Source organism: Nothobranchius furzeri, chromosome 16 (assembly GCF_043380555.1).
Source record: "Nothobranchius furzeri strain GRZ-AD chromosome 16, NfurGRZ-RIMD1, whole genome shotgun sequence".
NCBI lineage: Eukaryota > Metazoa > Chordata > Actinopteri > Cyprinodontiformes > Nothobranchiidae > Nothobranchius > Nothobranchius furzeri.
In genome coordinates, this window is record NC_091756.1 from 45110868 (window position 1) to 45238840 (window position 127973).

The 127973-nt window shown below is 41.5% G+C and overlaps 7 protein-coding genes and 1 long non-coding RNA gene across 19 annotated transcripts; 3 read left to right on the top strand and 5 right to left on the bottom strand.

Annotated features, from left to right (window-relative positions):
- Window positions 1-1846: 1846 nt before the first annotated feature.
- qki2 (QKI, KH domain containing, RNA binding 2) lies at window positions 1847-27825 on the bottom strand. 6 transcript variants are annotated; one of them, XM_015962828.3, is made up of 9 exons: window positions 27246-27825; window positions 21209-21357; window positions 19187-19303; window positions 9395-9538; window positions 8135-8222; window positions 7638-7922; window positions 6101-6124; window positions 5391-5465; window positions 1847-3571 (listed from the first exon to the last, which is right to left on the bottom strand). In XM_015962828.3, the coding sequence occupies exons 1-9, from the start codon at window positions 27385-27387 to the stop codon at window positions 3549-3551; spliced, it is 1047 nt and encodes a 348-aa protein (XP_015818314.1). In that variant the 5' UTR covers window positions 27388-27825; the 3' UTR covers window positions 1847-3548. The 6 variants fall into 6 exon arrangements, with proteins under 6 accessions (XP_015818314.1, XP_015818313.1, XP_015818316.1 ...); XM_015962827.3 differs by having other exon boundaries at window positions 5391-5468; XM_015962830.3 differs by lacking the exon at window positions 6101-6124 and having other exon boundaries at window positions 27246-27824.
- Window positions 27826-32310: 4485 nt separating this feature from the next.
- On the bottom strand, window positions 32311-38955 carry prph2a (peripherin 2a (retinal degeneration, slow)). Its single transcript, XM_015962825.3, has 3 exons — window positions 37267-38955; window positions 35739-35985; window positions 32311-33515 (listed from the first exon to the last, which is right to left on the bottom strand). The coding sequence occupies exons 1-3, from the start codon at window positions 37845-37847 to the stop codon at window positions 33309-33311; spliced, it is 1035 nt and encodes a 344-aa protein (XP_015818311.1). The 5' UTR covers window positions 37848-38955; the 3' UTR covers window positions 32311-33308.
- Window positions 38956-39178: 223 nt separating this feature from the next.
- tbcc (tubulin folding cofactor C) lies at window positions 39179-40526 on the bottom strand. The gene has a single exon (XM_015962824.3). The coding sequence runs from the start codon at window positions 40466-40468 to the stop codon at window positions 39428-39430; it is 1041 nt and encodes a 346-aa protein (XP_015818310.3). The 5' UTR covers window positions 40469-40526; the 3' UTR covers window positions 39179-39427.
- Window positions 40527-41999: 1473 nt separating this feature from the next.
- Window positions 42000-53846, top strand: bicral (BICRA like chromatin remodeling complex associated protein). Of its 4 annotated transcripts, none has more exons than XM_015962820.3 (13): window positions 42000-42088; window positions 44020-44082; window positions 44209-44254; window positions 44485-44533; window positions 44618-44683; window positions 48115-49365; window positions 49445-49493; window positions 49577-49617; window positions 49734-49768; window positions 49864-50009; window positions 50123-50217; window positions 51353-51455; window positions 51537-53846. In XM_015962820.3, the coding sequence occupies exons 3-13, from the start codon at window positions 44214-44216 to the stop codon at window positions 52007-52009; spliced, it is 2349 nt and encodes a 782-aa protein (XP_015818306.3). In that variant the 5' UTR covers window positions 42000-42088; window positions 44020-44082; window positions 44209-44213; the 3' UTR covers window positions 52010-53846. The 4 variants fall into 4 exon arrangements, with proteins under 4 accessions (XP_015818306.3, XP_070401815.1, XP_015818308.3 ...); XM_070545714.1 differs by having other exon boundaries at window positions 42025-42088; window positions 43260-44082; XM_015962822.3 differs by lacking the exon at window positions 42000-42088 and adding an exon at window positions 42098-42688.
- LOC139063542 (uncharacterized) lies at window positions 53772-59532 on the bottom strand. 2 transcript variants are annotated; one of them, XM_070545722.1, is made up of 4 exons: window positions 58833-59532; window positions 56335-56484; window positions 54890-54949; window positions 53772-54758 (listed from the first exon to the last, which is right to left on the bottom strand). In XM_070545722.1, exons 1-4 carry the CDS (start codon window positions 58840-58842, stop codon window positions 54730-54732), a joined length of 249 nt encoding a protein of 82 aa, XP_070401823.1. In that variant the 5' UTR covers window positions 58843-59532; the 3' UTR covers window positions 53772-54729. The 2 variants fall into 2 exon arrangements, with proteins under 2 accessions (XP_070401823.1, XP_070401822.1); XM_070545721.1 differs by having other exon boundaries at window positions 54833-54949; window positions 58833-58988.
- Window positions 56816-58253, top strand: LOC129166578 (uncharacterized). Its single transcript, XR_008565563.2, has 3 exons — window positions 56816-57063; window positions 57249-57342; window positions 57483-58253. It is a non-coding gene; the product is annotated as an uncharacterized lncRNA (long non-coding RNA).
- Window positions 59533-59966: 434 nt separating the features above from the next.
- LOC107387703 (guanine nucleotide-binding protein subunit alpha-13) lies at window positions 59967-77675 on the bottom strand. The gene is made up of 5 exons (XM_015962818.3): window positions 77321-77675; window positions 75998-76224; window positions 69693-69743; window positions 66132-66332; window positions 59967-62107 (listed from the first exon to the last, which is right to left on the bottom strand). Exons 1-5 carry the CDS (start codon window positions 77601-77603, stop codon window positions 61736-61738), a joined length of 1134 nt encoding a protein of 377 aa, XP_015818304.1. The 5' UTR covers window positions 77604-77675; the 3' UTR covers window positions 59967-61735.
- Window positions 77676-78041: 366 nt separating this feature from the next.
- rgs9b (regulator of G protein signaling 9b) lies at window positions 78042-115488 on the top strand. Of its 3 annotated transcripts, XM_015962817.3 has the most exons (19): window positions 78042-78557; window positions 82116-82212; window positions 82777-82827; window positions 82938-83044; window positions 84289-84340; window positions 84418-84476; window positions 84555-84631; window positions 84708-84789; window positions 87852-87914; window positions 88392-88421; window positions 88523-88584; window positions 97734-97847; window positions 97932-98047; window positions 98146-98233; window positions 98777-98915; window positions 98997-99079; window positions 101867-101990; window positions 113351-113754; window positions 114108-115488. In XM_015962817.3, exons 1-19 carry the CDS (start codon window positions 78489-78491, stop codon window positions 114268-114270), a joined length of 1980 nt encoding a protein of 659 aa, XP_015818303.3. In that variant the 5' UTR covers window positions 78042-78488; the 3' UTR covers window positions 114271-115488. The 3 variants fall into 3 exon arrangements, with proteins under 3 accessions (XP_015818303.3, XP_054605298.2, XP_070401816.1); XM_054749323.2 differs by lacking the exons at window positions 113351-113754; window positions 114108-115488 and having other exon boundaries at window positions 101867-106870; XM_070545715.1 differs by lacking the exons at window positions 78042-78557; window positions 82116-82212; window positions 82777-82827; ... (3 more) ...; window positions 84555-84631; window positions 84708-84789 and adding an exon at window positions 84821-85887.
- Window positions 115489-127973: the final 12485 nt, after the last annotated feature.

Sequence of the window (127973 nt, forward strand, 5' to 3'; positions counted from 1 at the left end):
CTATTGTATGTGTGTATTCAGAAGGGGCCAAGCGGAGCGATGAAGTTTGCCATTGTCGCCCAGTGTGGGTGTTTTCAGACTCCGGCATGATGTGTGAGTTAGTGTTCTCTGTGTTGCTGCCCAGTGTGCCCACTGTCTTTCCACAATGCCCCATTCAGCTGTGGGCCTCCCTCTCTCCATCCATGCTCTAAGACTGAGCTGCCACCTATTTTGTGCCTCTGGCTAATCATCATCATCATCATCATCATCATCACTGGGACACATACCACGTTTTCAGTTGTGGGATGAAATAGCTGTGATGTCATCTTTGTTATCTTTTTTAGAAACTTTTTCATCATCTTTCTTCCTCCCTTTTTTTTTTTATTTTGGTCTCTCTGAGCTCCCAAACACAAAAGACAGAGAGGCCACGACAGGACCCCAGTGTAAGCTGGTTGTCAAGGAGACAAGGAGACAGTGTTGGGTCTTTAAACTGCCTCAGAGGGGTGTGCGGAGTAAGGGGGAGTTGGCCTTATTTACATGGGAAGAGGACAGGGAGATAAAGGGAGAACGAAGGGACTGAAATACAACTTTTGAGTTGTTTCCCTGCGTCTGACAGGACTGAAAATCATTCCGTCGTCAAATATTTACCAAGCAGAGAAAATCTGGAGCTGTTCATTATGTGGGGAATGCCGTGCATACACGAGCAATGTAAATCAACCTGTCTTTTCCTCTCACTTACTTTCTCCCATTATCTTTCCCTCAAACACACACACACACACACTTGCACACAATCACACTTTGATTGTGAGCTGTGGGAGCGCTGGGCCCCCGGTGCTGGCAGCAGTGAAGAGCTGACTGCAGAATACATTACCAGCTGCTTTAAGAGTGTTTCATTCCAGGAGAACAAGGAGGAAAAAAAACACACCATGAAACTTGAGTGAAAACAGGAAAAGCAAAGACAAGCGCACACACCCATCCCCTATGAACCCCCACCCATCCACACTCCTTTATACCCCCCTCCTGCTTTTGCTATCTCCACTCAGTGCTTCCACTCTGGTTCTTCCTGTCCAAAGGATTGTCAGCAGCGGTCACATTATGTCCTTTCACTGTCTGTGATCAGGGGTTTGGGGTTGTGGCCACAGAGCAGGCTCAGCTCCAAGCCTGAAGTTCAATATCAGCCCCCCTCTCCACCACCACCACCCCAGTTTTACAATGAAGGCAGGAAGGGCAGGGAGAGGACGAATGAACCACCCACTGCTGCATTCACTATAGAAAAGCCTGTGATTTCTTTTTTCCTGCGTGTGAAACTTTAAATGTGCTGTTTTACTTTTAACTTCCAGTGTCAAAAGCCCAACAGGGTGGAATGACACTCAGATAGATTTAAAAAGTGTTTAAACTCCCATAAAGTGTCTATAACCTCCATGACATGTGTAGCTTATTAGCGATCGTTTTCTCTGAGACTTCAGGGACTTTCTGCGATCCCGTGTAACATTTACTTCGCAGATGTTCTAGGGCGAGCTTGCACAATCAATTTTCCTTCAATTCCCCAGTCAAACCTGAAACCCCCTCCCCTATTATTGTGTGTGTGTTATACATGTGCATGCCTGTGAGAAACCATGGTGAGCTGGGTGTTTTCTTCTCTCCTATTACCCACTTGGATGTGTGTGATGTCCACTTGAATTGCAGAGGAAGACAAGAAAAAAGAACACACAGAAAAGAGAAGTGGGAAAAGCACAGCTTGGCCATTTCCCTGCATTTTGGCTAAAGTGTCTGCTTGGTGTTTTTTATTCCCTCTCTGTATCTAAGGTGATTAGTATGCAGAAAGGAAGCTGTTTTGCATAATTAAGAGAAAAAGCACCAAAGTTGGTTAGTTTAACAACTAAGAGTTTAATAAAGAACAGAGTTACTCCTCAGATAAAAGTTAAAAGATCATTCAACACTCATTTTTCTTGTTTTTCATTGTTTTTCTTAGACACACTTTTATTTAAATGTTTTTAAAAATAATCTAGTGCAGAGACAGATACCATTAAAGTGGTTAATAATCACAAAGTGGCAACAGTTAGTAACCTACACTTGGCACCAAAGAGTAGATTAATGTTGAACTACACTGTTAATTGTCACACTCGTATACAAAAGGCACAGAAGGCAAGCGATGCGGATCTCAAAGGGCTCAAAAGTTAAAACAGAAAACATTAGACTCCAGTTTTATCAGGACATGAAGAAATGATAACCGGTGACACACAAAGGATAGCTCCGCTTCACAAATCATGTCTCCATAATGAGGCATAACCTCTCTCTTCTGAAAATGTCATTTAATGTTATTCTTCTGCATACAAAATAGAATATAAAAATACAATATAAACGTGTTACAGATGTTACAACTGCATTATATATGTGTGTGTGTGTGTGTGTGTGTGTGTGTGTGTGTGTGTGTGTGTGAGAGTAAAACATGAAACATGCAAAAATCTATGGATGACTTCATCTCCTTCGGCATATTCAAACAAACACAAAAACAAAGAGAAGCACATGAAATATAACACTGTTTTCTTCAGACACTCGGAAGCTCACATTTAATGAGCAACATCTTTTGGCACTCTTAATATGTCCTAATCAAAACAAACCCACATGAAATCTCATTTATGTGACGTTTAGGTGAAAGATTGAACATTGTTCCTTGGCTCTGAATAAATAAAGGCACTGCTGTTCAAGCTCAGACAATACTGTAGTGTGAAAAAAGGCACAGGCATCGTCGTGAAAGTGACAAAAGGAGAGCAGCCGAGTCGCTGATGCTCAGGCTAGTGAAACCCATGGACAAATTGGCATTTTGAACTCCAGCTTGTTCTTATACTGAGCACCTGTTGCTTTGTGCTGGAAACAGTTCTGTGCTGGCATTTTCCTTTCCTGAATGATGGCTTTTTGTAGCAGATTAAAGATATCAAGAAGTAATTGATCTTAACCCATTTACACTTAAAAATAAAGTTGTAAAGCAATCACGTCTTCCCTATATGAAAGATGTCACGATAAGAACATTCTTGACACCAGGTTTAGTGTTATGCTGAAAAAAGGAGCATTTTAAAACAAAAAGGTACTGGCTGGTGGAAAAATACTTAAAATTTCATCATGTCTGCTACAGTTTAGTGTTAATGGAGGGTGTTTGTGCCGATAAGTATCACCAGTATCAGTTAAGTTACTGTGTTATTATTAGAAGTCGTTATTATTGCATCGCAGAGGCAGGGATGGGTTTAAAAGCCCTTCACCAGTTGGAAGCCCACTCCCAGTAAACTCATGCAGCTGTTACAGATAGTAAATTTTGAGTGAAGACTAATTTTGGAAGTTTAGAAGGAAGGCACATTTGGTAAAGTTGGGCGGGGTCCTGAGGTTTTATTCCTGTGAACGCTGTCATCTGGTTGGCTGGTTAGACTGAGGCAGCCGGCTTGTTCCCAATGTTCTGGTCTCTGGTTGGCTGGGCCGAGGGAGTGGCAGAGCCGTGGGCCAATGAGCACGCCAGCAGGCAGAGATGGGTGGGTCATCAGTGGGCGGAAAGGTCAGAAGGTCAAGGAGGGGAGGGGTCATGGGTTAGTTGCCGTGGCAGCTAGAGTTAGACGGACAGACGAGGAAAGGAAACAAAAAAGGGCACATAAAAGGGGACATAAAAAGAAAAAAGATAGAAGAGAGATTAGTGTCAGCTAGTGGCGTCGGGATGACAACAAGGCAGATCTAGTGCAGTCGCACAGCACGAGGGTCATTACATAGAAGCTGTGCAACACCTTCATGAGCACCACACAACCATTCACACGGACGTGAGGAGCAGTCGGTTAGCGGAGACCACATGTGCTCATGAAGGTCTTCACAGGCTGGCAGAGGCACTCCTCTTGCTGTGAGACTGCTGCTATAGTGATACTACTCATGCTAGCTGGGCTACGCCTCGCACAGACAAGACAGTGAAACCATGGACAGACAGGGAGACAGCATGGTTTCATGTGAGAAAGTGACCTTTATGTCCAAAGGAAACAAAAATAAAAGGTGTCCAGGCTTCAGAGGGACTCTCACTTACTGACAAGGAGCGCTTTTGTTTAGAGCAGCAGGCGTAAGATCTTGATGATTAAAGGTCATGATTAACTGATTATTGATTATGGTTTGTTTTATTGGCTTTGTAGTATTAGAGTAGCACCTAAAACAACTATGGTAAGCACAGAGGCGCCGTAAGAGACAGTAATGAGAGGTTAAAGGATGGTGATTTTAGAGAAACAGCTTAACAATAAACAGACTAACTACAAGAATTTAGAGGCTTTGGCTCGCTTTAGAGATTTGTTTCAATACTCATCTTTATTGCCTTTTAGTGTCTTTTTTTTACGTCCATCGTGTACAACAAGAGCACCATGACTCACACACACATAATTTTTGTAGCTAGCTAGTCCATTTCTCCATTTCTATTGCATAAAACAGTCTCGACGCCTGTGAATCGAGAAGGTCCTCTCTTCTTAAATACACAGAGCAAAGTCACTGCCTTCATAGCCACCTCAGCGGTGGCTAAAACAGCAGTAGCTACTATGAATAAAGTTTACATGGAGACACTTCATCTATAAAAAGCATATCATAAAACAAAGATAAAAATTTACAAACTAAAAAAAACACTACAAGTATTTCCAAGCGATCTTATTCCATAAGCTTCATATAAGCACTTAAATTCTTAAAATCCCTATATACAAATTTATTTTGCAGCTAAATACATGGTAACAGCACCACTCTGGCTAGGAAATAAATGAAAGATGTAAACAGTCCCAATGATATAGTCCAGTGGGCGACTGATAAGACCACAAACAACAGTATTGGATACAAAAGAGCTCGTAACACAGACTTCAGTAGTTATCACACGCTGTGTTTTAGTAGTAAAACCTAAAGATCACGATGAATCAACCGACCCTTAGAAATGATCCTTTTTACTTTAACTGTCATGTAAGAAGTGGGCGTAACACAGGATTTAATACATTAAATGTTTAAAAAACGTCTGTGGAAATCGAGTGGAATGAGTATAAATAAAAGTTTCCACAGTATTTATGAGACCAGAAGTAGTACTGAGGAGAAACGACTCAGGAGTCACGAGGACCAGGTCACATGAATGGAGCGATCCATTCTAATTGAGAAGATCCCGGTCTGAGCCGTCCAGTTTAAGTTAACAGGCGAACAAAGGCAGGCGCTGCAGCTGTCTCCTCTAACACGGTTCCTCCCAATCTCCTCACCTTCACTGCAACAATCACTGAAGCTGCTCGGTCTTTCTGCCCGATACAGTATTTCTGTTTTTAAGGCATGCCATATTACAGACACATGTAAACTGAAATTGGTCCATTGGTCTGCATGCACACACACTAACACACACATATACACATAAAGTGGCTGGTGAGCTAACTAACCTCTGTCTGTGGTCACTACCCTTTGGTAAGGATGGATTCTCTTGTCGTGGCGTCGTACCTTAGTGGTCATGGCACCTGCTAACAGCCATTGATATTACCAAAACAAAACACAGAAGGTTACTCATCAGAAAGACATCAGACAGTCCACCCATGGCAGCAACATCAGTGAAACCAGGCATTTTACCAAATGTTCAAGGCTTAGGGTGAAAATAAAACTTGTTGCATCTAAAAAACTGAATATTTGTTGCTTTGTGGTCTTTTGTTTCCCTAAAGAAATTATTAATCCAAACTGCTAACTTCCAACTAGGCTTCACTAGTAGACTCAACTTCAGCTGAACGCAAATCACTTTATAGCTTTAATATAAGCTTTACCATTTGTTAAATCGCAAACAGCAGCTCTAGAACATCTACAGGTTCTTTAAAACATGTTAGAATTACAAGCGGAAGCTGAATTATTCAAAAAAAGTTAAGTAGTCATCACACCACAATGCTAGTCTGCTAATACAAGGAGGAAACCCACAGGAATGGACATGTGACTAAAGTCAAGAAGTGTGTCATCCTAGAGAAAAAGCAAACTGTTTGCTCTGAGATATCTATGTGCGTGTGTGTGTGTGTGTGCAGGGGGGTGTGGGATGGAGGGGGAAGGAGGGGTTTCTGCAAGCCAGTCCATGTGTGTGCTATCGCTTAGCCTTTGGTTGGGAATGCCATACCTGCAAAAACACAGGGAGAAGGGACTGTTAGCCCGGCAATGAGCTTCAGCATGCATTTGTGCATGATGAGGATGTATTACAAGAGCTGGATGTGACAGCCAATCAGTGCCAGAAGCAAACTGAAATCTTGCCTTGAAGCACCACAGACAGGGACGTGTATTTCACATTAATCTTGTGCATGTTTATATGAAGCGGTGACATCCTGACGTTAAGACAACTTTCATCTTCTATCTTCTCTGCTCCTCTTGACTTTGTGAAATTCTAGGTGGTTAATTATCCGGGCAGTGAGCCTGTGATGGGCTGTTTATGGAAATACTTCCCTAAATGCCAACGTGGGCAGTAAAACACTAAGTCTGGAGATGTTTTTCAAATATGAATAAAGCAACAAAAATTCTAATGAAATATTTTTACTATAACTGTTGTAAAAATCAAAAATAACAAACATAGACATAATTAGTAATATTGAAACTGATGCAGTTTGTTTTTTATGCATTTATTTATTATCTTTGAAGCAAGTTGGTATAGTTAAACCTTTATTTGACAACACTGCACAATTATTGGTGTCAGAGGTTGGTGTCATTTTTTTAGTAACATGCTAATAAGTTTGGGAACCGCTGGTTCATAAGATTCTTGTAGCTTAATGAAAATGGGGTTTTTCCCCTTCAAAATAATGCTACTTTAAAAACAACAATGGGTGACAGTCTTCAGGTTGTCAACCCACAACTGTTGGTAGTTTTAGCAACTAGTGAAAAATGTTGTTTTTAGCAGGGAGAAAGTTTCAGGGCTTTTCTTTACTTTGGTCTTCATATACAGCTGACTGATCGCTGAGTGGTGCTTTCTTTTAAAACATTTACCTGAATTATTCATATATAATTTTTACTCACACCTCTTTACCAGTTCTCTTTTATTAAAAAAAACATTGCATTCATAAAATGAGCCCAGTTCACACACAGTCATGCAAATTTTTCATCAGACCCGCCGCTTCCAACAATCTTAAGGTTGTGAACAATTACTGTAAGGACTCTAAAGATAATCTTATCAGATAATCCTATCATGGGTGGTGTGCTATGAGAGCTCTGGTCCACTCAAAAGCACACTACGACTGCTCCGATCATAAATCTAGGCTTTCAAAGATGTTTCACTGTCTTAGTCTGATTTATGGAGATAAACAAACATGCTGCCCGTAGAACGTGATGTTCAGAAAGAGAGTACTGCTCCGCCATATTTGTCTACTTTTAAATCGATTTTTATATGGAACAATTTCCCATCTGAGAGGGGAATGTTTGTGAGTGAACGTGGTTCACATGTAGTATTTGCTGAGTTTCTGCATAACACACATCGTAGGATCAAAACTGATTTTTTATCACCATTTTTCCTGTCCTCTGAGTGACTCTGAGTGACCTTCTGGCTCACTGGTGAACAAGGAAACGTTGATTATCAGTTATGACGAGCAACTTTCATTGGAGTCCAATATCCAGTTCTTATAATACATCCATTGACCATGTATGAGAGTGATAAACTGTTGACTGCTATGTACCTAATACTCCAGTTGAGTCAATCGGGTATTCCAATATGGAGGGAGTGAGTGTGTAGGGGTACTCGTAAGGTGTGTAGATGATCCCAGATTCGGGCCCTTGCTGCACCAGAGCCGGATGCGGATTAGCCCCTGGCACGAGGGTGGAGCTCTGGATCTGACGGATCAGAGGCATGATGGTAGGCGTGGTGACGGGGGCGGGGTTTCGAAGGGTGGGGGGCAGGACGGGCGTTGGGCCTGTGATGATCCGAGGCGCCTGAGGAGTCGCTAAAGGGAAGGCGGCAGTGGCTGTACGGCACACAAACATAGAAAAATGCAAGTGTGTGCACACCCACACCAGAGCACATACAATAGACAGGGAAGAAGAGGAGAGAACAAACAGTTCATTTAACAGGAGAAACAGAGGCATTGTTGATAACTACAGTAGAGTCCTGTATCCAGACCCCTCCCATGTCACCCACCAACACTCCTCCTTATGCTAACTATGAAGTCATCCTTACGTGTCTTGACATTGGCGTCTCTGTAGGTCCCATTGAGAATGGCCAGCTCCATCAGCTGCATTTTCTTCAGGTTGTCTTCCCCCTCGGCCTACAGCAGCACATGGAAACAGAATGGCAGAGTCAGCTAACTGAGTGATGACTGTCCTTCCCAAGAAAATCAATAAACCTTTGTCAATCTGGTCAAAAAGTCAGCAAATTAGGCAGACGGATGGAGCTTACCACAAACCAAATCAACTGCTGTCCTACATAAAAACATCTGGGCTTTCATGCGTGCTGGCACATAAAAAACCTCCCACATTGTTTGAAGTGGAGTTGACCAGACCTCAAAACCAGCCGCTCAGCCACATAAGACATATTCCGTATCAAACACGCTCGCTTCTTAGCTCCAGTTACAGTCTGGTGAAAAGCTTGACTGATTTGCATTTGGAGAGAAAGGTCAGCTGGGTTAAAGCAACACATATCACTGACGTTATCCTCCTCACACGAAGACACAGACCTGCACAAACATGGGTTAACAGGTGTTCAGACCCTGACTGTCTCTACACACTTATCACACCCTTTAATGCTGAAGGTTTGACTGGACGTGACAGTTGATTGCTGCTGTAGGAACACCCCTCCTGCTGCTCTTTTCAGATTCTGCCTATTGTTGCAAATAATGCAGAGACAAAAAAAAGAACAAGTTTGGGGATTTAGAAAAATGTGCTTTTGTTCCAGTTTGTCAAACAACTGATAATACAAAATGGGTATGCGTCCTTTTCAAATTCTGGCGTGTTTCTGATTTGTTGTCACGTTGACGAGTGTGTATGTATGTTTGTGCTCCTGTAGGGGGGCGGTAGGTGGGCTGGAGAATCTGAGAAATGTTGAGGAGAGCGATCAAAATGTTCTTTTGTGAAGACAGAAAAACTAGGGAATACTGTAGCTGGTAGTTGGGTATGAAGTGAGTTGTGAACGAGTGAAAAGAGTGATGGAGTGGGGAGAAGGAGTGAACAGACTCTCCATTCATTCCCTCAGTCTTTCAAACAGCCCGGGGCTACCATGGCAACCCCTTTATGCGTGTTCCCTAATTACCCTAACCCCTTACACATACTCTCTCATCCACACAAGGACACACAAAAAAGACACACATACACACTTCTTGGGCTTGACAATCCCCTGCCCCCTTCCATGCATACCAACACAGTGAACGCTCATCCTCTCACATGCCCATTCTTCTAGAAATATTATAAATAAAATGCCACGAAGCACATTTCTAATACTTACAGCAGGCACAAGAAGCTTCTTGACCTCGTTGATGGCTCGCTGGAGCTTGATCTTGGCACGGTTGTGTGTGTCCTCCACTGTGATCAGGACATGGAGGTCCTCGCTGAGGTGCTCCCAGTTGGGCTTCCCTCGGTTCATCTCCTCCTGAAGCACAAACATTTTAAAAGCTCGGTTTGAATGCACCACACAAATCCTGGTTCTTTACCATAGACAGGGAACAGGATTTCACTTTTCTTCTTGCTTGGCTCGGTTTTTGGATCACACACAAACAAACGCACACACACAAGGCCCAAGGTTGTCCAATGCAGCTTTGGAGGCGTATCAGACTCATGAAACGACTATGTTGTTCCTCGGTGGTTACACAAGATTGGCGCTGCATTTAAGTGAAGGGTCAGGACTCGTTGTGTATTATCTCTCTAAACGTCCCAGTACTGCTTTCCTCTCATCTTCTCCACTCAGCTCTGTGTTCAACACCAAAACTACTTCTGACTTACTGTCAGCTTAATAATGAAATTATTGTTAAGTCAATAAGTTAAACTCGTTCGTGAGGCCCCTTTCCTGTAAGTAGTGTAACAAAATGGGTTTGTGTGGCTACTTGTGTGCTCGTTTGGAACAGTTTTGTTTTTCCAAATAACTGGAATAGCTTCTTGGATCTGGAAGCAGTAAGTTTTGACACAGAGTTGCTTTCCTCTGTGTCAAACAATCCCAACACTCTATTTAATCTGCCAACACACCAGTAACATCAATTAAGCCTAAACTGAAATAACTCAATTACAATTCTACTGTTGTTGGTTTTGAGGAGTCCCATGTGGATAGATTCACTTTGAATTTGCTTTATACTAACTGTGGTGAATTAGAATTTTTAATGGGTACTTTTTTTTAATTGGCACTTTGTCGAGAAGTCATATATATACATATATAGTATTTGGCCATTGAACCAACTATGTGGAGGAGTTGTCTTTCAAGCTATCTCTGCATGCAGCTGGACAGCACTAAAACTAAACAGAGCAACAAACAGCATGTTCATCGCTACAGAAATCCTTAATGGGGAAGTCGACCGTACATTGTCAAAAAAAATAAATCTTCTTTCAAAATACATGACTCAGGTACCTTTATTGGCTCGTGTCTCAAAGCAAAGTCAAAGCCTAAACACTCCAAATTTGAGGCCAAAAGCGTTTCAAATAAGGGCCATTTCTGCTCCGATGCCATCTTTGTAGTTTTTAGCCATTTTTAATGAGCGCTGTTCCTGAGCCAATGCTATCATGGTGGTTTTCTCCGTGTCAGCTCTGTGTTTAGCCCACCCAACAAACATTGTGCACAGTGATTGACAAGACACAAAACTGTTCTGGCCAATGGAAGACCTGCTGAGGCTACAATGGTGCTTGACTAGATCGACCTGCAGAGTAAAATCGTTTTGCTACTGCTATAGTTGTCTAAATTTTAGGCTACCTCCACTCTGCATAATAAACATAAACATAAACATTACTTTGTCACATAGCAGGACTAGAAGAAATGGATCTTTTAAAGTCACACACACTGATGTGTGTGCGAAATTTGTTCTCCGCATTTGACCCATCCCCTGGGGGAGCGGTGAGCTGCAGACAAGCCGCACTCGGGAACCATTTGGTGGTTTAATCCCCCAATCCAACCCCTTAATGCTGAGCGTCAAGCAGGGAGGCATTGGGTCCCATTTTTTCTAGGTCTTTGGTATGACCTGACCAGGAATCAAACCCTGATTTCCCAGTCTCAGGGCGGACACTCCACCACTAGGCCACTGAGCTGGTCTTTTCTGGATTTGTCTGTGGGCATGTTCATAACCAACCTCCATTCATTAACATTACACCTTGTAATTACAACTATTTAACATAATACCAATCATGCATCCCTTTTCTTCCGCTTATCTGGAGATGCGTCACAGGGGCAGCAGCCTAAGCCGAGAGGTCCAGACTTCCCTCTCCCCAGCCACTTGGGCTAGCCCCACTGGGGGAATCCCAAGGCGTTCCCTGGCCAGCTGAGAGACATTTCCTTCCAGTGTGTCCTGGGTCTTCCTTTAGGTCTCCTCCCAGTTGGACGTGCCCGGAAAACCTCACCAATGTGGCGTCCAGGAGGCATTCTAACTAGATGCCTGAGCCTCTCAATGTGGAGGAGCAGCGGATCTACTCCGAGCTCCTCCTGGATGACTGAGCTTCTCACCCTGTCTCTAAGGGAAAGCACAGACACCCTGCAGAGGAAACTCATTTCGGCCTCTTGTATCAGCAATCTTGTTCATTCAGTCACCCAAATATAATACCAATCATGTAGGAAAACTCATAATGCTCAGCAACTTGGTTAAATTAGTAAAAATGTCACATTTGCTCCATTTTTTATACTTTTGACACAGCAGACTGACTGTTGTCCATTTGTCATATTGTCCATCCAGTCACTCTACTACTGATTATTCAAGGTGGAGTTGCAGAGGTAACAGATCCAGAAGAGAAGCCACCTTTCTCTCCAGTGGTGGTCTGCAGCTTCTCCCGTGGGACGAAAGGCCCCCGTACAAATAGGATATATAATCCCTGCAGCAAGTTTTGGTTCTGCTTCCTCTCAGTAGGACATTCTGAGAAAAATCTCAAAATGTCCCAATCAGCTGTTCGGACCACCTCAGCTGGCTCCTACTGATGTTGAGGAGCAGCACTTCTACTTTGATTACCCCTCAGATGACAAAGCTCCTCGTTTTCTTGCAAAGACTGGTCCCAGCTGCCAAACAAAGTGAGCTTTCCAGCCAGGATCTAAAACTCATGACCAAAGCTGAGGGTCAGTACATTTACACTCCAGAGTCTTGCCTGTCTCTGTCCATCCCCTGCTGAATTCCACAATAACTCCCAAGAGTAAACAAGAACAGAACCGCAAGTTCCCTCATTAAGACTAAAACTTACTTTTATTAAGTTCTTGTTTTATTTCCGGGTTAAGAACCAGGGCTTCACTAAGCAATTTGGCAGAAATCTGCACATGGGCAAATGCCTACGGCAAAATTAATGATTAGTTCAGAAAAAGCTGACCACTGAGTGTACAAGTAAAACAAACTAAGAGTGACTTTCTAGTCTATCTGATTAATCGTAAGTGAACTTGTGGAACTTGGAGGAACAAGATTAAAAGAATCCTGATTGGGGAAGTTGACCAAGCTTTGCAGGAGGACACGGTTTTGCAAAGCCAAACTTGCACAAAGTTCTAACGATTGTTCTTTGCAAGCCAAGCCATGTTTTTATTTACATTCAAAGCAGGGAAGCGAGATTGAATCACAGATGATCACTCAAGACAGATGTGGAGACATATTCCAATGCCAGGTGTGAACTCGTGAACTCATAGCTGTCCACTCAAAGAAAGAAAGAAAAGGATCTTTTATAGCACCTCTGAAGTTAAAATCACGAGGCGCTTCACACAAACAAAAAAACGATGAAAGTACAAAAAAGATCAAAAATTTTTCTAAAATACGATCAAAAATATGTTCAAAAGGATCAAAATCTGTTCAACAAAAATTCTAGTAAAATTTAACCTTCTTACGCTTCCCAGATTTATTGTTTCATCTCTAAAAATGTTGTAGATTTAGAAAGAATTACTTCTAGAATTGTTACTAGGGCTGCAGCTATCGAATATTTTTGTAATCGAGTACTCTATCGAATATTTTTTTCGATTAATCGAGTACTCTAATAAATTACCCTTTTGTATTTGTAAACCATTATATCAAATAGCATGTTATAATTATGAAAGACCTGTTAAAATGAGCAAGCAATTGCCAGTTACTCTTCAAGTTTTATTCAAAATTAGTTTGCAAAACTTCAGCACTTCAACTTTACTTCACAGTAAACAAATGGCTGTGCAAAAAATAAGTACACAACCTGAGCCGATTTTCCCCTCGTGCGAGAATCTGCTAGCCTGCAAGCCAGACAAAAACTAGGAGGATAACTGTTGAAGTAGCGCTGCGAGCGGCTGCGGCCCAAACAGAACTAGAACCGCTCACGGTGCATGCGCAAACAGCTCGCCGGCTGTTCCCTATTAACACACGTCCGTTTTAATTTCAACACTTTTTTTCTCACACAATAACAAGGATTGTCGAGAAAGCATGTTTGCCGTGGTTTTGTCAAATTATACTGATCACAAAACATTTATTTACTTTCTTTCGTTTTCCTCTCATAAATACCCATGTCCTCCTGCAGCAATCCTGAGGGACAACAAATATCAATAACAACACAATAAAAACTCCGACGTGTTGTGTAAAAACTGCTATTTTTAAGCACATTTTAAGTCCGACGTGTTGCTACCAGACGTACGGTGTGAGCTGAAACTGAGTGCTACAAACGAAAAAGTCGCACAGTGTCCGCAGAATATATAGAAAAACAGGCTAAAAAGCATTATCTTGTAGAGGCTCCGAGTCCGCATGCAGAAGTGACATTTACAGGTGCTGCAGCACGGAGGATGTGGTGTTGTGGTAGGCTTAATCCATTTTACAGTATTTTCACTGGACTACGTTTTCCACCTAACGACGTGAAAAATGGTCCCACATCTTGACATTTTCTGTCTTTTTCGCACTCCACCGGGGTCCACGTTGTCCGCCATGGCTTAAGAGAAAGTTAAGTTACATTCGCTACTCTCGTGTGCAGTCCAGTGGGCATGTGCGTCACTTATTTCAGTCCGGGTGAAACATGACCACGGGCGACTGCAAAGCCACGAATTAATTAAATATGAATTAAACGAATCCTCGAGGCAGAGAATTTGACTCGAGGATTTTTTGTACTCGAATTATTCGAGGTACTCGAGGAATCGTTTCAGCCCTAATTGTTACCTTGTGAGATTTAGCCAGTGTAATCTTTTAAAGTTGAGGTTAGAATAAATGGACAAGTTACATAAATAAGTGAAGTAATGTTATTTATCTAATGCTGATTTCTTTAATTAAGACCTAATAGAGATGCCGTTGTATTTGTGAATTATTTGTCTTTACTAACTCCCATAAACCTTTTCTCGATTGTGTCCAGAAAACTAAAAGTCTTATATCTCAGCGAGTCGTCCTTGCATTTTGTTTCCTCTGAGGCTGTTTTGTCAAGTGAGATGTTTCATTCTGAAGAACACTGAAATTCAACATCTTTTTCTCTTCTCCCCCAGCTGCCTCCCACTGTGTCTCTGTTTTCCTTCCTCTCTGTCTCTGTGTGTTTCTCAGTTTCCCTCTGAGGGGCGTGCAGGGTAGGGAATGTGAGAAAGAAAGAGAGAGAGAGAGAGAGAGAGAGAGAGAGAGAGAGAGAGAGAGAGAGAGAGAGAGAGAGAGAGAGAGAGAGAGAGAGAGAGAGAGAGAGAGAGAGAGAGAGAGAGAGAGAGAGAGAGAGAGAGAGAGAGAGAGAGAGAGAGAGAGAGAGAGAGAGAGAGAGAGAGAGAGAGAGAGAGAGAGAGAGAGAGAGAGAGAACGAAAGAAGAGGGGATAGTGAGGGCGGTGGAGGAATGCTGGACTTGCTCCACCTGCCGTTTGGAAAGCTTGAGCTGACTCCGTCCAAGAGCAGACACCAAGGGAGAGGAAGGGAGGACAGATGGACGGAACACCAGAACAGGAAAGAAAAACTCCACAGCAAAAAGCCATTGTGAGAAGAGGATGGATAAATAAACACGATACATGGATAAATAGACAGAGTGATAGATCAAGACGCAGAACGCAGTGGATAATATACAACTTCCAATGCCTCATATAGGCTGCATGATAGTTAGAAAAACATGTGTCTGGGATATTATTGTTGACAATGGTTGTGATGACAATAGCATGTGGAACAGAAAACTCCACTTAAGCTTCATTTTCCTCACTTTCAGTGAGCTTTAGCATCTCAGCAACTATCTGAAGCAGTTGTGGGCATCAAGGGAAGTGGCAGGTCATCACTTTGGCCAAATATATAACTGTCACACAGAGCATTAATTCAAAACACTAGAAAAATAAAAGCTTGTGGTTTATAGCTGTCCAAGCAGTCCTTTGAGATATCAATATTTCACAAAATGATTTTTCACTTGCAAGACCTTTTGGATACACTGTGCAGGACTAGTGTAAATAATTATCATTCATCACAAAGAGCCAAAGAGGATCAATAACTGATTAACTTTTGGAGTCAATCTGATTCAAGATTGTTGGTAAACACCAAGCAAAGCCAACACAGAAGTGACTAAAGTTGCAGTTCTCTCCTCATCCACTAGGGACTGGCTCCAGGAAGGAGCAAGTTCCCATTGACTCCCATGTTAAAAATGGCAACTTCACAGCTGGAATGAACATGTTAACAGCCAGGTTCAAAACCCCATTTTAGGTTTAACAGGTTAAGTTTATCGTCATGACAACTCTGAGGGGGTGAATATTTTTTGTAACTCAATTTAGATGTAATTAAATAGTTAGGGGCATGTCCTTTTGATTGGCAGGTAGCAGATTAGAGGAGAGGGTGCTCGCTGCAGAACTACAAAGGCGGAGCTGCACCAGAGTCAGCCCCGCCCATTCACGCAAACTCAGCCTAGCCCACTCACTTCTTCTGTTTTTGTTTTTTAACTTTATCGCAAACTAACCTGACCCACATGAATTACGGCTGTTACTAGTTTAGAATTGTTAATGCTATGTTCTATGCTCCAATTAAACAAGAAAAATATAACTTGCTGAATGACAAAGCCTGAATATATCCCAAAATGAAAAGGTTTCTTTCAGCAAATATCTGCCCACAGCCGCTCCAACAAAAGCAGGCTAAAACAGCATTTAAGGCTTGTTATTGTGTGGTCTCTAGTCCAGTGGCAAGATCGTCTGACTTAAGTTTTGCTTCCCCCTCTGCTGATGCTGGTTCGACTCTCGGTGGGGTCAGCAGCAATCTATTTAGCCAGCTGAAACATTTAATTTGTTTATATTTTAGTTGTATTGTTTATTTTCTGCAAAATATTTATGTCTCTAAAAGTTCTTTGAATTTGGTTGTTCCTAAACAGCATTTTAGTTGAAACTCTGCTCACAAATGGACTCACACTGGCTAAATAAACAAATAAATAAAAAAAAAACACATTAGTCATTATATTTTAAACGGTATACCAATAAATTGTTGTAAACATAGTACTGGCAAGTGTAGCTAGAAAAGAAGAAAAATGGTTTTAAACTACCTTTATACTGCCGCTACTGGGAGGCGAACCTGCATCCCAATCTAACTCCACAACCACTTCACCACTACATCTGATAAAAAGCAAGTGGCGTTACATGTAATTGTGCCGTCCAGTGTGTCTTTGTAGATGGGATGTATGGTTTTTCCGGCAGTGTCTCAGTAGAAGTCATTTCAGAAATAATTTGTCAGAAAATTCCCAGAATATCCAGATTTGAGAACCAAGACCAGACCCGCTTCGGGGGAGGAGACCAAACTGAAGCTGAGATGGGAGGAAAATGCATGAATGAGGCCAAAAATGGCTTTGGCGTGTTTCTTATGAGGAAATGACAATATAACATGGTAAAAAGTTCCAAAAGTTAGATTTTTAATTACATGGCACCTTTACAAAAACTGTTGAATTAACTTCTCAACTCCGTCCTCAATCTTGCATTGTAGATGATATTAGCTATAACACCCTCTTTGGTTCCAGAATGCTATCAAGTCTGACAACTGGAAGGAATTGGACTGACTCTGATGGAATGGGCGGGGCTGACTCTGGTGCAGCTCCCCCTTTGTGGTTCTGCAGCGAGCACCACTTGGACTAGAGGCCGACCAATATATTCAACTTTTTCTATATTATCTAAATTATTTTGAAAAGCTGATTACAAATTTTTTATAAATTGGACACTTTTTCATTGTTTACACCTAAGGGAATATTCCACCCCTAAGTAATTTTTTGTCTGTTAGATTTCCCTGAGTTAGATAAGTGAGAAAAGGGATTTTGTAGCTAACAAGCTCAGTCATTCTCCTGATCTGGAAGCAGTAAGTTTTGCTGTAGCTTAGCATAAAACAATGTAAGTAAAAGGAAGGTTCTAGCATATTATTAAACACTTTTTTAAACCTGCCCTTTGTCATCGGTCCTGTTCATAACGCTCATGGAGGATTTCTAGGCGCAGCCGTGGTGTTGAGGGTGTGGAGTTTGGTGGCAGGAGAATCTCATCTCTGCTTTATGTGGACGATGTGGTCCTCCTAGCTTCATCAGGCTCTGACCTACAGCTCTTACTGGAGAGGTTCGCAGCCAAGTGTGAAGCGGCTGGGATGAGGATCAGCACCTCCAAGTCTGAGACCATGGTTCTCAACTGGAAAAGGGCGGCTTGCCAACTCCGGGTCGGGAGAGAGGTCCTGCCTCCAGTGGAGGAGTTCAAGTATCTCGGGCTCTTGTTCACAAGTGAGGGAAGGAGGGAGCGGGAGATCGACAGGCAGATTGGGGCAGCGTCTGCAGTGATGCGAACGCTGAACCGTTCTGTTGTGGTGAAGAAGGAGATGAGCGGGAAAGCAAGGCTCTCGATTTACCAGTCGATCTACCGCCCAGTCCTCACCTATGGTCACGAGCTTTGGGTAATGACCGAAAGAACAAGATAGCGGATACAAGTGGCTGAAATGAGTTTTCTCCGCGGAGTGGCTGGGTCAGCCTTAAGGATAGAGTGCTCGGACATTCGGGAGAGACTTGGAGTAGAGCCGCTGCTCCTCCATATCGAGAGGAGTCAGTTGAGGTGGTTTGGGCATCTTGTTAGGATGTGTGTTGAAGCAGGGAAGCATCTAAAACATGCTGGATACCGGCCTTTAAGGAAGCGAGTTGTCTACCCCGATATATAGTCGATGATAAACACAAACATTGTTAAAAGTCAGTTGATCCTACAGACACTGAGCTACAGTTTGGTGTTATAGCAGCAGTGAATCATCCCCTCAACACAATTCAAGATCTGCACTTGTTCAAAACGCAAGAGTTAAGCATTGGTAATGACCCTGTTACTGTTAGTTAAATATGTCATGAGTCAATGGATGGATTTTAATGAAACTTCACACACTAAAAATCTTCACCAAAATCTTCATGCATCATTTTGTGATGTTGCTTCAAACACGATGTGGTTGAACGTATTAAACTTCCCCGGTTCTGTTCCACAACGGGAAACTTGTGCATGACGAGTGTTGCACTGAGCCACACTGTCTTTTTCAGAATTTTAACAAAAAATACTGCCACACGGCCGACATCGCTCTTGTTCCTTGCTACTTTGCTAGCACATCCTGTTCTGATCATGTGGGCTACGCAAGCTGGATCTGGGAGCTGCTGGATATAATTGCTGGAACAGATTTTTAAGCGAGACGGACTGCTAATATCGGAGATTTTTGATGCAGTCTGATATAATCTGATACAGTTTTATTGGGCAAATATCAGACCTATTTCTAATATCTGCCCATCCATAGTAGACGCTAACCGTTAGTGTTAGCAACTCCACAATTAGGCAAAACTCATTCAGGCTTTTGTTATTTGTGGAGATAAAATATCAATATTGCAGAGCAAATGGAGATAGTGGAAGAGTTGCATTGCTGTTAGCTAATTAGCTAGCATTTCATGAATGATAATGACTAAGACTCCAAATCCTGTGGCTTTCTGCCCCCCCCAAAATAACTTCATCTATCTGAAAGAGGCGCACCAAAGCTTTTTTTTTCCCCACAGAAAAAGATTCAAGAGGCATTCACTCAAACTAGAGTCCATGGAGGACTTATTGAAAAAAAAGAGTGAATGAGCTTTAACATTACCTAAAGATCCAAAACCAAGACTGTGGCAGACAAAAGTAGAATTTGAAGAAGTAGAGGTTATGTCTTTTTTTTCTTTTTTTACCTTCTTCTTGTCCCTCATAGAGCCCTTTCCTCGCACCATAATTTTGCAGCCAGTCTCTGCCTCAAGCTGTTTGGCCGTCAGTCCACGTGGGCCCAGGATCCTTCCCACGAAGTTAAACTACACGAAAAAGAAAAATACAGAATTAAAAATGTTAAACAACAAATTGGCATGAAAAAAAATGCAATGCTTTTTAGCTTTTTCATTGTATGTTTGTGAGTTTGCCTCAAGCCCCCACAATGCGGCTCAGAAATTGGTCTCAACCCGGAAGTACCAAAAATTGCAGTTCCACCCTCATCCGCTGGGGGCTGGTGTCAGAAGCGAGCAAATCCTCCATGACTCCCATGTTAAAAATACCAATTTCACAGCAGAAATAAACATGTTTACAGCCTGGTACCAAAACATGTTTTTGGTTTAAATGATCTAGTTTACACTCATGACAACTCTGAGGGAGGTGAATTTTTTCTCACTCTTCTGTTTAAGTGTATTAAAAGGCTGCCGGCTTGTGGAGCTCTGGGATGGAAACCTTTCCACCCGGTTCTCCCCAGCGGCAGCTCTGCGCATCTCAGATCGCAGCGGCGCTTGTCTGCTGCGCGGGCTGCCGGCTTGTGGAGCTCTCGGAGACCTCTGTGTTCCACCCGGTTTTACCCAGCGGTCAGCCCGGCGTATCTCTGACTCAGAAGCTCTGGTGTTGTGCACAGTTAACTCCGGTTGTAGCTAGGTTGCTACCTCTGTTAGCTTAGCTCCCACCTCCGCATTAGCTTTGGGTTAGCTTCAGGTTAGCTTGTAGCTAGTTCGACCGGGTGTCGTCAGTTGATCCCAGCCTTACAGCCCCACCCTCAGCTCCTCCTCTCTTCCCTTTTATGGAATTGTCTGGGCTTGACGGAACCTGTGACACGGTCAAAATGGCGGTGGTGGTCACCTCCCATTTTAGTACAAAAACTTATTATTGGAGCCTATGGAAACCCATTGTCCATATATGTATGTCGATGGTTTGCCTTTGACTTTTGTGGATGAATCAAGTGTTTGAAGATAAAAATAGCTCATTATACTGGTGCTGGCTGGTGTCAGTGCCATGACGGGACACGGCCGTTCTCTTAACCTTATCTGTCACTACCCCTGAGTGATTAACCAGACAGCTGCCCCTGTGTGTGTTGTTTCTTTGCCACCACCCCACTGTCCTCTTCCCCTTATTTCATAACCATCACCCAGCCTTGTACTCCATTAATTCCTCCACTGAATTTTGTCTTCCCTGATGTTCACTTCAGTAACATTTGTAAAACATTCCAAGATCTAGAACGACCCTGACTCACCAACACACACACACACACACACACACACACACACACACACACACACACACACACACACACACACACACACACACACACACACACACACACACACACACACACTTGATTCCAGACAGTGGAACTGCTCTCTAAATTTAACCTTTCCAATGCACTCCTGTGTGTGTCCTGTTAGTCTGCCGTCATGTGAGTTAGGACAGCTCGTCATTGTAGTGGGTGATTGGCGAGCGAGCGGATGCATGAAGAAAATCATGTGAGCAAATGTGGATCAACACAGCTCACGCTGAAGTGCTCGGCTGCACTTATCTTTATATTTGAAGGAAAAACTTAATCCAGCTTTTTAAGCTTTAGTTTGGGGGCTGGAACAATCTCAAAGCAAACTAATTAATAGCAGAATCTTTCATTTTTGACTCAGTAAATATAAAATAATGTGAATTTTTTCACTTCTTGGGTTTTGTATTTTTTTAACTGAGCGGAGCCACCAGTCCTGGTTCATTATTGACCTGCTTTAGCTCCAGATTACATCACTGGGTGTGAGCAAAGATGATCTCAGAATGAAATCAGCTTTTAGATAAAAGCTAAATGCCTCCATGTAAAGGAGTCACGCTGACTTTCTGGTAGTCTTTCTGTAAATAGGAGAAAGATTAGGTGACAACAGAACAGGGTAAACAGAACTCTTCTGAAAAGGTCAGAGGTCTTTGGTTTGTCAACTCACGTCGGGGTACTCTTTGACAGGCACGTAGAGCTTCTCCTGCAGCTGAGCCACGGGACCGACGGCTTCGGGAAGCTCCTCCATGTCCCGCCCGTTGAACATGCCGCCGTTCAGTGTGTCGTTGTACATGTCTTTGCGCACCCTGCCAATTTCTATGAAACGGAGAAAGACAGAGCCAGATAAAAGTGGGGTTGAGTTAAGTGAATTGAAAGAATTTCTCATTTCTTTTATCAGACGGTCAGTTTGTGTGGACAGTGACCCAGTGTCACCAGAATAACAAGAAGCTCTGAGCATGACAGCTCAAAGATAGATAAGCAGAAAGGCATTCTGCACCACAACGTAGAATTTAACTGCTGGATGCTTCTGAATCAGGTCTCCTACGTTACTAATCGCGTTCCCCACGGATACTGTTACCTGGTAAATCTACAAATAACGTCAAGGGTGAGTCTGCAGCTTAGGTTTACTTTTTCAGTAGTAACTAACTAGAGATGCACTGGCTCTGGTTTTGGATACTGATTTCTGATTTTTACACTGCTGTGACCTGCTACTGGAAGAATTCGAAATTGTTAATCAACTTAAATTATGGTTTCACTTTTATTATAGAGATATGTGACAATGCTAGGATTAATTAGCGCTTAACAACGTTAAGTTCACAGATGGAGAAAAGAAAAAGTCTGATTTTTGAGTTTCAGATTAAGTCCACCATAGGGCTGACAATAATTCCTTAACGACATATATCTAGGGATAGACACAATGTGATAGAAAAAAATGAGTCAATAAAACCTTCAACAAAAGGTTCACTTTCTTTTTCCATTATAGCCTATTGGGTAGCTTAATGCTAGAGTCATTATTAACTACTAGCCAATCAAAAACACAGACCCAGGCACACTCCCTTACTAAGACCTCTCCTCTCAACCCTAAGCAGACAGCACGTGACTCGCAGCAGGGAGAGGTGGCGCATATTGTCCCCAACAAAGGTTAAAGTAGTTCCCCAGAATGGCAATATTTTAGTTTTTACAAGTCTGACAAAAACAAACAGTTGTTTGCTAAATTTGAATGGAATCGATAGAAACCAAGTCTGGTAACACAAATGACTAGTTTTATCATAAAGTAATGACATAAAATGCCCAGGGACACATTTAAAATGTATTTTCTACATTTTTATAGTTATCAATAGTTTTTTATATTGATCAATATGAATTTTTTTATCAATAGGCTATTTTTTCTATAACGTCCAGTCCTAGTCCATCATACTGAATACTGGCCTACTCCAAAAACCAATGCATCTCTCACACTGATGGGTTTGCAACACTTTTGTGGAAATTCTTTTTGAACCAGTTTTTTTTTATCTGTTTCTTGTTTTGTTCACATACCTATCCAAAGGTAGTTTTGAAGTAAGATCTTACCAACGGATACCCATTAGGGTCAAAAAGCCCCGGGGAGTGCAAACTTCAGCAAAAATGACGAGCACATTAGACTCCCTTTCATCACTGACAATGAGTGAAGAGGTAAATGTGTAAAACGACAATGTTTATGAATAGTGAAAGTTATGTAACCATTTCTTACAAATCAGTCAAGCATTTTGTCCTCAAGGGCTCCCGTAGAAGGAAACATGGCATCTAATATGGCGTCGCCCTGAGACAGACCCATTCCCATGTATTTTAGACCAGATTTTTATGGTTATTTGTTATGAAGCTGCCAATATTTTTCAACAACTGGACATCATTTAATTCATTTTCAACAACATTTTGATGGATGTTTCCAGAGATTAATGATAAAAACTACATATTGTCTCTTTACAGCAAAAATATTATAGGCAGAAAACATGCACTTTAGGGCCCTCAGCATGCTTCCATGCAAGCACTGAAAACTACGAAACAAAGGCTCCAAGCCTCGGCCAGCTGTCTAAAGGCTGGAGACTGAACAGTACTGAAAGGGCATATGGGAGAAGGAGGCATCACACAACAGCGATGCAAAGTGGGACAATCCACCACAAAACTGCAGGGTGTAAGATGTTGGCAAGGAAAGCTTAGATGGAACACCACAACCAAGTGGCTGGCATCGTGTACAGAAACATCTGTGTAGAGTATGGACTGGAAGCCCCAAGAACAAAGTGGGAAACACCATCTAAGGTGGTGTGAGCCAAGCTCCTGTGGGACTTCCAGATCCAGACAAAATGGTGATGGCGAACCAACCGGACATTGTGGTGGTGGACAAACAACAGAGGACAGCCATTGTGGTTGATGTGGCAATACTAAGTGATGGCAACATCAGGAGAAATTAACATAAGAAACTAAAGAAGTACCAGGGCCTCAAAGAGGAACTTAAGAAAGCCTGGAGAGTGAAGACATCAGTGGTGCCCGTGGTCATCGGGGCAGACATCTCAGTCCAGAAAAGTGCCGTTCTAGGAACAGCTAAGATACTGCAGAACCCTCAAGCTCCCAGGCCTCTGGTAGAGGACCTGTGCTTGGAAGGATGAGACCACCCACAGAGGGTGAGATGGGAATTTATATACTGTATCTCTTTTACATTTTTAAGAAAAAATGTACATAATTCCTGAAAGGGTTAAAGTCCAGGTTGCTGCTCAAAGAACATGATCTTAGAGATGCCAAAAAATGGCTGGATACTGGAATCAGCCAATATTCTGCATCATTGAATGAATCAGTGACTGGCCAATCTGAAACTCACAAACCAGATTATTTTATATGAATGGACCATTGCCAAGCAGAATTTTACAAAAAAGCCTGACATTTTTCCCAGTCCATGACCTCACTGCCGCTCAGCCCTAAGGCACTCCGGCAATAACAGATCTGATGTGGAAGTTTTTACCTCCACAATTTTAATAGTCAAGTTGGTCAAATACTAAAATGCAAATAGGATTCTGTTATAGTTACATAAGATAAGATAAGATAAGATAAGATAAGATAAGATAAGATAAGATAAGATAAGATAAGATAAGATAAGAGAGTTGGGATGAGGGATGAGGTCCTGCCCCAAGTGGAGAAGTTTAAGTACCTTGGGGTCTTGTTCACGAGTGAGGGAAAACTGGAGCATGAGATCAACAGGCGGATTGGTGCTATGTCTGCAGTGATGCAGGCGTTGTACCAGTCTGTTGTGGTGAACAGAGCTGAGTCAGAAGGCAAAGCTCTCTCTTCACTGGTCGATCTACGTTCCTAACCTCACCTGTGGTTATGAGTTTGGGTAGTGACCGAAAGAATGACATTGCGGATACAAGTGGCCAAAATAAGTTTTCTCCACAGGGTGTCTGGGCTCTCTCTTAGAAATAGAGTGAGAAGCTCGGTCATCCGGGAGGGGCTCAGAGTAGACCCGCTGCTCCTCCACATCGAGAGGAGCCAGTTGAGGTGGCTCAGGCATCTGGTTAGGATGTCTCCTGGATACCTCCCTGGTGAGGTTTTCTGGACACGTCCAAAGAGGAGGAGACCTAAAGGAAGACCCAGGACATGTTGAAGGGACTACGTCTCTCTGATGACCAGGGCACACCTTGGGATTCCCCTGGAGGGGCTGGGGAGAGGAAAGTCTGGGTCTCTGCTTAGGCTGCTGTCCTCGTGATCCGACCCTGGATAAGCGGCCGAAATTGATGGATGGATGGAAGATAAGAAAATATTTAGCAGTTTACAGCTGTACAGTTTACAGCTGTACAAAAACTGGAAAGCGGAAATGGATATTTACGGAAGAGGATTAGGGCCACTGAAAAGAAAAGAAAGAGAATTCTGACTTTTTATATCAGAATTCTGACTTTTTCCCTTCAGACTTTTTTTCTCAGAATTAATAAAGTTAGAATTCTGAGATTAAAGTCAGAATTCCGAAAAAAGTCAGAAACGTATTTCTTTTCAGTGGCCCTAATCCTCTTCCGTAGAGATCAAATCCAGAATAGGAAACATGTCAGCCAAAGGTTAAAAAAAAAACCATCAAATTACTACACTGTGTTAAATAAGAAAAAAGAAGATGATAACGTAAATATACGTTCAAAGATTTGGCAGCAGTACTGGGCTGCCCACGGATGTGCCTGACAATAAATTAAAAAAAAGACTATAAATCAGCTCTACTAAACAGTTATATCAGCCAATGCTGATATATAAAAAATGGTAAACATTGGCCTGATGTATAAGCCAACTGATACATCGGATTATCCGATGCAATTTTCCACTGCAATTTCATATTTTGTGGATGTTGTTTTTTTACCAGCTTTTTAGCCACCAGTGTTTTATTTTGTCCTGATATCTGTCAAAAAGTTCAATACAATAACTTAAAAACTGCATAAATGAAGTAAAAGCTCTAACTAAACAACAAGCTGAAGCCTGATAAATGTCTAATCTTTTTGTTTTAAACCAGTTTTTAAAAAGATTTGCAATTTTTTATCTGTTTCTGTAGCTAATAACTTTAAAAACAGGTAATTAATAAAATATGTTTTATTAAAAAGAAACTAATGAATAAATGTAGGTTTGCTTCAGAGGCGCTGATATAAATGAGACTTATTTCTGTCTGTCTGTGTTTGTTTATGGTTGTCTCAATGACCGATGCTTGCCTCTGATACCTTTGTAATGACACTCTAGTGCAATAATAACTGACTACAGCACCACACACACACGCACACACACACACAGACCCCAGTTTGAAATCACTCACACATACCAACACACACACACACATGGCCGAATAACTGCCTTGGGGCACAAATATCATCTGACCTAAGCAGGCTGACAGGCATGTCTCCCTCCTCTCTGAGTGTTAAGTCTGACCATAATAACTACAGTATCACACTATAATTACAGCCACTGCCAAAGTGACAAGAATGATCCTCTAATAACCTATTCTGACCCAGCGCTGGCAAAAGGTGGCCATTAAAGCACACACAAACAAACAAATCTGCACAGGCAAACAGGGCCTTTGTCACACTTGAGTTAAAAGTAGCTGGAGGAAAACGAGAAGTGAAAGAAGAACCAGAGAGCTGGTCGAAGGAGAAAAAAGATAAAAGGGGAGAAGTGACGAGACTTATCGTCGCACTTCAACCTGTCACAGGATTAAAAATAGAAAGGACAAGGCTGCTTGGTTGAGACAAACATCAACGCCTTACATAAACTTTTGTCTTTTAGTTTCGAGTTCTGATGCTTCGGTTCTCTGCGAGCCCAGAAGACGCAGGCAGGCTGAACACCACTAAGGGTGTAAAGTCTTTTTATGTGAACCACAGGCGTCACGTTATCACAGCTGTCAGTCCACAACACCAACACAACGAGAGAAGTTGACCTGTTTGTTAAGCCGTAGAGGTCATCTGGTATGAGAGCAACTTTGCTGTGTCATGAGACCTGTCACACATGTGCAAAAACAATAGCAACAGGCCCGAGGAACGTGTAGGCACTTTAAAATGACACCTAAACACAAGGAACTGTGTGCTGAGAGACGCTTGAGTGTTATATGCAACTGCACCTTATAAATAGGGTTGGATTTCAACAAGTGGACGGCATTGATGAGTTGAAGAGACGAGATGACTCGGGAAGCAGCTTCAGATCAGATATTTTACACATTCACATGCTTTCGTTCCTGCACAGGGATGGGCTGCATAAGCCTGTTCATTAGGTCACTGGGAAAGACCAACAACTGTCTGTTTGTTCCCATCACCGGCTCTGTGTGTGTGTGTGTGTGTGTGTGTGTGTGTGTGTGTGTGTGTGTGTGTGTGTGTGTGTGTGTGTGTGTGTGTGTGTGTGTGTGTGTGTGTGTGTGTGTGTTTAAGAGAGCGCTCTACTGTTCCTCTCATCAAGTCCTAAATCTGACTTAAGACAATAAATACACCCCATCCACGCATTAACCTGCCGGATGTGCACGGTTGTAAGCCCGCTGTGGGTGAAACCAGCCAGTGTGAGAATGTCATCATTTATCTTTGGGATCAAGTCGGTGTTTAGGGGACAACTCTGCTGCTGTCACGTTTCAGAGGAATCTGCTCAAGAATCAAACTCAACATTCTGAACATGAAGTTTGTTGATGTGTGCTGAAGGGTGTTTGGGTCAAACAGAAGCTGAGTTACCTTCATCCAGCAGCCGCTCCAGATGCGTGAAGATGCCGCTGAAGTTGGGGAGGGAGCTCATCACCTTCCTGTCGTTCATCAGCTGCATTAGATAGTCCGGGTTGGACTTGGGTCTCTCCTTCACCTCTGTCTCCCCAACCATGTCTCTTGATTCAAGCGACCTTTCTAGTAGGAGAACTCGGTACTGTTTATCCCACCTAATAAAAACAAACACGCCCCAAAAAGGATGATCCCGGGGATTCCTGCAGCCGCGAGTCGCAGACCGCCTCGTTTAGCTAGCGGGTAAAATTCAACTCTCAGCTCCCGGGAAGCGACTGTTCTTCGGTCAGTGAGCCCCGTCCTCTTCAACGGTCCCCCCACCCCTCTTCTCGGCTCTGTCCAGAGTTTGAAAAAGTTCAGAGGGGGAGTTTGGCACTTGTTGGACACTTAAACCGACTCCCTTCTTCTTCTCCTGCCACCAGCTCGTCTCCTCCGCTCGTGTCCGTCCGGTGTGTCGGTGTTCGGCAGCGGGGACCGAGGCTCCCTATCATATGATTACAGTACGGCAGCAACACGACTGTCGCGAGCGCGCGGCGCGGCGCCGATATCACAGGGGAGAGAGGAGGGGGCTCGTGCCCCCCCCCCCCAGCCCCCGCCCGCCCCGCGCCTCTTCCTCACTCGCGCACGCGCGCTTCCCTCACTAATTTTAAAAGCTCATAACAGTAAAACGGCCCCATGAAGGTATGTACACTTGTTGTACAGCAGCGGCTGTCCGTCTCTCCTGTGGAAAAAGTGTGTTTATGCCCAGGTACCATCAGATATTCAACTTTTATCAATAAATTATAAAAAACAGCCCAAACTCCGCACTTTTACAGAGTACTGCACAAAACTCAATACAATAGGCTATTACATCTTTATCAATAAACTATCAATGTGCTAGTTTTTAAACGTTGTCATGTCGTGTGTTGTTTTTGCTCCAGAAAATAAATATAAAATGTCATTAACTTCTAAACAGTGCATGTTTTTTTTGTCATGTTCATCAATGATCTCTGCTTTAAGAAAACAAGATTTCTGTCAAAAGCTGGAAATCACAATCCTTTAACATTCCAGCTAATTCAGCTTATTCATGTGGAGTCAGTCAAAAATCATTCCAGGGTACTTTAAAGACACGTTTGCTGAACAACTGTGAAAACTGTCCTGCTTAAAAACATTCAAACCGTAATTTAAAGCTGCCATCTTAGATTGTGGAAGTTTAACGTGTAAAAATATCTGCCATTTTTAATAAATAAAGAGATGTTTATCATACTAACATTGTTATTTTTCTCAAATGAGAATCCAGTAGCCATCTGGGTTTACTGGTTTCCAGATAAATCTTCTCCTGAGAGTCAAAACCCCGAATGCCAGGCAGCCACACCCTGCATGCTGAGAGCATTTGTTGGGGATCCTGAAACAATAAGGCGGTGCAAGGGTCGCATTTGTTCTCTCTGGGTGGCTCCTGCAGCTTATAGGAAGAAGAACTGGTACTGCTGAAGGAGCAGAGAGGTACGAGTGTCTAAACTTAACTTGCTGTAAGTCACACACACGTGCACGGAGACACACAAAGACAGTGGTGTGCCCATGCATGCCTTGGCTTAAGCCTCTTGTCAGGTGCTGTTGGCCTCCCACCTGGTCTCTCCCCCTTGTCCACTATATACAGACTGTTTTGGCCTCTTATGATTGAATCTCTCTCTCTCTCTCTCTCTCTCTCTCTCTCTCTCTCTCTCTCTCTCTCTCTCTCTCTCTCTGTGTGTGTGTGTGTGTGTGTGTGTGGCAGCCGGGATTGTAGTGTGGCAGCAGTGCTGGTAATGGCTGGTCAGCTGGTATGGCGAGTATTCAGGGCGGGGGCTGTGCATTGTCCTCTCATGGCTCCAACAATGCCCCTCTGAGCAGGCCACACATCCATCTACCAGTCACGGGCCTCTCTTTCCCTCGGCCTTCCTGTCTCTGCTTTTCTTTCTGCCTGCCGTGTCCACTCAGCCCACGGCGGAGTGGAAGGCGAGGTCGAAGTGGAGGGCCTCAAAGTCAACCAGCACCCGATTCATCCCCAACACACCCTAAATGCTTGATGCTTCAATGAATTACTGATGATAACCTCAGATGCTGAGTATTTATTAGTACCACAGTTGTATGCATAATATATAAAAAGTGCAATCACTACTAAAAGCCTTCAACAATCCCCATAAATCCAGCTTTTTAGATTAACCAGCAATAAAAACTTAAAATTTTTTCAGTTTTGATTTCTTATTTGAACTAAACAAAAGATGATCATAACAACTTTGCATTTTGAGGGCTAATCCGTCCACTCAAAAAAGAACTAGGTGATTTTTTGCACTGATTTTAAATTTTAAAACTATTCTGATTTCTGGCCAATATCAAAGTTGCTGTCTTTCTCCATTTTGTGTCGTTTTAAAAGTGGAAAATCTCTGAGTTCACAACCGTTGTTTTTATTATTTATTATTTCATTGATCAACATGTTTGTTAAATGGAGAAAAATATTTCCAAAAGCCATAATCCCCTCTTTTCATCATCTTCTAAAATAAAAGATAGTTAAAAACGCAGCCCACCATATAATAAGCAATTTAATAATTCCAATTCTGGGGTAAATACATGCTTTTAGCAATATGTATGTAAAGATGTCATAAGCTGTGATCATCTTTAATGATGCACTGTAAATATGTACATTTTTATAATCATGATTTTCCAAAAAACATGATGATTTTACAGCCAAAACGGTGTGGAACTAATGACTGTGTTAACTGTTCTCTCAGAAGAAGAAACAACAATCCAACAAGGGAAATCAATTCAGCTGTCAGTACTTCCGTTCCTTCAAAAGTCCGAATTGTTTTCTTTTACATAACTTTTATCAATGAAAAGGCCAGAATGAGCAGCTCCTGTTGTAAGCACGCCCTCTTGTGGCCTTTTGTGTAACTGACGCAAATAAAACCGTTTTACAGTCCAGCAATGACCCTGAAACTCAAACGCTCAAATCTTTTGAAGTTAATGGGAGGGATGGGCTGTTTGCTGTTCCCAGTTTGTGCTTTTTAAATGATCGCAGTGATGAACTTTGAGCAAAATAATTAGAATGTTTTTATGGGGAAACCTTTTCATTGATGCAAACGCGTTAGTGATCTGTAAAACTAATGTTAGATGTGTCTTGTGTGCAGAAACAAAGGTGCAGCGGACGTTAGGAGGATGACATGTACACAAGGAATTGGTGTGCTAGTATAAATGTTTAACATTTCTCACTTATGGGGGATTATTGTCATCATAGGTGTGTTTTCCCATGTTTATTTCCAATTCAGTTCAATTCAAAGGAAAAATATTAAAATCCCAGAAGGACATCTTGCAGCTGTACTTTTTTTTTTATCAGAGGTGTGGTCAAGTCACTGCTTTGCAAGTCACACGTAAGTCGCAGGTCTTTCCAGTCAAGTCCAAGTCGAGTCCAAAGTCAATGATGTGGAAGTCCAAGTACTTAACTTTGAATTTTCAAGTCATAATCAAGTCCTCTGTCCAACTTCAATTTAATGACAATGATAATAAATAAATTCCAGAAATAAAGCTTCTTAAAGCTAAATTTATTTGCTCAAACAAGCAGAAAGTGCAACTGAAACTGATTATAAACAAAGTGCTGCTGCATTTAGCAGTAAATCAAACCCAGAATGGAGAATGGTTTATGATTTTTGTCCATGTCGCCTTTTTTGTGCTAAAATATCAAATATGCTCAAGTCATGATCTAGTCAACAGATGCAAGTCGATTCAAGTCACAAGTCATTGGCGTTCAAGTCTGAGTCAAGTCATAAGTCTTTATAGATTTTATCAAGTCAAGTCAGAAGTCAATAAAATAATCACTCGAGTCCAAGTCATGTGACTCCAGGTCGCACCTCTGATTTTTATGTGGAAAATCTGTTTTGCTTTGAAAACAAAATGAAATCTCCTGAACAATAAACGTCAGCGTCAAAAGCAACAAACCAGATTTGAATAATCGATCTCTAAAAGATCTTTTTTCAACTTTTCTTTACATTTTCTTTACATTGATCAACATTGCTTAACAATTCTTTATCTGTAGCTGATGGAAAAATAGTAATGGAAAATATTGAAAAACTCAAATTCAAAAGTAATGTTTTAAAAACCTGAGTTAAGTTCTTCTAAGTAGAGACGAAGTTAAGATGTAAAATCAGCTAATGTCCAGAACAACACAAATGTCCTTCTGCTGCAAAATACAAAGTTTAAATGCAACTGAAATAAAATTGTAAACACTTTCTTTTCTATCTATGAAAGGAACTGTATTGCATCGACATGTTTCAGCCTGTTTCTGTCCTTTCATCTTGCTCTTCACTTTCTCCCCCCCCCCCCCCCCCGGGGTGAGGCCTGCAGCAGATCCCACCTGCTAACCTGGTGGATGGGTTCATGCTAATCTCAAGCCGATTAGGCTTCTTATCTTCTCAGCGCTGGTTATGTGCTTTGGTCCAACAGAAATACCACACTGAGTTGGCCTCCTTTACTGTTCCTGCTGACTCTTCATGGCCTAACCCTCCACCCCCCACCCACATGTGTTAACCACACTAGCTTTGATATCATGGCTCCTTATTCCTCACGGTGGGAGCTTGCTCACAATGTGGATTTCAGCTCAGAAGCGCACGTTATTAGTGGATTGTGTCTCAGCTGGGTGGATAAACAGGACCTTACTGGTTATTGTTTATCAGTATTCAGGCTGAAAGGATCACAGGTTTGTTAGTAGCGCTCTGTGAGGGCAGAATCAGGGGAAGGCAGCAATTGGAGTGCATTTTACTCGGTACAATGTACAGTTTTCTACTTTAGATTAAACGTAAGGCATTTTGGGTATAAACTCCCCCAGCGTGCGTGCTCACACACACACACACACACATGCGTGCCCTCACGCTGGACATGTGAAAAGTCATCCAATGTCCATGTGAAAGCAGTAAAGCCATAATTACCCTTATCCTATTGAGTTAATCAGGAACCCTGCAGGAGTCACAGCACGGCTCTGCAACTCAAGGTCAAGACAACACAGTTATTTGACTTTTGGATCACATCTCTACAATCCTTTATTCACGTACTCAACATTTTGTTTTTTGTCTACACAAACACACAAATCCAAACCTCCCATTTGGAAAAGGCAAACTTAACATACATTTGAACAAAAATATTTAGCTTAAATACATTATTTAAAAAAAGTAAAATCTTTTCTACACTATTTACAAAGATGTTGTTACAATATACATACATACACACATGCATGGATATACACACTGCATGTGCTGATAAAGAGATGCAATTACAGGTCAGGAGCCCAAATTTTAGCTGCCAATTCACTCAAAATGTTCCTGTGCATCCCTCCAGGGCTCGTCTCCTGATTCCCACCCCTCACCGTCCCAACACTCCCACAGAACTCAATCTGACTCGCTGCAGATTTTTACTCCCTCTCAGGAGGTTTTCCAGGCTTCAGAACCAGACTGGAGCATGAAAAGAGCTGAGGTGTGAAAAGGGTATGGGTTGAGTTTGTTTGTTTTTGTCTTCTGAACGGTTCATCTGCTACGAAGCCTTATTAAAAAGGTCAAAAATAAATATATAACACTGCTTTTCCTGTGGCTCCTTCCATGACAGGGGGGGTTGCATAGCAACCACCATCCCCACGAAAACTATCTGGAAGAATCACACCCCTACTCGCATTTGGAGAACAACTATTACAAATAGTTTCATCATTTTTTTCCAAACCTTTGACAATGAAAACGAAATCCAGATTAAGATATCAAAATGAGTAAATATCTTAAAAATATAAAACAGAGAAACAAAGTTGGATTCTGCGACAAAAGTAGAAGCCGGTATGTATTCACTCATTAAATCTCTATGTGTACAGAATTATTTTTTTAGAATGTCCCTTTAAAATAAATCAATTTAAAAGAAGATTATTATTATTATGTAAGTGAATAGGTAGTTTCTACAAAACAAATCTGGTACAAAACGTCGCTTTTGGTGTCTCCACATCAGGTGGAGGTGATCTCAGTTTCTGCAGGTGGGGTTGGCTCAGCTCACCGTTGCAATGCCCTCCTCGCCCCCCTCCTCCACTTTTACACCTTTACCCATTGTCTTCATTTTGGTCATAATGTCGGTGAAGGTCTCCTTCACGCTCTTCTCCAGGAGAAAGCCCTCGCTCTCGCTCTCTACGTCCTCAGGGTTAGCTAGAGAGGACAGGGAGCTCTGGACGTACTGCAGACCAACAGTCACAGAGATCTGCAGGGAACAAGAACACAAACTCTGAACTGTTTTATAAATCCGTGAAGCCAACTATGCTCTAAAGATCTAGACAGAAATCCTCTGCTGTGCATGTCGACATCTGCTCGGGAGATGAAGCTGCAGGAATTGGGTCTGTCTTTGTCACCTCCTGTAGATTAACCCCTTACTCCATCCCTGAACCTAACAACTCTGTCAGCATGGAGATGCTTACATAACTCCCCTAAGTCAGTTCTTCTGACAGTGTGACTGATAAGCTTCATTGTTTTGCTGAAATCTGTGATTTCAACACGAGGGGACTCTGCCGGATTTCTAGGAATGAGATGTCATTGATTAGAGAACAGTCCTTATCCTGGCATTCGAGTCATGAGGATCGACTTAAAGTGAGTCTGGCCCTCCAGCCATACACGCTAATGGTGACGGTGGCAGAAGAGTTGAGTTTGCCCCGAAATTGGAAGGTTGTAGGTTCGAGCCCTGCTGAGTCTGTTGCTGTTGTTGTGTCCTTGAGCAAGACACTTAACTCGTCTTGCCTGCTGGAGGTGGTCAGTGAGACCGGTGGCGCCGGTGTACAGCAGTCCCACTTCCGTCAGTGAGCCCGAGGGCAGCTTTGGCTACAGTGTAGCTTATCCCACCAGTTGTGAGTGTGTGTGTGTGGGGTGAAGGTCTGATTGTGTTGTAAAGTGCCTTGGGGGGGTTCTAGAAGGCACTATTTCAAATGCAGGCCATTTACCAGAAAAACCAACACATTCTCACTCCCAGCGCGTCAAAAACAAACGCTTGGTCAGCCACCCTCCGCCTCAGACCCCTGACGCCAAAAGTGCCCATTTTCGTCACTTATGTGCGAAAATGGTTTTTCCCTTTTCTGACTGCAGATCCTAATGCAGCGTAAAACTGATGCGATGGGATGTTCGCAGCCAGGGCACCAAACAAGCTCATTGTACCGCACCCTAACCTTATCCTTTTGTTATTTAACCTTCCCCTCACCCCTATCCTAACCTTAACCATCTTGCTAGCTAACACGTCAGTGATGTGTCGGTCGCTCTGAAAGCCGGCTCTATGAAGTGAACGGTGGGATCCGTCTCGTCATTGGTCGGGTTTGGACCGAGGCAACGCGAGGGTGAGGTTTCAACTACCAAGGTGGAGGTTAAAGGCAGAGGGTATTTGTAACCTCCCCCTCGCCAGATGGTATGTTCTTACATTCCCCTTGGGCGGCAAATACGAAAATTCACAGTCAGAATGCAGTGAGAGTAACGTTTTAGGCAGCAAGAGGGTTAAGGTTAGGATGAGGGAGAGGGGAAGGTTATAAATAGTAAAACGTTAAGGTTTAGGTGCGGTTAAATGAGCTGGTTCGGTGCCGCATCAGCAGACATCCCATCGTGTCGGTTTTACGCTGCATTAGGATCTGCAGTCAGAAAAGGGAAAACCCGTTTTCGCACATAAGTGACGAAAAAGGTCACTTTTGGCGTCTGGGGTCTGATGTGGAGGGTGGCTGACCAAGCATTTGTTTTTGACGCGCTGGGAGTGAGAATGTGTTATCAATACTTGGCAAACAGGACCGAGGTGTTTTGGAAGGTTGGTGCAGGAATATAAAAGAGGTCAAAGGTGCAACTTTTTACATCTAAACCAATAAAAATCAAGTTAAAATTAAACTTAAAATACATACATAATAGTTTTGTCTCTTGCTGTACATGAACACACAACCTTGTCTATTATCCCTCCCGCTGTCTTCATGGGTGACCCCGCGAGGAAAGTTGACCATCATTGAGCAGGATTGATGGTTTATCCCTTGAGGTCCACGTGGCAGGGGTGAGGTGGTGCTCACTCCTCCACGGCTTCAGAGGTTTTTTTGTAACTTCTAGGAAAACAATTATTTAACAAAATTCAATAATTTTCTTCTACTGAAAGTGTTAATTGAATTTTGAAGTTTAACGAAGCTGGTGTGGAAAGCAGAGGTACCTCCTGATCAGACCGGTCGGAAACGTTTTCAGAGGAGAACAAGCTTCCTAAAATAATTTTTTGAAGAAATCTGTAAAAATGCCATATGAAAATGGAGCCGTCACAATTAAGGTCACCCTCTAAAGTGAGTCATTGTAGGTGAGGAGCAAATCACAGGAAAGGTGCTGCACAATTTGACGTGGCAGATAAAAAATTGTCTAAAACAGTTGAATGAAACATGATTGAAAATTTATTAATCATGCATGTCACTGCTTTTGCTGTTCTGACCTCCAGCATGGTAACGAGCACCACCAGGGCTCCAATGGTGTTCATTATGCCTCCATAGTAGGACAGCAGCGCGTCACGGCAGCCCCGCTTCCACACGTTGAGCTCCTCGGTGTAGTGATCGTAGCTATAGTGGGCGGAGTTGTTGGTCATCTGTTGCTGGATGCAGGGTCTGGGGGAACCGGGGTTGCAGCAGCTGAATGGAACTCCGTCCATCAAGTACTGCCCATCCACGTTGCTTCCAATGCGACTAAAAACAAGACAAAAAGTCCATTTAAAGCAGGAAAGTTGCCATCATTTGACGTCAATGTGCTCCAAAATCTCCACATTTGCAAAAATACATTGGAATTTTCTTTTCTCTAGAAAAAATTGGCTTGATTTTATTATTGTCTCGTAGTCATGAACTTTTGCATGGAACACACTCCAAACCAGATCTGTACCTCAGCAAAGGGGAAGCAGCATTTCTAATGTCATGTTGCAGAATTGGAGTATTTAGAGGACTGTTTTTACCAAAGCCTCATTCTGAATTAAAATGTCTATAGTTTTTTATTGTGTTTACCATTTGTACAGTTGAAAAAGCATGTGCCGGATCACTAAAAGCCACGAACAGTTTGTAATAATGTAAAATGCTTCATGATGTCTCTGGTGGACTCTTGGAAAGACAAAGTACAAAATACAAAGTAATCACCTGACAGAGTACATGTGGGTCAGTGAACAATCTCAAAAGCTGATCTCCGCTTTGACTGATGGTTAGGTCAATGCAAGACAGGTGGGATTGGATCAGAACACATCAATGACCTCCAGAAACCTTACCACCAAATCAAGAAAAAAAAGCAATAAAAGTATGTTGGTTTTAATTAAAAAGGGAAAAAACATTAAATTAATTTTTCAGTGTGAATTTGTAATGTAACAGAAGCCAATGATGTCATCACGGCAGCTTTCATTTGCTCAAAGAGTCACAATTTCCTAACTTCCAACCACAAGGTCAATAAAGATCAGTTTTGTGATCATTTCTTCTTGTTGATGATGAGAACGTCTCCAGCCTGACGTTGTTGAGTGTTGCTATTTGTGGACAGCTGTCAGGTCTTGCAGATTGGACAGGACACTGATTCTTAAAGGACACATAATCCTGGAGATTAAACACTAATTATGTCCCAGCTTTCAAAATGTTGTTTGGACAAAGTTTGGTGACTGACACAAAAATACAAATCAAACAACACACTTTAAATCCAGCATCAGCCCTTTTGCCCCAACAACAAATGTGTACTCATTTGTACCATCCCAGCCAGCCGTTGCTATGTTCCTGCTTCTATAGGTAGCTGTCAAACTTTATGTGAAAGTAATTCAGGATGTGAAAAGGTAAATAATGCCTTCACTACAAATCCACTTAGGCTGCACAAACAGCACCTAAGGTGACCCATCTTGCAGAGTGAAGCTTACACACTAAGACTGAAAAAGAGCTAATTTATGCTAACATCACACTTTAAAGATCACCAGATTGCTGCAACGGATTTAGCTTTTTGCAACTCACTCTTTGACTTCCTTAGCACTGAAGTCCAGGTAGCGGTTGCTGACCCACTGAATCTCAAACCAATCCCTGTAGTTATCATTTCCGCAGCAACGAAACTCCATCTGCATCAAGTCCAGGGTCCTCTTCATGTAGCAGCGTCCAGGTGTGTCTGAGTCCTTGTAGTACTTCATGCCGTTCTTCAGCCCCTCAGCCAGGGTGAACTGTAGGGGGATCCTCATCACAAAGCAGAACAGGGCAGTGACAAGCAGCAGGGCGTTGAACACCACACAGAACACCAGGAAGGGCTTCAACACGGTCTTCCACTTTACAAACTTTAAAGGGTCCAGAGAATCGTAGCAGACTTTGCCTCCAAAGGCATTAATACCACAAGCTATGAGGCCCATGATTATTAGTAAGTTGGGCAAGAAGTGGCTCTCGTTGTTGTCCATAAGTTCTGAGCGCTTTCGCAACTCGATCTTGAAGAACAGGCCCAAGCTGAGCAGAAGGATGCCTGCCAGTACAGCAAACCAGTACATAAACCAGACCGTCTGAGCGAGCTTCACTCGCTTTTTCAGATCAAACTTGACCACCATCAAAGCCATCGTTCAACCTGTAATGTGTCGTTGCCTTGGAAGAAAAGGATTAAACGATGGAAGACTGTAGGAGCCCCAGCGTTTCCAGAACGTACTGAAGTTAGAGAAGTATTGTTAAATGTGCCGACCTGCACCTGTTCTGATGTCAGTAAAAACACAGAAGACTCAGCTCAACTTCGAATCCATTCCACAACAAAGGAACACAAAGGCAGAGTTTAAAGAGGACCCCGGAGTGGAACAGGAGTCTTATTTCTTCAAAGCTTTCTCCTCTCCCATTGTGCCAAAGAAAATTAAAGTTCATAAGGTTCCACTTCTCCAAATTTGCCTTTCTTTCCTAACAAACAGGTAAGGCTAATCTCAATGTTCTTCCTCTTGGAGAGGTGGAAGATTGCAGAGGAGCCTCATGATTAAACTCCAAGTTGCCGTACGTCATGCTAAGCCCCTGTAAGCATCCTGATCCAATTAACAGAAATCCCCCCCACACAAGATGAGCCTGATCGTAAGCCGCTGCCAGGGACCATACTTGGTTGGATGAAACGCACTAGGAGCTGAAGGATCACAGAGATCATGCACACGAAAGTGGAGCTAAATGTGGAGCGTACCCACTTACAGGCACGGGGTCCACCACACCAACTGGATGTGTTCACAGTAGGCTGACTTAGCCCCATTGACAAAAAGCTATCAGGCAACATGACTGTCACTGCATATTAATTCAGTCCTAACTGGGCCCTTCCATAGAAAATACCAGAAAGAAGTATTGAAATATGTTCATAGGATTCTTGTACAGAGGGTTTACTTCAAACACTCCACTACACTGTGGCCACAGCAGCCCTGGGGCACGCTGACAAAGACTGGCTCCACTGGTCCCTCTGACTTTAGTTTTTCTCACTTTAAACATATTTGGAATCATTTTTTTATTTTTGTGAAGCACCGTATGAATTTTATCTTGAGAGGCGCTTTATAAAATATTGCTTTCTTTCCCTCCTCATCGACTGCTGCCCGTATAATAATTTTTCGACCATAAGTTGTAGTTTTTTTCATTGACTTTAATGTTTATTCATTGATTTTAATACACATATTTCTACTAAAACTCATCTGCCACTTTAAGTTCACCAGTGAAGCTTAAGAAAGTGCTGTGCAAAGATTGGAACTTTTAATTTAAATATGCAGTTTTAATATCAGAAAGTCCGCTCCTCTAGGAGGTGTGATCATTTTCTGGTTCTTGGGCAGGGACTTGCGTAACATTACCGTAATGTTTTGTATACCACTGGAAAGCGTAGAGTCTCAGCTTTCAGAATCCGTTGGAATTACGTTGATTGTGTAAACATTTGAAGCAGTAGTTCAAAGTATGGAACCATATACTTTATTTTTTCCAGCACATATATAATAAAAAGCTGTATACACTTTCACCATTTTGATTCAAGTCAATACACCTGGAGCCTTTTTAATCAGTTATGCAGCTTTAAGCTCCGACACTAAAGAGTTAATCTATGAAGATGAAAAGACACGGGCAATAAATGTTTCACTTTAAGGAGCTGGGAAGTCGTAAACGCCTTGCAGTTAACATTGAAAAGCTTAAATATTCAAATCTAAGGATCCCAGGTGGTTTTTCTGTCCTCCTCTGGGATGACAGTCCAGTTTGGGGATGGCGTTCCTGCAGCAAGCCAGTTGAAGTCATCCACCTGATTCCAGTTGTTCCTGCCCGGGTCTAGGCCGGACACAGAAAAGTCCTCCTGCATAGTGGGATAAGACCAGGAGAGAGGAGCAAAGCTCACTCCCTTGCAGTCTTCTATAATGGCTCGACTGGTGACGTGCAGGTACACCTGGGTGTCGGTGGTGTTGTGGGTCCGGAGCTGCTGACATGCGACGGCCAGAATACTGTTCCTGCAATTATCTACAAATACTGAAGTAGACACAGGTCCACACAAGATCTCACAGCTGTCGATGTGTTTCAGATGCAAGGTGCTGGGAGAACCGAACAGGCGAACCTTGCAATTGGTTAGATGAGTCAGCAGCACATCTTGGTTTAGGATTTCTTCAGCTGTCTTGGTTAGAAACGCGTTGTTCATGTAGGAGAAGCCACACTGCTGTGAAGCTGGAGCTCCATCCGTTTTGGTGATTCCTGAATCTGGCGATCTGCCAACATCTGGAGGTGAATCAGTCGCCTGTTTCGAGACTTTCTCCGCAGCTTTGGTGCGAGACCGAAAGGCGAACTTCTTCTTGGGCAGTGCTTCCTCTCTGGTCTCGGCGAGGGAGGCTTGGAGCTTCTGAAGAGCATCCTGGGCTTGCCTCAGCTCGTACTGCGTTAGAAAACACACGCTGTCGTTGACAAACTTCTGTAGTTGGGCCGTTTTTACCGTCGCATCCTCCAGTTTCTGGGTCGCCGCAGCCCGGTCAGCTCCGGAGCAGGTGGACAACAGCTCCGCGATGCTAGCCCGCTCCGAGTTGAAAGTGCTGGAGAAGTATCCGATCTTCTCCTCGGCGACAGACTGGCTCTGTTTGGCCTCCTTCCTCCGTTCCGTGTCCTCTATCCTCGCCTGGTGCCGCCTTTGAAGTCGGTCCTGTAGTTTAGCAGCACCGTCTTCACCATGAACGGCGTTTTCTGCACTTGCATCAACAACTGCGTCCATGTTGGTAGGATGACGTCTACATGCGGAAGTGTGAACGTCACTTTTACAGACTGTTTTATTGTCACACTGCCCTCTGCTGTTCTGGGGCTGCACTTTACATTTCGAACAAATAAATAAATACCAGGCTGCTAAACTGCAGAAAATCCCAATAAAATACATATTCAGCAATAAATATAGTACTTTTGATATTTGAATTTATTGAATTTTAAGAAGATTCAAAACCCTCAAAATAACATAAAAAACTCAGATGCTTTGCAAAATAAATTTGGTCAAAACCATCAACAAAATCTACAATCTCTATTGATGGGATTTGTTTCGTAGAGAGAGAATTTAAGTTAAATTGTCATAGTTAAAAACAAAACTATCTGTGCTATATTTGAAGATTTAAAGAAAAAAATATTGCTATAGACAAGCAACTTTCAAGTTTATTTACATAGCGCCAAATCTTGACAAGAGTCATCTCAAGGCACTTCACATAGTAAACATTCCAATACAGGTCAGTTCGTTAAGCCAATCAGTAAAGTTTCCTAAATAAGGAACCCAGCAAATTGCATCAAGTCAATCAGGCAGAACCTTGCAAAGTGTTCCTTTTGTTATTACTGCCCTGTTCTATGCCCTATAATGTTTTTATGTGACCTATATGGGGACTGAAGATGTGAATTGTTTTTCCTGTTATAATCCAGTATATTTATGTCTAATGATGTTTGAATGGATATGCACTGCAATTATCAAATAAATGAATGATTTAAAAATAGAACCTGGTTATTGATGCCAATTTTGTAATACAAGCACACACCTGGTGAGATAGGTCTAATGTTTTGTTTTTATCTAAAATTGTTAAAATGTAAATAAAAAGGAAAATAAGACAAAATGTCTAAATTACATGTTTCCACATAGACAGTTTATTTTCATTCCAACTTTTTAATCCTACGTTTTTAAATATATTTATTTGTTAAATTTTATCATTTTTGTTGTGTTTGTGAACCTCTTTTTTATCCCAATAGGTGCTATGTAAAAGAACCTTTCTTCATTTTTAAATTTACAATTACTATTTTAATGATATTCACGGTTTTATTTAGCTTTAAAAAATTTACAAGTAGCTTATTTTTTTAACCAATATATAATTTAGCTGACTGAGCTTGAAACAATAATTTTCAAACATCTAAAACAGTAAAAAAATCACTTTAGTTTTTTTGTTTTGTTTGTTTTTAAATGACAGCAAGCCATCATGTAGTATGAGCTGAATCTAAACCCATTCTAAACAAACTTGTTTGAAACTTCTGGTCACGATCAGAACCTGCAATGAAGGCTCTTCATACCTGAGCAACGTCAAGGTGTGGTAAACACAGGCCCGCCCTCTACTGTTGGTAATGATTAAATCTAATAACGATTGCGTTCTGTACTAATATAAGGAACAGGAAATTGGCTTGTCAATAATACACATAAACACATATAAAAATGTTTCAGCGCCTTGCCTTAATTCACATATTTCCCAATCAAATAAGTGCAATCGCGCGCTGCAGTTGAGCACCAGTGATTTTGGTGCCCCCCCCTCCCCCCAACAACCCGTGCGGTGATGGCGAGGAAACCCCGTAGACAAGACACTGCTTTTTCATGACGGTGAGTTCCCCTTTGAGTGTATTATAATTTTGTGATAAAAATTTCAAGGAAAAAACACACACAGCTCCTTCCTCCCTTCCTTCAGGGAGGGAAGAGAGTTTGAGCGGAGAGGAAAATCTATCTGAGACAGAACAGGGACAGTGAGAAAAATATGAGTGGGAGAGGGAGAAGGAGGAGGAGGAGAAGGAGGGGGGGAGCAAATTAAAAGTTGCCAAATGGAGATATTGGGTTTCAAGAGGAGTGAGACAGGAGTAAAGGGTTTGCCTCTTTGAGTCGTCTTTATGTTATGCTAATCGGAATAAATATTTATGGCTTGACGCGGTTTAGTCTTTAGCCTTTTCAACGCATTCCAGCCGACCGGGGGAAAACGGGCGTTGTCGCCTCTGCGGCTAGCTAATCGAACAGCGGAACAGGCCGGGGTTTGGGGCTAAAATGTGGCGTCCCGTCCCCGAAGGCGACCCGACCAGGACACACGGCGATGCTCTAACGCCCGAATCCAAACCTCTCGGTTCGGGATGGCGATTCAGATGTGACGTTTTTCGTGTTGGCAGATGAGCCTCGTCGAGGACAAATGAAAGCTTCCCCCAGCAGAAAAGGAGAGTACGTCAGCGAGGACGGGCGTTTTGTCCTGCTTGAATGCGATTGTCATTATGTCGATTCAGGCTATTTTTGGAAATTAAACTCCCAAACTACAGCAGCCGAGCCTCGAGACCGGTCGTGGTGCTTCGAAAGGACGTGGAGCCTACCTCGGTGCCCGCATGCTAGGACAGATTTCGGCAGCGGCTTTCCGCTCAGAATAGCTTTCGAAACTGGGTTTTTATTAAACGAGGGTTAACAAGGGAGTAAAACCTAAACATGAAGGTCTTAAAGTCGATGTCCGTGGTTATTTTAGGTCTCCAGACATGGATACGACCCGGATTTAATTTTATGCTAACACATTGGAGTTGAATATATATTTATCCATCTGGTTTGGCTTCTAATGCTTCTTTTATTACACTAATAGGTCTAGTGGCATCTTAAAGTACACATTTAGTAGGTTACGCTATTTTTCCCCCCACTGAAATAAATTACCATCATTCATTCTGGGTTGTTTTCCGATTTTCTTTGCGTCAAGTCAACAGTTCTTTCATTTAGACTATTCGAAGACCTGTGATGCCGTTTATTTCCGCAGGAAAGGAGCTAAAGTCGTCTGCAAACGCGTTTGAAAAGATGTATGGAGTTTAACTGGCCAGTCGGTCTTTGTTCCCTTGGATTCAAAGATGGAGGCTGGACGTGGTGCAGCTAAAGACAGCCCAGCAGCCATTTTGTGCCTCTGCAGTTTTAACTCAACAACTCAAGACCTTATTTCATTCACACACGACTAAAGTCCTTATCCCCAAAGACCACTGTCAAGTTATAAAAACCGTGGGACTTTGTAATTTTGAGCATTTTAATAAAACGTTTCCCATTGATCTTAAATCATTATTATTCAGAATACAATAAACCCAATATGTTTAGTAGTAGCCTGGCAAGTCAGACTAAATTAATATATTATTAGCAAAGCAAGAATTTGGTCTAGTTTACTAGGCTGCTTTGGCAGCATTTGAACACACCACTGCAGGACCACACTGCATAAAGTCATGCAATGTAACTATATGGAAGCTTAAATGGCCATTGGAAGTCAAAATATGGTGCAGGGTGGAGTTATTTACACTCAAATGCCCATTTCTACTCTGCAGACATGACAGCCAGTGTAGGAGAGCAGAGTAATGGGAGGGAGTTTGTTGGTAGGAAGGGTGGAGGCCATCCTGTCCTTTACTTGTTGACTGAATAACACGTTTTCTTTTCCACACCCATGTTTCACACACTCACCTATCAGTCTTGTATTCCCCACCTCTACATGATCAAAAATGATCTTGTAAATTTACTAAATGCAGTTTTTCACCCTCCAGCTCAGCCTGTTTCAGGGGAAAAGGGAGGTAAATGACTGAATCCATGCTTCCTGGTGGACATCTGTGAGTTAGCATTTGTTTCTATGAAAACATAAAAACAATTCCAGTGAATGAGCTTATGAACGTGTACCTAAGCATAAACATTAAACTTCTCCCACATCTTCACATGCTGTCTCCGGACTGTTTCAGGTGTCATGGATGATGACTATGATCGCCGTCTTCTGGATATTTTAGGGTAAAATGCTAATTCAATATCTAGAATCTACATGATCAAAGTTTGCACTAAGCATGTTACAGCCTGATCACACATTTTCATTTTTCTTCAATAGTTAAGCAGCGTTTTTTTTTTTTTTTAGAAAGTCTTTGCCTCTTCAACAGGACAAATTATGCATTTTAGTGCTACACAGTAAACAAACTACACCTAGTATTCTTGGCTGGTAAACATCTTCCCTTTATTCCTCTCAGAGATGCAGATGCATTGAACGATTATCTCCACGGCAGCAACAGCAAGTCTGTGAGTCCCTGCTGCTGACTGGTGTTGAATGTCCTTGTTAGATATTCAAGTTTATGACTGTTTTTGTTTTCTTTTTCAAACAAGATTGAGGAAGATGATGTGACAAATGCAGCTTATGGGTCAGATGGATCTTTCTTTGCCAGTAACACAGTGAGTACGCTCATAATAGTTTTGATCAAATCTAAACAGACATTTATCAAGAGTCATTTACATTTTAGCTATAAACGTTAAAGGTGTGGATCACTCCTTTATTCAATACATTTGCAGTGTTCTCTAGTACAAATTAATGCCTTGTAAGTTATACTCTGGGGAAACAAAGCTCCGGTGCTGCATTTTCAGGAACTAGAAGTGAGCCGCATCGGAGTTGAGCTTCAGACGGCAGTATTTCCTGATATTTGAACAGCTCACCTGTGATTGGATAACAGCAATGTGACTCTACCACTGACTCAGTTTGCTCTGCAACGTTGATGTTGTATCTCCACAAATAACTCAAGCCTGAAAGACTTCTTCAGTGAGGTGGGGTTGCTAATGCTAATGGTTAGCTTCTACTAGCTGAGACGTTCTCTGCTATTTCCTGGACGCTAAACCAACGACAGCCTTCCTCGTCATGAGTTAAAATGGGTGAGTCCACGAAAGTTAGGTGACAGTGTGACGTAGATCTGTCAGGCTTTTCAAATTTGAGCCTTTCATCATCTATTTTCTATCAGAAACTAATGCAGGAGATGGGTGTAGGAGACTATTTTCATGTTCAGCCTGCTTAAATGGACATTATGGAAGTTTGACAGCCAAAACACGTATAGAAATATTAAATGTCTTCTTCATACATTCTCCTGCAATGCCCTGGTCCTGTAGAATGAGCCCTGGCATTTTTACTGTGATTGCCTGTTTTTCTGTAAAATCACAGAAAAAGAGAGATGCTCGGGTCAAACAGGCTGCTTCATGCGCGTTCACGCTCAGGCATAGCCCGTAGCATTTGCTATCAGTAGCTTTAGCAGCAGGGTGAAGTAGTGCCAACTCAGCAACTTTGTCACTGTTCCTAACGCCTAGTGATGAACCTAGCTACATTTCTGATAGGGATGCACCGATGGATCGGCATTTGATCCCAATCGGCCGATAGCGCCCCTATCGGTTTTGATCGGAGTTTTCAAAATAGATCAAAGCAGACCGATCAGGTAGAGTTGTCACGGTAACCGGTGTAGCGGTAAACCCCGGTAAAAAAAGTTGACAATAATAATAACCGTCTTGTTTAAAAAAACAAAGCTATATTATCTCGGTGGGGTTACCGTGGCTGCGGTGTAGGCGTGGTGACCCTTACCAGCCACCCTTATCATCTGCTGAAGTTGCCGGCGGCACATGCGTGCTTTGTTTACAACCAAAACTTTCTTGAAGCTAAAGCTGAAATAATGGCCAAAGGAGGAGACGGCAGCGCTCAGGAGGACATTTTTTATCCCTCAAAGAAGACAAAGTCGGAATTACGGGCATCTTTTGGATATTTGAAGAATGCCTAGGGACAGTTTCGGCTATCCTGTTTGCAGCATGTGCAGGAAAAGTGTCTGTGAAAGGCAGCAACGCTTCAAATCTCATGACACATCTGCGTGACCATCACCCACAACTCTACAGTCAACGCAAGGCAAGCTAACGTTAGCGTTTTAGCTAAAAATGCGTGATCCGAGGATTTTGGTTGAGGGAGAAAGCAACGAGTCGCTATATAAAGCAGCCGCAGCGCCGCTACCTGCATATAAACCGTGTCGCGGACACCCCCATATTGAAATGATGCTATGCATTACGGGGCTCCCAGGGGCAGATAAGAGTTGGTCTCTCTCCGAGAAAAATTATGAGTTTAACAATGATTACTGCCTGATGACATTTTCCCACATCTGCAAAGCTCACTGGAAGGACACAAACCGAGGACAATATTTTCCTGATATAGGGTTTATTACTCAAGTAAGGGTAAAAAAGTATCTGATTAGAAGGCTACTTGAGTACTGAGTATCATCTGATCTAATATTTTTAAAATGATGACATCAAACAGACATAAAATACGAAGTTATGGGCAAATATTGGTATTTTAAAGGCTAAAGGGAAAAAATGTAAACAAACAAACAACATAATTACAAAATAACACATTTTAGGCAAAATTTAGACACAAACTGAGGACAATATTTCCTGACATACTGGGTTTATTTAATTGTCTGAAAATGTAGCACGTTTAAAAAAAAATACCGAAAACCATGGTAATTTTGGTCACAATAACCGTGAGGTTACATTTTCACACCGTGACAACCCAATACAGACCATTTTAGATTAGGTTACATTTCCTTTATTCCCAGGTTATGGAGTTTGTAGCACTCTTTATAATGTTGTAGAAAATTTCTGGCCAATCCACGTGATCGGTATTGGTGATCGGTATCGGTGATCAGCATTCTTTGATATCGGTATCGGTGATCGGCAGCAAAAAACCTGATCGGTGCATCCCTAATTTCTGAGGACCCTTAGCTACTTTCTTTTAGATATTTCCTGCAAATTAGCAACAAAATAGCCATTTTTGCTCCAATCCGTTCTTTGGTTTGACATTGTTTCTGGTGTCATCAAGGATATAAAAGTTACAGATACTTTGAATGTTACTAGAGTGTAGCTCACCTTGTAAGATGTCTGGCTCCCATGCAGAAGACCTGAGTTTGATTCTGGATGTGAACATAGTTTAGAGATAACCACACCTGTGAGAGGATTGTGAAACAAAACCCCTTCAAAAATGTGGGAGAGATTCACAAGGAGTGGACTGCAGCTGCAGTCAGTGCTTCAAGAACCTCCATGCACAGATGTATGAATTTGTTATTTTTAACATGGGAGTAAATGGGGAACTTGCTTCCTTCTGGATCACACCCCTGGTGGATGAGGGGGGAACTGCACTTTTTGTCACTTATGCATTAGATTCAATTTTGGCAGGCAAGAGCTTGCCTCTTGGTGTAAACACAGGTTGCACATGTGACATCAGAGCGTTTTTGTTGTGGGCAGTGATGTAGTGAAAACTAAAAACCCCTCCTCTTTTTTTTTTTACATCCACAAGCAAAAGCTGACAACTGAGAATTTACAAATCTCTACTTGGGTTGAAGTCTTTGGTGGCGTTTGACGAACCAAATCATAAAAACAAAAACTTTGTCTTGTGGGATACCCGGCAACATGTGTACATGGTCTAAACGTTAAGTTTTGTTTGTAAAAATATAAAAATTCAAAATATTTTTTCTTGTAAAATAAGAATTTTTTCAGGTAGACATTGAATAGAATAAGTTTAACATAAGTCATGTCTAATTACTGTTAACATCAGAAATAGTTTAGCTGAATTCTTGTATAGATCCAGTGTAAAGAAAGATTACCAATAACTTGTTCATAGAAATGTGTGCGTTTTGCACAGTTGGAGCTTTAGGATAAAAACGAATTTCTCCTCAAAACAATCTATGATGTAATCTGGCTCTGGTACCTTCATGTGGAATGACTTAAATCATTTTTTTCTTTTGATATGAGTCAAAAAAAAAACAGTACACAAGCACAATTATAGTTTTTTTTTTTATTATGTGCTTCAGGTTAGCTCCAGTGCTGGTCTCAAGGATGGCTCTTCTTCCATGGGAGAATTTGGAGAGGACTCATCTGGGGCAGGCCTCCAGCTCTCCAGCAGCCTCTCCTTTATTGAGGACGAGCTGGGGGCTGGTAGCTCCCCTGAAGGGGTGGATCTTGGCGGAGAAGACCAGCATTTTGACATCCTCCAGAAGTCCCTCATGGAGGCTGACATCACTGAGCAGACGCTGGCCCAGGAGGCCTTGTTGGACTCCCAGCCTGCTCCCACTCTTGTTCAGGCTCCAGTTCCCTTTTCCTCACAGCTGGTCTCGGGGAGTTACGGAGGTGGGGTTGGCGTGGTAACCACAACGTCTGCTGCCATCCCAGCCGGCCAGTTACTGCAAGGAATGCCCCCACTGCCCAATGGCTCGACCCAGCACATCCAGGTGTTGGGGTCCTTTGGGACAGGCGGTGGTGTGATGACTCTGAGCAGCTTGGAAAGGACTCCCCAGATTGTCTTGAGGCCAGGGTTGCCTGTGGCTTCAGCAGGAGCCACGACAGGAGGGCAGGTGTTTGCCTCAAACCAAGGGCAGGTGGGCCAGGTCGGCTTACCTTTTAAAAACATCCCCCTTCAAAACATCATCATCCAAAGAGGCCCAGGAGGGACCCAGGCTATCGTCAGACCCATCCAGCCTAAACCCCCTCTTGCTGGATCCCAGACGGTCTACAACCTTGGTGTCCAGCCGTCTCCCACCTCCATGGCTAATGTGAACACTAACACCACTGCTCCTGTAGGACAGTACACAGCTAATGGGACCATAGTGGTGCAACCGCCACTGGAGCAGCAACAAGTTCCAGCCCAGACAAACTTACCCGCGGGACAGTTCCTACTCCCCAACTCGTTGACGCTCACTCCCTCCACCGCCATCCACAATGGCACCACGAACCCCTGCTCAAGTGCTTTAATCACCAATCAAAACACCATGCAGATCGCTGCGCCCGCCGGTCAGCTGATTCTGAATCAGGGCATGGCGAGTGGGGGTCAGGTTGTAGGAGATGTAACTCCGACATGGACAGGAGTCTCTTGTGCAAGCACCACCCCTGTACAAACCTGCACCCCTGGGAGGTTGACTCTGGTTGGCCCGGCAACGGCTGGGATTGGAGGTCACCAAGCATCCGGTTGTCACGTTCAGCGCCTTCTAGTGACTCAAACACAGAACTGCACTTCTCTGTCTCCTTTACCTGGCAACGTGACACAGGAGCAAGGAGATTTCAGACAGGTATGAACAGAAATGATGGATTTTTATCTTGTATTTTCCCTGTGAACGGCTGTGTGACCAACACGATCATGTTTATCAGATTTCTACATCACCTGCCTTTAAGCAGGGACAACTTGGCAGCATTCATGGTAACTAAAACATCATACTTCGTTATAAATCTGACTTATTGCAATTTTCTGTTCTTTAACCTTATTATTTGTTCATGTTTCAGTCACGAAAACCCTAACACAAGATTCAGCACCAACCTCTGAGGTATGTTGGGTTTTATTTAAAACGTTTTTAAACGTAAAGGTGGAATACGGAAACGAAAAGGAAACCAGTTGGATTATGACAGTTTTTTTGTTTTCTCCGTACATGTCACTGCTCAGAGGCCCGTCGCTTCACCTCTCACAAGAGGCGATCTGTAAGTTTCATGACCTATTGAGATGCTTCTCATATCGTGGTTTAATTGAGTTGAATTTGATGATTATCTACCATCTTATTCCTTGAATTGAACAGGATTTTGCAGCAGCTGAGGAAGGATCACACAGGAGTTCAAACCCCAGACCGAAGGAAGTTTGCGTCAGTTGATGATGCACTGCAGAGACTTCTCTCTTATCACTTGTTCCAAGGGGCTCCACCAAACCAGGACGAGTTCTCCCAAGGTACCGCTTTGAAGATATTACCTTCCCTTCAGAGGTCGCTCATTTTACATCTTTGGTGGAGAAAAATAAAATGATCTTTTATCTGAATACTGTCTCATGTTTGATAACTCCAGTGGATGAGGAGTTTGAGGTGGTTGCAACCCAAGTGCTGAACAAGACCCAGGCCATGGTGGACAAATACAGACGACTACTGATGGTAGATGCCGAAGTAAGCACACACACACACACACACACGCACACACACACACACACACACACACACACACACACACACACACACACACACACACACACACAGATTAGGAGTCAGAACCAGGAGGATCTGGTTGACAAAATGTTACGAATGATCTACGACTGATGAGTCGACTCCGTTCAAAATGGCTACATCAATCTGACCTCAGGAAACACAAAGATGGCTAGAAGTCCAGCGATACATATGTCAAGTTATTTTTTTTCTGTCGTGTCTCTGCCGGTCCGCTCTGTTGCTAAGCTGGATGTTGTCTGCCATGCCGTAATGTTTATAGTTAACTCTGCAACAGTAGGAGTAACCATGACTCTTCTTGTCAGATTAAATCTGCTGTGACTTAGTCCGACACTCAGATTTACCATTCTTTCTGCCTCAGTGGTTAAACAGAACAGGTTCAAATAAAAATGACTTAACTTTTTTAAGTTAACATGGTGGTAGCTGGGAGTGATTTAGAACAGAAACAGAAGTGTCACCTGCTCACTCAAGATTTTGGAAAACAGTGACGACTCCATTTCTGAAGGCGGTCTTAGATTCAAACTCTTCCATGAAGGGTGAGATGGAATCTACATTTTTCCCCAGACCTCGGGGTCTTAAAAGGGCCAGATCACACTATTTTAAAATTTTAACGCAAAGGTACGCACCGTATATTAAAATATTACTGTTGGCATTACTGAGATGTCATTTATCTTAAAGATGAGTTATTTTTATCAGTATGAATTTATACCCGCAACTGAAATGGTTTGTTTTTGCAAAGCTCCGCCCACACCTGCTTCGACAAAACACGCCTACAACAGCTGCTGTTGTATTGTCCTTGGTAGTCCAGCGGTTTAAGAGAGGATAAATGCCTCGTAACACAAGTGGGCGACTTTCTTCTGGATGCAGAAAAATGTTTACGTTGACCAAATGCTGCATGAATGCAGCCAAAATCGGGTTTGGGGGTATTTCTCTTGAGGAAATGGCATAACATGGTAAAAAGCTCCAAAACATGGATTTTCCATGATACGGCCCCTTTAATAATTTTGCACATATTAATTCTGCACCCTTATGTGCCAAATGGTGTAATGCATAGAGCTGACCGGTGCTCATTTCCCTGCAGCGATCCAGTCCTTCATCAGAAATGGTGATGATTGACAGGACCTTTAACCAGGAGGAGCGCGGCTGCCTGACCCAAGACAAACGCATGGTTCTTGTGGATCCAGGTAAATGCGAAGAAACCTGAAGATTACTACAAAGCAGTTTTGTTTCATCTTTAACTCCCTCCATCCCATGTCGGGTTTCAGACAGCTTCCTGGAGGACTTCTGTTGTGGGCCAAAATCCAGACGTTTTCACGAACCTGTTCCCTCGGAACCAGTGAACACGGATAGTTGGGATGAGTTGGATCAAGGCTCTGTAGAGCCGGCGTACAGAACAGACTCCCAGCTCGGCTGTGGAGACCCGGGAGGGGGTGTGGATGTGGGAGAAAGACTCCACTCATCACATTCAGAGAACAAGACTGTTTCAGAACTAAAGAGAACTCAGCCGCTCTCCTGGTCCAGCGGCGCCGGCAACAACAGTTTCACTGCTAAAGGTTACTCGCAAGGTAAACCTGCGCATTTTGCTGCAGCTCCAGCAGGACAGGCCCACTACCAGACGTCTCATCACCTATCCTGCTCTCCAACGCAGCCTCAGCACTCCCCCGGGCTCACCTCCCCCCCTCCCCCAGACACAGACTCTGCTTTAGAGGCAGCAGTCAACAGCATCCTGGAATGTTAACACCGATGCGTCATGTTGTTCTGTAGGTACATTTCTCTCTGTGTGTCTAACTTCTGTGTGAAGAGAGGTGCACTTTTCCAGACTGATCCATGTGATAACACAGCCATGTAGCATTTTTGAGTTTCATTGGAGGGTTGTTGAGACATACAGGCACTTACCTATGAAGACCCGGGAATGTGTGCAATGCAGAGGATTAACAGATGCAATTAAACAAACAACAACCTTGTTATTCTAATGTAGCGATGCAGAGCCTTGTTCCTCTCTTCACACACGTCCAGCAGTTTGTGCCATTTCCCCACTACAGGGATGAGAAGGAGTCTGTGCCTGATTTTAAGTTTTTATATGAAAGTGTTTACATGAAGAAGCTCTACTCAGATATTTACTCCCTTGTTTCTCTTTTGCATTACAAATCCAACAGTGAACAAACGTGTTTAGTGGCAATTTTATGTTGTACAGATCTGGAGCAGAACCATTTTCAGCTGCCTGTAACAAAAACAATAACCCCCTAGCCATCCTAGAAAAACTCACCACACTAGTTACTGTTCTCAGCAGCTTCGTTACTTTCTTGTGCTTACGTCACATTTTGCTGAATTTTCTTTTGTACCTTAAAGGTACGCGAGTCCCGGCACAGACGCAGTACAAACCTTCACCCGTCTGTTTCGTTTCACATCGAGTTTGTGTACGTGGAGTTATGTCCTCAGATTGAGGAAGAGAAGTTGAGTTTATCTTTTTATTGAGATTTTCATTTCCTCATTTTTAGAAATGATATAAGGAAGATTGTGTTTTGTTGTTGTGATGTTACCCAGCTTTGTGAGCAGGACACTTGGACAGTTTTAACGACCCCAGAGGGTCACACATCGTCTGCCTTCTAGATACAATCATACATTGATCATATCTGCTTCTGTTTTAACAATTTCACACATCTAGAGTGTTTGTGCGTTCATTTGCAGCCATGTACACTAGTGTATGGCTGTTGTCGTGTAGATTGCCACGCTTTTCACGTCATTCCTTCATTTTTCTCTTTTTCTTACTTTACAATAAAATTTCTCACATTTGCTCAGTTTTCTCTCAGCAACACGACCGATTATGCCCAAAGGATGGGTTTGTGCTGAATCCCTTTTCAGTTTCCTTTTCTTACTATAAAGAAAAGTCTGACTGAGATGACACGATGCTCTTATTGGGATCATTTCAGAGCTGCAACTTTAGGTGATTGTGAGAACAAATGACTGAAATCTGCACTGTGGTGAAAACAAGACGCTGTTCTTGTGAACCAAACACAAAACCAAAGGTTCAATTTAATGTGATAAATGCTTTTAGAGTTGATTCTGGGTAGTGCGTCTTCATCAGTCACCCAAGAACAACTTTCAAGATCTTCAAAAATGTTTATAAGGAGCGATGGAGATGGTTTTAGTAGCATTTCTATTAATCCATGTAAACATCTAGCAGCTCGTAATCGCTGAGCAAACTGGGCTTTTTAAAGAACGCAAGGTTTAGCATTAGCTCCTATAAGTGACTGCTGCAAAATGTGCCTGTGGTGCTCTTTTCATCCACATAAAGCAGGAAATCCTGGTAAAACGTTGTTTTGAGGATGCATCTCACGCTCTCCAGTGGGAACATGCTGTGCTTTCTCGCCCTCATATTCAGTGCAGTTAACTGTGTTCTTCCATTTTCACCATTGGTCTGTCTCTTTTGATTTGTATAGTTGTTTTGTATAAAAAAATGAAAAGTTGAAATATTTATAATTTTGTATGAAGAAAACGAATTGTTTCAAGGAAAAAGAAATTATTTTTATTGTGTTGGCTGAGTGGTGATGTCAGAATAAATGGTTACAAAAATGCTCTTATTTCATTCTTTGTGGCTTATGTGTTCACTACAGGAGCGAGAAGTCAACAATAAATTCATTTTGAATACAACAACAAAACTGGACCCTCTTCAGTGTGCCTTCATTATTATTCTGAGTGTTCACACACTGGCACCGATGGACTCAGCATACATAATCACACCATGTGACAGTGCAAGCCTTTGCTAAAGAAAACAAACCTATACAACCATCAAAGTTTCTAGATATTTATCTTTAACGTAGCTGATGAAGTCATTTTCTACTGAGCTAAACTGTGTTTGTCACATTTAATCCTCTCGTGGGCTCAAGAACCAATGCACCTGCACAAAAGAGCAAAAAGCCTGAACGGAAAACATCCAATCTCCCTGAACGGGTCTGCTTTTAGCAGCACAACTCAACAGTGACACCTAGTGGTGGTTGAATAAAGTTACCGGTTGTCCTATGAACATAGAAACCAGGTTAACATCTTGCTTCTACCTTAAATATTAATATTGACAATAAAGAAAAGCATGGAAAAAATAATTTTAAATAAATGCAACAATTTAAATACCATAAACAGATGAGTATGAGCTAGTGCCAGTCTTTGATTATCTTTGGACATTAAAAATACTGTATACCTCACTTTCATCTGGTCAGTGAGAACAGAAACTTAAATATTATGATTTATCTGCTCTAAATTCAGCTTGTTAAACTTGAATTTAAAAAAATTCCACCAGTAGCGTCATCTTCACGAAGAAAATTAGCATTTTAGTTATTCAGTTCAGCAATCAAATTTAAATTCAGTGCACATTTACGGTTGGGATGAACTCAAATGTGAATAAAATACTTCCTCATCACCGCAGCTGTTCCTCAGTCACGCTTGTTCAAACACGATTCATCCTTAATGATACTTCCTCCAATGACTCAACTCTGGAAATTAAACAAACAGGAAAATCACCACACGTAATGTCTAATCTATTTAGTCGAGTGCTGTTCACACTCACTTATATGAGGGTAGCTCCAGATGTAGCTGAGCACACAGTATCCTGCCAGAAACATACCCAGTCCAGCTTCACCGCCTTTCTTTACATCAACGTACCTCCTGTAGTACCAGAGCCAGCCTGAAGGGAGGAGAGAGGCTGTGGGTTCCACTCTTAACAAGCTCAATTATGGGGAGCCTAAAGCCTAGTTTATGCTTCACAAGGGAGAGACGCACACGCACTGACTGAGACGTTTTGCTCCCGGATTTCTCCGTCACCCGGGGATAAATGCAAAGCAATTCCCCGCCAGGACAACAGAGGGCGTAGCGCTGTTTTGGGATATCCTGTCATGTATTCGGTCCAAGATAGTGCATTTACTATTGTGTTTTTCAGAGACTTTTTAACACGAACAATTATGTTCCTCATTCGCCTCCATGTCTTCATGCGCTACTATCCACCTCTGAACCCATGTTTCCCGTCATTTCCATCCACGAATAAAACGCTTGCTGCGTATCTTTGTACTCCTCCAGGCGGGTGAATAAAACGTTCATGTTTTTAGAGTTTTTCTGAAAGGTATTGTTCGAGCTGCTCCATATCTGCTGCAAGATATCTTTGGCTCTCTTATCGTTTTTGAAGGCGCAATGGCGATGCTGTTGACAAAAGCGGCGTCCGGACCAATCACAAGCTTGTGTTCCCCGTCTCATTCGACGGATGTTTAGAAAACTGGGCTCGACTCCGTATGGCGGGGCTATTCAATTCCGGGCCTTGAGGGCCGGTATCCAGCATGTTTTAGTTTTAACCCTGCTTCAACAAACCTGATTTCAATCAGCAGGTGATTAACAGGCTTCTGCAGAGCCTGATGAGCTGCTGCACAGGTGATTAAACCACTGAATCAAGTGTGTTGGACCAGAGAAACCACTAAAACGTGCTAGATACCGGCCGTCGAGGCCCGGAGTTGAATAGCCCTGCCGTATGGCATTAATAATGGCGTTGCGTGTCTTCGCACCGAAGCAGAAGCATGAACTAGACTTAAGTAACACCCATCTACTTTCAGACCATGGGTCCCCAAAGAACGAAAAAATGAATGCAAGCCCAAAAACTATATTTTCTGGAGGGGGCGTGGCTTGCTGCAGCTCAGATGAACGTGCCAAAAGCAGAGGTGCAGCAGGAGAGGCTGGTTTTAGCTGATGTTTCGGGATTAAAGCTGGCTGTTTACACTTATTGTGGAACAACTGCAGCTCTGTATTCTGCTCATTGCTTCAGATCAGTTCATCTGACAGAAATGTTGGTGGTGCCACGTGTTTAACACCATCTTTTTGGTTCTTCACATCAATTTGGACTGGATCAAGTCTGAACTTGCTGCTCATATCATCAGATGCTGGGATGCGACCCAGGATGCTCAGCCTGCTGGAGTGATGGTGGGTGCTGGTTCTGCCTAACAGAGCTTTAACATCTTGAAGGGTAACCTTCACCTGGTGACCACTTTGACTTTACCAACCTATGGACAGAACTGTCTTCTGTCTCACCCTCACAATCCAACCAGAAGTTGTCTTCTTCTGGGGGTCTTGTTTTTGACCTCACATCAGAGACCAGAAAGTCAGAAGTGTGTTTGGTTGTGGATAAAACACTCTTGATCTTTGGTCCCGTCTTTTTGGAGTCAACCTTAGATCCAACGTCTGCAGAAAGAAAGGCAAGACTGGGGTCTTTGTCTAGACTGGTTTTGGTCTACGTCTGCTTGCTGGGCCTATAGCTTTGATTTGAACTTGCTGAGGCAGATCAGGTTTCCTTCGTTGATTTTTTTATAACAGGATTAGATTTTGCAGCTTCTTTCACATCACAGAGACTCTTCTTTTGAGGCAGTGCAGGGAGGTGAGGGAGTAGAAGTGGTCTTTATCTGATCAGACACCTTCTGTATCTTTTTAGATGGTGATGCTCATGGAAGGTGATGCTAGCAGTAAAGAAGATAACTTCTTTCCTGCTGTTGGTGACACTTTGGCTGTGTCTCAATTCAGGGTCTGCATCCTACGTCGGCCGGTTACGTCACAGCGCCGCGACTAGGCCTGTCCCAATTCGAAGACTCCTTCAAATGCGGTCGACGAATGCGGCCTTCTTTTCGCCTAAATGAAGGATGGGTCCGGTGTATCCTTCAACAGGTAGCATTTCCCAAGATGCCTTGCGGGCCGGCCGGCAGAAAAACTTAAAAACAATGGCGGACAGTGAAGCGGGAGCTGTCGGAGAGGATTGCGCATATAAATGTCAGTATAAACTTGAAAACTGTTAGGTTAAGGACATTTTTGTGATACATGAACGTTATTTTAGTTAGAAATGTTACAGTAAAAGTGCTTGTATTGCGGTCTCGGCTCGTATGTTCGGCCGCGCTCGGTGTCGTACTTCTCCCGCTACGTTTTCCCCCTGATTTTAATAGAAGTTTGTATTTTAGGAACAAAAGAGAAAACCAGGGAATTTATTAAGCTTAGGGCGGAGATGGACCACATGATCACCGGAGCAAAGTATTCGGCGGCTGTGGCATGGAGGTACAATAACATCTCATATTTTAAATAACTCGTTTGAGTTTATTTTTTTCTGCGAAAACATGAAAGGAATAACCCGTTGTCCTCTTTTCTCTATATTTTCTCTATCTGTTTTTTCTTACATGTTTGTAATGGGCATCCAGGGGAAGGTGCCAGCGATGACCAGCTTCTGGAGCTGATCAGGGAGGACATGAGGCTGCAGAGGGCACAGGAGAGAAGGAAGAACTTTGACAGCTTTTTACTTTGCTAGAAAAAAATGGTTAAGGAAGATTAAACATGTACATATAAAAGAAATATCTAAATAAAATCAGTTCTGCATTAAACTCTTGAATTTTATTTTTGTTTACAAATGAGAATTGTTTACTAGAGGGTATCCGCTGGGTCTTGAAAAGTCTTAAAAGGTGATAAATTGGTTTTGGTCAAATCAAGACCCTTAGAAAGTATTAAAAACTATTATCACATCTTTGCTCTGGCTCAGCTTGTCTAAAGTATTTTCTCTGAATTAGCTCTCCAACAGTCAAGGAAATGATTAACCCCCAAAGACCCACGGTTGTAATATTACAACATCAGATTTAAGTCTACAAGAATAAACCTTCCCCATTTTTTTTTTAAAACCACATTTACATTGCTAATAGGTCCTATTGTTCAGTTCTGCAACACTATTGGCTGTTAAAATGTGTAAATAGGCCCGTTTATCTGGCCTCCTAGAACAACATGTGAAAGGTTAAAAAAAGATTTTGCAGTTGTTTTCTAAATCTGGGTTTCTGGGGGTTACAAAGCTAAATAAAACGTCGAGCTCCATCGTTTAAAGTTCCTTCTCCCTTCTGCCCAGCGGTTCCACGGTTGCTAGGCGACGGAACGTTCGCCGAGGGAGTTCATGAAGGCTAGGCCTGTCCAAATTCACAGCCGTTAACATCCGGTCTACCCGGCCGACGGAGGACCCAGCCCACGTCGGCCGGGTCCTTCGAAGGATGCAGACCCTGAATTGAGACACAGCCTTTGTTGTCAGGGAAGACGTCTGTTTGTTCATTTTCCCTTTAGCTGTTGTTTGGACTTGGCCGCAGAAGGATGGGAGGGTAGTGAGGCGGTGACATCTTACAACCTACGTTGTAGAGCTCGCTGCTGCCTTGCAGTGAGGCAGGTGGCTCTTCAGCCTTTTGAACGTTTTCCCACAAAACTGGCACACTTCTGTGAGAAATTTACTTACGGTATGTAAAACGTTTCACTGACACGTAGTTATATCACTCATTTATAAAGGTTAGAAAAACACTGCCAACAGTCCAAAAGGGTGCGTTCAAATGCTTCTAAAACAACGCGATAATAAATACGTTGACTCCTTGTTTTTCAGCTCAAGGCAACTGACCTTATCAGTAGTACAACTTCATTTTCTTTTTTACTGAGCTAACTTTGAAACTTAAAATAACTTCGTCCAAATAGTTGCGCAGACGTATAAATACCACGTGACAACAAATCTCAAGTTTAGTGACACTTACCAGTGCTCATTTTATAGGCGTATGGATAACATGCTCATACATTTATGATTGTAAAAGTTCAGCTACTAGCACTCACGATACAAAAGCAACGACACGAATAAACACGACATTCAATTCAGTTTTCAGTTCAAAATCGCTCTGGCAAGTGGAAAGACCCCTTTAGGTAGCACGTGAGGAGCCTGAATGAAAATTTTAAAATTCTACAAAATTACACATATTAAAGGGTTTGGAAATAGATTTCAGATGGCGGTTTATTAAATCGTTCGATTTCTAAGAGATTGATTAGCTTGACTGCAAGCATCCTGCGTAAATAACACTAAAACGGTTCAGGGGATTCACTCCTCCCCTACTTCCATCTTTACGTAATTCCCTAAAACCTACCGTGACACTTTTACGTGTCATGAAAAAAGATGTGATAGTTTGATTTCTGAATAAGCCTCTGATTTCTATCACGGCGAAACGTAACACACTATGCTTTTCAACTCAGTTACCACTAGTTACCACCCCCTGCACATCACCTGAGTCATATCTAATTACGTACCCACTGTAATTCTGGTACCGTTATGAGTAAATCTGTAACTTTCAATTCATAAAACTATTAATAACGTATGTTTCTAAATAGATTTAAAAAGTGCCCTACGAACAGGCAGGAAAGGAAGTAGTTTGTGGTCACTGAGGTGTGAAAATCCCCATCTGGCACAGTCAGTCAACAAAAAAACAAACAAAAAAAAAAAAAAACATGCATACACAGAATTTGTGGTTTTTGTTTTGTATGAATGCTTGCTTCATTTGTGCAATCATTCTTAGTTTAGTCATCTTTTACACCATTAATAGTAATTTAAGCATGTCTGGCAAGGTCTTTCTAGTCATGTTTTCCATTTTAAAAAAAAATCTTTATTTTCTGATTTTATTATTCTTCCATTTCTGAGAATCATGTGAGCATGTTTAGTGGAACCTGGTGCACATTTCTTTTAGCTGGAACCATTTTTAATAAATTCTCAAGTCTATTCAAATTTGTATTGGCAGCATCTATAGAACATGCACCATGTTTGCACAAATACAAATGTTTTATTTTGGTTGAATGCTTCCAAAAAAGGCAAACACACAAGGTTGAAAATACAGTCTGCAAAAAGGTGCGTGGTATAAGAAAAGTGTATTTTATTGATGAGGTTATGGGTTTATAGTGAAATTTGACATGAACATGAATTCTGAAAATGTGATGGAAAATAAAATACACTAAAGAAATTCAACATTAAAAAAATCTTCATTGGGAAAAATGGTGATTTGAAATTATCCAGCAAAAGAAAATCAAATCAAATTTTCTACAACCATTTACATAAAAGAAGTTGAACCTGAATAATATTAACATATTTACAAAGCAGAGACTTGAAGCCATATTGAGAACTTCACTTGTGTGGAAAACAAAAGCAAAAGACAAGCCTGTAGACCATTAAACAGTCCTGGAGAAAAAATGAATGATTTGGCAAAACCCCAAACAACCGATTAACAGTGCCTTGAAAATCAGTCCCCTACAGAGAACAATCACTGACAAAGTTACTCAACTCCAGTAGCTTTTCTCATCACATTTTTTTTCTACAAAATTCACAATGTATTTGTGAGAAATCCAAAACAGCACACTCTGGTGTGCAAAAATACATAAAGGAAATGTTTGATGGTTTCTCAGTAATCCTTGGAGTCAAAATTCAGTGCGAAAAAACAATTCTCACATGATTACCACAGCAATATCAAAGACAGTAAATTTAAGAACAAATCCCTGTAGAATTACTGACATCAATGATTAATACAAAAACGAGGGGTATGCCTTATGAAGGTTGTCTAACTAATCAAATGGCTACAAATAAAAAGAAAGGGAATCAGGGCTGTGGATGGCCGGCCGAGTTAACTACTGCTGAATGTAATAACATTACATCTGTATCAACACCGGTTCTGATTCAACCCTGAGGAAACAGTGGACTGACTGCATGTTCACTTAGTGGCACACCTGCATAATGTTACAATCTAGGTATTTGGTTTTACCCTTTCTATCAAAATTGTGAACGACATGTAAGGATAAATTTAAACCTTCTTATTAAAAAGAATTAATATTAACACTAATTCTAAACAGCCATTTAAGGCAGTGATTAGGCCCCAAGACGTTATGTAGAAAGGTTCAGTCGTGTAGTTGTGCCTTCTCCTAGCAGTCATCAACAAACAGTGTTCTGGAGCTAGTCTATGCATCGTTTCACGTTCAACAGTCTCAGAGGAAATTTTGGCTTTGTGCCGACGCCAATGACCTGCTGTTCTTAACGGGAAGGAATGTGTGATGGTGAAAAAAAATAAAATAAAAAACACAGTTGTGCAGTTTCTCCTAAAGAGGCTTCAAACCAAGTGGAAACAGAAGGAGTACATCTCTGGAGAAACTCGAGTCAGTGCTTCAGCGTGGACTAGATAATCTGGCACAGTCAAACCTTGAATGTATTTGCCACTGAAACATATTTGACTCAGATTATTTTCTTTGTTTGCTGGATTAGACATCATTCACCTGGTTTGTAAAAACATCTGGTTGACCGTCGTTTGTGCCAGCACGGGCATGGCAGGAGTTGAAAAGTCCCAGTAGAGCTCTTGACAGAGGACAAAGCAGCAGGGGTATGCTATTCAAAAACCAAACCAGTTTTTTTTTGTCTTATTTTATACCACAGTTTGCCCAAATGACTTGTTCCCTAGTCAGATCCTGAGCTAAACAGAGGGCCAACTCTTCCAAGTGGAATGCAAACGCTAAAAAAATGTCCAAGGCAGAAGGATGACATCTATCCGGCTCTTCAGAGGCTGGTCTCCTTAAAGTCCTTCAAGGGAGTAAGGTGGAATAGGTTGTCAGTCCCTATTCTTTCACAGGGTTCCAGGGGTCATTGAAGCATGAGCTGAATGAGGTTTTCATGGAGGATGGTGTCTTTGACATCCCGGAACACCAGCCTGATGTTCTCAGTGTTGATGGCCGTGGTGAAGTGGTGGTACAGAGGCTTCTGTGAGACGATGCGTCTCTTGGCTCGGAAGCAGTCCACCATGAAACACTGGACGTCTGACAGGTCATGTTCCTTTCCGGTGTATTCGGGAAAGTAGTCTTTGAAAGCAACGATTTTCACCTTCTCCTCCAGCAGATCCGTCTTGTTCAGGAAAAGGATAATGGAAACGTTGCCAAAGACTCGGTTGTTGACGATTGTCTCAAAGATGTTGAGTGATTCACGAAGGCGGTTGGTCTGCCTGTCCTCCATCAGCACCTAGAACACAGGATGAATGAGTCAGGTTTTAGTTCCTGCTATTGTATTTCACAAAGTTTGAGTACTGATAAAAGATCTTGACATCCGATTTAAAGTTATTAGATTGAGACCATTAATTCCCTTGGGGAAACACTTTCTGTGTATTTGACCCATCCCCGCAGACTGCCATTTGTACAGCACCCCAAGCCATTTCCCAGCGAAGCATTGATACATGGCCTGCCATGAGCAGCGATCAAACCGCTCACCTTCTGATCAACCATTCTTCTCATTAAGCCACAGCTGACCCATTCGAGTGCTATCCGCAACCATCAAACAATGTCACAGAATCAGTTATTGTGTGCTAATAAAACCCAGTTGTTGACACGCATCTGAGCAAATAAATGTGTAAGAGGAGCTGGAGGCACCTCCAACGAACTTCCCCTGAAATTTATAGCAGAAAGAATAAAAGCCATGCTCTAAGGAGGGGAGATAGGTAAGCATATCAGTAATTTGAGAACAGATCGTTTTCAGTTTCTGAGGCAGCCTCCGACAACACACTGTTTGCATTAAACAGAACTCCTAACATACATTTAAAAAATAATGTCATAAAAAAGTTTAATATTTCTTGTCATGAATTTTAGAAACTGCCACTCATATTTATTAAAAACACAATAAAATAGGGGTGCCCAGAACCGGTACTGGAGGGCACATTCGTTTTAGTTGTTTCTCTGCCCCATCACACCTGATTCAATGGTTTATTTACATGTTCAGTGGCTCATGAAGCTCAGGTGTGTTGAAGCAGAGAAATGGTTTCACACCTGATTCACATAGACTAAGAGGCACCTGGACTCCGTACGGCTTCTGCAAAGACCAAAAACTTTAGTCTACTCAGAGCATTCCCACTGGCTGAGGTGTGGTGCAGAGCCGGATGTGGAGCTCTGAACATTTTCTGAATGAAGTCTATATTTTACACACACAAAAAAAAATTTGATTTTCATGAAGCTAAATAAATTAAACGAGAGTGGGCCAACGAGGTACATCCGGTATGGTTCAAAATAAAACCTACTTTGCACTTTTTACTGGCATGTTTTTAATGACTAACAACAAGGATAGCAATTCACAAAGACAGTTGACGTTAATTTTAGAGTTTACCATTAAACTAGGGCTGGGCCATTGACACATTAATTATGATAAATAAATAGAAAAATATGATGCGTTAATATTCATTCATTTATTCACAGCTTGCAAAGTGGAACCTTTGTCATTGCATGACTTCCTGGTAGACTGATATCACTGACGCACAGTGCTCTGATAATAGCTACTAAAATGGAATAATTTGAAAAAAATGCCTTGCTTGGACTGATGTTGTATTTGGGAAAACACGTTAGCCTCTTCTCTTAATTTGTACAAATAAAACTACGCTTCCTGTAAACCACTGAGTCCGTGACACGGACATTTCAGAGATCGACATCTCTGCTGCTGCTGTCGGGTGGCATCGGAAACTTTAAAAAATTTGAGGTAAGCAATTTTTTTTAACATTTATCTAACATTTGTGCAGCATTAAAAGCACCAGACAGAATGGAGTTTTGCTCTAAACAGTGTTTGTTAAAGTAGTCAGACACACTGGGAAAATGCTCCGTGTTCGCACTACTCTGTACACAGTCACAAACAACGTATAACAGAAACACTCTGAAATCTTAAAATAGTTGATTTGGGTCTTACCTCATATCACACAGTGACATTTGAAGAATTAAAAGCATTTTTTGGGAAATTAAAAGAGCTTGAGTTTACAGTAATAATATCCATGTCTAATGTTTGATTCTCTGCCTCATTAATTTTAATTAAAAATGCTTTGAGGGCAATTTCTCTGAACGACTAAAATGTGATCAATTAAGATAAATTACAATGCCTCTAATTAATTAGAGTAATTTTTAAATCGAGTCCTATCCCTACTTTAAACATATTATGTAAAATTTTATTATTACTTCCGTGAAACCCAGAGATTTAGTGCTCTCGCTGGAGCAAATCTGTGGAGACATTCAGCAAACCTCAACTCAACTCAATCTTTATTTCTAAAGCGCCTTTCAGGCACAGGGGTGACAACACGGCGCTGTACGGACATGTATTTGTGTCTGTACTAATGCAGACCAACCGCAGTCGGTGTGAATGGCAGTCTATCTGGGTCAGTAGGGTACACAATTATAAAAACTGATGTTCAGCGTTTGTATTTATACTTGACTTCGCAAGTTTAAAATTGTTGATTTCTGTTTAACTGGAAAGCTTTTTTGTGTGGAATGTTGAATTTGATGTTTTCTTTTTACATCTTGATATTCAATTTAAATAATTTTGTGTTTCCATAAAATTTAGTTTCTATTTTATTAGAATAATCTTCATATTTTTATAGATTACATTAGTGTTGCATTGTTTGAAAATAACTTGTAAAACATCTTAATTACTTGAAATGTTTTGTACTGTTAAAAAAATTGCTTTGCAGAATAAATGTTTTTTGATGGCATTCTATACTTTTAGAAGCACGCGTTCTGCAGCAGTGTAGATAGTATGACACTCTGCTCATTTTGACATACATAAACAAAAGAAAAGAACATATAGCAACACAGTTACAGAACATGCTTCTGATTATTTCACACTATAGATATGAGGATGTATGGACCAGCTCTAGTGTATTGACCCTTTGCACGTGACGTCACGCCACTCATGTGACCGCCCCCTTCGCCATGATGGACGGCAAAAAGACCAATTACACCCGTAGAAACTCCAGTGAAGGTAGTCAAAACAAGCCTTTTATCGCTTTTATTTAGTTGATTTGACAGTAAAATGGTTTTAGCTTGCTGCGTGGTTGGCTGCACTAAGAGACAAGGACGTAAACTCAACTCGTTTTTTTCTTTAAAATAACTTTGATGGAGACTGAGAACGGAGATGAACTGCAGCGATCAATCAATCAAGCGGACTAGCAGGCCTCAGATTTGCAGCGAACATGTTTTTACCGGGTAAGCTTAACATTAATTTATGTCACGAGGAAGACAGGGACAGGGATAAATGTGATGTGTTATACTAGTTAATTATTGATAATCCTGATGGATTGGTATTTCACCACGGAGGCTGCGCTCCATCCACTGTAGTGTGCAGCGATACAATTATTAACAATATTAAAGCTCCGATATATGATTACGTGTGTTAAAATTACGTTATTTATTTATATGAGCGTCGGCGTTCAGAGATCTTCTCATTCCGGTGTGAGAGCAGCAGCTGAACCCGGTAACACCACCAGCAACAGAAGCCGGTAGGGATCCGGACTTTTTAAAAAATCAGCTTTGGTGTAAAGTGAAACGCTGTTTACAACATAAAGTTATACATTCAGAGGGGTGAATTTAGGCAAAGTCAGCAACATGTTTACATCGGTGAACAGCTGCAGAGAGAACATAAGCTAACGATGGTAAGCTAGTTAACATACTGCTCTCTATCAGCCCCGACTTAGATGCGCTACTTCTTCTGATAACTGAACTGGGCATGAACTAGTTGGAAGGAATGCTGGAGAAGTTTTGTTGTTGTTTTGATCGCAAAAACAATTTCAGGCTCTACTTTTCCCTTTGTTTAGTAATTGTGTTGCTCACTGTTTACATGCTTTTGCCGTCCACCATGGTGGACCCACGTGATTAGGTGACGTCGGTCCACCATGGTGGACCCACGTGATTAGGTGACGTCGGTGCAAAGTGTCAGTACATGTTTTACTGAACATGATCTCAGCTTTGTTGTTCATACATCATCAGTAAAGTGATAATTACAGCCCATATTTTGTGTATGAAGTCTGCAGAGGTGTAATAACAGTGCTTCACTGTTAGCGTGTCATATTTTAGATGCATGGTTCAGCTGATCGGGTCAAAAACTTCACATCAAAACAAAAATGTTTATCTTAGCTGAATATCTGAATGCATATAAGACTATATTTACATGACATGTTAAAAAATACTTTGATTATTTTGACACTTGAAGTAAAATAACAGGCTCAGCAGCAGCATCTTCTCACCTGATCATATTCAGAGGAAGAGACGAGGAAGAGGATGGAAGTGACGGAGTCGAAACATTCAAACCACCGTCTCCGCTCTGATCGTTGCCCCCCCACGTCTACCATCTTAAAAGGAATGTTCCTGATCTCAAAGTTGTACTCGTGGATGCCCTTGGTGGGTTTACGAGCCAGCAGGATGTCCTGTTGACTGGGGAGATAATTCTGCAGGAGACACAACATCTCCATCAAACACAATACAGTTTAAAGAACTTCAACACTTAATTTATGAGGATGGAGGTTGAAACAAACAAGGAAACACACCAAAAAAATCTAATGGGTTTGCCTGGAAATGGTAATCCTCTTATTCCTACGATCAAATGCAAGCTCCCACCAAAAACACAACTCCAGACTAAATTTGATCACAAATCCACAATTATATTTAAATGAAACAATTATATGTTTTAAAACAAGGTTCAACAGTCTTGACTCAACAAGGTCCTTAAATGGACTATAAGGATGTTTGACATGTATAGAAATAATAAATTTCTTCTTCATACATTCTCCAGCAATGCCCTGGTCCTGTAGAATGAGCCCTGGCATTTTTACTGTGATTGCCTGTTTTTCTGTAAAATCACAGAAAAAGAGAGATGCTCGGGTCAAACAGGCTGCTTCATGCGCGTTCACGCTCAGGCATAGCCCGTAGCATTTGCTATCAGTATCTTTAGCAGCAGAGAGAGAGGCAGTGCCAACTCAGTGGCTTTGTCTCTGTTCCTAACGCCTAGTGACGAACCTAGCTACATTTCTGAGGACCCTTAGCTACTTTCTGTAGAACTTTCTTCTAGATATTTCCTGCAAATTAGCAACAAAATAGCTATTTTAGCTCTGAACCATTTTTTGGAATGACGTTTCAGCTGTCATTAAGGATATAAACGTTACAAACAGATTGAACATCACTGGTGCTTAGGGCTGCTCAATTAATCGAATTTTAATCACGATTACGATCTGAGTTTTGAACGATTATAAAAAACAAAACAAGCCGATTATTTGCTCCTCCCGCTTGCGCTGCCCTGAGTTGCAAATGAAGCGCTCCTCCACAGTGTTGCCAACTTAGCGACTTTGACGCTATTTCTAACAGCTTTTCAGACCCCCTTCTTGACTTTTTAATCCTAAAAGTACCTAGCGAACACCTCAGAAACATCTCTGGTAACCCTTAGCTACTTTCTGGATAACTATCGTCGACGTTTCCTGCAGGTTAGCTAAACACTCCGCCTGCACTCCGGACCGTTCTTCAGGACATTAGGAAAGGGAATGATGTAGTGATGTGTCGGTCGCTAAAGACAGCTCTCGGAGCCGCCCTGCTCCCAGTTGGAGTAACCAGAGTGAGTGACACACACACCGCACCTGCGGACTCCTGAGCCGCTAAAAACAGCTAAATGTGCGCGTGCGGCGCGCTAAACACACGTGCAGCTTGCCCCTGATTGCTGTGAGACCGGGTTGGGGGGTGGGGGGTGCAGCTGTGGTTGGGACAATTATTACATTAACTGATGGACTTGTAAATAAATAGTTTGTAAATAAGGTAGAAATAACTTCCTCACGCTGATAAATAATAACTAATCTCTCTGAGGACACGGTGCTAGTGCACTCTCCTACAGCACCTTGACACAACTCAATAAATGTTATGCAACATTTTGTGAACATCAATTTATTTGCATTTATTTGTTATAAATGCCACTGTATAATTCTTGCTGTCAGTATTTGCAAGATATTGGTATTTGGTTCTGTACTGGTTAGACTTAAATGAGTTAAACCAAGGTCTACAGCCCTTGGGTCATAGACTATGAGCTATAAGTATATTGGTCTTTTATACAGGGAATCAGGAGTTCTTTTAGTGATCATCTTGTTTCTTATTTTTGTCCTGATTGTGCTCTGAGCAATTTTATGACTGAATAAAAACAAATAAAATCAACATAAATTGAAAAATCGTCCTAAATAATCGTGATCTCAATTTCAGTCACCATAATCGTGATTATTATTTTTGCCATAATCGAGCAGCCCTACTGGTGCTTTAGCTCACCTAGTAAGGTGTCTGACTCCCATGCAGACGACCTGGCTTCAACTCCAGTTGTGAACATAATTTGTCATTTTGAGTTTCTTTTTTACATTAATGACATATTTTTTTACAGTAATAAGATGCCCACATTTTTATTTGAGACTCACCGAAAGGCACTGAATTCACGGATAAAAGAGATGCGAGTTCAACTTTCATTTTGGAACAATTTTTCAAGCAAGGGAAAGGAATGATCTGAGCATCCTGAGGACTGACCCATCTTAAACCTTTGTCGGCTGTGCTGAAGAGAAAGGTACAGAACCAAATTAATTAGCTATGTGTTCTCCTGTCCTCTGTCCGTCCTCTGCACGAGCTTACTTTTGAAGTTGCAGTTACGCGTTCGGCCTGAGTGGCGATCGCGAGCATAAAAACTTCAAACTTCCTTACAGTCCCTTTAACAACCTTAAGTTCATATTTTACTGCGAAAGGAAGACTGACTAAACTAAACAATTTGAAACATTTTCTGCTTGAGTCAAAAGTTACAGTTTTTTTTTTTACCTCAAGATAGTTTGAATTGAATGTGAATGTTAGGAACCTTTAAAGAGGTCCTTCACTCATCTTTCAAAACATTTGCAGTGGTCTCTAGTAGGAATGAATGCCTTAAGTTGAATTCAGGGGAATACAGCTCAGGTGCTCCTATTTGAGGATGTAGAAGTTAGCTGGAGGAGAAAGTAGCTTCAGACAGCAGGGCCTGGAGTCTTACTTCCTGATATTTGGCTAACTCGCCTCTGATTGGATAACAGCAATGTGACCATCACCGACTGCTTTGCAACGTTGATGTTCTATCTCCACAAATAACTCAAGCCTGGAGGAGTGTGGTGGAGTTGCTGTTGCTAACAGTTAGCTTTTGTTAGTTGACATGTTCTCTGCTGCTTCCTGGACACTAAAGCTAGCCTTCCCCATTGTGTGTCAAGATGGGTGAGTCCATGAATGTTAAGTTATGTTAGTGTGACGTTGAGCTGTCAGGATTTTCTAATCCTAGAGTCTCACCATCTATTTTCTATCAAAAGCTAATGAAGGAGTCAAAAATAAGTTAAAAAAAACCTCTAAAAAAATTATCTGCTTACCCTGATTCAATAGATGTTACATTATGAAAGGATCACATCTTTATAAGAAGCCCTGAGCCTTTATTGATGCTGATTTTAGGCCAAATCGCCCCATCTGCATATATATATATATATATATATATATATATATATATATATATATATATATATATATACACACACACAAGTCATTTATTAAACTTCAAATATAAAATAAACTCAAAACATAAAAAAAACAGTGTGTTAGGGTCCTTCGGGTAATTTCTTCGGTCTAATAGTGGCGGCAGTTGGCCACACAGGAGCCTGATTTTTTAAATTTATTTTTAAAATCGGCTTTTAAAAATAATTTCGGCCGATATAGGAAAAATTGAATAGATCGGTCGGCCTCTAGTCTGAATAGAATAATAAGAGTAGGCAGAAACAACTTACCGCCTCGCAGAGCCTATCCAGATTATCCAAGAAATACTTCACCGACTCACCCTGGAACAGGACAGAGGAGGAATTTCTGTCACTAACATTAACAGATGCATTCTGCATGCTTAGTTACATTACATTCAACTAGTCATTTGCTGTTCATCTAAAAGAATCAATTCACTGCACGCACGCACACACAAAATCTGTTTGTTTTGAGAGCTCAGTGTCCGCGTCAAAACTAAGTAAAGGCAGAATGCAAATTATTTGATGCCAAAGTGACATGTGTTTGAAAGCGTGTCTTTGATGTTTAGAGATGTGTTGCATGGTGTGTGTGTGTGTAAAGGAAAGCCTTTTCTAGATTCTTCTAGCATCCTTTTGTGCAATTTGTGCAAGTCCAGACATGGCTCCTCCAGGACTTAGCAGCATTCCTTTATACAAATGTATCTGTGTGTTTGTATGAGTGGGCCCGGCTCAACATAAACCAAAAACCAGAGCCCCATTTATTCTGTTTCACTTAACCCAAATGCTGCTGTTTTCATTTTTACCTTTATGAAATCTGACCTTCTATTCTAACCATATTTATTACTCTGAAGTGTGCAATTATGAAGCGAATGAGAAAATAACCCAACAACTCACTAGACACAGAACTCAAATATAAGGAATTATTTGACATTCACAAGTACCATAGACCTGCAGAAGAGTGCTTTTGCAGGTGTGTTAAGATGTTGAGATGTTACTCATCTTGTTTTGAAGAACAAAATATGTTATTGTTTGTGCAAAATTAGGTATTACTGTGTTTTTTTGTTGTTGTTGTCAATGTTTAAGAACTACAAAATGAGAGGAGGGATGACATCAGAGACAAGATCATAGTGAACCGTGGTTATTTATGGCCAGAGTTCAATAAAGAACCTAGAGACGTGTAGTGGACTCCATAATGCTTTTCCCAGACTGGAAGCTTTGCAGCGTTTTCTAAAATACACTCAGGTGCATGAAAATAAACTCACACTTCACTTTTAACAGAGAGGAAGCCAGCCAGCAGGTGAGAGTCACACCTGTGCAAATTAAGATGAATTTTAAGAGTTTTCAAACATTTTTCGCTCCCGCTAGCTTGTTTGTCGTTTGTCTCTGTCTGATGCGTCTTTGACATTAAAGCCTGGTTTATGCTTCTCCGTCAGCTCCGCAAGGGACAGACACGCACGGATTGACGGAAGCGTTTTGCTCTCTTACTTCTCCGTCTCCTGGGGAGCGTTGCAAAGCAATTGCCCGGCAGGACAGCAGAGGGCGTAGCGCTGTTCTGTGGTATCCTGTCATGTATCGGTCCAAGATAGTGTGTTTATATTGTGTTTTTTGTGTATATAAGAGACTTTTAACACGGACATATTTGTCTCTCATTCTCCCACCGCTTCATGCGCTCCCCACCTCTAAACCCACGTTTCCTGTCATTTCCGTCCACAAATAAAATGCTTGCTGCGCATCTTTTCACTCCTCCACTCACGGGAGAATTAAACATTCATATTTTTAGAGTTTTTTCGCGAGATATTCTTCAAGCTTCTCTGTGTCTGCCGCTTGTCGTCCTCAGCTCTCTTTGCAGTGGCGGCGCTGTAAACAACAGCGGCGTCCTGACCAATCACAAGCTTGTGTAATCCGTCTCATTCGACGGATGTTTAAAAAAGTGGGCTCGACTCCGTACGTACTTGCGTGCCTGCCGGAGCCCTAGGCAAGCACGGATAATGGCGTTGCGTGTCTCCGCACTGACGCAGACGGAGAAGCATAAATCAGGCTTTAGCGGTCATCGCATGTTTTCTTACACTTCCAATCAAGTGGCAGGAAATATGTTTCCAAGATTAATCACTAGTTTGTTTCTGCCCACAGTGCTTTACACAAAGCTTGTAGTTTCTTAATGTTATGGAGGACGGTGGTGTTTCAGCACACTTTTTTACAGTTGCTGACTTTGATTATCTGTGTGGAAACGAGGGCCAACCCCAGCGTAACTAAGTAACCGGTACGGGGGGCAGTAGCAGCCAAAACACCACTAGGCATGTATGAAGATATCTATACACTCAACCACAGTATTTAGTTATATGATACTGAATCAATAAGTAAAAGCAGATTTAGATTTTATTGAATATTTACAGCAAGATTTATTGTATTTCTTTAGTGTGGTGCAAGTCAAACTCCTACTATTGGGGGCAGTAGTTTTAATATTCTGATGGAACAACGAGACCATAATAATCTCATAATAACACTGGGGGTGTTTCTCAATGTCAAGGCACCTGGCCTTGCAAGGCGGTCTTGCAAGGCCAGGTGTCTTGCTTACAAGGACAATGTCCTTCCTTGGTCAAAGAAAACTGTTAAATGAAACAGACTTGCATCTTGTGACTGCGGCTGTATTCTGGGAAATCTTTGACCAAGGCTAGGCTACAAGGCACCTCCCGTGTATCCTTGCTAGCTAAACGGCGAACAAATGGAGAACAGACGCCTCGGTAGAACATGAACACTTGAACATGCCTTGGTGAATATCTCCTAGGCAACCAGGGCGGGACAAAGACATCAATTTTGCTTATCATTTATTTCCTTGCACCAAGTACTGCAGCAATTTCCTAATGTTGTGATTCTCACACATATGGCAATAAAACCCTTCAGATTCTGGTCAAGGCAAGATTCCTTGGCATTGAGAAACACCATGTGTATGGCCTGAGTTTTTCAATTAGATTCAGCCTTGAAAATAGAAAATAGCATCTGGTTTTTAGAATCGTAATATACTGCATCATCCCCCTGTATGATAAACATTGTATTGCCTGATTCTAGCCAATATACCCCCATAGAAACTATTATGCCTCATTCCCTACCAGAGAAATGAGCAAATTGTGAGATTATGTGTTTTGGACCAAATTCCGTTTAGTATTTTTTAATTCCAAAATTCTGTCCACATTTTCTGCATTGGAGAAATCAAAGGGCCCTAAAAATGGACTCCAAACAGAAATAGTTTCTATTGTTACTGGCATCTAAATGCTGGGCTGTTTAGCATGTATTCTGCATCAAATTCAAATAAAAGTGACATGGTGCAGAGATAATTCAAATTTAGCCAGATGTAGTGATTGGGTGACATTTGTGTGTGCGAGGAGCATGTGCCAGTCATTTCCTCTTCATTGTGAGCTTCTCTTCTCACCTTTTGCTCTCTACAGGAGGAGAAAAAAAAACTAACCTGACCTGAAAAACCTGAGTGTGAATGTGTGTGCACAAGCACAATTACACAAGGCAGGAACCGGACGGTGCACTGCCACACTGAAGCCAGACAGAGAGCGAAAGGGTTCGACATAGAGGGAGAGACTTCCTTTCCGTGAAGTCTATATATATATATATATATATATATATAATCTATGCGAGTAAAGCAACTCAAACTTAAAGGAGGAGGCTGGTTTGGAAATGTTTTTATCAAATCTCAGAGAGCGAGAGAGAGAAACCGGAACAGTTATCAATCCCAGCTCATTATGAGTCATGAGCGGCTGAAGTTAGCATGCTGTCAATACAAAACTGAAACAATATGTAATCGAGTAATTAAGATAGCTCCAGCATTGATAGTTTATGTTATTAGATTCAAACCTTGTGAAACATGACGAGAGGCCAATCAGGTTACATGTGTTTAATGATAATTACAGAGAAAATCAGACCGCTTTGATATTTTTCACCTCACAGAGGGTAGAAACTCACCATGTGCGCACTGCGTGAGCTGCCGTTGTGCTTACATGTTCTAGTGGCCAATCAAAGCTCGTTTTCCGCTTACATGATTCCAAGATGGAAGCCCCCTGTCTGCATGTCAGAAAAATAAACAAACCCGTACCTTGCCGATCAATGTGCCCACTATTTCCACTACCCTCTGGAAGAATTCAGGATCCAGGCGGTGGTACTGTCAGTTGCATTCTGGGTCTTCTACGGAGTGGATTGGTATAAACTCCTTGCCTGGCCCTTCTCTGCAGCTACCGTACCCATACTCTTCTAACCTTGAAATGACGGTGGTGGTGACGCCTCATCAACAAAACAAGTAGAAACATTCCTCCATTTCCAGCTCTGTCTCCGTTTTGTTTACTTTTCCGACATGCAGAAAGGGGGCTGCCATCTTGGAACCATGTGAGTGGAGAACATGCTTTGATTGGCCACTAGAATATTTCAGCTCAGCCCGCAGCTTACGTAGTACGCACACAGTGAGTTTCTACCCCCGTGAGGCGAAAAATATCAAACCGGTTTGATTTTCACCTCAGTGTCTCATGAGGCTGAAAACTCAGTGAAAATCAGGCGCACACAGCGAGGTATCTGCTGAGCAAACAGTCATTAAAGGCTGCTTGCTCAGCAGTTTGCTCCCGTGTGCGGCAACCTACCGGCAGGCTCAAGACTCCTTCACATTATTCTCATGTAAATGACTAAAGTGTCTCGGTTCACCTTTGTAAATAATTAGCAAAAACTCATGTTTGGACAGTAGCATGTAATAGTCTTTACTGTCCCCTGCTGGTGACCCTATGATGATCATTCACTCCAAATTAGCAAATAAAAATGAGTCTTGTGTGTTTTCCACATTACAACTACAGCTCAGAAACTCGGACACCCTCCAGCCTTGGTGAATTAAATCAGTCTTACCATTTTATTCTCACATAGGTCTGCAACAACTGAAACAGGCAATAGTAATTAACCTGAAACTTTAAACAGGATAAAGTTAAACGTGTCTAAACTACTTGGTGCATCTACACAGTTGTTACACCTTTTTCCTGATTGAAGCACTTTCAGGGTGAGTTTCAGATATTTCAGCTGTCGTGACTCACACAAAGACCAAGAGCATCGTTGTGCTTGAATCAATGATGCCACTTCCTTGTCTTATAAAATATAACATGTCACTGTTTCATAAGCAATTAATTTGAGGTCGAATTTTGTCCGAATTTCAGCTGTTTATGTATTTCTCTGAAGTTTCTCAGTTTCATGTCTCATAACAGCTTAAATGTTATATTCAAAAGAAAAAGCAAACTAAGCAAACTAACTAGTGTTTAGTTTGTGGAAGGTTTAAAGCTAGTTTGTTGGACCTTTTGTCAGATTTAAAGTTGTCCACTTGCACTATTAAAACTCCACGAGGACTTTTTACAATACTTTTATACCAATTAGCTGAGAATAAGAATTTAAGTCCCACACACGTCGACAGAATGTGTGTGTGTGTGTGTGTGTGTCCTTGTTCTCGTGTTACATGAGGTGTGTGACACTTGATGTTTGTGTGTAAATAACGCTGAGAGAGAGAGACGGGGCTCTGTACGCATAAAGCTGTTTAACTGCAGATCAACATTCCTGCTCCGGTTCTTGTCCCCCCCCTCCCGTCTGCAAAAACCAATACACACACATCGACTAGTGAGAGCGCAAAAGACCAACAAAATCCCATCGGGAACAGTCCAGCCTTGTGCTAAATTGTGATTTTCATCTTTTGGATTAATACTGAAAGCAACTTGGAGAAGTGTGTCTCTTGTTCTGGCCTCTGTGGGCCCCCTTGACTCTTAAGTTGATCATGTGACCTGATATGAAATCAGGGAGGGGAAAAAAAAAGAATGCAGGAAATAAAATTTGTGACTTTTAGATTTGCAGCAGGCTGTAAAATCTTCGTCTTCGTCTTCCTCCGCTTATCCGGGTCCGGATCGCGTGGGCAGCATCCCAATTAGGGAGCTCCAGGCCGTCCTCTCCCCGGCCTTGTCCACCAGCTCCTCCGGCAGGACCCCAAGGCGTTCCCGGACCAGAATGGAGATGTAACCTCTCCATCTGTAAAATCTAAGGCGGACAAACTAAAAGCACAAAGGTCCTGGAGAGGATTTGGACTACAGCTGCTGCTCCGTGGGAATCTTCAGCATTAAAAAGTGCATGCTGACAGCAGAGAAATAAGGAGCGGAAAGAGGCGTAAACAGGAAGCTGACTTAATCATATGTCTGACCACTCAAGGCAGAGAACGCAAGGCGTACACAAAAAAGTTAAATATGCAGAGAGAGAGGAAAGACGGAAAGAATGAATTAGAAAAACAGTTTCACTTTCTATTATCACAGCCATTTTCTAAATGCCTTCCAACTTTCTGATGGGAATTTTTTCTACAAGAAGAAAAAAACTACCTGAAAAGCTCTTCTTAGATCAGCTGATAAAAGAATTGAGCTCTATAGTCACGTAAAGAAAGGTTCTTATCAGTTCAAGCTGGTGAAAAAGACAGGGCCCATCTCTCAGATGTTCTTTATCTGTGTGGTGTGTGTGTGTGTGTGTGTGTGTGTGTGTGTGTGTGTGTGTGTGTGTGTGCTTCATCAACCTACCAGCTGAAACTCCCTGCGACGATCGTAGGCATTCTGTATACCCGAGTCTGCCCACAGTGCTTTGATGGCAACCACATACTCATAAAACACCTGCCTGTCCACCTGCCCATTCACCATCTTGGCCGAGCGGGTGTCAAAAGCCATCACTTTGTCCCCATGCGGCTGATTGTTTGGGTCACCCCAAGGGATGTGTAGCTTCTCCCGTGCATCCACCAACACACGGATACCTGAACAGGAAGTGAGGAGATCACCGTCAGAGAGATTCCAGGTGGAAGAAATAGTCATACACTAAAATACAGCAATATTTCATGTTATGATACCGAACTGATATTTAAAAGCAGTGTATTGATTATTTTTACTGGGAATTTGAATGTAAGCATTTACTTTATTTTCTTTGTGTGGTGCAATTAACTCCAACTGCTAGGTGGCAGTAGTTTTTACTACCTTCATTCTGAGGTAACAACAAAATCTCAATAATATTAGATGTCTTGTAAGTGTCTGACCTGAGATTTCCAACTAAATTCAGTCTTAATATATTGCAAATATCTGTATTTTAAAATGACAATCCATCATATATATATATATATTCTTGCTAATACACCCCTTTCCCAAGATCAATAATTGTCAGTGTGCTGCCAGTGATCAAGCTTCTAGTGGTGGAGCTGGTTTGTACATTTCCATAGTAGAATAAGGAAAACCAAAACTTGCCTTGGGAAAAAAGAACTTTAGTTTATCTTTCAAGTGGTAAAGGTAATATTGAGTTAATTTAAGTGATTTAATAAAATGGAATCATTAGCTTTAGCATTACAAATGTGGCAACACGAACCTTTAAAATCAATACTGTTTAAATGGTAAAACAATGCCTTCATTCCATGTAAAAGCTGTCAAAGGTTAAAAAAACACGCTGCATTATGGAAGTTTAAGGTCATGTTTAATGGAAACTAACATTGTGGAGTAAATTGACTTTCCGCTGGTGTTTTTTAACCAGCGGACAAACAGGAACACCTAGCTTAAACCACGGCAACCCTCCGTTGAGCAACTAAACGTGCCTCTTTAGAAAGTACAAACTCTACGGTTATGATAAAGCTGGTTATTAAATCATAGCAGGGTAATAAACAGAGAGAAGGGCATGTTGGAGCTGAAACCTGGCTGAGTAGGGTGTGCCGAGAGCAGATGTGGACTGTTTATGGGTGTCTTCTCAGCAGCTAAACGCAGATGTGGAAACGTTTCCATCCGTTTAAACGCCTTTCTGCGGCTTTTAGGTCCAGAACAAGTGGTTTATTCCACCCGTTATAAAGTAAACTTGGTCAGAAGTGAGGTTACCTTTAATAACGTTGCTGTAAATCGTTGATCTGAAGTCTTCTCGGGCTTTCGCGTCGAAGTCATCGCCGTGGATGATCCGCATTTGTTTAAGGAAAGTCGACTTGCCGCTCTCGCCAGCGCCCAGCAGAAGGATTTTAACCAAGCGTTTCACATGCGTCTTCTCCCGGTTCAGACCTTTGTCGATCTCTTTAGACTTTCGTATCTGGTCCGCCTCTGCGTTGCTGAGCACACAGAAGGGTAGACAAACTTTTAACACAGACCTGGTCGGCAGGAAATCCGCCATGTTCGCTCAAACTTCATCGATGCTAATCTCATGCGCGTTCGCGTTGCGCGGGCACGGGACCAAGCCCCTTTTCCTAAACTCAGGAAGTAGCGTCCGCGGAACCGATAAAGGCAGTTTACCGATTTACCACCAAAGAACACTCGCGCCTCTGAGACTGTCCATGTGCAATTAACGTAAAGGTTATATATATATATATATATATATATATATATATATATATATACTCTATGAAACATTTAATATAAAGTGCAAGTGTCTCAAAACACGAGTTAAGTTTGAATAAATCCGAATCTACACACGACACAACAGCACCCCCTGCTGGTTGAAAATAAGACTGCTCAACACGCTTTCCCTCTTAGAGGAAAGCAACTCTCTGATTGGTTGTTTTATTTGTCCCTTGTAGATGTGATGCCTTCAAAAGTATAGGACATGGGAAAACTTCCAATTTTTACTTCGACGCTCCACAAAATAACAACAGGTGAAAACGAAAACAATAAATCCACTCATCGCATATATATGGTTCAAAATGTTTTCATATTTCTTGGTATTTTAAATGTTTAATCACTGAACGGATGTTTAAACAGAATAACAACAATCTTTTAGCATAGAACATAATTCCTACTGATTTGCTGTTGTTTTGTTTAACTAATCCAAATAAAAAGTTCTAACTTGAAGTTCAATATAACGTGAACTTGAAATCGAAAATATGTATGAATACATGTTTCTAAAAAATCCAATCTCCCGAACAAATGATGTGTTGAGACATTTGAACGCATCATCAGCATTGATCATATCGATTCCCCTCAAGCATCCTCACACGACACAGAGCTCACAGGCAACAGCAGCGTTATATTTAAATCTGTGAGTGTATAAAAAACAAACAGTATGACCATTAGAAACGCTCTCCGGGATCATGGACAGAGGTACCGACCTCGGATGGCTTGTCTCAAAAAGGTAGGCTCTCTGTTTTCATATAAACAAGACATAAATCCCAGCTCTGCCCAGGCTGGTAGAGTGTACTTGCAGACACCTAAACAGAAATCATGTGAATTCTCAATCTTGATGGTCTCAGGTGACCTCATAAATAGTTGTTTACAATATAAAACGTTCAGATTCTTCAGGTCCTGTAAGAATTCAGATTGTTATGCTTTTATTTCTTTTAATAAGACGCCAAATTCTGCAGGTGATAAATGAGTAACTGAATGCTTAAAACCATCATGAAATAAAAATGTAGTGCATTTGTTTGGATTACCTGTAAAATAATGTATACATGTAATAAAATGTCAAGATTAAATGTTAAATATCGTGGTAATTTAACTGTACCCTTTATTAAACTGGCCCACCTTAAACAAATTATTTTAACCTTTTCACAGTGCTAAGGTCATTCTGTTTAATAAGCATTAAGTATGGATCAGTATAAGAGCTCCTATATTGAGCAACAGCTTCTTGAAAGAAGTTAATCCAGATGAGGTGGTGAATACAACAGTCTGGTCTTGTAGTTTGGATGTAGACCCATTCATCATCTCACGTTTAAAAACATTCAAGAGCTGACACAGTCAGAAAGAATAAATGCTGAAAAACGTGATTAGCATTAAATCTGATTTATTTAGTGAATGGAAGGTGCAGACTAGAGCACAGAGTGAACACACTCTCCAGGGGAATGTGTCGAGATATGAGGAGAACTTTGAGTTCTGGTTCATGGAAGCTCACTTTGGACCTGCTCCGCAGAGGGCTTAGCCTCTCCAGGATCGACTTCAAAGCACAAAGCCACTTCAAACAGACCTGAGAGTCAGACGAACACTCACTTTCTCTTTTTCCTCTCTCACTTGCACACACGCTCACACACACTTTTACTCCAACTGCATCAAGTCTCTACATGATTTATTTTTTTCTGAGTTATTTGAGTTATATGGGAGCTGTGGGATCCAATATAACGGAAACAGTGTTTAGAAAGAAGGTGAGTCACTGCAAAACACCCACGCAATCCAAAGAAACGCAGAAGAGATCAGGGCATGTTTTCTCAACTCTTCAACAATGTTTTTGGGTTTAACATTGAATGGTCATGTTAGGAGAGTTCTTTAATCTCAATAACTGAATCATCTCACACTTTCTAATCTAATATCACGACAGTGCTCTATAAAATTACACTTTTAAAATCAGTAGCAATTTTATGTAGCTCTTGAGGTGTTTTATCAAGTTAACGATGCTGTGGATGCTTGACAATGTTAATAACTATCAATATATTGTTATTAAAATCTTCACATGTGAAAGAGTTTGGCAAAACATATCTAGTGTACATCTCAGTTAAAATTCCCAAAATTCACAAACACAATGTAATAATAAAAAGAACTGTTATTGAAATTATTTAGTCGTATTCGTTGCAAGCATTCTGTTCTGATGTTATGCTTTCAAAATGATGGAACCCTCCACCTCTTCTGAAGGACAGGCTATTGCTTTAAAAAGTCAGCTCAAGCAATGAGGGCAGAATGAAGGCAAAACAAACCGGTGGTGTATGTAAAGCAAAAACAGACCTCTGTTCAGTTTATTTTTTAAGTATGGCGCTCACACATGTTTTGGTGCAATGTGCAGGGATATTCACGGATATTCATTTTCTGAGCACTGACACTCCTAAGACACATCTGTACTTAAGCCTGATTTATGCTTCTCCGTCTCCGTCAGTGCGGAGACACGCAACGCCATTATCCGTCCTTGCGTAGGGCTCCGGCAGGCCCGCAAGTACGTACGGAGTCAAGCCCACTTTTTTAAACATCCGTCGAACGAGACGGATTACGCAAGCTTGTCATTGGTCAGGACACCGCTGTTGTTTACAGCGCCGCCATTGCAAAGAGAGCCGAGGATAACTAGCAGCAGACACGGAGAAGCTTGAAGAATACCTCGCGAAAAAACTCTAAAAATATGAACTTTTAATTCTCCCGTGACTGGAGGAGTGAAAAGATGCGCAGCAAGCGTTTTATTTGTGGACGGAAATGACAGGAAACGTGGGTTTAGAGGTGGGGAGCGCATGAAGCGGTGGGAGAACGAGAGACAAATATGTCCGTGTTAAAAGTCTCTTATATACACAAAAACACAATATAAACACACGATCTTGGACCGATACATGACAGGATACCACAGAACAGCGCTACGCCCTCTGTTGTCCTGCCGGACAATTGCTTTGCAACACTCTCCAGGAGACGGAGAAGTAAAAGAGCAAAACACTTCCATCAATCCGTGCATGTCTGTCCCTTGTGGAGCTGACGGAGAAGCATAAACCAGGCTTTACTTCCTTCTTTGACTCCCACAGCAGCTCTTCTCTGCTTCTATAACAGGGATGTCTGTTCATGTTTTGTTTATGTGGCTGACAAATCCTCAAGTTAAATAATGTGCATTTACATGTGACTCAAACTACAATATGTAGAATGAAAGAAATGTATTTGATTTATTTCTTGTCTTACAGGTCTAGACATTCCTATGTTGCTCAGAATTGTGTCTGATTTGATAAAAGTTGTTTCTGACATAATATTTGGTGTCTCAAGTTTTAATAGCTAAATTTCACATTTCTGGTGACATAAATCGATACCTGCAAACCCCTTAAAGCAGATATCTGGAGGCTGAAAAATGTAACACGTAAAGCTGATTGCCAGATGAATACTAGGTTTCGTATAGGTTTAGCTATGGAGTTTTAGGATCTTGATAATAAAGGATATGTCTTGTATGCTTCTGATCTGAGTTTTCCAATTAAATTAATTCTTAATATATTGCAAATATCCTTTTAAAATTGCAATATATCATATTTTCTCTTTTGTATTGTGATATACAGTAGGGCTGTAGCCTGGCAAGCCAGACTAAGTAAATGTATTATTTAGTCTGGCAACGCTCCATTGACGGCTCTCGGTTGTGGGGCGGGTTCTACCGTTGTCTTTCAAATGATCTCCGTATGCTACTCGACAATGAATGTGACATACTCACCGCAACCGCTATCGGTAATTGAGGCGGTCCGCAGTTGAAGAAGGAGAAAACACATAATTTTTTCTCGTATGTAGGCGGATGTCTAATGCTATTGGCTAATGCTGAGTGATGCTAAATATATTTTGCATGGCGCTCTACAGAATGGGGGTCGGCCTTAGTAAAAAGAAAATATATTACCTACATTATATCACAGTACAGGGTCAGACTATCTCATATATTAAACTTTTACAGATTTCTAAAGAACTCATACATAATTCCTGAAAGGGAGGAAACTTTGGATTGTAGCTTTAAAGTGTGAATTTGGGATAGTTCCTCCCAGCTCAGTGAGTAATCTTGTTAAATAATCTTGATTAAGCTTCATTCCAACAATGTCTATCTCCAATCTATGCTAATCTTGAGAAAATCACTGGAATTCTTATCAAAGATAGATTTCCCTCCATGCAGGCTGCTTCCTTAAACCTGTTATCAAAGCATCTAGTTGGCATGGTGACCCCTACCTCTCGCCCACTTCTCCTTTTGCACATTTTTATTTTTCCTTTTCAGGCAGAAATGATACTGCTGGAGATGCAGGACCCCAACACAGGCGTCAGGTCACAGCCTCAGAGACTTGTTATCACAACTATACCACATGCCATCACTGGTAATGATAAACACACCCACACACACACACACACACACGCACGCACGCACGCACACACACACACACACACGCACGCACACAGACACACACACAAATGTATTCATGCATATGTCCTGCACTTGTAGCCATTCAGCAGCTGGTTTTGTGATTGTGGCTGCATGTTCTGACTGAAAAATACCAGAGCTATATGGGCTCAGAACTCGAAAGCTACAGATTTCATCTCCATGACAACCCCCATGGTCTCAGAAACAGGCGGAGGGAAAAAGTAGGAGGCAAAGGAGGAGGAGGTGGTGGAAGATGATTGAACAGGCAAGAGGGAACGAGAGGAGGGAGACAATAAACAAGATGGATTAAAAAAAAAGCAGGAGGAGGACAAGAAGAGAGGGAACCTTCACTCCTACGTCATTTGCAAGCTTTGATTTCCAGAGAGAGAAAACTGGCTTCTTTGTGCCTTTTTGTTATCTATAGTTCACCTTTCCTTCTTGCATTTACTGCCACACATACAAACTATTACATTAGATTTTTTTAATCTGATTTCTTATTAGTGTTTGTCTTTCTTCTCAGGTGAAGATATAGTTACATGGCTTGCAGACAGATTACAAATAGATGTACAAGGTAAGAGATGAATCTCCTGATGCTGATAATGTTATGCACTAAAGTGAAAGTTTCACGTTTACTAGAGCAGCTGCTAACATTTTGTTAATGTCTCTGTCCGCTGCCTTCAGAAGCCAGAAGTTTTGGCTCCATGCTGGTGGCGTTAGGATACATCTACCCTTTACAAGACCACAAACGACTAGTGATCAAACCTGACACATCCCTATATCGCTTTCAGGTAAATGCACCACATTGTAAACCAAACTCCCCTTGGGATAAAATGGGGGTAAATTCAATAGAAGACAGAAAATATGGAAATTTGTCAACTTTTGTGTTGGATGTACGGGTCCCTTGTAGAAGCAGTGTTGCTGTTATGCAGCACACTGAGTGGATAACTGGGTCACCAATGTAGTTTGTATTGATGCAGCACATACTGATGAAACATCTCATTACAGAATTCATTTGTTCCATCCACAATGCACTACTAGAGTCCTGTTTACAAAAATACCAGGACAAATAGTATCAGAAGTTCTTCAAGTTCATGATAGATGAATGTCAAAATATAGACAGATTGTTTTCTGTTTACTTTCTCCATCCATCCATCCATCCATCCATCCATCCATCCATCCATCCATCCATCCATCCATCCATCCATCCACCCATCCATCCATCCATCCATCCATCCATCCATCCATCCATCCATCATTTTTTCCAGATTTCTGAGGTCAGGTCATGGAGGTAAGGGTCAAGGATGAAAGCCTGTACTTCCTTCTTTCCAGTGACTTTCCCTAGATCCCTCTGAGGGATCCCAAGGCCAGGCCAGGGTGTTCTGGGCTTTCCCTGGGGTTTCCTCTTTGTTGGAAATTGATGGAGACCTCCAGAGGGAAGCGACTGGTGGGAAATCCTAACTGTAGGTGCTTGAGCCACCTTCGCTGACTCCTTCTGATGCAGAGGAAGCAACGCCTCCAAAACTTACAGATGAAACTCAAAATTTTTTAATATGGTGCAAAAACCCCTTATTCAAAATCTCAGATAATGGGAATATCATGAAAAGGTTCAATATTCTAGAGTCAAATTGTCACACTCTAATCAGCTAATGAATCCTAAACACCTGCTACAGGTACCTGAACCTTTAGATGGTCTCTCAGTCTAAGTTGAATTTCTGACATAAATGGACCTTTGCACCATATTCTAATTGTTCAGGTGTACCTGTGTCTCAAAGGCTGAGCTCGGCCACCCTAAAAAGAAAGCTAATGTTGGATTTCACAAATTCAACTATCTTAGGGACCTCCATCGGCATCTCCGACTCAACTCCCTCAATTTATGTTGAGACAGGAAAATAAGTGTTACTGTATATAAAAACTACTAGAGTATGCTGGATCACTATTTTGCCCATACTCTGTTTTTCCAACAGGTTACCTGAAATCAAACAGGTATTTGTTTTGCACATTCTTCTCAAACCTTTGTTCCTTGTTGTTTCAGACACCATATTTTTGGCCCACACAGCAGTGGCCTGTTGAGGATACAGATTATGGTGAGTATGACAAGCTGCTTACTACTTCGAATTTTACCCACAATCCAATAATGCTCCCATCTGTTTAATCACTGAAGCAATCTACCTAGCAAAACGAAACATCCGTAAGAAGGGACTCCTGGAGTTGTATGAGCAGGTAAAATGCACCAGAATGACACAAGATTAACTCGTCCTGCTTTCTGGCTTTTGTTGATGTGTTGTTTTGTGTCCACAGGAGCAGTACAACCGTCTTCACAAGTGGATGAATCACAAGTGGGATTTTATTGTGATGCAAGCTAAAGAGCAGTACAGGTGGGTGGTGAAAAACACAGCAAAGTCTTCCTGATTTTAGGTAAAGATGGTGTTACAAATCTGTCTGTTTGTGTAGAGCTGCAAAAGAGAGGAAGAAACCAGACCGTGTGGTGTTTGACTGTCAAGAGAGAGCCTACTGGGTGGTTCACAGACCTCCGGTCAGAAACACACACACACACACACACACACACACACACACACACACACACACACACACACACACACACACACACACACACACACACACACACACACACACACACACACACACACACACACACACACACAGTTATCAGACTTGTGTTGTGGACACAGAGACCATCTTCGTGTAACTTTGCCGTGCTATACCAGCAGACACTGAAACCTGAACAAAAATTACATTCCACCTCTTCGCTTCCCAGGGTATCTCATTACCTCAACCCATGATGCCTCATTATCATTACGTGTCCATGTGGCAGAAAAGGGCACAGCTGATTAATATTTCACACTGCATGAGAGATTGAGGTGCAGTGGTTTGCGCCTTGTGCACAGGGTGCTCTTGTGTCGTGACGTTAGATTACAGTTGAAGAGGAGAAAACAGTCATTTGATAAGATAGGAAATCATTTCCACCCTATAAAGTATTGATGAAAACTGTGAAGACTTGTTTGTTATATCAACCCATTCCAAGTTAACTGACACTAAGAAGACCTGACTTTACACTTTTTATTGCGTGTTGCTTTCTGTAGCTGCAGGCGATTCCAAGCCACCATGTTTCAGTTTGTCTTAATGGGAACCTGCAGAGTACTCAACAAGCACTGTCAAAAATTCAACCCTGTGAGCAACAATAACAATTCACTGAACCAAGTGTGCTGTAATGGTTGCATGGAAGCTACAACAGCTGACGAGGACTTGCTATTGTAGATGTAATGGCATAAACATGAACTAAAGCCATAAGACAAACAGGGATGAGTGTATTTTATTAAACAGCAAAACATCAAGATGCAACATGTTAGTCATGCTATAGAACATCGCCACTACTGGATATGAGTCACCGCTCTCCGTAGGAGTCAAGGTTAAACAGGTTAGGACACAAGATCTCTGCTGTAGAGATAAACATGTTATTTATTTTGTTTCCTTGAGGAATTTCCCAAGAAAACATTGTCCAAGGGGACAGTAAAGTGTACTGCATTCTGCAGCGCACCAGGCTAAAGACCAAAGGTGACAGATCATTTGCTGCTGTGGCCCCCAGACTCTACTCTCTCCCCCTGAGCCTGAGGTCAGTGGACTCAGTGGTCTCCTTTAAAAAGCAGCTGAAAACTCACCTGTTCAGGCTGGTTTATGCGTGACCTTCATCACCACCCTCTCCTTATTTTGCTCTTATTCTGCCTTTCCCAGTATCCACTGATTTCCCTCTTTGCTATTCATTTTCTCTTTTCCTTTCCTTACATTTTTTTAATCACAGTATTTATTTTTCTCATTTTTTTAAATCATTTTCATACTTTAATTGTTTTTGTTTTTGTGGAGCACCTTGTGATTTTTATCTTGAGGGTGCTATACAAAAGATAATTTTCTTTCTTTCTTTCTTTCTTTCTTTCTTTCTTTCTTTCTTTCTTTCTTTCTTTCTTTCTTTCTTTCTTTCTTTCTTTCTAAAAGTGACAGACACCTATAGAAATCTGGGTCTGTATTTGGCACCTTCTGGAGTTCTGGAACCCCCAAGGCGCTTTACCACACAGTCAGTCGTTCACCCATTCACACAAACATTCACACCCTGGTGGTGATAGCTACATTGTAGCCACAGCTGCCCTGGGGCACACTGGCAGAGGTGAGGCTGCCGTACACAGGTGCCACTGGTCACTCGGACCACCACCAGCAGGCCAGTTGGGTTAAGTGTCTTCCCCAAGGACACAACAACAGCGACTGACTGAGCGGGGCTCAAACCTGCAACCTTCCGATTACAGGGCAAGCACTTAACTCCTGTGCCACCATCGCACATGTTTACATTATAAAATCATAATATGAAGTCTATGTAGTCTACCACATTGTGTTATCGTACAGCACTGGATGGTGCTACTGTGCATCATGTCATATGATTTATTGAACTGTATTGTATCATTGCACGGTATTGTATGTATTTAGTTGAATGACATTTGTCTTTCTCTTTTTTTGTATCTCATCACTGTGCTCCATTGTGTCGTATTGTGTTGTATTACATCATTATTGTATCATGGACACATTCTGACTTTGGATCTGACCAAGAAGGAGGTAGAATGAATCAAATATATTGTATTAGTTCCCAATCATCACAACAAAAGTCAGCTAATCAGCACTGTAAAATTAGATTTCATAAATTTATCCTACAGTGTTGTTTGCTATTTTCACAGTTTCTGTGTTGCAGCCCTCTGAAAGCCTCTGTGCTATTTTTTAAATTTTATTGGAGTATGAACACACACAAATCCATCAGCTAGCGTTTCTCCTACTTTTAGACACATTTGCTCCTGTATGTTAGGATGGATGTGTCCCTCTTGGACCATCATTATGAAACCTTGAGTTCAGCAGTTTGGTCATAAACATTTGGTCTTTTAAAGCTGGTTAAACATGAGCAGAGAATCAGATTAGCTATTTAGAATTAGGATTCAGCTGCAGCTCAGAGGACTTCATGCTCCAGTGTAAGTTTGGTCATCAACAATTTCTGGCATTGAAGACTTAAAAAATGAATGAAGTCATGTCAGGAGGCAGTCCCTGATCCAGACAGACAGATGAAAATAGTAAACTTCTAGCAAAAGGTAAAGGCGTTGCTCCGGAAAACCTCCAAATATCAAATGAAACGGGAAGTAGGTGGAGGCGATAAGGAGAAATCGAGTTTTAGAAGTCATTAATGATAACACCCTGCCTCTGGAAATGAAGCATGGACACAAAAATCAAAACAAACTTAACCCGACAGGGAAACCTTAACCTGAGGCAAGAAAGATTAGTTTGCAGTTTCATAATTAAATAAATACTTATCACATTTTCAATATGACATTGAGTCAATACATCTTTAAATTATTTGTGCAAATAGGAGGTTTGAGTCCACAAAGTCCTATTATCCACTCCCAGCTTACCTCTTGGAGTCTCAAATGGTCATGGAAAGCATTACACATAATCAGCTGATGATTTGCATCAGAAAACAGCCATCTGCTGAGAGTCATTAGGGCTTTAGTAACTCACGTTGGCTAATTGGTTTTTTAAATGTGTTTGTAGCCAGGGACAGTAAGTGCCATGGACTACGGTCTGGATCGAAGAACAGATCCTAACGCAGATGAGGTAACAGGTGAGTCTCTGCATGGAAATAATTTTTCTCAGTCAGCTTATATTTGTTAAGAGCTTTAATGCATGAATGTAGCTGCTGTAAATGATATTTGCTTTCTATTTCAGGCTAACTCTGGCTCTCATTTGTACTGATCTATTTGCTTTGCTTCTTTCTTCTCTTCTGCAGGAACTTACTGTGACTCATATCTTCTATTCGTTCATTTCAACTGATCACATATGTTAGCACGCACCACCAGCAACCCAAGTTTGTGCCATAAAATCAGTTATTAATTCTGAAACAGAAATTCCCATCAAAAATATCTGCCTTTTCCAGCAACTTTAACTCTAAAGGTCTGAAACTCGCGAGTCTCCTTAAAAACAATCTCTGCAAACAAAGAACAGAATATGTTACAATTTCACATCAGATTTACATATTTCATTGCATAATGACTTGAGATCTGTAATTTAATACATGCATTTTTTTATCTCCAGACGCAAACGTCTGACTACTATGAGAGAATTGTAAGTGAGGCTTTTTTACTTCTGCTTTTATTCCTGCCTCTTTCTGCTTTGTTTAGCCAAGTTGCCTGTTCTGCTACCGTGTCTCCTCTCATTTTCTGTAGATGATCTTCACCCAGCAGGCCATCATGAGGCCCAGAGTCAAGTCTTCTGTGTCCATTGGCGCGTAAGGCAGTCGTACACTCATATCACCTTCTCTTCAGTATCTGTGACAAAACAGTTGCATTTCCTCTTTTTATGAAGTACATGCATCTGCTGTCTTCCAAAATACAATTTGCTTTACTCTGTTTTCCCCCAAGCAACCCTGTACTGTTTTAAAACTAAACTGTCGTGTTCTGTGTCCTTGTAGCCCCCAGCCCTTTTTGTCCCCAGCTCCCTCCAGGTTTTCCTCATGTTTTCTGTCTCCCCACTGTAGTTTCTATAGGTTTATTATTTCAGTTCCTTAGTCTCCTTTAGTGTTTGTGTGTGTGTGTTCCCTTCCCCAGTATGGTCTGGTTTCCTCCCCTGCTCCGTTCTGCTCCTCCTCTCTGTTATTTGTTTCACCTGTGCCCAGTTCCCCACGCACCTGTTCCTCGTCTCCTGTCTCCTATCACCCCAGCCCTCTGTATATAACCCTGTCTGTGTCTCCAGTGTTTGTCGGTTCATTGTCTTATGTCAGTGTTGCTTTGTCCTCTACAGATTTATAGTTCCTGGCTCATGAGTGAGGTTTTGGTTTTTCGTCTATAGAACTTTAGATATTCTTTTGCTTAGAGACCTACAGTCTTGGTTTTCCTAATAAAAGGATTTTTTTTTTATTTTAAATGACCTCTCCAGCCTTCAGTACTGTGGTATTCTGCGTTTTGGGTCCAACCCCCCTGTGCTCGCAGTGACACAAACGTATTCAAGTCAAAAATACAATCTGAGTGGCAAAAATGGCCAAAGAAAGAGGACAGTCATGCTGTATTCCTTGGCAGAGTTTAATAGTTTTGGGCTAAAGAGATTGTTTTTTTTTCTCTTTAATTATTCTCCCAGGTTGGCATTAACAACGTCTTAGCTGTCAGAGAAATTAAGCTTTGCATCCATCACTTAGCCTAAAATTTGTTCTTGTCTATTTTCAGTTTGTGCAAAAAAGCCTGGTTGTGGCTTTGTGCACTGGTCGATTTACAGCTTCCACTTCTGCTTGTGCTCAAGGCCTGTGTGATGTAAACATGTTCGTCTCCCAACCATCTGCAGTCCAGAATTTCTTAGCAAAATGAGCGCTCTAACAAAGCATGTACTTCAGTTAGCCTCCTGGTTGAATAATGTGCAGGAGAAAATCCTAGTTCCCCTGTGCTTTATTTAAAGAGGAAAACGACCTCAGGCCAATTGCTTTCCCTTACAAGAGACATTTCCCCACAGCTGAGATCCTATTAGTTTGCCTGCACAGATGCAGCTTTCACAAATGGGTTCCCAGAATAACCACTGCGTCTCTGATCAGTGGGACTCTGACCCATCCTATACAGCTTAATTCAACTGTAACTATGTTTTTTACCCATTATCAACAAAAAATGATGTTTTTGGCTCTCTGTATGTGTTTTCTTCACCTTTAGTGTTAGTATAATGTCTTGTGAAACACTGGATGAATTTTATAGAAGCTCTAAGAAAGTTATCAATGATTGTAATTAGGGCTGCACCATATTAGGAAAACCTGCGATATTCGATAACAGAGCTTAATATTGCGATATCGATATTACTCACGATAAATGAACAAATACTAAAGTATGTAGTGTTGATGTCATCTGGCGTGTGACGTCTGCTCTGGGTTCAAAGCAAACAAAAACTAATGCATGAATTCCATTAAAACATAACATTTTTATTGCAAAAATATGCAGCTGCACCTGCTACTGTATTAGCAGCAAAACAACAAACTACATGCATGCAGTTTCTCAGTGACTTTAAAACATCACCTCCACCATAAAACTTTTTCTGATGCTCCAAATACAGAAAAAAACATCACTTACCAAGGTTTTTTTAATAAATAAAATCAGAAAATAAGTTTAAATGTTAAATAATAGTTAAATCACTTAAATGCAACAGCAAATTCTCTCATTGCTACTGAACATTTTCTCCACTTATGTGGTTATGATACAAGGCTGTTGCTGCTATTGGGAAGTGAACTGTGCTGGGCCAAACTAGGAGAAAGTTAAGATTTTCTGAGGGAAAGAGAAAAACAATTGTCTACCTTTCAGAAGAGGAACTGGCAAAAAATCTCCATGGAAAATATGTGAAAACGTTTGGTTTTAACCCCAAATTGAACAAGTTTACCTAGAGCTTAAAAAGCAGCTCAGATGGTGAAACTGCAACTATGATTCTGATAACAAGCTAACAAATTGAACTAGCTCCTCTAAGACAACCGGGTAGCAGAGCTTCTGACTGACAGTTTATGTGCAGCAGCAAATTAACTATCCTGATTAACAAGGTTAAAAAGCTTATAAATGAAAAATCACTTTGATGTGTGGGGGAACTTTTCCAAGCCCTCTTTAGCAGGGTGGGACTGGGAGGAGAGTACTGTAGCCTTTTAACTGGAAGCTAACCGGAGCCACCACCTGGTGGAACACTAGCGACATGGAGGGAGGTGGGTTGGTTCACCGGCATGTGTCGGAGTCAGCCCGGTTATTATCAACTGCTTAACGACACCAAGCGGACTCGCGTTCACGTTTGAAAGCAGCGCTGAATCCAGAAACATCAGCACAAAGTGCGTTCGTTGCTCTGAGCCAGCATGACGAACAAGGGAACGGCACCGCTAACTCAGTTTGGTTGTTGCTTTCCATCCTAAGGGTCTACGTAGGGGGCGGGCGTATTACGTGAACAGACCCATCTGATTGGCCGCATATCAGAAGGGCTACATTTGATTGGTCAAATAATACTTCCGTGTAAAAAACAGAGCTGGTTTACAAAAAGGTGATGTATGACACGGATGGAAATGTTTGAACCAAACATTTATCGACGTTTTTGACGTGCTTTACGATGGGCCTATCGCACGTCCTGTTATCGCGATGACGATAATTTTTCGATATATTGTGCAGCCCTAATTGTATTCATGCTTTTATCACCTCCCGACTGGATTACGCAAATTCCATGTTTATTTGGTGTACCAGCCTCCTTTCTTAACAGGCTTCAGGTGGTACAGAATGCGGCAGTCAGGTTTCTGACGAACACTTCTAGATGTGACCCTATCACACCTGTACTGACGCGCTCCATTGGCTACCCCTAAACTTCGGAGTGAAGTTTAAAATGCTGATCTTTGTTTTTAAGGCCCCGAATGGTCTGGCACCGGATTACCTATTTGACCTTGTGACTCGCTATGTGCCAAACCGGGCATTGAGATCTGCCGATTGCTTGCTGCTTCATGTTCCCACAATGAAATACAAAACACAGGGGCAGCGTTCTTTTGTCTATGCTGCTCCATCTTGGAATGCTCTTCCTCTCTCAGTGAGGCAGGCACCATCCCTCCCCCGTTTCAAGTCACTGCTTGAGGCCCACTTTTACAATCAGGCATTTTAAAACCCTTGGCTTTTATTAATTATTTTTATTATGTATTCTTTTATTGACTGTGATTTTACTACTTTCTTGTTTACTTTTATTATTGATTGTGTTTTTGTTTTTATGTTGTGTTTTACTTTTTATCTGTACAGCACTTTGGTCAGCTGCCATGCTGTTTTTAAAGATTGTTACAGCTGTTGCTGATGTCCCAGAAAACTGACTCTGCAGAGGACAATCATCGCTTTGCCTCCTCCTCCTACCTGCACAGCTGCACTCACTTGGGATGATCACCTCCTGAGCAGCATAAAAGGGAGAGCTGCCAGGAGGAAGAGAGAGAGAGAGAGTATGGAAAACCGGAGCGGAAACAAAACAACTAATCACTTTTGGGTTGACTGTCATTTTTTTGGGAAAGCTGGTTTTGAACGGATAACGTTATCTTTTCATTTGCTGTATGAGAGCTTGGCTTGAGTGTGGCAGGTTACGAAGTGGTGGTAGTATTGTTTTTTTTTTTTTTTTTTTGGTTGGGAGGGGGACGTTGTGGGAGCACCGGCCGACGGCCTGTATAGGCCCGGTAATACGGTGTGTCCTTGCATCGGTCCTCTTTTCTTCCTGGTGTTCTAGCCTGTGTTCTGGTTATGCCTTCTGTGTCAGGGGGTAGCGAGAGGGACAAGTTGGGGAAACGGGATAGATCGGACTCTCCTCTTGAGAAAGAAGGAGGGAGAGGGAATAAAATGGTGAAATCAATCACGGAATTTAAAGTGGTTTTCAAACTTAAAGAGCAATCTGGAGAAGGATTCAGGGCTTTGAATCCGTTAAAAATTGTGGAATCTTTGAGGTGTATTGAGCCTGAAAGCTCAAACTCTTCTGAATGGGGCACTTTTGGTGTTTTGTGCAACTGCAGATCAGTTGGTTAAGGCTCAGAAAGTGGGGAAATTATGTGGGGGAAAAAAGTGGAAGTTTCTGTTCCATAGCAAAGGGAGGTGGTTCGAGATGTAATTTACGGTGTGTGTGTGCTGAGATGATGGAAAAAGAACTCAGGGAAAATATTAATGGTGGAGTGGTAGTGGAAGTAAGATGCTTTAAAGCTCGTGATGGTGGTAATCCCAGTTCTCCAGTTTTGATTTCATTTAAAGGGACTGTTTTACCGACGAGAGTGTTCATTGGTTTTTTGTCATACCAGGTAAGGGCCTTTATAAGACCTCCGATGAGGTGCTTTAAATGCCAACGCTTCGGTCATATGGCAGCTGCCTGTAAAGGTGTCAGAAAATGTGCGAAATGTGGAGGTGGTCATGATATATCTACTTGTGCAGATTCTGTTCCGAAATGCTGCAACTGTGGGGGAAGTCACACGGTGTCATCTAAAGATTGCACACATTTTATGAAAGCTAAACAGGTCCAAACGGTTAAGGAACGGAACAACATCTCATATGCTGATGCTTTGAAAAGGGTGGAAGGTGGGGTTCATCCTGTCAATGTTGGTGTTGCTATGGATGTGCCTTTGTTGTCACAGCAGACATTGAATGTTCCTAGAGGTCATGACTGTTTTGTGGTCCACAAGGAGGCTTTTCTGGCCTTTATGGTTGATGTGATGTATGGGATTAGGGAGAAAAGGTCTAGGTCTGATATCATTAAGTTTGTTACTGAGGCTCCCCAGACACTACATGAGTTCATGAGGATGAGTCGGGTGGCTGAAGTTGAGAGGGAAATAGGGGTCGCAGAAGGGATTGTTCTAGATGATGGTGACTTCATTGATGATGATGATGGTGCCTAGACTTTGAGATATGGTTTGTATTTGGCAGTGGAATGCAAGAAGTCTTACTGCAAATGGACAAGAGTTTAAAAAGTTTGTTTGGGACTTTCAGCCGAAACCAGATTTTATTTGTGTCCAAGAAACTTGGTTTAAGCCGAATCTTGATTTTGTCATTCCAGGTTATGTGCGTCTCCGTAAGGATAGACTGAGTAGGTCAGGTGGTGGGTGTGCAACATTTATAAAATTAGGTATCCAATATAAATGCTGTGAGTGGGAGGGGTCATTCGAATGTATAATTACTGAAGTGTGGTCTAATGAAGGTAGGATATTTTTAGTCAATTGTTATAATCCCTGTAAACCTTTAGTTTTGGCCAAGTTTGAGGATATTTTTAGTAAGATAGGATCATCTGCAATTTGGGTGAGAGATTTTAATGCTCATAATCCGTTGTGGGGGAGCCAGGGCAAAGATTCTAATGGGGCTGTGATCGAAGAATTTTTGGATATTGCAAATTTCATAGTTATGAATGTCTGTGTACCAACTTGTTTTGACCTCAGTTCCAGTAAAGGATCTTATTTGGATATTGCTTTCGCCTCTCCTGGATTGGCGCGGGTCAGGGACTGGAAAGTATTGAGGGAGGACTCACTGGGCAGTGATCTCTTTCCTGTACTCAGCCACTTTGGTAGATCAGTTTTTGTAGATAGTGGGGAGAAAATTGCCAGGTTTAATTTCTCTCTGGCGGATTGGCCTTGGTTTAGTGAGGGCACGGCAGTTGGTGCAGATGAGGTTGTTGATAATTCAGTGGATGAAATGTGTGAGTCTTTGACAGCAATGAAAATGAAAGTTGCTTCTGAGACAATTCCCTATAGGAGAAATCCTGGGAGTAGAGCTATTGTTCCCTGGTGGAATAAAGAGTGTGAGAATGTTGTAAAAAAAACGAAAGCTGGCTTTTGCTAAGCTGCGTAAATATCCCACTCTGGAAAATGTTATTGATTTTAAGAGATGCAGGGCAATGGCAAGAAGAACTATAAAGGCAGAAAAGAAAAAGTGCTGGAGAAAGTTTTGTAGTACTCTGGATCCAGAGACTCCTGTTCAACAGTTGTGGAGGAGCATTGTATGTCTGGTAAATCTGTGAGTTCAGCAATGCCAGTTCTTGGTGATGGGCAGCGGATAGCTGTTAATAGCAAAGAGAAAGCAGACATGTGTGTTGAGGTTTTTCAGGATGTTCATATCTCAGAGTTCTTGGGTGAAGAAGTGCTAAAGTTACGAGAGGTTACGTTGTCAGAAAATGTCTAAATTGGCAGGAGCAGCAGGAACGGAAAATGAGTATAACTTGTTTTTTTCCTGCAAGGAGTTCAAAGTCAAAGTTGTTTTTATTGTCATTTCTACCACATGTGCAGGACATACAGAGAAACGAAATTGAGTTTCAGTGCACACGATTCAGAGATCAGACATACATGGGCAAGACACATGACAAGAATTGGTGACTGCGGTCATTCGCAACATGAGTCGCGCTACCTTAAGGAAGGATGCTATTAAGGCAGGTGCTAATACTACGCCAGGGCAGGATGGGATTTGTTACAAGTTGCTTCAACATCTTGATGATGAAACGATATGTGAAATGTTGTTATTGCTGTGTTTTTAGATATTGAAAAGGCTTATGATAGTTTGTGGAAAGAAGGTTTACTTCTTAAGTTGTATGATGCTGGATTTCATGGTAGGATGTTTCATTGGATTAAAAGTTTTCTTAATGATAGATCAATTCAGGTGAGTGTAGGAAATGTTTTGTCAGAATCTGCAGTGGTGGAAAACGGTACTCCGCAAGGGGCAGTTTTAAGTCCAGTTGTGTTCAATGTAATGATTAATAACATTTTTGAAAAAGCTGATGATAGGTTTGGTAAATCTCTATTTGCTGATGATGGTGCCATCTGGAGATGTGGGAGGAATTTTGAGCATTTGTTTTCTCAGCCTCAGAAGGCTTTAGATCAAATTGTGCAGTGGGCAAATAACTGGGGATTCAAGTTATCTATAGTAAAGAGTAAATTTATGATCTTTGGCTTTAAAAGGAAAATCCCGTCTATAAATATTCCTATATATGGCTCTGTGATTGAAAAGGTTAAAGTTTTAAAATTTTTGGGTTTGTGGTTTGACGAGAAATTGCTCTGGAAAACACATGTAGAATGGTTAGTTAGCAAATGTGAAAAGGTAATGTCATGAGGAGTTTGTCGGGTGGTAGCTGGGGAGCGGAGAGGAGTACTTTACAGTTGATCTATAAGGCTATGATTAGGCCTGTTTTGGATTATGGATGTGTGGTTTTTGGGAAAGCTTCTAAATCTGTGTAGTGTAAATTGGATTATGTGCAGTCTTAAGGCCCTTAGAATCTGTAGCGGAGCATTTAGATCTACATCAATTCCAGCATTGCTGGATGAAATGGGGGAGTACCCTTTGAAAATGAGGAGGGAAAAACTAGGGGTTCATCATTGGACTAGACTGGCCGGGCTTGGTGGCAGCTTGGCGTCTAATTGTCTCAGAGATGATTGTTGGGGATCCAGTGGGGTTCAGGATGAGGATACTTTCCTAAATCATGTTGTAAAACTAGTACATCTCCTATGTCTACAAAAGGATATGGTGGTGGGGTTAGTGTGGTTTCCAATACCGTTTTGGCAATACCTGAGCCGGACGTTGTTTTGGACTTACTAGGATTGGAAAAAGCAGTTGCCATTAGACTGTTAGAAATGTATTTAAGTGAGCAAAAGGATGCTGTCCAGATTTATACTGATGGATATAAAGAAATTACATTTCATAGAGCTGGTTTTGGGGTTTATATTGTCGAGCCGCATGCTAGATAATGTGTTCATGTGACAGATAATTTGTCTGTTTATTCTGTTGAGCATTTGGCTATTTTTTGGGCGATAAGGTGGGTAGTGGAGCATAGAAGAAGAAGAAGAAAATATCATTTCTATAGCGCCTCTCAAGATAAAAATCACGAGGCGCTTCACAAAAACAAAAAATGTAAAAATATAAAAAAAAAACATTTAGAAAATGTTTAAAAATATATTTAAAATGAGCAAAAATAGACAATTGTGATTAAAAGATGTTAAGAAAGAGAGAGAGTGAATAGGAAAGAGGGAAATCAGTGGATCCTGAGGAAGTTGGAATGGGTGGGGAGAGCAGAATAAAGAGAGAGTGGTGAAGAAGGTCATACAAAAGCCAGCTTGAACAAGTGAGTCTTCAGCTGCTTTTTAAAGGAGTTCACTGAGTCCACTGATCTCAGGCTCAGGGGGAGAGAGTTCCAGAGTCTGGGGGCCACAGCAGCAAATGATCTGTCACCTTTGGTCTTTAGCCTGGTGCTGCACAACCAGTAGGCTTTGATCACTGGACCTCAGGGACCTGCTGGGGGTGTAGGGACTAAGAAGATCACCAATGTAAGATGGTGCTTGTCCATGTAAGGCCCTATAGACCAGAACCAGGATCTTGAAATGAACCCTGAAGTTGACTGGCAGCCAGTGAAGCTGGAGGAGAAGCGGGGTGATGTGGGTGTGTTTGGAGGACTTGGTCAGAAGCCGAGTACAGGCATTCTGGACCACCTGTAGACGGTTCAGAGAGGTTCTGCTCAGACACGTGAAAAGAGAGTTACAGTAGTCTAAGCATGAGGAGATGAAGGTGTGGATAACTGTCTCAAGTTAAGAGCGGGACAGAATGGGACTCAGCTTAGCAATGTTCCTGAGATGGAAGAAGGAAGAGCGAACAAGAGAACTGACATGAGAATTCAGGGTGAGAGCTGGGTCAAAGGTCACGCCAAGATTCCTGACAGAAGGTTTGGTGTGAGAAGCAAGCTGACCACGAGAGTCTCTGACTTTGGGAACCAGCTTGTCTTTGGGTAATTTGCGACTGTGTTCTTGCAGTTACTCAAAAAGGAAGTGGAAGATCCTTTAGGTTTTTCCATTTTCTGCAACTGTAATTGTTGATCATGTTGCTTCAGTTGCAATGAGTTCTATGTATTTTATTTGGCTTGTGATGAAAGCATACATATGTTAACAATAAATAATATGTTTCTGTCTCGCAGACTGGTGAAACACTGTGCCACGTATATTGGTCATGACCCTTTCCTCTCAGCGTGTCTTCCCAGCAACCCCTGGCTAACGGATGATACCACGTACTGGAATCTGAACATGTCCAAGTGAGGCTTTTACTAACTGAAGAGTGACAAATATTAAGCGTTATCAATTATTTGGCTGACTTTCTTCCTTTGTTTCTGTCTCAGTGTGGAAACACCTACTAAGATGCGGGTGGAGAGGTGGACGTTCAGCTTTAAAGAGCTGCTCTCAGACCCTCGAGGACGAGATGACTTCAGACTCTTCCTGAAGAAAGAGTTCAGCGGTATAGCGGCACACATTTGAATGAAATCTATTCATTTGGGATTGACATTTTGTAAACCTTTGATTAAATGTTCAGTTTGTCTGTTCTGATTTTTCTAGGCGAGAACTTGGCTTTCTGGGAAGGTTGTGAGGATTTGAAGTGGGGAACCGCTGCTACAATGAAGGAGAAAGCAGAGCAGATCTACAAGTAGTGCTTTTATAGCTTATTTTTAAAGAATGTAGTTGTCTTTCATCATGAATATAGTTTGTGGTAGAAAGTATCAATGTTAATCAGCTTAAGTAAATTTATTTCTCTTCTTAACATTTTTCCAACTCTTTATCAGTCTTAACTGTGATTTTAAAAATAAGTTATTTGGGGATTAGCAAATAGTTTTAATTCATATTTGGCTTTTAGGTAAACTATAGGAAAGAGGAAAGCAAAAAACAACTGTGTTTTTGTCTATTGGGAATTATTTTTGATCAAATGAAGAAAGTCGATCAGATTTGTCATTTGGAATTTCTGTGATGAAGATTTAATGCTCAGTTTTTAAGCATAAAATAACACGGGATTCCTTTCATGTCGTATTTATTAAACTTAAATTCAGTATCTAGCAAAACATTTAAATCTAAAAAAAGCACAGAAATCCTAAAAAAAATCACAGAAAATATGTAAATGAATGGAATACTAAACATATGGAAACACGGTGTGCACATTTTAAAGGCCCTTCTTCATTTCTTTCACCGTTTCCAGGACTTTTCTGGCCCGTGGTGCTCCACGATGGATCAACATAGATGGGAAAACGATGGAAGTCACCATGAAGGGCCTAAAACACCCACATAGATATGTTCTGGATGCGGCACAAACTCACATCTACATGCTAATGAAGAAGGTTAGTAAACACATCAGTAGTTTTCCCAGAAACTCATTAAAAATATGTTTATTTCATAATGTGGTTGTGTTTATTTTGCAGGACTCATATGGTCGGTACCTGAAGTCTCCAGTCTTTAAGGACACCGTGAAGAAGGCCATCAGACCTGAAGAGCACAAATTCAAGTAAACTAATAACACTTAAATAGGTCATGCTTAGGGGTGTCGACCTACCATTGTTATCAGCCAATACTGGCATTAAAGGTATAGCAATAGATGTTTCTGAATTTCAGGAAACAACCTCCCTCTCCATGTTGGGCAACACTCTCCCAGCGCCTGTTTACAAGTAGCTGCCGGCCGTGATGTGTAATAAGAGGCTCTAAAAATAGCATGCAGAACGTTAGCTTAACTCTCGAGCAGAAAACCGGCAACAGCGGCGTCTGTGGGGAGCGGACTGGACCGCGTTAGCCTCTTCCTGATTTCCATGAGAGTGCGGGGGTGCACAGAGTACGCATGCGCAGGAAGTGAAAACTAACCCAGGATTGGCTTCACCAGAAATTGACATTTTTGCGGACCAATGTTTGACGTTATCCACCCGGAAGAAAAACATCTATTGCTATACCTTTACATTGGAAAATTAGAAATGATCGGTATCGGTTTTTACCCTTTTAATGACGCAACTTTTACACACCATGCACATGTTATACATCAAACTCTTCAGCTACATCTCTCTCAGATGATCAAAATATGATAGATCTGAGAAAAGTGTTTGAGATATTTTAGTTTGTGTGTTGCAACGGGCCTAACTTAAAATGTAGCTGTAGTTATATAGTTGTGTCATTGTCATATTTTGCACGGATACTGTTTGAAGGAATATTCCATTCTTAGTAAAATTTAGTTTGTTGCCATATTCCTAAGAATTAGATAAGTGGATAAAAGCATTTTGCAACCAGCCCAGTCATTCTGCAAATCTAAGTGCTTTGTTAGCTTTAGCTTAGCATAAACAATGTAAGTGAATGGTACAACCAGCTTTTTTAATAAGGTTCATTTATTTCTTTATTGAACTTGTAAATCAATAGACAAATTAAAATATTCAAAAAGTATTCAAAAAGAAACCCATACATATGTATATGCATATATGTATGCAGAACATGTTCAATAGGAAGGGAAAGAAGCTCTGGTAGCTTATATAGTCCCCCCCAAATCAAATTTCAAGGAAGATAAAAACAAAAACATTCTTTTCTCTACACTGAGTGTCTAGCCATTTTCTTTTAACATGTTTTATCCTTAATCAAACAAACAAAATTTACATTTGTTTATGTCCCCCCCCCCCCCCCCCTCCAATATTCACAGCTCCCAGTTCACCAACAATAGACAATTACAGTCAAATGCAACACCCTTACAACTTTTCCTTCTCCTCCATGTAATTAATTAGTATAATTTTTTATACTTATCTTTAAACTTATGCAATGAGGGACTTTGCTTTACATCCCCACTTGGCTTATTCCAAACTTTTACACCCGTAACAGAAATACAAAATGACTTTAATGTTGTTCTAAAATATGTATGCCTAAAGTTATGTTTGTATCTGAAATTATATATGTTATCTCATTTTATAAATAGCATTAATAATTTTTTTGGTAATAATTTCCCATGCACTTTATGCATGAACATCGCTGTATATAGTTGAAGTAAATCTTTAAATTTTAGTATTTTTGAATATATAAGTAACGGATTAGTGTGTTCTCTAAATCTAACATTGTGAAAGACTCTCAGGAGTCTTTTCTGTATGATAGACAAGGGTACAATAGATGTTTTATGTGTTACCCCATACCTCTACACAGTAAATAAGATAGGGATAAATCAATGAATAATAAATGACATGGAGCGATTTATAATCCAAGTACTGTCGAGCTTTATTCATAATGAAGATGGTTCTTGCAACCTTATTATATACATGTTTAATTTGTGGTTTCCAACTTCATTTATTATCAATTATTATACCAAGAAACTTATGTTTTTTTACTTGCTTAATTTCACATCCATCTATTTGCAGCCTAACCTCAGTTTTATTAGCCATACCAAACAGCATACATTTTGTTTTTGCTATATTTAATGTAAGCTTATTTTCAATAAACCACTCTTAAATGCCGCACATTTCAATTTGGACCATCCTTTCTAAGTCGCTAATATTATCTCCTGCACAGAAAATAGTGGTATCATCGGCAAACAAAACAAATGTCAGTGTATTTGTTACATTACTCAAATCATTAACATATAATAAAAATAACTTTGGACCCAACACAGACCCCTGTGGTACTCCACAAACAATGTCCAACCATGAAGATGAACATTCTCCAAACTTCACAAACTGTACTCAATACTGATCCTAAATTTTCTTAGTGACGTCAATAATCATATCCACTGCAAAGAAAAAAATAGGTGACATAAAGGAATTACAGGAGCCGATTTAGACTTGGGACTACATTATCGCAAAGCCACTGCTGCAAGGTGAAAGGACATGACGCGCCGACCCCAAAAGACACCTACTTCTGCAAACTCAAATGCGTCAAACGAGTCAAAGGCTTGGGGATTCCTCCAACAAAACACGTTAGCAGTCAATGTCATTACTGAGTAATCTTAATGACTTTTTCACATGAAATGCTAGGTGTTACCATTCACTTACATTGTTTATGCTAAGATGAAGCTAACAAAATACTGTCAGATTAAGAGAATGACTGGGCTAATTACAAAATGGGGGAGAGGGATATATAATTAAAAAAATTAAAAGTTACGCAATATCAGTTTAATAGAAATCAGTAAAAGACCAGATATCAGACATCCATAGTCATGGTGAAATGTTATTCCTAAAAAGCTAAAGTTCTCTGTTAAACACATTCAGTTACATTATGCTTCATTTCACTCAGTGTTTCTCTGTCCTTTGTTTCCTTTTTTAAAAAAACATTTCCTCAGTGATGCCCAGTTGGAGCAGAACGCCAGGAACAGACGTCCTAGTCTCAGCCCCATCATCCTCCGGCAGCAGGAGCAGGAACTAAGGGCCAAGATGGCCGCCAACGCTCCCGTTGACATCACACAGGTCATGAGCAAACTCAGCAAGCAGGGGAAGGACGTCCCCCCTCGTCCTGTTAATAAATGAACACAAAGTCAACTAGGATCAGGATTAGCCTTTAATGTTTAGTAATAACAGGGTATTAATATTTTAGTTTGAAATGAAATATATTAATCATTTTATCCCAACAGTTCTTCTGTATTCGTTTCATCCTCAAAATGTTAAAAAATAGAAGTTATTAAGTCTGTAAAATATTGAGCTGTAACTTGAGGACAGGGGACTTGGAGTTAAAGATAGGCATTAAATGAAGAAAAAATAATGAGCTTAGACTTTATTTCTGCTATTAGATGAAAAGATTAATAATGCAATTTACCATTTTGGTCCGCTGTGAGAGCTTTGACAGGTTTTTTTGTTGGTGTTTTTTTTAATTGAATTAGTGATTAGAGTTAAATCGTGTTGGTAACACTTTACAGTAAGGGTCCCTCTATAAAATGTTACTTAGGCCATTATTAAGCATCAGTAAACTATTAAAGAAGAAGAAAATATAATTTCTATAGCATCTCTCAAGATAAAAATCATGAGGTGCTTCACAAAAACAAAAAATGTAAAAATATAAAAAAGAATTAAGAAAATGGTTAAAATATATTTAAAATGAGCAAAAAATAGACAATTGTGGAAAAAAATGTAAAGAAAGAGAGAGAGTGACTAGGAAAGAGGCAAATCAGTGGATCCTGAGGAAGGTTGAATAGGTGGGGAGAGCAGAATAAAGAGAGAGTGGTGAAGAAGATCATACAAAAGCCAGCCTGAACAAGTGAGTCTTCAGCTGTTTTTTAAAGGAGTCCACTAAGTCCACTGATCTCAGGCTCGGGGGAGAGAGTTCCAGAGTCTGGGGACCACAGCAGCAAATGATCTGTCACCTTTGGTCTTTAGCCTGGTGCATTGCACAACTAGTAGGCTTTGATCACTGGACCTCAGGGACCTGCTGGTGGTGTAGGGACTAAGAAGATCACCAATGTAAGATGGTGCTTGTCCATGTAAGGCCCTATAGACCAGAACCAGGATCTTGAAATGAACCCTGACATTGACTGGAAGCCAATGAAGCTGGAGGAGAAGCCGGTTGATGTGGGTGTGTTTGGAGGACTTGGTCAGAAGCCGAGCACAGGCATTCTGAACCACCTGTAGACGTTTTAGGGAGGTTTTGCTCAGACACTTGAAAAGACAGTTACAGCTTTGCAATGTTCCTGAGATGGAAGAAGGATGAGCGAACAAGAGAACTGACATGAGAATCCAGGGTGAGAGCTGGGTCAAAGGTCACACCAAGATTCCTGACAGAAGGTTTGGTGTGAGAAGCAAGCTGACCAAGAGAGTCTCTGACTTTGGGAACCAGCTTGTCTGGGGCACAGATGAGGATCTCAGTCTTATCTTCATTCAGCTGTAGAAAGCTCCCAGCCATCCAGGTTTTAATAGAGTCTTAGCAGGTGTGTAACAGCTGCAGCTTAGACATCTCATGGGGCTTAAAGGAGATGTACAGTTGGATGTCATCTGCATAAAGATGGTAGGAGATTCCTTTGAAGGAGCTCAGGATGTGCTGAAGAGGAAGCAGATAGAGGAGGAAGAGCAGAGGCCCCAGCACAGAACCTTGTGGGACACCATGGGTAAGAGAGGTGGCGGAGGACCTAAACTTGGAGACGGCCACAGAAAAGGAGCGCTCAGAGAGATAAGAGGAGAACCACTCAAGAGCAGATCCTGATAGCCCTACCCAGTCTCTCAGCCTCTCCAGTAGCAGGTGATGGTCAACAGTGTCAAAGGCTGCAGTCAGGTCCAGCAGGACCAGAACAGAACAGTCCCCTGCATCACTGTGAGTCAGAAGGTCATTAGAGACCCTAAGAAGAGCTGTTTCAGTGGAATGAGCTCTACGAAAACTTGACTGGAAGCTATCATAGATGTTATGTTCATCAAGAGCAGTTGTGAGTTGTTTAGCCACAACCTTTTCCAAGATCTTGGAGATGAATGGAAGTTTAGAGATGGGTCTGAAGCTGCTATGGAGAGAGGGGTCGAGACTCGGTTTTTTAAGAAGCGGGTGGATTACAGCATTCTTAATGTAAGCAGGGACCTGACTAGGGGTTGTATGAACTAGTCGACTAGTCGACTTCACGGCTCTGTAGTGACTTTTTATGCCTGTCATAGACTAGTCGCTGTCACGTGATAATGAGTGGCAAGATGCAGCCCTCGGAAAAGACAGCAGGTGATGAGCACCTGCGTCGGGAGGCGGAGGCGACGCACTGTGCCAGAGCGTCGGTACTGACACCGGCGGTAAAACGGACATTTAACCAAACTGTGACCTTTTCCCTCTTGCAATTTTACCTTCACCTCACCCCCATCCTAATCTTAACCAGTTTGTGCATGCAAAGCTCTGATCGTTGACGCGTTCCAGACATCTGCGTCCTGAGCACCGCCAAATCAGGTGTCACCACCTCAAAAACAAATTAAACACGTAATCGTTCATGTCGGCTCATTTCCTTTACTGTTTTCTGTCTGTTATTTGTGCCTGATGCGTTTCGCTGCTGCGGAGCGAGGCGCATCACCTGTTTTGTTCTCCGGTGACGCACCCCCAAAATTCCACTATCTCCGCTCCGCTCCGGCACGAACTCCGCAGCAAAAATTGTCCCGTTGTAGTCGGCCGGCGAGCAGCGGTACTCCGCTGTTTTTGCGGTCGGTAGATCTTTTAGAACTGCAGTTCAAAGGTAACTCATAAGGTGAATATAAATTAACCCAGATAGCAGTTTTTCTTTAGGATTGAGAGGAGATGCAGGAAGATAATAAACAGAAAGGACAGAAAAATAGTCAAATAAAAACAAGTTTGTTTTTGTACCGATTGGTTGCAACAAACAAACACCATTGAAGGTAATCAGAAGTGAGGAACAGAAAATGAAATAATTATTTTAATGTTTAGAGCAGCAGGAAAGGCTGCAGGCGCATCAGTGAGTTTGCGGCTGCTGCGCAGGGGGAGGTGGGAGAGGGCTGAAGTAGGATGTAGAAACTACCGTTGTTAAAAGAGATGTGTTAACTTAGAAAATGTGGATGCAATTTTACTTGTCAAAAACTCCAGCGAACCTACCGACCCCCCCCACCCCCCACCCCCCGTGCCGCTTCAGGTGTATGACGTCTTCAACGACTAGTCGAAGTCGACTCGATTTTCATTACTTGACGGTCGACTTTAAAAAAAATTAAGTCATGCAACCCCTAGACCTGACCAGAAACCAGAGAAGCATTAATTATAGAGAGCACGCTGGGACCGACGGACTGGAAAGCACTTTTAAACAAAGATGAGGGTAAGATGTTGAGGGGGGATGCAGAGGTCTTCATAGAGTAAACAGCTAGAGTTAGTGGAAGTAAATTAGCAGGGTTAGATCCACGGTGTTTATAAAAACCACTTATGGAGGGAACAGGAGAAGAAACCATTAAGGAATGAGGATAAACCGACCTTAAAAAACTTGGACGGGGAAACCGCGCTGCAACGCAGCCTGGCAGGAATGCAGAAGTGGCACTCAAGTCGCCAAACAGAGCACATGAAGCTTGAAGATCACGGCGATGTTTACTAGATAAACCACACTTTAAGAGAAATCTTATTCTCTACTGGATTCCTGCTCGTTTAACTCTTTTCCCCCAATGTTTTCCGGGACCGGATAAACGTTGCTGGAGGCACGCTGGTTGGGATCGTCATTTGGCTCCGGGCCAGTGCGCCACTCAGATAAACTAACAGGGAGGTACGTCCTCGGTGCATCTTGGGCGATCGCGAACGAACGGAAGGACAAAAGAGCTGGCGATCATAGGAGATGGTAGCAGGGACACTACTAATGAGGATTGCAGACAGGAGCAAGGTGGAAAAGAGGAGGTTAGTGGAGAAAAGTTTGAAAAAGTGGCCGGTGACTGCAGCTAATCCAAGCACAGGTGCCATCTTGTTACCGACCGGAAGCGGAAGTAAAGTAATAACTGCTTAATATTAGTGTTACTATTATGTAATGTATTACTAAGCAGACATCCTCCCGACCCTTTGTCCTAACCTTAAGGACACTTAATAGTTGACAATATTGTGAACGTTAATAAAGGGACCCATTTGCTGTCACGAACATCGGAGGGACTTGTTACAGCCTGGCAGCAGTAGCTCAGGAAGTAGAGCTTGTTGTCCAGTGTTCGGAAGGTTGCAGGTTCAATCCTGCTAGAGAATGCTGCTGTTGTGTCCTTGGGCAAGACGCTTAACCCACCTTCCTTGCTGGTGGTGGTTGGAGGGACCGGTAGCGCCAGTTTTCACAGGCCTCACCACTGTCAGTGTGTCCCAGGGCAGCTGTGGCTACATGTGGCCACCAGTGTATGAATGTGTATGTGAATGGGTGGATGACTGATTGTGTTGTGAAGCGCCTTGGGGGGTTGTAGAACCCGGTTCTATACAAATACAGGCTATTTACCCCACCCCCCCACCCCCCTCCCTCCCACTGCTCTCACTATTCTGCTTACTTCAATAAACTGACTCTTTTTAACAGCTCTTTGAGGTAAACATTCAACTAATGAACGGTTCCCTTCAAAGAGCCACAAGCCCCATCACTAATAATAATACACTAAGTAACATTAATAAAAGGACCATCATTGTCAAGTGTTACTTTTGTATAATATATATTCTTGCTATTGAATGATGAAGGACAGCAAGCAGAGGACAAACATTTCTACAAACACCTTCAGTCTGTTTCCATCTGTTTCATTTCTGTTGGTGAAATGTTGGTTTCACCAACTGTCCTTTTTGTTTTTAATAAGTTGTGTTCATCTTTTGTCAATGTTTGTGCTGTTGAGCTGCTTTCTTTCATTGTTGTCCCCAATCATAAGTTAATAAAACATCCACAAACCACCTCATATTTATTTGTTTGTGTTCTTTTTGTATTTTTTGGAAAGCCTAAACTTGTCCTTCCTTATGCAGTTTTAAATAATACATAGACTTTAAACTTTAATAATCAGATTTTTTTTAAATCTTTGTAGCTGTGCTTATGGACACGAGTTATGCATTTTTTATTTTTGTTGTGTCACCTGGATTGATTTTTAACCCTCTCAGGCTCAAAATAAGTATTGATAAAAGGACGAACAACTAATTCCTTCAGGGATACTTCTGAGTTAAACAATGCTCATGAAATACGGTTGTGGAGTTACCAGGTAGGTAGGTTTTAACGTTGCAAATCTGCAATGCATGCCTCCAGAGGGTTAAATCAATCTGAAGCTTTGTTGATGTCTTATTGTTTGAATGCTGTAAAGCATTCACACACATACATACAAACATTATTTGAAATTTAAAAAGGTCATGGGACATTGGACGTCATCATATTGAGGCAGATTCCTGTCATCTGTTACCATGGCAACACAGGTGCATAAGGATTACCCCAAACAATTCTCATTGAAATGAATGTAAAACGCCTAATACTGATCCATGCTTTCGTTCTTTTTTAAACACAGAAACAGTTTTGTTTACCTGTTTGTAGCTACGGTTTCGCCGACAGCTGCCGGCTTCTTCAGGCTGACGCTGATGGTGGCGCGTCACTTCCTTCTCCGTTTATCTGCGGGCAGCAGAGGACGTTGTCGCCCTCTACTGCCCGCTCTCCCCTCTCCGACGATGCAGTCCCATGCGTGGTCCAGCGTGTAAACTCCGTCGTCCCTGTTCATGGTCCCACATCCACGTCTCCTTATCTCGATTGCTTCCTTGATCCATCTTTTGTATTTTTGTTGTTCGGTGGTTATGATCCGTGTGCTGTCCCAGTCCATTATATGGTTTTCTCTTAAGCGATGATCTGTTACGGCTGACTTTTTTATTGTACTTTCTGCTTCTTCTTTTGCTGCTCTTGTGTGTTTACAATTTGCCTCTTTCTCGCACTCCTTTCTGTGTTCTATTGTCCGTGTATTGAGTTGGCGGACAGTAGAGGGCGACAACGTCCTCTGCTGCCCGCAGATAAACGGAGAAGGAAGTGACGCGCCACCATCAGCGTCAGCCTGAAGAAGCCGGCAGCTGTCGGCGAAACCGTAGCTACAAACAGGTAAACAAAACTGTTTCTGTGTTTAAAAAAGAACGAAAGCATGGATTTACAAAGACACAGCAAGAACACACCTAAGATGTTCAAAGAGAAATACGGACAACAAGGAACGAAGGACTTCCGCCGTTTGGAACGATTACACCAGAAACGCGCACGTCTAAGAAACCACCTTCGCTTCTGTTTAAGATGCCGGGACGAAAACATCACACCCACAAGCCTACAGCTGAAAACATCGATCCGGACCCAGATAGCACAAAATATAATAGAAAGAGCACAGAGAGCACTGCTCAAGGAGAGGATAAGGAACGTCATAACCAAACAGAGGCGTGTGGTGGACGAACTGGAAAGAGGACACCTGGACTTGAAAAGGAATTACAAACTTGATAAACAAATGGAGGAACTAATTAAAGGACACATGATGGAAAAACAGGAACAAGAGTTCATAAAAGTGAAAGAAAGACACATAAAGAAGTTAAACAGACTCATAAACAAGAAAAAGAGGGGAGAAATACAAGGCAACTCCACACCAAACTCATGGGTATGTAACATTTCACAATACAAACTAACAGAAGCAGAAGAGAGCATATTAAAGAAAGGTTTAAACTTTGCAGTCACACCAAAAGAAATACCATATGATGAATTTATTGTAGCAACAGAACTAGCATGTCAACAGATCACAGATGAGGGAAAGAAAGCAGAACTCAGAAATAACGTAGTTGGGATATTAAAAAACAGCCAAATTCAACACAGCAATATTACAAAAGAAGAACAATCAGCCATGACAGCTTTATCCAAAAATGAACAGATAATTATTCTACCGGCAGATAAAGGAAGAACCACAGTAGTTATGGACAGAGAAAAATATAAACAACAGATGAAACAGATGCTAGAAGACAAAAATACATATGAAATACTTAAAAAAGATCCAACAGAAAACATTAAGAAAAACATGAAAAAATTACTGAAGCCACTGCACGAAAAAGGCAAAATAACAGAAAAAATGTACAAACACTGGATTCCCACAGCAAACATAACACCAAGAATATATGGAACACCAAAAATACATAAACAAAACACCCCACTTAGACCAATAGTTGACAGCATAGGTACACCAACATACAACATGGCAAAAGATATCAGCAGAATCATCAGCCCGTTATTAGGAAATACAGACCAACACTGCAAAAATAGCATAGAATTGGCAAAAGAACTGAAGGAAATTACAATAGAAGACAACGACATACTCATCTCACATGACGTCACATCTCTGTTCACAAAAACACCAACCCAAAAAACCATAGACATAGTAGTTAACAGAATCAGACAAGACAAAACTTTACATAAAAGGACAAACCTCACAGCAGATGACATAGCACAACTGATAGGACTGGTAGCTAACTCCACTTACTTCACATACGACAACACAATATACAAACAACTGGAAGGCTTCGCCATGGGTAACCCGTTATCAGCCACCCTGTGCGAGTTTTTCATGGAAGACCTGGAACAAAAAGCCATAGCCACTGCCCCCCCAAACTGCAAAATAAAACTATGGAAACGCTACGTAGACGACATACTGGAAATCATACCAAAAGGTCAAACAGAAACACTAACACAACACTTAAACAATATTGACGACACGGGCAACATAAAATTCACTTATGAGTTAGAAACAGAAGGCAGCATAGCATTTATGGACATGAAAATCACCAGGCAGACCGACGGGACCCTAAACATAAACACATACAGGAAACCAACACACACAGACCAATATCTATTATGGACATCAGAACACCCCACCATACACAAAATGTCAGTAATCAGAACATGATATCACCGAGCAAACATAATAACAGAAGAGAGAGACCGTAAACAAGAGGACAAACACATACAACACGCTTTAAAGACCTGCAGATACCCGACATGGGCAATAAACAAAGGAAAACAACAAACAAAAACAGAAAGCAAAGAACAACCCAAAAAAAGAACCAGAAACCCAGAAAGACAAGAACCAAAACCAGTGATAACCCTACCATACATCAGAGGCATAACGGAAAAAATAAGAGCAACAATGAAAAAACACAACATAAACACACCAACAAAGCCATACACAACAGTTAGAAACAGATTAGTACACCCAAAAGACAAAATATCAGCTGGACAAAAATGTGGAGTCATCTACGAAATCCCATGCAAAATATGCAATAAAACATACATAGGAGAAACCGGACGCCAACTCAATACACGGACAATAGAACACAGAAAGGAGTGCGAGAAAGAGGCAAATCGTAAACACACAAGAGCAGCAAAAGAAGAAGCAGAAAGTACAATAAAAAAGTCAGCCGTAACAGATCATTGCTTAAGAGAAAACCATATAATGGACTGGGACAGCACACGGATCATAACCACTGAACAACAAAAATACAAAAGATGGATCAAGGAAGCAATAGAGATAAGGAGACGTGGATGTGGGACCATGAACAGGGACGACGGAGTTTACACGCTGAACCACGCATGGGACTGCATCGTCGGAGAGGGGAGAGCGGGCAGTAGAGGGCGACAACGTCCTCTGCTGCCCGCAGATAAACGGAGAAGGAAGTGACGCGCCACCATCAGCGTCAGCCTGAAGAAGCTGGCAGCTGTCGGCGAAACCGTAGCTACAAACAGGTAAACAAAACTGTTTCTGTGTTTAAAAAAGAACGAAAGCATGGATTTACAAAGACACAGCAAGAACACACCTAAGATGCCTAATACTGAGCCAATAACATACAGCTTTTTCTGATCTTTCTGAGCTCTATACACTTAAAACTAGCAGCATTGTGCAGATTTTAACAGACAGAACGTGGGATACCCCCCTCTTCTATCAATGCTCTCTGATTGGCTGAGAGGTTTAAATCATCTTGTGGCCAAACGGAAATACACACCCACACATATGATACATCAATTCGCCCGGCTTGGTCTCAGGAGTCTTTTATCAACTTTTAATTGTGTTTTTCGTTACCATGGTGACATGCTTAGCAACACCTTTTTTAACTGTTAAGACACCACTGTATCAACATACTTTAATGTAGAAACATTGTTCAAATTTTAACAGTCATGTGAAAATGGACCTCAGTATTCTAAAGCAGACTCCTGTCATCTGTTACCATGGCAACAGAAGGAACTAAGGATCACTCTAACCAAGTCTCATAGGCATGGGTATAAAAAGAAAAGCTGAGTATCCAACCAATAACAAACTGCTGTATCTGATCTTTCTGAGCTCTCTGTACATAAAACTAGAAACATAACTTGCATTTTATTGACCGTCAGAAGGCAAGAAATCACCCAACCCCATCCCAGCTCTCTGATTGGCTGAGAGAGTTCAATCATTTTCTGGCTAAATAAAAGTACACACCCACACATATGATACATCAAATCGATCGGCTTGGTCTAATGAATCATCCATCCATCTGTCCATCCATTCAATAAATCATCTAACATCCATCCATCCAACAATCCCTCCATCCATCATTTTATCCATCCAACCATTCATCCATCCATTACACAATCTGAACATATGCTAATCTATCAGTTTCAGATATCAGCAAATGTTTCTAAATTCACAGTTCAGCTCATTGTGAAAATGCTAGGTGTTTAAACATTTCAACTGTCTAGTTTATTACACTATGTTCAAAGATTTCAGTTTTCCACTGTTTAGCATTTCTCTCTCCATGCTTCACCTACATTTTGAGCTTTATTACACTTTTTGGTGATTTTTGCTTCTAAATCTTTAAATACATTCAGCTCATTTTGACAGTTTAGCTCAGTTTCAGCTTCACTTCAGCTTTTCAGCAGATTCAGCTTACAGTTTAAGCTGTCCAGCATTCAAACAGCATTTCTGCAAGAAATGCAATTTATCTAGTTTTATTTTTATTTTACATTTTTCTTGTACGTTTTAGCAAATAACCAGCTAACCAACTTAACGAACATAACATTTAATCTCTTCACACAATAATAATATTTTACATTTTCTTTGCGCAAAAGCAAAGAAAATCATCCCTACGATGGATGTTAGACAAAAATAATTTCTTTTACAGATTTCAAATAAACAATTTTTTAACCCTAAATACAGCAGAATTGAAAATAAACAGGTCTGCTCATGTTAATACCAAAGAACTTATGGTCTATATTTGGCTGCACTAATTTTTCTTTGTTTTCTCAGAGATCTGTGCATGTTCTTTTTCTTAAGTCTGTTGAGGTAAAGCGCGTGGAGTTCTTTCTTTTCTTCGTCCCCCCTCTGTGTTGGGATGAACAGAATTGCTAATCTAAATTCTCACAATTTTGTAACCTGTAGATTTATTAGCTGTCTGTGGTTTCAGGACTGTTATCCTTTTTATTATGACACACTTTTTCAGAAAACTCACAGACTTAAAGCATCCTTATGAGCGACCAGCATAATCCAAACATAATATAATCTGTCTGACAGTTTAGAGTAAGTCACCCCAAAAAAAATTTTTTGCTGATAAATTATAAATATGTGTAGCCATTATTTAGGTATTTTAGTGCATCTCATCTAAAATGTAATAGATGAACCTACAACCATCATTTTTGTGTCCTCTTCAAGTTAATACTCTGTTCTACATTGACTCAGCCATCACTAATGGCTAAGAGGTACCCAGTGACATCACTGGTACTGTATTACATGGATGCACTGAACTGGATTGCTGCCAAGTCTCAGCGCCGCTCTCTCAGTCTGCCAGGCAAAAACTTATTTTTGACGCATTATTCAAACAAGAAATGTGGGTGCAGTTAGACACTAATAGGGGGTGTGACTTGTTATTATTATTATTAGTAGTAGTATTATTATTTTTTACAAATTTCATGTTCCAGTCATTTTTGGTCAGATCCTCCTGTTTTACCTGTCATTTTACTTGTTATCCTGGTTCCACGTCTAAGCCAACAACAACAATTTATGACATTATTTTCAGATCTTTTGCAAAAACAAAAGTTAGGAAGGCTTCCTCTGCTTTTTTAAATTTTTTTTAACAACTCTACTCTGGTTGGTGAACTTCTGGACCAGACCAACATTTGCTTGACCAATCAGGCATCACCAGTCATTTTTCATCAGTTTAGACAGAAGTAAATGTTTTATAAAACCTGCTTGCAAAACTGGATTACGCTGCCTGTTTTTTTCTGTGAATACTTTCAGGAAAACTGTTGATATATTGGAAAAAAGTTTGATTTTACATTAATTATATTTATGTGATACTTCCATTTGGAAAATGACTAAACAATTTCTCTGGATGCAATTTGACTGATCTTAAACCTTTGACCTCACAGCTCTGCAGATTCACCACTCCAGTCCCTCACTTCTCTGTGTACTCTGGAATCATCGATCCACCCTCTTCCAACACCTCACCCTCCCTCCCTTTCCTCCCTCACACCCCAATCTGCCCGTCCCCCATCAGTGTGGCCTTAGACAGCACCTCTGCATCAGAGCGGCGGCTGGAGGCTAGCGAGGGTGAAGGAGAGCAGAATACCGAGGCTCGAGTCCCAGATAGAGGAAATGTGTCAAAGTCTCGAGTGGCCCTTTCTCTGCGCCGACTGCTAAAGAGAGGCTGCAGCCCATCGGCCATGTTCGCCAGCCTGTCTCCCAAATGTCACACAGCTGCAGCAACAAGCAGCCGCATACAGCCGATTACTCCAGATGAACCCAGCCAGGCACCACCACGGCGAACCGGCAAGTAAGTCACTCCCTGGATCCAAAACTTTAACTCAAAAACCATGCTTTCGACCTACTGATTTTTGGAGTGCTGAGGGTGAAGTTCACAGTACAAAACGCATTATATATATATATATATATATATATATATATATATATATATATATATATATATATATATAATTGTTTTGCTTGTTTTTTCTAAATATGACACCTTACTTGTATATCATATTCTTTCTAAAGTGGAATATTTTCAATCTCATCAATTTCTTTCTATTCCTAATAATAATAATGTTTTAATTTTAATATTAATGTTATTTAAATTGACCTCAAGGTTGATGAATTTAGCTAAATCCTCTCTGCTATATTTGTCAGCTTTTTCCAGATAAAAGTAGATATACCTCCAGAATGCCGGATCTACCCCATCGAGTCTGAGGACGAGGAGGAGGAAAACCGGCTTGCTTCTGAGGAAGTAGTGGGAACTGAGGAGATCATCTGCCCTTGGGAGAGTCTCACACAGCAGAACGGGACGGGCTAACGGGCCGATTTATACAGGTGCAACACAGTGGGACACAAGATATGTAACATTAACACCAAACAAGACTCACTTGAATCATTCAGACTGGAACAATAAAGAGAGGAGGCTGACGGTCTTCAGCGGATTCATTATGAACTTTATAATTAGACTTTTGACTTTTAACTGCCTGTAGGTTTGACAGTTTTCTGTTGCACATATGATGAGTTGTTTACCTGCCTTGGAAATCTGCATAGTGTTTACAAGTCTTTCTGAAGCTAACACAGCAAGAATCAAAAGAATAAATGACATTAACTTGTCATCACAAGCCTCTCATGACTCAGAGGAAAGTATTAGGCAGATTAAAAATGGAAAAAGATTTATGTCAGTGTTGTTTTTTTTTGGGTTTTTTTTTGGGATGTTCCTTTAACTAACGCCTTATAGCCACCAACCCTGACCTCTGTGAGCACCAGCTGATCTCAGGCTGGGTGTCTTGTTTTAACTGCTCCACATGGGGACAACAGGGTGCAAAATAGTTCAAACTTGAGTTGTAGCTTTCACACTGAAACCTTATTCTGTTTTTGTGGGCAAACTGTAGCTCGACAGCAGCCTTAAACACCTCAGTTTGGTCTTGTTTCTTTAAAGAGGGATGCTACACAGTACTTTAGTTTAAAGCCAATGTGATGTGGTAACAATAACTATAAATACAATAGAATATTTCTGTGATTGCAAAGGAGGAGCATTACAAAAAACAGTAAATGTTGAGGTCTAACAATGAAAGTGCACACTCAAATGTGTTTGCACACTTGTTCAAATAATCATATTCATTGAAGTAGAGAAATGTTCTCACGCTCCAAACATAGACTTAGAATCCCCCTTAAAACTTAACTAACATTCTGCATACTTGTGAAAAACATAATCAAATACATTTCAGGTGAAATGAAAGCACACCAACAGCTTGTCTACCTGTATTCTCTCCATGGAAAAGGAGATATTTTAGGTTTTAGGTTACAGTTTTGTATTTGGTTGTTGTGTACTGTACACTAACCTAAGCGAGGTGTTGGTAGTCTCTCACGTCTCTCCTTTTAAAGAAGAGATGGTAGACCATGAACTAACAGAGTGTATTATCTTTACCATGTTTACAAATGCCTGAATGTGGAAAAAATACCTTATATTTGTTGTATTTGATATGTACATTCCATGGCTTGTGTCAAGTGCCTCAATAAATTAGTGTGTTTTTAATAGTTTCTTATCATTTTAACAGGAGGGGTTGTTTGTCTTTAAATTTAAAGCAACACTAAACATTTTTGTAAACTTTAAGCTAGAGGTTTAACATTGATCTCAGTAATTGTTGGGTTAGAAACTTGATCATTTCCATATTTGGCACCTCTCTGCAGCCCTCTGCTGGGGAGATATTGCACTTAATATTTTTGTGGAGCGGGTAGGTGTCCTAAACAGAGCCTAAAGCCTAGTTTATGCTTCTGTGTCAGCTCCACAAGGAACAGACGCACATGTATTGACAGAGATGCTTTACCTTCAGACTTCTCTGCCAGAACAACAGAGGGTGTAGTGCTGTTCAGTATCTTGTCATATATCCGGTCCAAGATAGTGCATTTACTATTGTGTTTATAATTATATTGTGATTTTGTATTTGACAGACTTTTTAACAGGGATAAATTTGTCCCCCGTACTCCTCCACCTCTTCATGCGCTCACCACCTCTAAACCCACGTTTTCTATCATTTCCATCCAAGAAAAAAAAAACTCTTGCTGCATATGTTGATACTCCTCCAGTCACGGGTGAATAAAACATTCATATTTTTGGAGTTTTTCCGCAAGATATTCTTCAAGCTGCTCCATGTCTGCCGCTAGATATGCTCAGCTCTTTTAATGTTTTTGAAGGCACAATGGCAGTGCTGTTGACCAAAGCAGAGTCTTGACTAATCACAAGCTCGCATTTTTCGTCCCGGATGTTTAGAAAAGTGGGCTCGACTCCGTCCATCCTTGCAAGCCTGCTGGAGAGCCCTTGCAAGGACAGATTATGGTCCTGCATGTCTCCGCACCAGCGCAGAAGCAGAAGCATATACTAGGCTTAAGTCACACCCATCTACTTCTGGACCATGGGTTACCAGAAGAAAGAAAAAAATGAATGAGAGTCAATGTGGCTATAAAATCTATTTTCTAATCCCGTTTGCTATGTGCCAGAGTTTTTCACACAAGAGGTCCCTGAACTTTAAAGACACATTTTGATGCCAAGAAAACATTTATTTTCTACCAGTGACAGATTTTATTTTAGGTTTTGTGTGAAAAGAGGTGTAGGACTACAAATGTGTCACCAAATTGATGTCATCAAACCACACACGGAGAACAGCAGAGGAAAAATGGCTCAGAGTTTGGCAAACATTGAATCTGTTCAGGAGGAAAGAACCACCATTAATGTGGTCATTTGGTAGGTAGCAGCTACTTTGGGGAGAGGAGATTATGTGGTGACGTCACATACGCGACGTGCTAATTTCTAGTTTGTAGTCATGCTAATTACGAACTTTTACAAGCTGATAAATCTCAAAGTACATGACTGGTATGGTCGAAACACCCATCATTACTTTTCATTTAAATTGCAGTACAACATGTGTGCGATCCAGGGTGTAAGGCAAAGCGAAGAAGAAAATAGCGTTCAGCCCAGTTGACTTGCATTCATTTTTTCGTTCTTCCGGGGACCCACGATGCGGAAGCGAATTAGGCTCCCTGTAGGGTAAGCTCTTTACTTGCTTAATGGCTGTTAGCTGTTACATTAGCAGTTGGCATTTTCAGTTTGCCGATTGCCAATAAAAAGCACAAGAAGAAAAAGAAGTTTGCTTTTTCAGTTGGCATCATGGCAGAGTAAAAGTAACTACTGCCCCCGCTTATCCAGGGTCAGATCACGGGGCAGACTTCCCTCTCCCCAGCCACTGGGCCAACCCCTCCAGAGTAATCCCAAAGCGTTCCCTGGCCATCTGAGAGACATAGTACTTCCAGCATGTCCTGGACCTTTCTTTATGTTTCCTTTATGTTGGATGTGCCTGGAAACTAGGGAGGCATCCAGAATACCCGAGCTACCTCAACTGGCTCCTCTGGATGTAGAGGAGCAGCGGGTCTACTCCGAGCCCCTCACAGATGACCGAGCTTCTCGCAGCCACCCTGCGGAGAAAACTCATTTCGGCCGCTTGTATCCGTGATCTCATTCTTTAGGTCACTACCCAAAGCTCGTGACCATAGGTGAGGTAGGAACATAGATTGACCAGTAAATGGAGAGCTTTGCGTTTCGGCTCAGCTCTGTCTTCACCACGACAGATTGGTACAACAACTGCATCACTGCAGATGCAGCACCAATCTGCCTGTCAATCTCCTGCTCCATATTTCCCTCACTTGTGAACAAGACCCCGAGATACTTAAACTCCTTCATCTGAGGCATGACGTCTTCCCTGACTTGAAGAAGACACTCTACCCTATTCCGACTAAAGACCATGGCCTCGGATTTAGTGGAGCTGATTCTCATCCCAGCTGCTTCACACTCGGCTGCAAACTGCTCTAACAAAAGCCGAAGATCTTGTTCTGATTAAGCCAACAGGAACACCTCATCTGCAAATAGCAGAGACCTGATCCATAGCCAACCAAAATACATCCCCTCAACACCTTGAGAGAACCTAGAAATCCTGTCCAAAAAGTTATTAACAGAATTGGTGACAAAGGGCAGCCTTGGCGGAGTCCAACTCTCACCAGGAATGAGACTGACTTACTGCCGGTAATGCAGACCAAGCTCTGACACCGGTCATACAGGGACCTAACAGCCCTGATCAGAGGGCCTGGTACCCCATACTCCTGAAGTACCCCCAAAGAACGATGTGGTTGAACGCCTCCTCCAAATACACAAAAATCAAGTGGGTTAGTTAGGCAAACTCCCACACACCCTCCAGAATCCCCCTAAGTGAAGCAAAGCAAATGGGTACATGCAGAGGGAACAACAGCTAAGCCTAAACTAGATGATGGTGACCTGCATGGCCTTATTTTTGCTACTGGACTTGTAAGTAATATTTTTTGTTGAACAGTGTGGATCTTTTTACTTCATGGTTTATTTTAGAATTAACTGGCTCATGTTAGTGTTAGCTAGTTGTTTACAACTGTTGTAAATCTATTTTCAACCAGGAGGGCGGAGGATCAGGAAACCACTCACTGTTACTTTACTGCAGGGCTGTTCAATTCCGGGCCTTGAGGGCCAGTATCCAGCAGATTTGGGTTTAACCCTGCTTCAACACACCTGGTTTCAATCAGCAGGTGATTAACAGGAATTGACACACACAGGAATTGAATAGCCCTGCTTTACTGTGATCAATTGATTGCTCTATTGGGCTTGGTATCACACGGGATTACATGTTGCATTCTGGGAGGTGGCGAACATGTTGGTAGCCTCCGGACTGTAAACAAACCGTGAAAAAAAGGTAAAACGCAGGGAAGATACAGATTTGGGAAAAAGAAAGTAATTAACAACATGTTAAAATTCCAAAAAGGATATGTTAAATAGGGAAGCCATGTGGCATTACTGGTATGTGGACAAAATCAGCATTATGAATGGTTTGGATCCATGAAAGACCCAAGACTGAAGCACCGAGGACAACTTGTTGCTGCTGCAGCTCTGCCTAACATTTTTGGCTTTCTTGTTTATGATGTGACTGGATGTAAACGTCCAGATGAGATGTATTACTTTCATTTGCTTAATTTTTCTAGTGAAACAATCAAAATTTTTATCCCATAGAATAAGGGTGGCAGAAGTGTGTCAGTGCGCTTGCATTAGCCTACCGGTATGTGTGTGTGCATGTTGCGGTTGAAGGAAAGCAACGGTGTACAAAAAACGTGCCCCATCTGTAATGTACTAGAATGAAAAAGCAGAGAACACACTTTTATCCAGAGTGGCATACTCCTGAAGGTGATGTTGTGTTGCCTAACAGCTGTGATCCAAGTGAGCCAATCGGACTTATGTCAAATACTTGGCCACCATGGTTATGGCTCCAAGCAGGAAAAAGGTGAAAAGTTAGTCCAGTTTCACCTTTTTTCCTCTGGCAATCACATGTTGCATCTCACAAGTAATATAACTGATCAAATGAATAATAGTTTTAAAACTAGTTACCTAATTAATCCTGATACTCAACATTAGACTGTTTACGTTTACATTTTGTTTACTTTATATTTCAGTTTATAGTTTGGACTTGTCTTATTGCCATGTTTAGATGTATACTTTTACAGTTTTTGCACCTTAAATAGTCTTTAGTGAGCACAAAATCAATTTCATTGTGCAAAAATGTTCTTGAATCTTAAATGAAGCTGTAAGAACAAGACTGAGCGCGCTTGTTACTGCTCAGAAGTAACAAGCAACAAGGACTCGCAGGCCACCAACATGGTGGCCGCGTTGGTGATGATGACACGACTCAAGTTAACTAATAACATAATTAAACAAACTCTTACATTGTTTACTGTAGTGAAAAGGAAACAGGAAGAAGAAAACTCTTGTAGGGCCCTAACACTTTCTCAATTAATACAAAATAAATTTCATGGCTTTAAACATAAAAGCTGCTAACAATATTAATTTCTCATTTTAACTCAGAAGAATATAAGAATTTTATTTGATCTTTATGATGTGTTTTAAATTGATTTGTAGTTCAACATTTGTATCATCTCATCCAAATAGTTTGAATCTTTTGCTTCATATTTTGATATACACATTTTCTTTAAGGTGGTAAGTTCAGTTGTACTTTTGAATACAACTTTTTACTACTTACATCACTTGGTCTTAAACAACAACAAAAATTTCTGTAAATATGTTGGCAATGATTTGTTTCTAGCTTTAAATACTCACAACACAGCAACGATTTACCAGGGTTGGGTAATTTAACTGATAAAACGAATAATAGATTAAAAACTAGTTAACTAGCTAATCCTGATACCTCAACATAACATTGTAACCTTTGATCACTAAAAACCACAAATAAAAACTAACACCAGAACTATGCAGCATACTGTAAGGGACACAGATAAAGAATAAATAAAATAATAAAATCTTTAAATTGACCTACTCCCTAAATTTAAAAATATGTTTGATTTGATAAAAAGTCTTTGTATGAGATTTGATGTATTTCTTCTGTATTAAAACAAAGGGTTAGTGTTGTTTTATGTGTTGTTCCATATCTCTACAGTAGGGCCGATAATGACAATAATTTACCACTAGATGGAGACATATAACTGAAAGGAGAGTTAACGGCACAAGTTGGTAAATAATAATAATAATAATAATAATAATAATAATAATAACGACTAAGGATGCTTTTTAGCTCAATTAGTTAACATTATTTTGCATATTTAGAAATAAATTTTAAAAGCTTAACACTGTTTTCCTGCTTTCCTATTTCCCCATTTCTAAGTTTTTTTTATTTCATTTTATTTTTTTGTAAAAGTACTCAAAATGCACACAATGTAAGTGCAGACTTTCATGCATCTGTTGGTTTCAGTTAACACGATTTCTTGTGTCTCACATCGTGCTGATGTACAGAAACATCACAGGTGACTGAACAAAGGCTGGAGCTCAGCTTTGATCTATCTGTTTCTCAGAAAAGAAAATTCTGATTGATATTCCAAAACTCACAGTGGGACCTTCACATGCAGTCCACTCTTACATTAGATCCAAACAAACAAACAAAAATAAATAAACACATTTTAGAAAATCCTGCGGGAATCTTTGAGGTGTTAAAACATTAAGATGTCAAATTACGAAATGTTCTCATTTGTTTCTTAGAGATCTTACATTTTGAGTTTGATTTCACAATTTATTTCTCCGACATTACATAAAATGACTGGAATATCTTTGTCTTCTGTTAATGTGAGTAATGTGTTATTAGATTTAATGGCAAGTATGTGGACTAAGATGAAGCCAATTCGTTGGGCTGATTGCTCCCAAAACAAAACAAAAGCTTTCTCACAATTCTCAAAATGAAAGTTCACAAGTAAATGAAAAATTACCACAATGCAAAAGTATGCATGTACAAAAAAGGGAAGGCAAACAAAACCAACATTAACAAAAATATAATTTACATGAGGAGAAACATGCACTGATCAAACCGATGAGTAGATTGAATCAACAAAGGGTAGAAATATCTTTCTAAGGCGTGTATCCAAACTCCTGAGTATAGACGAATTAAAGTAATTCATTAGGGTAAAGACCAGTTTGTTGTCTCCCATTTAAAACACTAGGTGTGACATTTACTCAGAAATGATGAAACTATAAACGAAATCAGAACACATTAGCTTTAAGTAATCCCTGTAAATTAAACACTTAAACAGGAATTTTATGAAATCTTAGTTTACGTTTTAAGTTCCTCGAGCAGATTTGTTTTAAGAAAGTCTCAATTTTAAATGTTGCCACTAAAACACAAAGAGGTTCAACAGATATGAATAAGTAAATTAAACTTGGGAGCATGTGGCTGCTTTGGTGGGTGTGGGAAGAGCACGCAGGTTACTGGGCAGACTAATGAGTAGAGGTGACCACAGCAAGATTTTTTTTAACAGTATTATGTTCAAAAGCTCCAATTAGATAAGCACAGGAAGGAGTCATGTTGGCTATGTGGATAACCTTGTTTTTATCCATCCATCCATCCATCCATCCATCCATGCATCCATCAATCCATCCATCCATCCATCCATTTATCCATCCATTGTCTGAACCCGCTTTGTCCATGTGGGTCGCGGGGGGGGCTGGTGCCTATCTCCAGCGGTCAATGGGCAGTCAGGCAGGGTACACCCAGGACAGAGAACCAGTCCATCGCAGGACCTCGTTTTTATTATTCATCATATTTATTTTTGTGCGTCAGCTCATACCTGCTCTGGATGCAAAAAGGCAGCAGCACCTCAGTGGAGTCAGTTTCATCATCTTTCTGGTACTTCATAAAACACAAACAAGGTCTGAAGAAATAATTTAGAAACACCCTTTGATGCAAACACAAGAGGTGATTTGGTTTAAGAACCATGAGAAATCAAATCAAACAAACAAACATGGCTCCACACATCTGCACACACAGATGTGTGTGTCCTCACTGGACATGATGCATGACCAAATCAAAAGTCTATTGAAACATAGGTTTTCCTGCAGCTTCCCTGTGTTTTTCATGTGTGTGTGTGTGTGTGTGTTTTGACAAGATGTGTGTGAACCTCAATAAGACTCACAGGTGACCTAATGTCTCACTGAGCTTCTTTTGTTTGACAAGAGCAGATAATTTCCAGCAACCTCCCACCTTGTAAAGTTTCCCATAGGGGGACACAAGCGACGAAGGAGCAGAGGAATAACCTTGAACGACATTTACTTCACCTTTTCCCTCTAAACCTTCTTGATCTTTTTATTTATTTATAAACAGTTTGTCTTCTGTTGCTCTTAAACCGGAAAACAATACAGAAAATCCTTTTCCTCTTCCTGCCTCCCCCTGTATTCCCAAAGGGACACAATGACTTTGATAATTATGTGAAAACTGGTTTAACTTTGCTATAAATTTGTCAGCAAGCATGTAAAAATCATCATCTTCCTCCGCTTATCCGGGTCCGGGTCGCGTGGGCAGCATCACAACTCAACACATTCTCACTCCCAGCGTGTCAAAAACAAACGCTTGGTCAGCCACCCTCCACGTCAGACCCCAGACGCCAAAAGTGCCCTTTTTCGTTACTTATGTGCGAAACAGGGTTTTTCCCTTTTGTTACTGCAGATCCCAATGCAGCGTAAAACTGACGTGATGAGATATCCGCTGATGCGGCACCGAACCACCTCGTTTAACCGCACCTAAACCTTAACGTTTCGCTATTTATAACCTTCCCCTCTCCCTCATCCTAACCTTAACCCTCTTGCTACCTAAAACGTTACTCTCACTGTGATCAAGCATTTGTTTCCCATGCATTCTGACTGAGACAGTCAGAGTCTGACTGTGAATTTTCGTATTTGCCGCCCAAGGGGAACATTAGAACATACCATCTGGCAAGGGGGAGGTTACAAATACCCTCTACTTTTAACCTCCACCGTGGTAGTTGAAACCTCCCCCTCGCATTGGCTCCATCCAAACCCGACCAATGATGAGGCAGCTCCCGCCGTTCACTTCATAGAGCTGGCTTTTAGAGCGATCGACACATCACTAACGTGTTCGCTAGCAAGATGGTTAAGGTTAGGATAGGGGTGAGGGGAAGGTTAAATACGAGGATAAGGTTAAATAAGACGATAAGGTTAAGGTGAGGTACAATGAGCTTGTTTGGTGCCCTGGCTGCGGACATCCCATCGTGTCAGTGTAACGCTGCATTGGGATCTGCAGTCAAATAAGGAAAAAAACCCTTTTCGCACATAAGTAACGAAAAAGGGCACTTTTGGCGTCAGGGGTCTGACGCAGAGGGTGGCTGACCAAGCGTTTGTTTTTGACGCGCTGGGAGTGAGAATGTGTTCCCCAACTCGGGAGCTCCAGACCGTCCTCTCCCCGGCCTTCTCCACCAGCTCCTCTGGCAGAACCCCAAGGCGTTCCCGGACCAGATTGGAGATGTAACCTCTCCAACGTGTCCTGGGTCGAGCCGGGGGCCTCCTGCCGGCAAGACATGCCCGAAACATCTCCCCGGGGAGGCGTCCAGGAGGCATCCTGACCAGATGCCCAAACCCTCTCAACTGGCTCCTTTCGATCCGGAGGAGCAGCGGTTCTACTCCGAGTCTCTCCCGAATGTCCGAGCGCCTCACCCTATCTCTAAGGCTGAGCCCGGCTACCCTACGGAGTACAGCCCTGCACTGAAACCCTAGGCCCTCGGGTCGGGGTTCGGGCCAACGACTGTGCAATTACCTCGGACACGGGCCGGGTGCCTTTATTTTAATCGAATTCATTTAAAAAAATTGAAACAAAAATGCAGCAGTAGAGCCCTGCGTGGGACTGTTTTCTTCATCCCGCTCCTGCCCGCTCCCGCTGAATTTCTGACAATTACCGCCTGCAACTGCAACGTGTGTGTTACACTCCCGCCCGCACCTGCAGCGTGCATGTCTACTCCCGCCCGCAACTGCAAATCTCGGAGAAATTATTACCTCACAATAAAAGAGATGTATAGAGTTTGCGTCCTCTCTGGTCCTGGAGAAATCACAAGTCACAACCCGCGGCTCTTCCATCCATCTGATGCGGCTCTCTGTGCTTGTAAAATAATGAATGGATATTTAAATAAAATGGTTTATATTTTACTGAATTAATTTTATATCTGTAAGTCAATTCCATGTAAAGATTGTCTGCGTAAACCTGAACAGGTCCAACCCAGTCTTACTGTGAGACCGGGATGACGGGTCACGCTGTCTGAGCTGAAGAGGATGTGAGATTCTGGGACTCTCCTCAGACAGGCTCATGGATGTGTCGCCACATTGGAGACAAGAACAAGCACTATTCAGCCAAAGTTTCATAATCAGGGAACATTTTCTAAATGACAAGTCTCTCTGAGCGACAGGGTTTGGAAAACACTCGCTTCAGTGGGAGGAACCTTCCTGCATGCGCTCTGGTTCTGCGATGCGCTCCAAACCCCTCTCCACAACTTCAGCTCGCTGTGCACATATGCGCTGACAGCGAGCTGCGCTGAGCAGCTCAGATGTTCAGATGGGAATCTTTTCTTGGGTGATTTAGCTACATCTGCGATGTGCGTAACGAATAAAGTGTCAGTTTGTCTGCATGCGTCGGGGTAATTCTTTCTATTCTTTCTCCGTCAAAAATAAACTGTCAAATACGGGAACTATCCGGTCAACACAAGCCCTGCTTTTGACTGTTTTGTTTTCTTGTGATAATTGTTGGAAAGAGATAAAATTTAACTTGATTAACACCAGAGCCAGTGCGCCGTTATCTCCATGACAGTAAACAAGGTAAAAACAAATTGATCGGATCCTGCACGTCTTTTAACACATTGGTCAGGATTGACGCGCTTTGTTTTCATTTAGTTGGTTAAAAAAAAGTCGGGTTCAGGCTCGGGCCGGGCCAGAGAATCCTGAAAAACTTTTCGGGCCGGGTCGGGCTGGGGCTCCACCCCCTCGGGCCGGGCCAGACACGGGCTCAGATTTTAGGCCCGTGCAGGGCTCTACTACGGAGGAAACTCATTTTGGCCGCTTGTATCCGCGATCTCATTCTTTCGGTCATTACCCAAAGCTCATGACCATAGGTGAGGATTGGGACGTAGATCGACCGGTAAATCGAGAGCCGCGGCCAGATTTTTAACCAACACCGACAGACGCATGCACATCACACCCATCCCCACAGATTTACACTGGCTCCCAGTCAAATTTAGGTCTTGTTATATGTTTACAAGGCTTTGTACTGCCCATCCCCATCCTATCTGATGGACCTGCTGACCCCGTATGTTCCCACCCATGCCCTTTGGTCAGCAGATCATCTGCTGCTTGTTGTTCCGAAGGTTCGGTACAAATCACGGGGGGGGGGCCCGCCTTCTCTTATGCAGCCCCAAAACTCTGGAACTCTCTGCCCCTCCGTGTGCATCTGGCTCCCTCAGCAGTTTGAAGTCGGCCCTGAAAACGCACTTCTTTAGTATTGTCTTCCCTCCGTGACAATTTTCATGAAAATATAGTACCGGATTTGATTTTTTAATTCCGTTTTTGTGATTCAGTAGCTCACTTTTGGCACCTTGCACCATCTGGTAGCTTATTTTGTTTTATTTGTGCCATTTCAAATGTTTTTATCATTCATTGCATTGTTTTATTTTTTATTGTGCTGTTAACTGTTCTCCTATTTTATTGTTTTTAGTAGGAATTTTTATCTCTGACTATTTATGCTTTGTTCTTATGTATTTTGCCTGTTCTTTTTGTGTTTCTTGTTCAAGCATTTGGCTTTTTTACGTACAGCACTTTGGTTAGCTGCCATGCTATTTTGAAATGGTGCTTTATAAATAAATATGGTATGGTATGGTAAAGATGATTTAATCAGTCTTCTTTCTTGGTTAAGTAACAAACCTGCATTAATTTGAAATAAATTTAAAGGTGTGAAAAACTTGTTTTGATCAATACATTTGCAGAGGTCTTTAGTAGGGGTTGCATGACTTAATTTTTTTAAAAGTCGACCGTTAAGTAATGAAAATCGAGTCGACTTCGACTAGTCATTGATGACGTCACACACCTGAAGTGGCTAAAAGTGACGATGGGCGACCAAGCGTTTTTTTCCGATGCTGGAGTTTTTGACCATTAAAATTGCGCCCACATTTTCTAAGTTAAACACATCTCTTTTAACAATGGTAGTTTCTGCGTTTTGCTTCAGCCCTCTCCCCCCTCCCCTTGCGCAGTGGCTGCAAACTCACTGATGCGCCTGCAGCCTCTCAGAGTTGCTGCTCTAAACATTAACATAATTATTTCATTTTCTGTTCCTCACTTCTGATTACCTTCAACGGTGTCTGTTTGTTGCAGCCACCAGGTACAAAAACTAACTTGTTCTTATTTGACTATTTTTCTGTCCTGTCTCTGTTCATTAACTTCCTGCATCTCCTCTCAATCCTAAAGAAAAACTGCTACCTGGGTTCATGTATATTCACCTTATGAGTTACCTTTGCACTGCAGTTCTAAAAGATCTACCGACCGCAGAAAAGCGGAGTGCGCACTGCGCGCTGGCCACACCGGTGGGCTACATCACCGGAGGACAAAACAGGTGATGCACTCCGCTCCACAGCAGCAAAACGCACCAGGCACAAATAAAAGACAGAAAACATAAAAGAAAATGAGCCGACATGAACAATCGTGTGTTAAATTTGTTTTTGAGGTGGCGACACCTAATTTGATAATGTTACTGTGGCCGTGCTCAGGACGCAGATGTCTGGAGCACGTCAACGATCAGAGCTTTGCATGCACAAGCTGGTTAAGGTTAGGATGGGGGTGAGGGGAAGGTTAAATTGCAAGAGGGTGAAGGTCACAATTCGGTCAAATGTCTGTTTTACGGTGGACGTCAGATACCGATGCTCTGGCACAGCGCATTGTCTCCCAAAGCGCAGGGGCTCGTCACCTGCTGTCTTTTCCGAGGATTGCATCTTGTCGGTCATTATCATGTGACAGCGACTAGTCTATGAAAGGCATAAAAAGTCACTACAGAGCAGTGAAGTCGACTAGTCGACTAGTTGATACAACCCCTAGTCTCTAGTAGGAATGAATGCCTTGTAACCTGTACTTGGGGGACAAAAAACACTGGGGCTCCATTTCTAGGAAGAAGAAGGCCCAATCCTAATACTTGCACTGAGACCTACGGTCTTCTAAGTGCACTTGGAAGAAATGCGCAGTAAGTCTTAGAGTGTGTAGTAGTACACAAGTGTGCAAATAATTGCCAAATTGGGACAATGATCATTGCATCATTGACCACGAAGTATTCTGGAATGCCGGTCGCTGTTTGTGCTACGTAAACAAAATGTATGAGCAACTTTCAGACAAATGATTAACAAAATTGTCATGCATGCTGTCCACCTTAAATCTTAGTCTAAAACATTCAAAGCATGAAGAAATATTATTAATCGTCTTAAAATTAAGTTCGTTCATTTAAAAATACACATTTTCGGAAAACGCACTTGAGCCTTTGTCCTGCCTTCTTCTCAAAATTCCCACACAGCAAGGATTGTGGGTAACACCATTTGCCCAAGTCCGCATTAATGCAAAGTGTGAATTGAGGGTTCAAAAGGGGT

Bases quoted from the DNA above. Each gene is read 5' to 3' on its own strand.
- qki2 (XM_015962827.3), bottom strand. From the start codon at position 27,387: ATGGTTGGGGAGACAGAGGTGAAGGAGAGACCCAAGTCCAACCCGGAC. The intron at 21,358-27,245 runs GTAACTCAGCTT...TCCGTTTCATAG, and splicing joins GGAGCGGCTGCTGGATGAAG to AAATTGGCAGGGTGCGCAAA. The intron at 8,223-9,394 runs GTAAGTATTAGA...GTGCTGCTGTAG, and splicing joins AGAAGCTTCTTGTGCCTGCT to GCCGAGGGGGAAGACAACCT.
- prph2a (XM_015962825.3), bottom strand. From the start codon at position 37,847: ATGGCTTTGATGGTGGTCAAGTTTGATCTGAAAAAGCGAGTGAAGCTC. The intron at 35,986-37,266 runs GTGAGTTGCAAA...TCTTGTTTTTAG, and splicing joins AGTGCTAAGGAAGTCAAAGA to TCGCATTGGAAGCAACGTGG. The intron at 33,516-35,738 runs GTCAGAACAGCA...TGTTCCCTGCAG, and splicing joins TGCTCGTTACCATGCTGGAG to ATCTCTGTGACTGTTGGTCT.
- tbcc (XM_015962824.3), bottom strand. From the start codon at position 40,468: ATGGACGCAGTTGTTGATGCAAGTGCAGAAAACGCCGTTCATGGTGAA.
- bicral (XM_015962820.3), top strand. From the start codon at position 44,214: ATGGATGATGACTATGATCGCCGTCTTCTGGATATTTTAGG. The intron at 49,366-49,444 runs GTATGAACAGAA...CATGTTTATCAG, and splicing joins AGCAAGGAGATTTCAGACAG to ATTTCTACATCACCTGCCTT. The intron at 49,618-49,733 runs GTATGTTGGGTT...GTCACTGCTCAG, and splicing joins ATTCAGCACCAACCTCTGAG to AGGCCCGTCGCTTCACCTCT.
- LOC139063542 (XM_070545721.1), bottom strand. The intron at 54,950-56,334 runs GTGAGACAGAAG...TCCTCCCTTCAG, and splicing joins CTTCTGGTTGGATTGTGAGG to GCTGGCTCTGGTACTACAGG. The intron at 54,759-54,832 runs GTGAGTGTGAAC...TTTAATTTCCAG, and splicing joins CTGGAGCTACCCTCATATAA to AGTTGAGTCATTGGAGGAAG.
- LOC107387703 (XM_015962818.3), bottom strand. From the start codon at position 77,603: ATGGCGGATTTCCTGCCGACCAGGTCTGTGTTAAAAGTTTGTCTACCC. The intron at 76,225-77,320 runs GTAACCTCACTT...CTTCCTGTTCAG, and splicing joins TTACAGCAACGTTATTAAAG to GTATCCGTGTGTTGGTGGAT. The intron at 69,744-75,997 runs GTAGGTTGATGA...GTCCTGTTCCAG, and splicing joins GTCGCAGGGAGTTTCAGCTG to GGTGAGTCGGTGAAGTATTT.
- rgs9b (XM_015962817.3), top strand. From the start codon at position 78,489: ATGACCATTAGAAACGCTCTCCGGGATCATGGACAGAGGTACCGACCT. The intron at 84,790-87,851 runs GTCAGAAACACA...ATGTGTTTGTAG, and splicing joins GGGTGGTTCACAGACCTCCG to CCAGGGACAGTAAGTGCCAT. The intron at 98,048-98,145 runs GTATAGCGGCAC...TGATTTTTCTAG, and splicing joins CCTGAAGAAAGAGTTCAGCG to GCGAGAACTTGGCTTTCTGG.